The 116,327-nt window shown below is 44.0% G+C and overlaps 4 protein-coding genes and 1 pseudogene across 37 annotated transcripts; all 5 read left to right on the top strand.

The window, feature by feature from the left end:
* Positions 1–5,506: 5,506 nt before the first annotated feature.
* On the top strand, positions 5,507–18,849 carry LOC102142213 (butyrophilin subfamily 3 member A1). Its single transcript, XM_065544303.2, is given in 13 exon segments — positions 5,507–5,644; positions 9,545–9,605; positions 9,678–9,822; positions 10,696–11,043; positions 12,455–12,736; positions 14,346–14,546; positions 14,706–14,726; positions 14,817–14,843; positions 15,858–15,884; positions 16,303–16,329; positions 17,908–18,476; positions 18,478–18,549; positions 18,552–18,849. Coding segments are annotated over 11 exon segments (1,728 nt in total). The 5' UTR covers positions 5,507–5,644; positions 9,545–9,605; positions 9,678–9,737; the 3' UTR covers positions 18,621–18,849.
* Positions 14,817–46,455, top strand: LOC123572767 (butyrophilin subfamily 2 member A1). Of its 9 annotated transcripts, none has more exons than XM_045389995.3 (11): positions 14,817–14,843; positions 15,858–15,884; positions 16,303–16,329; positions 34,579–34,667; positions 35,124–35,241; positions 36,014–36,361; positions 39,785–40,066; positions 41,721–41,942; positions 42,809–42,829; positions 42,925–42,951; positions 44,809–46,455. In XM_045389995.3, exons 4-11 carry the CDS (start codon positions 34,647–34,649, stop codon positions 45,408–45,410), a joined length of 1,641 nt encoding a protein of 546 aa, XP_045245930.2. In that variant the 5' UTR covers positions 14,817–14,843; positions 15,858–15,884; positions 16,303–16,329; positions 34,579–34,646; the 3' UTR covers positions 45,411–46,455. The 9 variants fall into 9 exon arrangements, with proteins under 9 accessions (XP_045245930.2, XP_073894800.1, XP_073894804.1 ...); XM_074038699.1 differs by lacking the exon at positions 14,817–14,843 and adding an exon at positions 15,140–15,234; XM_074038703.1 differs by lacking the exons at positions 14,817–14,843; positions 41,721–41,942 and having other exon boundaries at positions 15,774–15,884.
* A 6,731-nt stretch (positions 46,456–53,186) lies between these two features.
* On the top strand, positions 53,187–55,732 carry LOC123573089 (butyrophilin subfamily 3 member A3-like; annotated as a pseudogene).
* Positions 55,733–63,448: 7,716 nt separating this feature from the next.
* On the top strand, positions 63,449–80,499 carry LOC107129601 (butyrophilin subfamily 3 member A3). Of its 17 annotated transcripts, XR_012434123.1 has the most exons (13): positions 63,449–63,592; positions 66,289–66,348; positions 66,476–66,565; positions 66,825–67,172; positions 68,065–68,365; positions 68,580–68,861; positions 71,116–71,316; positions 71,494–71,514; positions 71,609–71,635; positions 72,534–72,560; positions 72,959–72,985; positions 73,798–74,059; positions 74,503–76,249. XR_012434123.1 is itself a non-coding variant. In XM_065544302.2 (12 exons), exons 3-11 carry the CDS (start codon positions 66,481–66,483, stop codon positions 76,481–76,483), a joined length of 1,104 nt encoding a protein of 367 aa, XP_065400374.1. In that variant the 5' UTR covers positions 63,449–63,592; positions 66,289–66,348; positions 66,476–66,480; the 3' UTR covers positions 76,484–76,495; positions 80,323–80,499. The 17 variants fall into 17 exon arrangements, 15 of the variants coding, with proteins under 15 accessions (XP_065400374.1, XP_073894784.1, XP_073894786.1 ...); XR_012434122.1 differs by lacking the exon at positions 68,065–68,365; XM_065544302.2 differs by lacking the exons at positions 68,065–68,365; positions 73,798–74,059; positions 74,503–76,249 and adding exons at positions 76,398–76,495; positions 80,323–80,499.
* A 143-nt stretch (positions 80,500–80,642) lies between these two features.
* On the top strand, positions 80,643–96,301 carry BTN2A1 (butyrophilin subfamily 2 member A1). Of its 10 annotated transcripts, none has more exons than XM_074038692.1 (8): positions 80,643–80,841; positions 81,304–81,418; positions 82,179–82,526; positions 85,891–86,172; positions 87,841–88,062; positions 88,606–88,626; positions 88,722–88,748; positions 94,470–96,301. In XM_074038692.1, exons 2-8 carry the CDS (start codon positions 81,334–81,336, stop codon positions 94,598–94,600), a joined length of 1,116 nt encoding a protein of 371 aa, XP_073894793.1. In that variant the 5' UTR covers positions 80,643–80,841; positions 81,304–81,333; the 3' UTR covers positions 94,601–96,301. The 10 variants fall into 10 exon arrangements, with proteins under 10 accessions (XP_073894793.1, XP_073894792.1, XP_073894789.1 ...); XM_074038691.1 differs by having other exon boundaries at positions 94,467–96,301; XM_074038688.1 differs by lacking the exon at positions 94,470–96,301 and adding an exon at positions 90,586–92,306.
* The last annotated feature ends 20,026 nt before the right edge of the window (positions 96,302–116,327 follow it).

The following is a 116,327-nucleotide window of genomic DNA, read 5'->3' as shown; positions in this document are numbered from 1 at the left end:
AGTTGTAGGACTGAAAGCCCCAACTCCCTGCAGGCTGAAGCTGGAGGCTGCTCTCAGCTCCTACAGGCCTCCTCAGCTCCCTGCTGTGTAGATTTCCCATGATGACTACTTTCCTCTTCATAGCCAGCTAGGAAGATAGAGCCTCTAGAGTGGGTCAGCTAGCAAGACAGAGTCTTATACTACATAATGTAGTCATCGAAGGGACATCCCATCAGTTTTGCCATATTTTATTGGTTAGCAGCAAGCCACAGGTTCAGCTCAAACTCAGGGAAAGTACAGGCTGCAAACTGCAAAAAAAGTAATCATAAGGGGTCCACTCCAGACTCTGTTGGCTACACCATATAAGAAACTCAAGGTTCTTCCTGCCGTGCATCCCCTTTCCCTGGGCAATACAACTGTGCTAGCCTCTCTCTAGGTCTCTACTTCCATACAAGCAAAGTCTCAGAAAAAGAACACATACATGGCCATCAGACACTGTCTGCCATGATGATGGCCACTGCTGTACCACACCAAAAACATTTTTTTTTTCTTTCTTTCTTTCTTTTTTTTTTTTTTTTTTTTTTGAGGCAGTCTTTTGCTCTGTTGTCCAGGCTGGAGTGCAGCAGCGTGATCTTGGTTCACTGCAACTTCTGCCTCCTAGGTTCAAGCAATTCCCCTGACTCAGCCTCCTGAGTAGCTGGAATTACAGGCCTGTGCTACCATGCCCAGCTAATTTTTGTGCTTTTAGTAGAGCAGGGTTTTGCCATGTTGGCCTGACTGGTCTTGAACTCCTGACCTTAGGTGACTTGCCCGCCTCAGTCTCCTAAAGTGCTACATTACAGGAGAGATTCACTACTCTCGGCCCGTAAGCATTGTTTCTATCAGTTTCTAATGGTTTCCCAACCATTAAATCCGTTATACATTTCTATTTTCCCCTGCCACCCCTGTGCTTCCCTTTTTAGAGAGACAGGATCTTGCTCCATCACCCAGGCTAGAGTTCAGTGGTGTGATCATAGCTGAGTGCTGCCTTGATCTCCTGGGCTCAAGCGATCCTCCTGCCTTAGCCTCCCACAGTGCTGGGATTATAGTTGTGAGACACTGGGCCTTGCTAGTCATTGTACACTTCTGCCCTTTCTTTATGGACAACCCTGAGTTCTTCATAGACCTGCCTGAGTAGGTGTTCCTGCCTATGTGGTATCTGCCTCATCAGTCCCCAGGGCTCTCTTCTTGGTCTTTCCCTACTCCTAGGGAGATCCTTCTCAGAGTTCTTGCTCCACTTGCTCCAGAACTGCTGAAATTCCTTAGGCTTTGGTCCTGGCTTCTCTTTTCACACCACATATGCTCTTGCAAGGTCTAATTCGTTTTCAAAGCTCTACCCCATAACCAGACCCCACCGGCACTTGAATTTCTGTCTCCAGCCCCACACATTCCCTGAACTCAGTGCCCACTAGCATTTCACAATGAGTGTGTCCAAAACTAAATTCCCATCAGCCCTGCCTACCCATTATTATCTGAAGGAGCGACACCACCTAAGAGTCATTTTAGCCTTCTCTTGCTCTCTTTTACCCACCACATCTGACTGATAGCCAAGTCCTGCTATTTGTACTTCCTTTCAGTAGTCCAGCTCAGTGGTTTGAGCACAGACTCTGGAGTAAGACAGCCTGAACTCAAAGCCCAGCTTAGAAAGAAATTACTCACGTGACCTTGCGGAGTTATTTAACCTCTCTGGACCTCAGATTTTATATCTATTAAATGTAGGAAATAAGGTTTCTACCTCTTAGGGTTGTTGTGAGTCTTACTAATACATGTAAATCTCTAAGCACAATACCAGCATTGTAGCAGGTTCTATGTAAGTATTTCCTAGTATTAACGTTAGTAATCAATAAAGTCTCCTATCCCCCATCTCCAAGCAGTCATCATTTCTTGCCTAGAGTGTCACAGTAGCTTCCTTCCTGGTCTCCCTATCTCCTAACATCTGGCCCACCGATGAGGACAGGATATATTGTGCAACCCCAGCAGGCATCATCCCATAGCATACAATGTAAATGGCGCCCCCTACCTCCCATCTTCCCCGCACCTACCTCACTTATGTTTCAACCGTACATATTTTCTCATGTCAAACTTTTCGGAGATTTTCCCTTCATCTTCACACTAAAAGTCCAACTCCACAGCAGACATCTGTTGATGTTATCTCCAGGGGAAGTGGATTTAGGAGTCATCAATGCAGGGATCAGAATTGAACCTTTCAGAAAGGAAGGCAATGAAATTCATCGAGGGTTACTACTTGCAGGGCCTGTGCTAACTGTTCCTTAAATAACTTATGGAACAGATCTCATTTCTACCCTACAGACAAATGAATAGAGACCTTGAGTAATTAGTTAACTGGCTTTGGATTCCAGGGCTAATGAGTTGTGAATGAGAACAGATAAAGATAGAAAACAAAACAAAACAAAACCTAGCGACAGTACATAGTAAGGCAGTGTGCCTTGGACGTGCTGACAGGTATCTAGATACAGCATAAAGAAAATGTGTGTTCATGAGAGTTCTTAATGGCAACAAGAGGTGGCATAATAACCATGAGAAATGGACATTTGTTGATGAGACTAACTAAATAAAGGAGACAGATTTCTTGGCATTTTGCCACACCTATTGCATGCAGGACACTGCACTAGATCTTGTAAAAGACAAAGAGAAGATAGCATCAAGGGCCTAGGTCTTGAAGGAGAGCTGAGTACAATTTTACTAAGCATACATTCTTGTGACTTACTGTTTTTGATACACTGTTGTTACCAAACTGCATGCATTATCTCATTCCATCCTCACAACAGCAACCCTAAAAGTCAGGTACTGTTATTTTACAGATAGGGAAACTGAGGTACAGAGAAGTTAGGTAACTGGCCCAAGGTCATGCAGGCCACCTGGCTTGAGAATTAGTGCTCTTATCCACTCCATTATGCAACCTCTACTCACTAATTTTGAACTTCAGTGCCTGAGACCTACTAGATGATAGATTCTCAGTAAAACTTTGTTGAGTCACTGAATTCATTTCTGCCCCATTTCACATCCATTTCTTTCACAAGACTTCTTTCCCAGAGTTCTGTGTGAAGAACTGTATGAGAAATGGAGCAAGGAGCCTGATACTTTGGAAATTACAAACTTGAGAGATATGAATTATTGGGCCCAGAAACTCCTAATCTGAAGTTTAGCACCTCAGCTGCTTCTTTGTGTCAAAGTGATTTGGATCCTTCAGGCAAGGGTGGGTGATCGTTCTCACTGACATAATTTCAAGCAACACAGCTTCTGATAGACTATGAATTTAAAAATAAGTAAATGAGGTGCAGTAGCTCACCCCTGAAAACCCAGCACTTTGGGAGGCAGAGGCAGGCAGATCACCCGAGGTCAGGAGTTCAAGACCAGCCTGGCCAACATGGCAAAACCCCATCTACTAAAAATACAAAAATTAGCTGAGTATAGTGGCAGGTGCCTGTGATCCCAGCTACTCGGGAGGCTGAGGTAGGAGAATTGCTTGAAACTGTGAGGCAGACATTACAGTGAGCCAACAGCATGCCACTGCATGCTAGCCTGGGAGAAACAGCAAGATTCCATCTCAAAAAAAAAAAAAAAAAAAAAGAAGCAAATGAACAAATAAATAAGGATAATGGATGGATAGGGAATTAATAGAGATATGGAATATTATAATAAAGTAAGAAAGTTTAGTAAAATATTAGCTCTATCAATATAATTTATATGGTAGGTAATTGGTATTCACTGAAAATTCTTTCACCTTTGCTATATGTTTTAGAAATTTTATGATAAACTGTTGAGGAGGAAAAAGGGAGAGGAAAAAAATTTGTACTTCTGCTCCTGATAACAGAGACCAGAAATACCACTGGCCTAAACAAAACAAGGGTTTCCTTGGTTTTTTTTGTTTTTTGTTTTCACGTAAAATGAATTCAGGTGGTGGCAGTCCAGGGCTGATCTGGCACCTCAGAGATGTCATTCATGCCCCAGACTGCTTCTGACTTCATTCTCTGCTGTCTCTACATGTGGCTTCCAACTTCAAGGTTGCCTCATGGTCCCAGGAGGGCTGCTGCACCTCCAGGTCAAAAGTCTACCTTGTAGGCAAGAGGAAGAGGAAGTATGGAGAGTGTACCCTCACACTCCCAGCTATTTTGGTCCATCCTTTGAAGGTTCTCTGGGAGAAGCACAAGACCACAACTGTCACCTACAAACCACTGGTTCCAACTTAGTCCCTTGGCCTCTGCTATCTATGAGATGAAACAGCACGTTGCTGTACCTAAGAAAATTAGGTCTTATCACCAAGAAGAAACAGGAAATGCATGATCCAGAAGCGACCAGCCTTCTCAACCAGATGCCACACAGTCTAAATTCAAACTGTTGCAATGTAATTAAATTCCACTAGCCGCAGTCACATCTTAGCCTTAGGAACTTTGATCATTGACTTGAAATCCCGGAAAGTGTGTTTTGAGGTCCTAGACCACAGGAAGAACCAATTTGCTTCACAGACATCTTACAGAGACAGTATTCACAGTTTTTCTAGAGTCCAGCCTCAAAGAATGTGTACTCCACTGGCAGCATGAGAAACAAATACACAGGAAAATACAATGTAGCACAAACCAGGAGCTGAAGGTGAATGGAGATGCTCAGAAACACCTGCACTAAAAATTTGCTGAAAAAGGTAAAACATGTCAAGCAGCACTGCCTTTGGAAACCAGAAAAATTATATTATTTATTAACAGATCCTATGCCTGGATGCTGGAAGTACTTAAAAATGTGCACTGTTGGCCGGGTGCGGTGGCTCAAGCCTGTAATCCTAGCACTTTGGGATCTGAGGCAGGAGGATCACTTGAGCTCAGGAGTTCAAGACCAGCCTGGCCAACATGGCAAAACCCCATCTCTACTAAAAATACAAAAAGTAACTGGGCATGGTGGTGAGCACCTGTAATCCCAGTTATTAGGGAGCTGAGGCAGTAGAATTGCTTGAACCCAGGAGGCAGAGGTTGCAGTGAGCCGGGATCCTGCCACTGCACTCCAACGTGGGTGACAGAGTGACACTCCCTTTCAAAAAAAAAAAAAAAAGTGCATTGTGTCTCGTTTTCTTTCCATTTATACGTTTATTTGACTCTAGTAAAGTCTCCTCTTCCTGCATGTACCCATATTCATGCAAGCAAATGTTAGCAAACTGCCCCAATAGCATTTTAATTAGTGCACATCTTTCTCTCTTTGCCACATTAAAATCTTTTCCCATTTTGTACTGCTAATATTTCTATTATGAAAAAAGACATAAGTAAATATATAGAAATACTTATATACATGTACACGCAAGAATGAAAGAGAGAAACGTAAACACTAAGGGAGATAGGGCTGGAATTTTTCTTCAATGTGTACAATCCAATATACTTTCAGTTTTCATTTCAACCTTCCTCAGTAGTTTCTGCCCAGCAACTGATGAGAAACATCACCTCTAAGCCAATCAAAAAACTAATTCTTCCAAAAAGAGATGATTATTCCTCACAATGACCAGACAGCCTCTGCTTCCTTTTTGTTTTCTTCCAAGTGGAGATTCAACCATAATAGAAAGAATGGAGAACTATTAACCGCCTTTCTTCGGTGGGTTGTGATTTTCAGAGGGGAATGTTGAGAGGTAAGCGGGGGAAGTTGATTAGAGCCTGGGCTACAATGCCTGGGAGGACACGGGCTGAATCGCCGAGAGTGGGCATGCAGGGAGAGTACTTGCCCAAAGAAAGGGGTATGTGGCTGAGGGAGTGTGCACACACACATGTGGACACACGGAAAGGGGAGAAGTAGTGTAAAGAATAAAGACCTGCAGAGGTTGGGGTTTCGTGAAGAAATAGTCCAATTGCATGTTCTTAACAACGTACTGTGGTCAGAAAAGGGCAAACAATCTTTAAAACCTGCTCTGGCCAACTCAAGGCATGTATTCTAAGAGATTCTAAAAAGACATGTCCCTTATAGATTCATATGTAAATTTGTCCATTACAGAAATATTAAAAATACAGAAAAAATCTGAACCAGCATACATATACAACAGGCAGGGGATAAACAGACAATGCATGGTTCAATCATAAAAGAGATTTCCATGCAGCCTTTAGGAATCGTGTTTTTAATGAAGGGCAATTATTGATAATTTTAACAATGTTAGATCCATACATTACACCTTGTTTTGTATCTTTTAGAAACAGTATGTGTTTTTCCTTTTACTCATCATTTCCCCAAAACCTAAAGAATGCTATCCAACGGATACAATCTATTTCATTGTATGAATATGCATTTTGTTTGTTTTGAGATGGAGTCTTGCTCTGTGACCCAGGCTGGAGTGCGGTGGTGCATTCTCAGCTCATTGCAGCCTGTTTCCCAGGTTCCAGCGATTCTCCTGCCACAGTCTCCTGGGTAGCTGAGGGGGTGCACACGCACACATGTGGACACACGGAAAGGGGAGAAGTAGTGCAAAGAATAAAGACCTGCAGAGTTTGGGATTTGGTCAAAAAATATTCTAATTGCATGTTCTTAAGAATTTATTGTGGTCACAAAAAGGCAAAAAATCTTTAAAATCTGTTCTGGCCAACTCAAGGCATCTATTCTAAGAATTTCTAAAAAGAGATGTCCCTTTTACATTCATATGTAAATCTGTTCATTTCAGAAATATTAAAAATATAGAAAAGTCTGAACCAGCATACATATACAACAGGCGGGGGATAGACAAAAAATGCATGTTTCAGTCATAAAAGAGATTTCCAAAAAGCCTTTAGGAGTTGTGTTTGTAACGAAGGGCAATTATTTATAATTTTAACAACGTTAGAGCCACACATTACACCTTGTTTTGTATCTTTTAGGAACAGTATGTGTTTTTCCTTTTATTCATCATTTCCCCAAAACCTATGGATACAACCTATTTCATTGTATGAATATACAATTTTTTTTTTTGAGATGGAGTCTTGCTCTGTTGCCCAGGCTGGAGCGCAGTGGTGCATTCTCAGTTCACTGCAGCCTGTTTCCCAGGTTCCAGCGATTCTCCTGTCTCAGCCTCCTGGGTAGCTGGGATTACAGGTGCATGCCACCATGCCCAGCTACTTTTTGTATTTTTAGTAGAGACAGAATTTTGCCATGTTGTCTAGGCTGGTCTCAAACTCCTGACCTCAGGTGATCTGCCTGCATCAGCCTCCCAAAGTGCTGGGATTACAGGCGTGAGCCACCACACCCGGCCTTTACAAATATTTTTTAACATTTCCCTAGTTTGGGCTATTTCTCTTTTCTGCATTTGGCTATTGTAGATTTTACTATATTGAACAGCCTAAAACATAAATTTTTGTCTTAGTTCCTGATTTTCTTTTTCTTCAATACTAATTCCTAAAAGTGGAACTTTTGGGTCAAAGTATACAACTTTTTTGTTTTCTTTAATAGCCGTTCCTTAGTAAAGCATATAACTTTTTTAAGGTCCTTGATATATACATAGTCAAAATACTTTGAGAAATATTTATGTTTTCACTACCAAAGTATATGACTACTACTATAGATATTTTATTTATTGATTGATTTGTAGAGATGGGGTTTCATTATGTTGACCAGGCTGTTCTTGAATTCCTGGGCTCCAGGGTTCCTCCCACCTCGACCTCCCAAATTGCAAGGATTACAGGCATGCACCACTGCTTAAACTTGTATTCCTTTATGCTTTTTTTCATTTGCAATATTGACTATAATCAGGAAAAAAAATAAATATCCTTTAGGAAGAAGAAAAATGGGCCGGGCGCGGTGGCTCAAACCTGTAATCCCAGCACTTTGGGAAGCCGAGATGGGCGGATCACGAGGTCAGGAGATCAAGACCATCCTGACTAACACGGTGAAACCCCGTCTCTACTAAAAAATACAAAAAAAAAACTAGCCGGGCGAGGTGGCGGGCACCTGTAGTCCCAGCTACTCGGGAGGCTGAGGCAGGAGAATGGCGTAAACCTGGAAGGCAGAGCTTGCAGTGAGCTGAGATCCGGCCACTGCACTCCAGCCTGGGCAACAGAGCAAGACTCCGTCTCAAAAAAAAAAAAAAAAAAGAAGAAGAAAAAGGTATATCTCACTCTAAGGACAGCAGAGAACGTGTTAACTCAGAGAAAATGATAATAAAAATGATACCCCCTCTATAGCAACATAAAGAGCAGTTTCCAGAAGCAAAAGATGTGGTGAAATGCAATGTTTGCTCTGGTTGGTTGCAAGATCCAGGCAGGTGTGGAGCATGGCCGGCTGCTCAGATCTCTGTTCCCTTGTTTCCTTTACATCCCTGCCCACCTCCCTCTGCAGATCTTGTTCACAGAGGCCACTCCCAGGCCAACTGCGAGAGAGATTATGGCTGCAGGCCTCATGCTCCTTTGTTTTGGAAGAAACTGTTGAGGAGTTAGTATTTACGGAGCAGCTAATATGTTCCTGTCACTATCGTAACTCATAATAATTATCGTTAAGTAATACATGAAAAGTTTTACATTTAAAGCATTCCAATATTTTCAAAGTAAAGGGAGCAAAAGGCCAAGAGTCCTTTCACTCACTAGCCTCTGATCTTCAGATTAGCATGCATCTTTTGAGAGTTTTTCAGGCATTTACATAAACAGTTATGCAGAAATGTATAGCTTTGCTTTTGTTTTTCAATTGAATCTTTAGTATAGTTCTGCAACATGCTTTTTGATCACTTAGAGTGTCTCCATTATCTAGGTTCATGACAATAAATCAACTCTTTTTACCTGCTGCATTGAATTCCTTCTGAGGGATGAGCCATCATTCCTCTAAGCAGTCTCCTGTTGGGTGGCTGGTTCAGTTGGTTACCACTTTTATACTTTAAAAATAGTGCTGCAGTGTCATTCTCACAGAGGCTTCTCTCTGCACCCATGCAAGTACTTTGCTGGACTAGACATCAGGAAGTGGAATTGCTGGGCCAATTGTGCACATTCTAAGTTTCACACTTCATGATATTGTATGAGTAAATAAAGTTCCAATGGTTTTGTCCCATGTCTGAGACCAAATAGCTTGTGAATCTTAGAGCCTTTACGTATTGCTTATCCTCTTTGTGTCCCTAAACCTTATATCGTGGGCCTGGCCCCTTGTGGGTGCTCAGTAAATATTTGTTGAATGACTTTATGAAGGTAAGAAAGAAAAGATAAGTAAGGCCTGGTCTTATTAGCAGCTGTCTGATCACTAGCCTTGGATTAAATGTGGTGGGTTCAGCCCCTGACAGACTTCAGGTCCCCCACCAGGCAGTCTTCCTGAATCCCACCAGGAGTCCACTGGTCCATGACTTGACCATGGTGATGGCCAAGAGTTGGGGCTTTGAGGAGTCCACAGTGTTGGACACCCACAGTAGTGGACCCTGGTAGAACCAGGGAGCCCAACGAAGAGGGTCCTGCATGAATCAGAGGGGATTGTGGTAGGTTGGACTTGGCAGGGGAAGTTTGGGGAAGTCATAGGATTCTGAATATTGTCAAACAGTAGAGTGAGGATTTTATGATCGAATAACTGATGTGCATTTCACATAGACATGTTTTTGCAGGTGGTTTTCAATGTTGGGACTCAAACGTAAAGACACTAAAGGACAGAAATCTTTGGCAGAGGTAAGATCTTCTTCGGTCACCATACTTGAGTTAACTGTAGGGAAGTGGAGGTTTCCATCTGGAATTCTATAGCTTCTTCCAGGTCATAGAGTCTACCCCCCACCTTCTGGTGTCTCCAGATATGAAGCATGAATGAAAATGGGAAATTTCCTGGCCTTCCTTCTTCTCAGCTTTCATGTCTGCGTCCTTTTGCTTCAGCTGCTCATGCCTCACTCAGGTAGGGAATGATTCCACACTTGTTTCTGAAGCAGACAATTACCTGATTATGTCCTCATAGGACTTTTGACTCCTTCCCATACCTGAAGTCCATCCTGACCTGAGGGTTCACGTGTCACTAAGAGACAAATGGTGCTTCTGTTAAGATTGGTTTCCCCCTCTAGATTCTTTTTTTTTTTTTTTTTTTTTTTTGAGATAGAGTCTCACTCTGTCACCCAGTCTGGAGTGCAGTGGCGCGATCTCAGCTCACTGCAAGCGCCGCCTCTCGGGTTCGCGCCATTTTCCTGCCTCAGCCTTCTGAGTAGCTGGGACTGCAGGTGTCAGCCAACGCACCCGGCTAAATCTTTTTTTTTTTTTTTTTTTTTTTTGAGATGGAGTCTTGCTCTGTCACCCAGGCTGGAGTGCAGTGGCCGGATCTCAGCTCACTGCAAGCTCCTCCTCTCGGGTTCACGCCATTCTCCTGCCTCAGCCTCCCAAGTAGCTGGGACTACAGGCACCCGCCACCTCGCCTGGCTAGTTTTTTGTATTTTTTTAGTAGGACGGGGTTTCACCGTGTTAGCCAGGATGGTCTCGATCTCCTGACCTCGTGATCCACCCATCTTGGCCTCCCAAAGTGCTGGGATTACAGGCTTGAGCCACAGCGCCCAGCCTCTTTTTTTTTATTTTTTAGTGGAGGTGGGGTTTCACCACGGTCTCCTGACTTTGTGATCAGCCCTCCTCGGCCTCCCAAAGTGCTGGGATTATAGGCATGAGCCACCACGCCCAGCCTCCCCCTAGATTCTTGGTATCTCGCCTTCCCTGTCTGAGAAGCACCCTTCCTCTCCTGACCCCAACTCCAATACCCTCTGACAGATCCTCCCCCTTGTGCCAACAGCTCAGTTTGCTGTGGTTGGACCCTCTGGGCCCATCCTGGCCATGGTAGGTGAAGATGCTGATCTGCCCTGTCACCTATTCCCAACCATGAGCGCAGAGACCATGGAGCTGAGGTGGGTGAGTTCCAACCTAAGGCAGGTGGTGAACGTGTATGCAGATGGAAAGAAAGTGGAAGACAGGCAGAGTGCAGCGTATCGAGGGAGAACTTCGATTCTACGGGATGGCATCACTGCAGGGAAGGCTGCTCTCCGAATACACAACGTCACAGCCTCTGACAGTGGAAAGTACTTGTGTTATTTCCAAGATGGCGACTTCTATGAAAAAGCCCTGGTGGAGCTGAAGGTTGCAGGTGAGCCTCCAGGTTTTGTTCTGAGAACACTTCTCTGTAGGATCTAGAGCAGATGCAGAGTCCCTCTTGCAAAAGCACTGCAGACACCCCTGGCTGCTCACTAGCAATTGCCTGCACTGCCTTCCAACTTAGCTTGTCTGAGGCCTTTAAGAAAGACACAGGTTTTCCTTTAGGAAGAATTCCTGCTGTGCCCTACATGCTCAAGTAATGAAATCCCTTCTGCTGGCCACCAGAGAAATAAGCGAAGTGAGGGAGGAGGGATAGGAAGCATAAGAAATCATCTCTTCAGTGAGAGGTACACAGTCATTCGTGTATAGTTGTGTACCAGGTGGCTTCTGTGGCCCCACTAGGTACATGCTATTGTGGGCCCTAGAAGACTGGGCTTTTGGGACTGTATCTGCTGCCAATGTTCTCGAGCCAATGACCCTAGAATATACCTGTAGTCATGGGAGCTGTGTTTCTTACTTGTTGCATTGAGGAAGAACACACATCATGGGGAGCTGTGGCGGAGTCTCAGTGAGAAGCTGTTAGAGCCGACTTAGTATGTAATTTGGGCTTGTGTTAGGGGATTTGGGAGGAGGGTTTATAGACTTCAGCCTCTGCTCTGGATGAGATGTTGTCAGGAAGGTGTGCACAGGTTGATTCTATGAGTGAGAACCTTAATCTTATCTAGGAAGAAGGAGACTAGGGTGAGACTGAAGCTGTAATTGATGAAGGGACAGCAATCCTTGATTGTCGATGGGGGATGTTTGGTCATTGCTGTGGTTTGCACAGTGTTCATGTTTTTCTCTATGCTCACACAGGATGTGGGGTGGTCTTGTTTTTCCCATGATCCATCATAGTCACAAAGTGCCATCATCTGATGCTGGTGTTCTGTGAAATCCCTTTTGTTCAACAGGAGGACACTGAATCCTGTTGTTGCTTCCAGATGAGGGGGCTGCCCTTTTCTTTCTCAGTGCAATCCTTTTCCCTGTGGCTTCTGTTTAAGGGTTTGGTCAGTAGGGATCTGTAGCAGATGCAGAAGGGAGGGAGAGAAAATAGAGGTCTGGGTGCTTATTCCCTGGCTTCCTTCCTGCAAGGTACCCTCGGCCTGACTGCATTGCCTTGCTGAAGGTCACTGTCCCTCTCAAGAAAGTCCTCAATGCATAAATATCTTCTTTTATGTCTTCAAAACAGCTCCCTCTCCTTCTCCCTCTGGTAACTGGAGTGGGTGGGAATAGCCCCACTGTCACTGACCCTGGGATACTGCACTCATTCATGTAGCTTTCTCCTCACCAGGACCACACTTTTGTAAGCAGCTCTGAAATGAAATTCTTCTTGAATTACGGAATGTGAGCGTGCCCTGATTCCTTTTGAGACCCTCCATGACATAGGAGCTCTCAAGAATTTAGGTTGATTCATCCTTCCACAGCACTGGGTTCTGATCTTCACATTGACGTGAAGGGTTATGAGGATGGAGGGATCCATCTGGAGTGCAGGTCCACTGGCTGGTACCCCCAACCCCAAATACGGTGGAGCAACGACAAGGGAGAGAACATCCCGGCTGTGGAAGCACCTGTGTTTGTAGATGGAGTGGGCCTGTATGCAGTAGCAGCATCCGTGATCCTGAGAGGCAGCTCTGGGGAGGGTGTTTCCTGTACCATCAGAAGTTCCCTCCTCGGTCTGGAAAAGACAACCAGCATTTCCATCGCAGGTCAGTACCTGCTTGCCTCAGATTTTCTGAACTGAGCTGTGGCAGTTGAATGAAGGGGGAGGTGTTAGTGTCTGCAGTCAACCTGGGTCTCTGCACTGAATATAAGGCCCAAAGCACGGACTTGGAGACTCCTCCTTGCACCAGGGGAGCTTCTCTCCTCCATAAAGCTGTTCATGACACAAACATTTACTGAACATTTTCTGTCTGCCAGAAAATGTGACAGGCAATGGGAATTGGGGAATAATTGTTAAGATAAGCTGCTTATGTAAAGTCAAATGACAGAAAGGGAAAACATGTATGTATGTGTGTGTGTATATATATATGTGTGTGTGTGTGTATATATATATTTACAAACCCATATCATAGAGAAAGAGCTAATCTCCTTGAGACAGAAGATTTTAAAAACTGAGTAAAACATTTTAACAAAGGTCATACATTGTTTAATTTACAGAAAAGGAAATAACCCACCAATGAGTGCTCATTCTCACTCATTAGAGAAACATACTGAATCATTTTTCACTTATGGTATTGGCAAAAATCAAAACAAACATCTGTTGGTTGATAACACATGGTTATGGCAGGAATGTAGGAAGACTGTGACTCCTAGGCATATGCAGGGATGACTTGTATTTTTGGTGTGCATTAGCACAACCTCTATTGGGGACTACATAACAATATCCAAACTACATCTTTAGTAATCCAAAATTCTGCTTCTGGGAATTGATTTGGTAGATAAACTTGCATTTGTGTGAGATGATCCAGGTAAAAAGTTATTTTTTATAGCACTGATTATAACTGCACAAGGTTGGAAACTATGCAGATGTTCACTGCATGCAATGGATACCACTCAAGTGTGAAAGAAAAAAGAGAGAATTCTCTCTATACTGAAGAAGAAAAACCTCCAAGATTAACTTTGCACAGAAAGAGCAAAATGCAGAGTGGTGTGTACGGAATGCTATCTTCAGTGCAAATGAGAGGAAAAACAAGCATATATTTTTATTCACAATTTTAAGTTAACAAGCAGTGTCATAACACCCACTAGGTGTCAGGCACTTTATAAGTTTTAATTTAATCCTTCTCACTTCAGGAGAAGGGCAGTAGGAACAGAGAGGTTAAGTAATTAGTCTAAAGTCACACCGCAAGTCACCTAAAGGAGCCAGCATTGACATCCAGGGCCTCCAGCTCCAAAGTTCCTGTTCTTAAGCATCATATTAAGTAGACTAATTTGAAGTCAAAAAAGGGAGGGTGGGAGGGAGGACTGGGTGGATGGGAGACTTGTGTGACTTTTTATACATGTATTTGTGAACCATGTGCATGTGTTACCTATTAAAAAGTTGAATTAGAAAAAAAGTGTATGATATTCTCTAGTCACTCACTTTCCACATGAGAGGCAGACATCTCAAGAGAAGGAATAGTAGCAGCCTCTAGTGGAGGTTTATCAAAGTCTTACTCACTGTCCTCTGAGATTTTAGGATGAGAAAGATTATTTAACCTTGTGAGATAGATTCCGTGCCCCGTGACCTGGGGTGAGCAGCTAACACCTGGGGTGCTGCAGTCTGGGGAGGCTGAGTGCACCGGCCCCCATGGCCCACAGCACTTCCCTTCACAGGCCCGTTCTTCAGGAGGGCCCAGAGCTGGATCGCTGCCCTGGCAGGGACCCTGCCTGTCTTGCTGCTGCTTCTTGGGGGAGCTGGTTACTTCCTGTGGCGACAGCAGGAGGAAAAAAAGACTCTGTTCAGAAAGAAAAAGAGAGAGCAAGAGTTGAGAGAACTGGCATGGAGCACAGTGAAGCAAGAAAAAAGCACAAGAGGTAGCTGACCCCGGAGTTTACCTGAGCCCCTGGCTTACAGGCCAAAGCCCAAAGACCTCATACCCATCCCCACCCCAGAACTGGGTTGTTTTTAAGGTTTATTTTTTAGAGAACTCCCTCACCTGTAACAGTTCATTATTTTTTCTGCTTATTTTCCAGAGAAGCTCCTGGAGGAAATCAGTAAGTTCCCATTCCCCCAGAGACCCAGGCATGTCTTCCTGTCCCTGCTTTATGAGCCTTGATGCATCTTCCCTGTTCCTTCCATTGCAGGGTGGAGAAGTATGCAGTACACAGTTTGTAAGTGACTGACATTTTCTCTGAATTTGAATCTTTAACTGTCTGTGCTTGAATAGTTTCCACTCTTAACTTTTTCCCCAAGGTTAGGAAGTGGTCTTAGATCTCTTTGACTAAGGAAAGAAAATAAATGTGCCAATTCCTAGTCATTGCCAAAAAAAAAAAAAAGAAAGAAAAGAAAAAAGAAAAAGAATGTGACTCATTGGAATAACACCCAGGAGAAGTGTTTCTTTTTCGCTTTCTTTCTCTCTCTCAGCTACTCTCCAAGAAAAGATGCCTTCAATTTCTCTCTACCAGGGGCCACAGACTCTATAGCCCTGCAAAGCACTGAGGAATATCCAGGGGCACACTTGTAAAGGAAGGGGGAAGAGGTGGATGAAGTTCACTCTCTATGGTAGGAACTTCACTCTTCATTTTACATAATCTATAGGCTCCAGAGAAGACAAAGAAGAACAAAAGATAACAAAGAACAAGAAAATCAGAAAAGAGAGAGGGAGAAAACTGTGTCTAATAAACAAGAGTGGCTTGAATGGTTTCTCAGTTGGTACCAATTTATTCTAACTGGCTTCAAAAACTAGTTTCTGAAATTGCTCATTAAATTTCCCAAATTCTTTTCAGGGTAAGGTAGGAAATTACAAATTTAAATAGAAGGATCTTGCATACACACACACACACACACACACACACATATATATATATGCATATAGATATGGTGACACCTCTGCCTAGGTATAGCAGTATAGATACATTCCAAATATATCAGCTGAACACCATCAGGAAGGAACTCTCACAGTGTCTGCCATGTTACTAGTATTCGACTGATGTTCCTGGATTTGATATTAAGAACGACACCATAGAAAGAATTGAACCTGCAGAGGAGGAAGATACAGGTGGTTTAAAAAAAAAAAAAGAAAGAAAAAAGAAAAGAAAAAGATTAAATTAATGTAAAGTCAAGGGAATAGGGCCAAATCAAACATGGCAAGTTAAGGTGACATCTCTACCTTTCTTTCATTGTAGTGGGAGAGAGACCTTCAGCCTATAATGGTGAGTGAGCCTGATGCTCTCTGAGTTTGCTGGGACACGTGCCATGAACATTTCAACCTTTTCTCTGCTGTGACCCACTGATGTTCTCATTTGCATGAATCAGATTTAACCAAAAGACTCAATTTCTCTATGGTGAGGGGTTGATTTCTGCTTTTCTGGAGAATTTGAGAGACTCCTGACCCTACACACCCCCTTGCAAAGCCTGGCCATGCAGCCTGTACCCTTCATGACAGAGGGAACAGAGCCCACCATTTTTTAGAAAGTGCCACCTCTGATCCATCAGAGTTGTCGAGAAGGAAGGCTGGACTCTGGAAGAGATTCACAAGAAAAGGAGAGAAAACATGTAGTGAGGAGAGAATGCAGTGGGGAAAGTACAAGAATACTGACCTTTTCCTTATCTGTGTCTCCTTCCTTTCAGAATGGAAAAAGGCCCTCTTCAAGCCAGGTGAGTAAATCACTGTATGTTCCCTGGACCAACAACCTGAGGGACTATATTCCTTTTCCTGTTTGCTTCTCCAACTGTTGTGATTTGGGGAAGAAAAGCTCCCATGACTAGGAATTTGGGGTAGGCAACAATAAATTCCAATCTGAAGAGTGGACCCATCTCTAAGACCCTTCCCACTGAGAGCCCAGGGAACCAGGGTGATTAGATCTCTTGGGATTCCTCAGACCTTCCTGGGAAGGAAGACACAGAAAGGGTGGAGCTGAGGGGAAGGAGGCACACACTGAGTGATACTGCAGGGAGAGTGAGGATGGAAATGCCAAGGAGAGGAGGCAATGGCTTCCCAAAGAACTTAGTCCTTCCCAGACTTCTCATGCCACCTACTGCCAGTGCCTCCTCAAAAAACGTAATGCTTCTGAGCTTTGGCCTCCATATTTTTAAGTGATGATTTCAAACTGTGTTTGTGGGGGTTGAGGTGAAGACTGAAGGAATAATACATATCCATTGGTCAAAAACCTAGTAAGAAGGAGATGATGAATTCAAACTGGGTGGCTGAAGGTTTGCGGAAAGGAGGGTTAAGGGAAAGCAACAAAGAAAAGTGCAGTGCCCCCATGGTTCCCAACAGTGGGGAGCTGTCTCCACCCCTAGCCTGGGAGGGGTAGGGAGGGGAGGCAGTTACGGGAACCCAGAGAAAGAGGTAGCTCAAAGACAGGGCTTCCTGAGAAGACTCGTCAGGCCTTGTTAGAGCCACACCAGCTGCTGCAGGCAGAGAGGAAGCAGGAAAATAAACGGTGTGTCTCTCATTTCTTTCTCCTTCCAATCTTCTATCAGGGCCTCCCATTGGCCAAACCCAACAGCAAACCAGAGGACAAGGGAGCCCAGTGACACTGTCCTTAGAGGGCAGATTCCCGGGGCCCAAAAGAGTGTGGAGAAAGTTAAAGGGTGGAGAGTGAATCTAGGTCATATAAGGCCCCACATAGAGCCCAGCACAGAGACAGCCTTGCAGCTATTAGAACATCAGGAACTTCCTTCGTGCCCTGCCGTAGGCTGAATAAATAACATGATTCCCCTATACTATGCTAGAGATTCATATTTTTATCCCCATTTTTCAGGTGAGGGAATGCTTTAGACGAGGCTCCACCTTGTTAAATAAATTGGATGTGTGGGAAAATAGACTGCAGAAAAGGGGTACACATTTAGCTCATGAGTGGTCAAATGAAAGTTGAAAATTGACCTCTGATCATAAAGCATTAGTGGGCTCATAAAGCATTAGAGTCAATGTGGGGAGGAAAACAAGAAAAACATAGAAAGAGGATGCTTGCTGCTTCCTGAGGCAGCATCAGGGTGTTGGGTTAGGCAGATGCTGAGGCAACTCTCATTTCACCCTCCTCTTCCCCTCTGGACACAAGATACCTGGGGCTTTCTCTCCTGGCATCAATGAGAGAGTCACATTTAGGGAAGGCTAGGGATGCCGGGCTCTGGACTCAGGTCTCCTCAGCACAGCCCAGGCCTTGCATGCTGAGGCTCTGAAATCCAGGAAAAATGGTTGACCCCATGGACACTTCCTCAAACTCTCTACAGCGGATGTGATTCTGGATCCCAAAACAGCAAACCCCATCCTCCTTGTTTCTGAGGACCAGAGGAGTGTGCAGCGTGCCAAGGAGCCCCAGGATCTGCCAGACAACCCTGAGAGATTTGATTGGCATTATTGTGTTCTCGGCTGTGAGAGCTTCATGTCAGGGAGACATTACTGGGAGGTGGAGGTAGGGGACAGGAAAGAGTGGCATATAGGGGTGTGTAGTAAGAATGTGCAGAGAAAAGGTTGGGTCAAAATGACACCTGAGAACGGATTCTGGACTATGGGACTGACTGATGGGAAAAAGTATCGGACTCTAACTGAGCCCAGAACCAACCTGGAACTTCCTGAATCCCCTAGGAAAGTGGGGGTCTTCCTGGACTATGAGACTGGAGATATCTCATTCTACAATGCTGTGAATGGATCCCATATTCATACTTTCCTGGACGTCTCCTTCTCTGAGCCTCTATATCCTGTTTTCAGAATTTTGACTTCGGAGCCCACTGCCCTGACCATTTGTCCAGCGCCAAAAGAAGAAGAGAGTTCCTCCAATTCTGACCGAGTGGTGATCATTAGGTGTCTCCCTAGAGACACCAGTGACCCTGGGCTTAGCTAGGGAAAGTGGGGAGCCTCAGGCTGAAGTAACTTGTCTCTGCTTCTCCCTGCCCAGCTTAGAGCTGAGGGCCTCCCCCTCTACAGCAACCAATCACAACCATAAAGCTACAGGCACACACTGAAGCACTTTACTGATACTCATTCAATTATTCATATGCCAGTTGTTTGAGTTTAGTACCACCTTATTGTCCTCTTAGACAGATAAGGAAACTGGGGTGCAGAAAAGTGAATTAACTTTACAAAGTAGACATGACTACTTAATAACAGAGCTGGGATCTAAACAGCAGTAACTAACATTAATGGAGAACTTAAAAATGTTCTGAGTGCTGTGTTATGAGCTTTGGTGGATGTCACTCCTTTAATCCTCACAACACCCTGTCAGGTAGTCTCATTTTGCAAATATGGAAGCTGAGGCAGGGCAACATTAAGTAACTTACATAACTCATGCAGTAATTTGTGCAGCTGGGAGATGGTCAGCTTCAGTCCCTGGCCATTTGCCCATTCTTTTCCACCGGATTCTTCGCTGATAGGAAGAACCCACCTGTAGCCCTGAGGTTCTTTTCCCAGGACAGCTCCAGGGTAAGGATCATTGTAGGTGGTTGTGGAGTTGACACTCCTGTTGACTCCTTCCCAGCTAATTATCAGAGCCTTAGACCCAGCACTCCTTGGATTAGCTCTGCAGAGTGTCTTGGTTGAGAGAATAACCTCATAGTACCCACATGACATGTGACTTGGAATGAGACTAGAGGCCCCTCGCAATAAATAATGGGGCACAGATGTGTGCCCACCCAAAAATGTGATAAGTGATATCGCAGCCAGAACCAGCCTTCTTACAGTCAAGGTTTCCAGACAGAACAAATACCCTAAAGACTCTCTGTGATATAGGAAATTTGGATGAAGGAAGCTAGAAGAATTACAGGGATGGTTTTAATCCCACTATGGACTCAGTCTTCTGGAAATAGGTCTGTCCACCCCTGGTCATTGGTGGATGTTAAACCCATATTCCTTTCAACTGATGCCTGCTAGGGAAAACTACTCCTCATTATCATCACTATTATTGCTCACCACTGTATCCCCTCTACTTGGCAAGTGGTTGTCAAGTTCTAGTCATTTAATAAAGTGTTAATAATGCTTACTCCTCAACTTGGCTTTTTCTAGACTGTGGAGTCTACTCAGCAAAGAGGAGTAGTCTGCACACCCACTGTACTCACCACAGTCTCAGTTTACCTCACTACAGCATTTTCACAAAACCCTTATTGGGTGCATTTTCTATTGCTGCCATCTGAATTATCAGAAATTTATAAACATTCTTTTTTTGTTTTGTTTTGTTTTGTTTTGTTTTTGAGACTGGATCATACCACTCCCAGGCTGGAGTACAATCTCAGCTCACTGCAACCTCCGCCTCCCAGGTTCAAGCTATTCTCCTGCCTTAGCCTCCCGAGTAGCTGGGATTACAGGTGTGTGCCACCACGCCCGGCTAATTTTTTGTATTTTTAGTACAGATGGGGTTTCACCATGTTGTCCAAGATGGTCTTGATCTCCTGATTTCGTGGTCCACCCACCTCGGCCTCCCAAAGTGCTGGGATTACAGGCATGAGCCACCGCGCCTCGCCTCAGAAATTCATAAACTTAAAGCAAAACAAATGTATTATCTCACTGTTCGGTAGGTGAGAAGTCCCACAGGAATCTCACCAGGCTAGAATCAAGGTGTCTGCAGGCTGGATTCTTTTCTGGAGTCTCTAAGGAAGAAACTGTTTCCTTGCTTATTCAGATTGTTGACAGAATCAGTTCCTTTCATTTATAGGACTGAGGTCCCAGTTGTTTCCCGGTTTTTAGCTAAGGGCTGTACCCACTTCTAGAGGCTGCCACACTCTGGCTCCTAGCTCGCTTCCTGTATCTTCAAAGCAGCAACAGTGCGTTGAGGCTCATCTCCTAGGTCTTTTTCTCATTGTATCTCTCTGATTCTTTCACCTTCTCCTTTTTTTTTTTCACTTCTTTACTTTTTTTTTTTTCCTCTTCTTTGACAAGGACTCACTCTGTCACCCAGGCTGAAGTAGAGTGGCATGATCTCAGCTCACCACATATTTTGTCACCTGGGCTCAAGTAATCCCCCCACCTTAGCTTCCCAAGTAGCTGGGACCACAGGCCCATATCACCATGCCGGAGTATTTTCCTGTAGAGACAGGGTCTCGCCAAGTTGCCCAGGCTGGTCTCAAACTCCTGAGCTCAAGCAATCTACCCACCTTGGTCTCCCAAAGTGCTGGGTTTGTAGGCGTGAACCACTGCGCTCAGTCTGCCTTTTACTTTTAAAGACTCCTATGATTAAACTGAGATCACCCAGACAATTTAGAATAATCTTTCTATTTTAAGGTCCATAATCTTAATTCTGTGTAAAATTCATTTTACTGTGTTATACATTCTTTTCATAACTTTCATAGTGGATATAGCTCCAAGGGTGGGTGGGGGCAGCACTATTCAGCTCACCACACTGATTTGGGAAGAGATCCCAGGAAACACAAGTGCAGAAATAAATTGAGAAATGAAAGAAAGCCACTTACATGAGAAATGGGATAAAGGGTTCACTCATGAGTCAGTTACCATGTGGATAACTTGGCTCAATCCCTTTTAGGACTCCGTAAGAAACCATGTTAAATGTGTGATATAGCTCAGAATCTTCCTAAGGACTACAGGGCCTGAGACTTTATCTCCACTTCCCATCCTCCTTTGCTTGAATTGGTTGAAGGTTGGCCTGGGAGTGTTAATTCTAATGCACTTTAAGATTGAGTTATATAACTGCAGAAAAGCAACTATCACGGGTGTGATAAAGCTCACAGGCAAAGGAGAAGGGAAATACTCACTGGAGGTGGGGAGGTTGTCATCTTTGCAGAAAACTGTGCCTCAGCTATTGGCAAACTGTGATAGGCCAAGAGAATATGGGATGGGACATCAACAGTGCCTGTTCTAAGGGCTCTGCCTCTGAGAATATAGTGAACACCTTTCAAGGTCTCTCTACCCTCCCTGTACCATATTTAGCATTAGTGACCTCTTCTCTTCCAATACATGTCCATATCACGTGGCCCTGCAGCCTCACCACATGGACTGGGTCTGGGATGGACATCCGACCCAGGCTAGGCCAGAGAACCAAGTTACATGTGACCAGTTACACCTTTAGTAGATGTGCATAGGAGCTGTGGGAAGAACTGTTTCTTTCATGGTGTGGACTGAAAAATGGTGGATTGCAGAGAGAACACCAAAGCCGATGAGCAGAGAGAAGGCTACAAGATGGAAAGAGTTTAGGCAAATTTCTCCTGTTTGGTTCTTTAGAAGCCCAGTATCATTTCTTCTCTTTGAAAAAATTTGTTCTTTTGAGGCAAGGTAAATGTACTCATTAATATTGCTGTAGTCCTAATATTCAGAAGCTTATACAACTATTATAATATGTTCAGTGATTCTGTGGGTCAGGAATCTAGAATTTGAACAGGGCAGAGTAGGAATGGATTTTCTGTGTGCCAAGATGTCTAGGCCTCCCCTGGGAGTACTCCATAGCTGGAGATGACACACCCATATTACCTTCAAAGACAGTAGTTTATTGCAAAGCAAAAGGGAATCAGTGTTCACCTTGTGTCTTGGTTCTTCCAGGGTTGGCCGGTCCATAAACAACCTTGCTAAAGTGACCCTTCCTGTCTCTATCCCTCCCACTACAGAGCATGATTGGGTTAGGTTGTTACTATCTAACCGGGCACACCCCAGTAGAACTTGATTTCTTTCTAAGCTACCCCATCTTCAACTGATCCTCTTTCTTGTCAGAACACACATGTTTCCCTCTGGCTCAGATCAACTTTGGCAGAGGCTGAGGCCTGGCTTAGCTGGATGCTTCTGGCAAAAGACCTACTTCAAAGCCCTGGGCCTTATTTCTTCAGGTAAAAAATGTAAAGTCAGATCTCATCCTGGCCGACCATGCTCTTAGACCCTTGCATCCTTCTCTTCTGCCTCTTCTCAACAGCTGCCCAGTCCTGTTTGGAATGTTCTAATACTGATGTATTTACCCACATGAGTCACTCAACCCAGAATCTTATTTGAATTATAATCCAGAAGCATCAGGTGATGTGTGAGACTACTGTATGAGAAAGAGAAAGTTTAAGGGTCAGTCCAATGGATAAAACAGTTCTCCGAGCTTTCTTTAGCTTATTCTCATCAAAGAGCTTTCTCTGCAGAAGGAACCTACTGGTTCCTCCTTCCCAGTCCTAGAAATCCTGACCTAGAGTGGCTTAATCCTGCTAGCACCTCTCTGTCACACTCTGGTGCCAAATGACTCCAGGAACTGGGCCATGATGTGGTGGGAATGACCTTACACTGCACATGTCACTCATGCATTGAACAACAGCTGAAAGCAGAGCTTAGAGCTTAGAGCTGGGCCCTGTAAGGTGAGAGGAATCACATCCTGCAGAAGTCTATCCTGAGAAGCAGGTACACCCATCACAGCAAAGAGACAGTTCATACCTGAGTAACAATAATACAAGACATGACATGGGAACGTAGCAGGAAGAGCCGCAGACAAAACCCCTCAGACACCAAGTTAAAGAAGGAAGGGGTTTATTCGGCCAGGAGCATTGGCAGGACTCCTGTCCCAAGAGCTGAGCTCCCCGCATGAACATTTCCTGTCCCTTTTAAGGGCTCACAACTCTAAGGGGGTCCGTGTGAGAGGGTTGTGATCAATTGAGCAAGCAGCAGGTACGTAACTGGGGGCTGCATGCACTGGTAATCAAAACGGAACAGAACAGGACAGGGATTTTCACAGTGCTTTTCTATACAATGTCTGTAATCTGTAGATAACCATAACCAGTTAGGTCAGGGTTGATCTCTAACTACCAGGCCTAGGGCTCAGTGCTGGGCTGTCTGCCTGTGGATTTCATTTCTGCCTTTTAGTTTTTACTTCTTTCTTTGGAGGCAGAAATTGGGCATAAGACAATATGAGGGGTGTTCTACTCCCTTATTCCCCTCCTTTGAGACTCTCTCTCATTTTATTAGTGGGAGTTCTCACCTTTATCTTCACTACGTATGTCTTTCTGCATGACAGATCAATAGTGATTCATGTAGTACACTTGTGCTGAAGCATTCTGATGAACTAGAGTAGCGATGAAACCTTTTACCATTTGAATGAGTGCAGGTAGTAAACAAGGGATCAGTAAGCAGGTTCCTATTACTACTATAATTTTTATGATAAGAGTTTTAAATCCTCCTAGTGCTGGGAACCTTTTTTTTTTTTTATGCTTTAAGTTCTAGGGTACATGTGCACAACATCCAGGTTTGTTACATATGTATATATGTGCCATGTTAGTGTGCTGCATCCATTAACTCATAATTTACATTAGGTATATCTCCTAATGCTATCCCTCTCCCGTCCCCCCAACCCCACGACAGGCCCCGGTGTGTGATGTTCCCCTTCCTCTGTCCAAGTGTTTTCATTGTTCAGTTCCCACCTATGAATGAGAACATGCAGTGTTTGTTTTTTTGTCTTTGCAATATTTTGCTGAGAATAATGGTTTCCAGCTTCATCCATGTCCCTACAAAGAGCATGAACTCATCCATTTTTATGGCTGCATAGTATTCCATGGTGTATATGTGCCACATTTTCTTAATCCAGTCTATCATTGATGGACATTTGGGTTGGTTCCAAGTCTTTGCTGTTGTGAATAGTGCCACAATAAACATACATGTACATGTGTCTTTATAGCAGCATGATTTATAATCCTTTGGATATATACCCAGTAATGGGATGGCTGTGTCAAATGGTATTTCTAGTTCTAGATCCTTGAGGAATTGCCATACTGTTTTCCACAATTGTTGAACTAGTTTACAGTCCCACCAACAGTGTAAAAGTGTTTCTATTTCTCCATATCCTCTCCAGCACCTGTTGTTTCCTGACTTTTTAATGATCGCCATTTTAACTGGTGTGAGATAGTATCTCATTGTGGTTTTGATTCGCATTTCTCTGATGGCCAGTGATGATGAGCATTTTTTCATGTGTCTGTTGGCTGCATAAATGTCTTCTTTTGAGAAGTGTCTGTTTATATCCTTTGCCCACTTTTTGATGGGGTTGTTTGACTTTTTTCTTGTTAAGTTTGTTTGAGTCCTTTGTAGATTCTGGATATTAGCCCTTTGTCAGATGAGTAGATTGCAAAAATTTTCTCTCATTCTGTATTCACTCTGATGGTAGTTTCTTTTACTGCGCAGAGGCTCTTTAGTTTAATTAGATCCCATTTGTCAATTTTGGCTTTTGTTGCCATTGCTTTTGGTGTTTTAGACATGAAGTCCTTTCGTATGCCTATGTCCTGAATGGTATTGCCTAGGTTTTCTTCTAGGGTTTTTACGGTTTTAGGTTTAACATTTAAGTCTTTAATCCATCTTGAATTAATTTTTGGACAAAGTGTAAGGAAGGGGTCCAGTTTCAGCTTTCTACATATGACTAGCCAGTTTTCCCAGCACCATTTATTAAATAGGGAATCCTTTCCCTATTTCTTCTTTTTGTCATGTTTGTCAAAGATCAGATGGTTGTACATGCGTGGTATTATTTCTGAGGGCTCTGTTCTGTTCCATTGGTCTATATCTCTGTTTTGGTACCAGTACCATGCTGTTTTGCTTAAAGTAGCCTTGTAGTATAGTTTGAAGTCAGGTAGCGTGATGCCTCCAGCTTTGTTCTTTTGGCTTAGGATTGTCTTGGCAATATGGGCTCTTTTTTGCTTCCATATGAACTTTAAAGTAGTTTTTTCCAATTCTGTGAAGAAAGTCATTGGTAGCTTGTTGGGGATGGCATTGAATCTATAAATTACCTTGGACAGTATGGCCATTTTCACGATATCGATTCCTTCTATCCATGAGCATGGAATGTTCTTCCATTTGTTTGTGTCCTCTTTTATTTCACTGAGCAGTGGTTTGTAGTTATCCTTGAAGAGGTCCATCACATCCCTTGTAAGTTGGATTCCTGGGTATTTTGTTCTCTTTGAAGCAATTGTGAATGGGAGTTCACTCATGATTTGGCTCTCTATCTGTTATTGGGTTATAAGAATGCTCATGACTTTTGCACATTGATTTTGTATCCTGAGACTTTGCTGAAGTCGCTTATCAGCTTAAGGAGATTTTGGGCTGAGACGATGGGGTTTTCTAAATATATAGTCATGTCATCTGCAAACAGGAACAATTTGACTTCCTCTTTTCCTTTGAGTACCCTTTATTTCTCTCTACTCCCTGGTTGCCCTGGCCAGAACTTCCAACACTATGTTGAGTAGGAGTGGTGAGAGAGGGCATCCCTGTCTTGTGCCAGTTTTCAAAGGGAATGCTTCCAGGTTTTGCCCATTCAGTATGATATTGGCTGTGGGTTTGTCATACATAGTTCTTATTATTTTGAGATACGTCCCATCAATACTGAGTTTATGGAGAGTTTTTAGCATGGAGGACTGTTGAATTTTATCAAAGGCCTTTTCTGCATCTATTGAGATAATCATGTGGTTTTTGTCTTTGGTTCTGTTTATATGATGGATTACATTTATTGATTTGCGTATGTTGAACCAGCCTTGCATCCCAGGGATGAAGCCCACTTGATCATGGTGGATAAGCTTTTTGATGTGCTGCTGGATTTGGTTTGCCAGTATTTTATTGAGGATTTTTGCATCAATGCTCATCAGGGATATTGGTCTAAAATTCTCTTTTTATGTTGTGTCTCTGCCAGGCTTTGGTATCAGGATGATGCTGGCCTCATAAAATGAGTTAGGGAGGATTCCCTCTTTTTCTATTGATTGGAATAGTTTCAGAAGGAATGGTACCAGCTCTTCCTTGTACCTCTGGTAGAATTCGGCTGTGAATCTGTCTGGTCCTGGACTTTTTTTGGTTGGTAGGCTATTAATTATTGCCTCAATTTCAGAGCCTGTTATTGGTCTATTCAGGGATTCAACTTCTTCCTGTTTTAGTCTTGGGAGAGTGTATGTGTCCAGGAATTTATCCATTTCTTCTAGATTTTCTAGTTTATTTGGGTAGAGGTGTTTATAGTGTTCTCTGATGGTAGTTTATATTTCTGTGGGGTCGGTGGTGCAATCCCCTTTATCATTTTTTATCGCATCTATTTGATTCTTCTCTCTTTTCTTCTTTATTAGTCTTGCTAGTGGTCTGTCAATTTTGTTGATCTTTTCAAAAAACCAGCTCCTGGATTCATGGATTTTTTGACGGGTTTTTTGTGTCTCTATCTCCTTCAGTTCTGCTCTGATCTTAGTTATTTCTTGCCTTCTGCTGACTTTTGAATGTGTTTACTCTTGCTTCTCTAGCTCTTTTAATTGTGATGTTATTGTGTCAATTTTAGATCTTTCCTGCTTTCTCTTGTGGGCATTTAGTGCTATAAATTTCCCTCTACACACTGCTTTAGATGTGTCCCAGAGATTCTGGTATGTTGTGTCTTTGTTCTCATTGGTTTAAAAGAACATCTTTATTTCTGCCTTCGTTTCATTATGTACCCAGTAGTCATTCAGGAGCAAGTTTTTCAGTTTCCATGTAGTTGAGCGGTTTTGAGTGAGTTTCTTGATCCTGAATTCTAGTTTGATTGCACTGTGGTCTGAGAGACCATTTGTTATAATTTCTGTTCTTTTACATTTGCTAAGGAGTGCTTCACTTCCAACTTTGTGGTCAATTTTGGAGTAAGTGCAATGTGGTGCTGAGAAGAATGTATATTTTGTTGATTTGGGGTGGAGAGTTCTGTAGATGTCCATTAGGTCCACTTGGTGCAGAGCTGAATTCAATTCCTGGATATTCTTTTTAACTTTCCGTCTCGTTGATCTGTCTAATGTTGATAGTGGGGTGTTAAAGTCTCCCATTATTGTTGTGTGGGAGTCTAAGTCTCTTTGTAGGTCTCTAAGGAATTGCTTTATGAATCTGGGTGCTCCTGTATTGGGTGCATATATATTTCAGATAGTTAGCTCTTCTTGTTGAATTGATCCTTTACCATTATGTAATGGTCTTCTTTGTCTCTTTTGATCTTTGTTGGTTTAAAGTCTGTTTTTATCAGAGACTAGGATTGCAACCCCTGCCTTTTTTTGTTTTCCATTTGCTTGGTAGATCTTCCTCCATTCCTTTATTTTGAGCCTATGTGTGTCTCTGCACATGAGATGGGTCTCCTGAATACATCACCCTGATGGGTCTTGACTCTTTATCCAATTTGCCAGTCTGTGTCTTTTAATTGCAGCATTTGGCCCATTTACATTTAAGGTTAATATTGTTATGCATAAATTTGATCCTGTCATTATGATGTTAGCTGGTTATTTTGCTCGTTAGTTGATGCAGTTTCTTCCTATCATCGATGATCTTTACAATTTGTCATGTTTTTGCAGTGGCTGGTACCACTTGTTCCTTTCCATGTTTAGTGCTTCCTTCAGGAGCTCTTGTAGGGCAGGCCTGGTGGTGACGAAATCTCTCAGCATTTGCTTGTCTGTGAAGGATTTTATTTCTCCTTCACTTATGAAGCTTAGTTTGGCAGAATATGAAATTTTGGGTTAAAATTCTTTTCTTTAAGAATGTTGAATATTGGCCCCCACTCTCTTCTGGCTTGTAGAGTTTCTGCCAAAAGATCCACTGTTAGTCTGATGGGCTTCCCTTTGTGGGTAACCTGACCTTTCTTTCTGGCTGCCCTTAACATTTTTTCCTTCATTTCAACTTTGATGAATCTGACAATTATGTGTCTTGGAGTTGTTCTTCTTGAGGAGTATCTTTGTGGCATTCTCTGTATTTCCTGAATTTGAGTGTTGACCTGCCTTGATATGTTGGGGATGTTCTCCTGGATAATATCCTGCAGAGTGTTTTCCAACTTGGTTCCATTCTCCCCATCACTTTCAGGTACACCAATCAGATGTAAATTTGGTATTTTCACATAGTCCCATATTTCTTGGAGGTTTTGTTCGTTTCTTTTTACTCTTTTTTCTCTAAACTTCTCTTCTCACTTCATTTCATTCATTTGATCTTCAATCACTGATACCCTTTCTTCCAGTTGATTAAATCAGCTACTGAAGCTTGTGCATTTGTCACATAGTTCTCATGCCATGGTTGTCAGCTCCATCTACACTGGTTATTCTAGTTATCCATTTGTCTAATCTTTTTTCAAGATTTTTAGCTTCTTTGCGATGGGTTTGAGCTTCCTCCTTTAGTGCAGAGAAGTTTGATCGTCTAAAGCCTTCTTCTCTCAACTCGTCAAAGTCATTCTCCGTCCAGCTTTGTTCTGTTGCTGGCGAGGAGTTGTGTTCCTTTGGAGGGGGAGAGGTGCTCTGATTTTTAGAATTTTCAGCTTTTCTGCTCTGTTTTTTCCCCATCTTTGTGGTTTTATCTACCTTTGGTCTTTGATGATGGTGACGTGCAGATGGGGTTTTTGTGTGGATGTCCTTTCTGTTTATTAGTTTTCCTTCTAACAGTCAGGACCCTCAGCTGCAGTCTGTTGGAGTTTGCTGGAGGTCCACTCCAGACCCTATTTGCCTGGGTATCAACAGCGGAGGCTGCAGAACAGCGAATATTGCTGAACAGCAAATGTTGCTGCCTGATTGTTCCTCTGGAAGCTTCATCTCAGAGGGGTACCCATCCATGTGGGGTGTCAGTCTGCCCCTACTGGTGGGTGCCTCCCAGTTAGGCTACTTGGGGGTCAGGGAACCACTTGAGGAGGCAGTCTGTCCGTTCTCAGATCTCACACTACATGCTGGGAGAACCACTACTCTCTTCAAAGCTGTCAGATAGAGACATTTAAGTCTGCAGAGGTTTCTGCTGCCTTTTGTTCGGCTATGCCCTGCCCCCAGAGGTGGAGTCTACAGAGGCAGGCAGGACTCCTTGAGCTGCGGTAGGCTCCACCCAGTTCGAGTTTCCCGGCTGCTTTGTTTACTTACTCAAGCCTCAGCAATGGCGGGCCCCCCTCCCCAGCCTCACCGCCACCTTGCAGTTCAATCTCAGACTGTTGTGCTAGCAGTGAGTGAGGCTCCATGGGCATGGGACCCTCTGAGCCAGGTGCAGGATATAATCTCCTGATGTGCCATTTGCTAAGACCATTGGAAAAGTGCAGTATTAGGGTGGGAGTGACCCAATTTTCCAGGTGCCGTCTGTCACAGCTTCCCTTGGCTAGGAAAGGGAATTCCCTGACCCCTTGTGCTTCCTGGGTGAGGTGATGCCTCGCCCTGCTTTGGCTCATGCTCGGTGGGCTGCACCCACTGTCCTGCACCCACTGTCTGACAAGCCCCAGTGAGATGAACCCGGTACCTCAGTTGGAAATGCAGAAATCACTCATCTTCTGTGTCGTTCATGCTGAGAGCTGTAGACTGGAGCTGTTCCTATTTGGCCATCTTTGAACCGTCAATCGGGAACCATTTTCAAACATAGCCTCAGGGTCAAATCTGTGCCATGCTTGTACAGGTACATGTGCCAGTTTCATCATGTCTTTACTATATCTTTGACTACTTGCCCGTGATCATCTACATACAGGCAGCAATTGTTAAGATTAAATTTTCCACAGACTTCTCCTTCAGCTGCTAGCAAGTAGTCGAGAGTTAATCTATTTTGATAGATAGCATTTCTCATCTGAGTTTCTTGCCGGGCCAGAACAGTCAAGGCTTTATCAGTTTTATTAGTGATGATCTCCAAGACAGCTTGCAACAGACCCCCATTTACATGATTCTGTTGAGCACGTAAATGGGGGGCTGGTATCCCCATGAGCCATCTCATCTAGAGTATTGTATAATTTTTTCAGGAGGCCATGCATCATCTTTTCAATTACCTATGGCTATGTTTCGCTTGTCATGGGAAGCATAGACAAGGAAGCCCAAGAGTTCACCTGTTTTTATGGGCAGTAGGAAGAAAGATGGTTTAATAGTGCCAATAGCACAACTACCTGTCCACTGATCAGGCAGCTTAGTGTAGGCTCTATGTCCACATATCCAGTATAGCCCAGTGGGGGCCGTCTAGTCCCGGTGGGATTCTGGGTGGGTCTTAACGGTCTGCAACTTTGGACATTTACTGAATGGATTTTTCTCTATGTGGTTTGAACTCCACCAGGTAACTGTTTTTGTGGTACCGTTACACAGTTTTTGTCCCAGGCAACTAAGTCATCCTACAGGATGAATGAATTCTTTCCCTTTTCTAGCTATGCAATATTGTCCAATAATTGAGACTTTTAGAACCAAGAAATGATCAGGGTGATTCTTTTGGGCTGGGAATTCATCAGGAACTGGGTCTGTAGACACTAATTCTCGGGCTTTCTATGGCCATTGATTTCCCATTTAAGTTCATCCACAAACATAACATGAAGTGACATTTAGAGACTGGGTTACATGCTCGGCTAATTGCAAAAACAAATTTCTGGTTTTTCCTGGAGTCTCTGGTACTGGCACATTTAGTTCATCATAGAAAGTCCAAAATACTGGTTCTGGAGAGAGTTTACAAACCTCCTCTTTTACTAAGATATTTACTCTAGGATCTAGTCCTTTTCCATCGATGCCCAGAGATACATGTTCTCCTTTTTTCCACCTTGGGGTTAAGGGATTTGTAATTACTAATTTCAAGGGGTTGCAGCTTCCACTTGTACAGGAGGGGCTGCCTTCTCCTTTTTGGAGCTAAACAGGATATTTTTCATCCTTTTTCTAAGTAGCCTAGAAGACACAAGACAGTAATTACACACATTTGCACATAAGCCTAATTCATGGCAGATATACTTATTTCCTGCTGTATAACTTTTTGTTTCTCAATTTAAAGAACCGCCTCCTATTCCATGCCGATTGCTATTGATAGTGGCACAAGCATTAAATTTTAGGGTTATATGCTTGGGGACTCCTCTTTCTTCTGTCCTAGCTATTACTTTACTTTTATCACCTAGAAAAGGACTAGTCTTTAATTTTATTTTAAAAACTGTGATCATGGGAGGCTTAAAATGGGTCATAACACACATCAGGTTGGTTATTTCCTGGGCTACATACCTTGGATAGAATAGCATTATACAAACAAGTTTCTTTTAGAGTCCCAGTACGCTTATAATAACCATAAAATAATAGGACTGTAGCAATCTTTTGTCCTACCTCAGTGACTTGATGCATATACTGGGAACAGTCCTCAGTCTGAGGAAGATCAGTTGAAGTCCTTACTGTACAAGTACAAATTTTAAGAAAAATGAATCCCGCAATGAGTTTCCTCATGCTTCGGCCTTGCATAGACCAGTCAGTTTCTGGGTGTGACTGGAGCAGGGCTTGTTGTCTTTTTCAGAGTCGCTTTGCAGGGGTTGGCGAAGCTGCTCCCATCCACGTATGGCTCCCAGTCTACTGATGTTTAAGGATGGTCTTGGAGGTAGGGCCCACTAGAATAAACTGAGTCCAATACCTCTACATAGTTATGTTAACTAGGCTCTCTGATACCGGGAGCAAGGTGGCAGAGTTTAGGGTGTTGCAAACTTCAATGGTTATGTGGGGATTTTCACAGAGCAAGCTTTGGTATCTAGTTAGTCTAGCATTCATTAGCTAATGATGTCCTTTGGTATTTATTAAAGTCACCACAGCATGGGGGGACTTTATGTCTAGGTTTTGCCTAAGAGTTAGCTTATCTGCTTCTTGTGTTAACAGGGCCATTGCTGCCAGGGCCCTTAGATATGGGGGCCAGCCCTTGGAAACCCTGTCTAGTTGTTTTGAGAGATAAGCCACTGGCCTTGGCCAGGGCCCCACAGTCTGAGTTAAAACTCCAACTGTCATTTTTTCTCTTTCTGACACATAGAGTGTAAAATGTTTTGTCAGGTCAGGTAGCCCCAGGGCTGGGGCCGATCTGAGTTTTTCTTTTAACTCATGAAAAACTCATTGCTGTTGGTTGTAATAGATGTAGTTTATCCAATCTACATTTTTATTAACTGTCATCTACTAAAATATTGACTTAAATCCTGTAGCTATTTGATTTCAAGCTTCAAAATTATCTGATATTCCTTGCGGGGTTCCAATTGCATCTAAATAGATGTGAGAGTCAAAAGACCCATAAGGGGCTTCTCTTGCTTTACGATGTCTTATTTTTCCTCCCTCTGGTTGATGAAATGCCAGGGTGAAAGGGATAGCCAAAAGGACTAAAGCACAAGTGCCACTCCAGTTATTTGGCCGAGTGCCCAGTAAAGGTCCACCACGATACCACCACACATCCACTCGGGGATGAGAAAGGGCTGACTGATTGATAAGCTCTTGAAAATTCTTAAGCTCATTGCATCCCTTCAGGTCTCCAGGGAATGCTAAGTTTCCTCCTTCTCGTGAGAGACACGAAGTGAACTTAGTGTTGGGAGATGGAAGCTGGATGGCCCTCAGGGGCTGACCCACAGGGTGCCGGACTTCGGGATATAGAAGTGAGAGCTTGGCATGACTTACTACTCCAAGCTGTAGATTCCTGGAAAAGAACTACCATACAACCTATGCCTGGTCGACTGGAGGACCACCTTAGTGGAAGGGGTGAATCTGGGCCTCTGGCCTGCCATGTGCAGAAGCATAACAATTGCTTATGTTTAACGTGCAGATGGAATATTTGATCCTTTTTTTTTTGAGATGGAGTCTCAAATACTTTACTATTGCCCAGTCTGAGGAGAGTCAGGAAGGACAGAAGTACTTTTCTGAAATAGAAAGCTGTCTTTGACTTGGCAAGTCTCCACAGGGTATAACAAGGCAAGCATTAAATGCAGTAGTTTGAGGCGAAATTGACTTGGTTATGTTAATAACTAGATGGTCAGTAATAGAATGAGGAAAGAAGAAAGAGTAACAGAATAGATGAAAAGAGTTAAATTTTTCTTAGCTTTAGTTTGGTAGGGTTTTCCCCTGGGACTATGGCCCACGACTCTGGAGGGGGTGGCACTTTCTTGACTGCGGTGTGATAAGTCCATCCTTTTTTGCTATATGAACAGCAGTCTTGGTAGTTAGCAGCACAAGGTAGGGTCCTTCCCAGGCTGGCTGGGGTTTTTCTTCTTTCCACCCTTTGATGAGAACATGATCTTCAGGCTGGTGCTGATTTACCGGAAATTCTAGGGGTGGTACATGTGCTAAAAGACTAAACCAAGTATATAATTTTTAAGAAATTGACCTTTTGTTTTCAATGTGGGGACTTTGGCAGTGGACTTTATTGTCCTCAGTACCTTTTTACTGAGAAATTTTCTTTAACACCTATTTTTATTAGTTTTTAAACCAAAGAAAGTCAAATACTATTTTACATTTAACAATGCTTCCTGTATGATTTTTATACCAGATAAGCTAAATTTTACCTTTATATTAGGGTGTTATTAATGTTAAACCCAATTTTAATAAAACCTTGTAGACATATTTATCCAATTTTTAATGTTTGACCATAAGATAAGATTTTATAGACTCTTTTTAACCTTTTATAATTTTTGCTAAAGAGCAGGTTGGTACTTTAAGAAAAACCTGTTATGTTTTTATTTTAATGTCCAGTTTACAGAAAAACTGGATGATACCTCTTTAACTTTAGTCAATGTTTACACACAGAATTTTTGTTTCCAATTAACATTTTAAAACTTGATTAAACCTTTAAAACAAAATATACATATTTTTAACCTTTTAATGTAGGTACAACTTTACATTCTTATGCCTCCTTATAATTATTCTACCAAAAGTATATTTTACTTTTCTTATATACCTTGTACATAAACTGTTTATTTAATAGTTTTACATTTAGGATGCCTACTTACTTTTAAATTATACAACATTTCTTGCATGAATTTCTTTTTATAACCATTTTCTTACGACTTAATTCTTTGACATGCCTTAACTTTTTTCACTTGTTGCAAACATCCTCTCTTTTTTTTCAAAAATGGTAATCAGAACAGAACAGAACCGGTAATCAGAACGGAACAGAACAGGACAGGAATTTTTACAATGCTTTTCCATACAACCCCTGGAATCTATAGATAACATAACGGGTTAGGTCAGGGGTTAATCTTTAACTACCAGGCCCAGGGTGCAGCACTGAGCTGTCTGCCTATGGATTGCATTTCTGCCTTTAATTTTTACTTGCTCTTTCTTTGGAGGCAGAAATCGGGCATAATACAATATGAGGGGTGGTCTCCTCCCTTAATTTGAGAACCAGAGGAGAAAAGAAAATGCAACGTCAATTCTCGAAGGTAGGAAAGGGAGGGGAGGCTCCAGGGTGGGCACAGGAGGTGAGGGAAGCAGGATCTCCTGTGGACATGAGATGGGGTTCTGGGAGAGGGGAAGCCCACTGGTGGGTAGGTGCGGCCTGGCCTGGCTTAGCCTCGGGTGACCCAGCCTGGGTCTCGGGGAGGAGGAAGTGAAGGGAGGAGGGTGTGATAGAATCCAGCGACAACTGAAGAAACCAGATTCTGGCCAGAGAAGTCAGCCGAGGAGGGCAGAAAAACGCCCCCTTGATCTTGGCATTGATGGCTTATTTCATGGAATGTTTAAGGAATCCCTCTCTCAGGAGATACCTCAGCTCTCGGATGCAGGGGACTCCATGACGTTGGGGCACTGATGAGACCTACTTGAGTAACGGGAGAGGTTGGGCCCGACCAGCACTGAGGTGCCAAGACTCCTAGGCTGATTCTGCTCTGTAACCCTAGGCTTCCCGTCCCTGCCTGCCCTGGGTGCTCATGGAACCAGCTGCTGCCCTGCACTTCTCCCTGCCAGCCTCCCTCATCCTCCTCCTCCTTCTTCTCCGACTGTGTGCACTGGTCTCAGGTAACGATGTGTCCCACTTGCTGCTGTTACCTATCAGAAAGGAACATCAACTATGTAGTCTGCAAAGGGAAAAAAAGAAAGAAGGACTATGGAGTTGTTGACTTATCCTTTAATTTTGAACATGTTCACTGAATTTACACCAGCACTGTCCAAAAGAAATACAGTGAGGCACAGAGGCCAATTGTACAATTGCAGGTACAATTGCATGTTTTTTAAAAAAATTAAGTTTTACTTTTTATTTTAAAAAGTGGAAAGAAATATGAAATAAGTTTGTATACTATATTTTGTTTTGCCCCAAATAATCAAACATGAATATTTAAATACTTAGTTAATATACCATATTACCAATGAGATAGTCAATATTTTGAAATTTTAAATCTTAATAATCCTGTGTGTATTTTACACTTACAACTAATTTCAACTGGAACTAGCTAGTGGGTAGGTGTTCTATTGCATGGCTCAAGTTTACACTACATTCAGGCACAGCGCAGGATTGGGGAATGGAGGAAAAACCCCTCAAGGACACAGGGTGCACAGAGGGTGCTCAGGGCGGGCTCCCCAGGGTTTCCTTCATGAAGCAGAAGCATATTTTATAGTTACTGCACCCAGGGGTGCTATTGACACCCACAGCTACTGGTCCCCAGATTTCTCACCCAAAGAGACCCTATGGCCATGGAAAGAATATGTTTATCCCTGGAATATCTGCTTCCCTTTCTGCCTTAGAAATGTGATGGCTGATGTCTTTGTCTGACTCTACCCCTTTGTTGAACAGCCCAGTTTACTGTCGTGGGGCCCACTGATCCCATCCTGGCCAAGGTGGGAGAAAACACTATGTTACGCTGCCATCTGTCACCCGAGAAAAATGCTGAGGACATGGAGGTGCGGTGGTTCCGGTCTCAGTTCTCCCCAGCAGTGTTTGTGTATAAGGGTGGAAGGGAGAGAACAGAGGAGCAGATGGAGGAGTACCGAGGAAGAACCACCTTTGTGAGCAAAGACATCAGCAGGGGCAGCGTGGCCCTGATCATACACAACGTTACAGCTCAGGAGAACGGCACCTACCGCTGTTACTTCCAAGAAGGCAGGTCCTACGATGAGGCCATCCTGCACCTCATGGTGGCAGGTGCGTTGCTTCATTTTGCTTTGTTACTTTGGCACAGTGTGACTCTGGGGAAGGTTTCTCTCCCAACCTCATGCCCATTGCAGACCAGCAAATTTTTCTCTGGAATCCCATTTCCACAGAGAGATTCCACAGGGACACTCTCCCTGTGGAAACGGAATTCCAGGGAAAAATCCTTGCTCCTGCACAAGGGCCACATGAGTGGGTTTGCCCTGCTAAACCAAGTGCTTCACTTCTTGAGAAGCACACGCAGAATTCAGCTGAGGCCGTGAGCAGGGGAAAATGGTCACTCTCAGAAGAAAAGTCTTATGCATGCTTTAGCATTGAACTGTGCACTTCTTTTTTTTTTTTTTTTTTCTTTTTGAGACAGAGTCTTGCTCTGTTGCACCCTCGCTGGCACAATCTCGTCTCACTGCAACCTCTGCCTCCCAGGTTGCACTTCTGATAGTGAGAGGAGACACTGTCAATAATTGTTCCAAGACAACTGGAATCAACAACGATTACCCAGAGAACGGCGACATATCAAATCTTACTTCCTGATAAATATTAACCCTGACTTCTTCTTTCCCAAAATGCTGATTGCAGAGAGAGTGACTTATTGTAAATAGATGGTTTCATTAAAGCAAGACGAAATACAGAAGCAAAACTATACATAGTTCCTGCTAACTCCATAGAGAAAGACTAAAAAGTTCACTGGGAGGTAATAGGGAAGCCTTCAACATAAAAATGCATTTAAACTGGGATTTCTAGGAGTTTGTTAAAATGACATTAAGTGATTACTTCAGTTTTGGGGTTAGTGTATTATGCTTTAAAAGGTATATCTGGGCCAGGCGCAGTGGTTCACACCTGTAATACGAGCACTTTGGGAAGCAGAGGCAGGTGGATTTCTTGAGGCCAGGAGTTCAAGACCAGCCTGGCCAACATGGTGCAACCCCATCTCTACTAAAAATACAAAAACATTAGCCAGGCTTTGTGGAATGTGCCTGTAATCTCAACTTCTTGGGAGCCTAAGGCATGAGAATTGCTTGAACCCAGGAGGCAGAGGTTGCAGGGAGCCAAGATCTTACCACATCACTCCAGCCTGGGCGACAGAGCAAGACTCTGTATCAAATATTAAACAACAACAACAAACAGATATGTTTGAGGACTGAAAAAGCCTTTCGGGAGCAGGATAATCTGTGGTGGCATTTCACTCCATCAGACCAGAGGATGTGCAGACTAGGGAATTGGGTCCTTCCCTGGGGGCCTCAAATCATAACAGGTAAGAGACCCCATCTTTGCTACACACAAAGGCAACCTTGCATCTGATTAAAACACAATATCATGAAAGGAGGGTTTCTTGACACTGAGTCCTCACTGTGTTCATAGCAGCGCTCTAGGTTTGACCAGTTATGGTTTCTGTGCGGCAGGAATCTGCCATTCTTTGCCTGTAAAACTGACACTGGCCTGGCTTTCCCCACTCTGAATTGGGTTGCGTAGGACTTTTTGTTTACTGTATTCTCTTTGTTAGGTTTATTGGTGGCTGATTTTGCCCTTAAATCTATTTTGTCATGCTTGCCTGTATTGGACCTCATGGAATGTTTTGAAGAACTTTGTTTTCCAATTTGCTAAGTTATTTTAATTTTTATTCTACTGAGCCTTTAAATGTACAAGTAGTTTTTTCTCTTGATAAAAATTAAAGTGACCCTGGGCTCGGTGCGGTAATTCATGCCTATAACCCTAGCACTTTGGGAGGCCAAGGCGGGTGGCTCACCTGAGGTCAGGAGCTCGAGATTAGCCTGACCAACATGGTGAAACCCCTTCTCAACTACAACTGCAAAAATTATACAAGCATGCTGGCACATGCTTGTAGTCCCAGCTACTTGGGAGGCTGAGCCAGAGAATCACTGGAACTCAGGTGGCCTAGGTTGCAGTCAGCCGAGATCGTACCATTTATTTCACTCTAACCTGTGCTACAGAGCAAGATTTTGTCTTAAAAAAAAAAAAAATTACAGTAAGCCTGGGCAACATGGTGAAATCCAGTCTCTACAAAAAGATGCAAAAAAAAAAAAAAAAAAAAAGCTGGGCATGGTGGCACATGCCTGTAGTCTCAACTACTTGGGAGGCTGAGGTTGGAGGATCACCTGAGCCTCAGAAGTCCAGGATGCAGTAAGCTATGATCATGCCTCTGCAATCCAGCTCAGGTGATACAGTGAGACCGTGTCAAAAAAATTTTTTTTATTATTAAATTGAGCCAAAACACCAGACTTAAGTTTTTGGTTTAATTTCCTGTCTTTGGTAAAATTCTTTGGGAGACTTTATAAAGGAATAACTCAGAGAAGTTTAGGTGGTCCCACATGGCTGAACGGTCTCCCAGGACTACGCTTTTGCAGCTCTTTCATACCCAGTGTTCACTTTTATGGAAGATTCATTTAAAGATGAATTGTAGTTAGGGTGAGTCTAGTTTCTTAAAATTTTTGGTGATGATCTCTGATATTGGAAAGGTAGTATGGTTATCTTAGTCCCTGGATTATCCAGATCTTTCTAATAAATTGATGTTCTCAAAGTACTATAAGAAAACCACCCAGCCTGGGCAACATGTTAGCCAAGAATGGTGGAACATGCCTGTAATCCTAGCTAGTTGGGAGACTGAAGTGGGAGGATCTCTTGAGCCCAGGAGTACAAGGCACAGCGAGCTATGATTTTGCCACTGTGCTCCAACCTGTACAACAGAGCTCAAACCCTGTCTCTAAAAAAGAAAAGCAATACTGCCTAATGGATGGAGCCTCTGGGAGGTAAATAGTGTGAATTAGGATTAGAGTTGGCTTTGCAGGCTAGATCTTGTCAAGTTTCCCAAAAACCATCACCTCCTATGGGTGGTAGAGAGCGGTGGTTATGTGAAGTTCTGAACTAGACAGAAGGGTCAGCGTCTTTGGATCAAAAGGTTTCTTAGGATTCTGCCCGCCTGGCAGACTTTCGTCCTTGTCATTATTACTCTAGAGCTTCTGGAAGCTGAGGTCTACTGAGAAGTCGTCCCAGAAGCAGAAAGTGAAATCCAAAACCTGCCTGTTTGAAGTTGGAGTCGACACACCCATCTTGAAGTGAGAAAATTAGTCTGGCAGGATAAATTGAATAAGCATTTATAGCAGACAGATAGATGTTTGGTGCTGTGATGGGGTCTGTACGTGGACCACAAAGAAAAGGGCACAATGGGATCGTTTGCTCTTAGAGAACTCACAGTTTATGTGGCCCATTGGTCTCCTGGTATTCTCTAACATCAACGTTCTTTCTTCCTTACCCTCCTCCTTTTTTTCCTCCTTCCTATTTCTTGCTTCCTACCTCCCTCTTTTTCACCTTTACTTTCTAGTTTCACAGAAGAGATGCAGTAGGCACAGAAGAGATGCAAAAGGCACTGATTCTTGTCTGAACTCTGGTATCTCTACACAGGACTGGGCTCTAAGCCCCTCGTTGAAATGAGGGGCCACGAGGACGGGGGCATCCGGCTGGAGTGCATATCTAGAGGGTGGTACCCAAAGCCCCTCACAGTGTGGAGGGACCCCTACGGTGGGATTGTGCCTGCCCTGAAGGAGGTCGTGACCCCTGACACAGACGGCCTCTTCATGGTCACCACAGCTGTGATCATCAGAGATAAGTCGATGAGGAACATGTCCTGCTCTATCAGTGACACCCTGCTCGGCCAGAAGAAAGAAAGTGTCATTTTTATTCCAGGTTAGTTCTCTGCCCTCTGAGACTCATTGGGTGCATGGGGATCCTCAGCACACAGATGGAGCCCAGAGCAGGGATGGGGGCAGCAGTGTGGGTGGAATGGTCCTGGGCCCTGAGGACCAGGAGGCTGCAGCTGAGCTGAGGCCTCTCCACTTCTCACAAAAGGAGAATCAAAGAGTCCCAAAACTCAGGAGTAGGAGCCTCTTCTCTGAGGGTGAACCTGGTTTGTTGTTGTTGTTTTTCCCCCGATAAGGTCCTCAGGCTGCGGCAACATATTTTTTTTTTTAAGACCAGTTCTCGCTCTGTCACACAGGCTAGCCTACAGTGGCACAATCTTGGCTCACTGCAACCTCTGCCTCCCAGGTTCAAGCAATTCTCATACCTCAGCCTCCCGAAGGCTAGGGCTACAGGCACACGCCACCACACCCAGCTAATTTTTGTATTTTTAGTAGAGATGGGGATTTCGCCTTGTTGACCAGACTGCTCTCGAACTTCTGACCTCAAACGATCCACCTTTCTCAGCCTTCCAAAGTGCTGGGATTACAGGCGTGAGCCACCATACCCGGCCAGCAATTTTTAGACTTTGAAAACAACCATAACACATGGAGGGTGGTGTGGATAAGTGACTCTCTACACTTGGTGTTCCTGTATGCTGCAGCCATCCCTTCCTGCACAGGGGATTTTCTACGGGATAGAGCCGCGGAAATTCCCTATTGACACATACTCGTAATTCATTCAACAAATGGTCAAGAAGCATATCATATGTCAAGACACTGTTCTAGAAACCAAAGGTAAATAATTGAACAAATTATATCAAGAACTCTTCCCTCAAAAAGTGATTAAATAATTAGTTAACCATATATTCTATCAGATGGTGATGAACATCTATAGGAAACATTAAGCAAGGAAGGAATAAAGAGGCAGTGTGAGACATTGCGATTCTTAACAGAATGGTCAGGGAAGACTTCGCTGTAGAGATGGGAATTGAGCCATCCCGTCTGATGGTAAGGAATCATCAGATGCTTAAGAACTGAGCAACCAGCTACAGGAAAAGCATATGCAAAGGACCTGGGGAAAGAACATCCCTGGCAGCTTCTAGGACCCCCAGAAGGCGATGCTGGTGTGGCTGAAATGGAGTGAGTGCAGGAAGTGAGAGGAGATGAATTCACAGAGACAATGAAAACACATTCTATATGGCATCATAAGCCACAAACAGTCTTTGGTTTTTAGGGAGAGTGACATGGAAAGCATTGGAAGGTTTTGAGCTAAGAATTAACATGATTACACTTGGACTGGTCTGTTGAGAATAGACTGTAGAAGGTGAGGGCAGAATAAGAAGGAGGGCACTGCAGTATTCCAGGCGTGAGTGATGGTAGCTTGAGGGAGGGTGGTGGCTGTGCTGACTCAGCATGACGGGTTAGCTTTATTCACCCTGGCCCTTCCCATGGTGACTGGTTTGCTACCTCTGGTCCTTGGCCCTGGAAGCCACTGAGGTGTCAGCCAGATCTGAGCCAGCATCACTTTCTCCATCTGAGTTTTCTGAGGGAGAAAGCAACAGAGCAGGTGGCTGAGGAGCCCTTCAGCTGTGCTCCTAAGGGCACTCTTACCCCAGATGTTCTGTTTCAAACTAAGTGGACATTTCTGGCTGCCTTTTCAGAATCCTTTATGCCCAGCATGTCTCCCTGTGTGGTGGCCCTGCCTATCATTGTGGTCTTTCTGATGATAATCATTGCCGTATGCATCTACTGGATCAACAGACTCCAAAAGGAAACAAAGATTCTGTCAGGGGAAATGGAGTCTGAATGGAAAAGAAGAGAAATTGCTGAAAAGGAACTGGAGAAGGAACGTGTGCAAAAAGAGAAAGAACTTCAAGTAAAAGGTAAAAGAGGCTGAGTATGGTGGCTTATGGCTTGAATCCCAGCACTGTAGAAGGCTGAGGCAGGCAGATCACCTGAGCCCTGGATTTCGAGACCAGCCTGGGCAATAAAGTGAGACCCCGTTTAATTAAAAAAAAAAAAAAAAAGTAAAAGAGTAGGAGGACAGTTCAGCACCATAGAAAAGACACCACTCTCCCAGGTACCAGCATATGGAAGAGACAGGAAATGCACAGCAGCAGCAAGGACTTGGAACTCTGACGTCCTTGGAATGAATCTCTCAGAGCTTTTGTTCTTTCACTCTGCCCACCTTGCATCCATTCATCTGGCTACATGAAGTACTACATGGTTGAGCAAAAGCAAGTATAACAATGTACCGGCACTACCCACCACCTGATGACATATCATTTCTGGTTTCTAACAGTGCCCTAGGCATGAGGCAAGGGAGATGTTGCTGTTCATAGAAAGGACAGTTCCTGCATTTTTACTATAAACCCAACTTCTTTTTTTTTTTTTTTTTTTTTTTTGAGACGGAGTCTCGCTCTGTCGCCCAGGCTGGAGTGCAGTGGCTCAATCTCGGCTCACTGCAAGCTCCGCCTCCCGGGTTTACGCCATTCTCCTGCCTCAGCCTCCCGAGTAGCTGGGACTACAGGCGCCGCCACCTCGCCCGGCTAGTTTTTTTGTATTTTTTTAGTAGAGACGGGGTTTCACCGTGTTAGCCAGGATGGTCTCGATCTCCTGACCTCGTGATCCGCCCGTCTCGGCCTCCCAAAGTGCTGGGATTACAGGCTTGAGCCACTGCGCCCGGCCTAAACCCAACTTCTTTTAGTTCTTCTGTCGAAGACATGATTTTCTTTCTGTTGTTTTTCAGAGCAACTTCAAGAAGAATTGCGTAAGTTTAGCCTTTCCTGAACTACTCCATATACAATTTGAGTTCTGCTCAGTTAGCAACATCTCATGACATTCGCCTCTGTCTGTCCCTTGCAGGATGGAGAAGAACAGTTTTACATGCCGGTGAGTGTCTCTGATGTTCCCTTAGATCTCAGCTTTCTCCCTCTAGCCAGCTAACAGGACTCCTTAGAGGAGATGGGCAAGGGGACCAGGGCTAGGCAGGGACAGCAGGGAGCTGGGGTCAGTTCATCAACAGTGTCCCAGCAATGATGCATCATGGCTCTTCTGTGAGGGAATCCTGACATCTCTCAATCCACCCTATGGTTTACATCCCAGGATCCTTTCTCTTTTGGAATAATTTAATACATGATTACCGGAAGTGTCCCATATATAGTAGCCTTCCTAAGAGTTACGTTTCAGTAGTTGTTGCTCTTTGATCTTGGATAAATTTGAAAAAAGACAATGCTGTCTTAAGCAGCTTATATCCTGGGGATGGTGTAGACTGTGCCAAGTTGAAGACCCATGCGGGGAAGAGGCCATGAGGGTCCCTAGTAAGCCTGACAAAAGGGTGTACCAATAGGTGACAAGAAATGCCTTTCTGCTCCTAAGAGAGCACTGATACTTTGTGTATAGCCTGCCAGGGGAGGGTGTTCCGGTGAGTGGGAGAGCACAGAACCCAATTGCCCACTCCCAGTGAGCACTTTTCATCTTATGATTCTGCCCCTCTGCCCATAAGCACCACAGAATCCAAGCTTTACCAGATACCATGACGCATGGACCTTTCCTCTTTAGGTGAATTTCAAAATTGCCACTTTCCACTTGGGACAAAATAGCAAATCGTCACAGTCAGACATATTTACTTGTGGAATGGAGGAAATCATTTTAACACAATAGAAAGGTAGACAGAATAAGTAAGAATAAATACAGATGGGAGAGGCCTGCAGAATGCCCAGTGTCCGGAGCATTTCTTATACCTACAGAAGTGATACCTGAAGACATCAGACCCACACTGTTGAAGCAAAACTGGATGGGAATTGTTCCTCCCCACTTTTGCCTACAGATCCCTCAGGAAGCAGGTTTTCTTTTGGGGACATTTATTCTCCTTCTTTATTTTTTGAAGGGTGCTCTTGTCAGTCATTTAAGTCAGTTGTGATCTGGTAAAAGGAACACACAAGACCAATGAAGAGACCCTTTACCCTCTGGGATAGTGTAAAGGGAAAAACTCATACTTGATCCACTGGGGAGAGGAGGAGCAGGACATAAAGCCTCTGTGCTGGTTTGAGCTAAGTTGGAAAGTTTCTAACTAAAGAAAATCCAGAGATCATAGGTCTTTGTTTTGAGTTTTGTTTTTGTTTTTTTGTTTGTTTGTTTGTTTTGAGATGATATCTTGCTCTGTCACCCAGGCTGGAGTGCCGAGGCACAATCTGGACTCACTGCAACCTCTGCCTCCCGGGTTCAAGCAATTCTCATGCCTCAGCCTCCTGAGTAGCTGGGATTACAGGCGTGCACCACCATGCCAGGCTAACTTTTGTATTTTTAGTAGAGATGGGGTTTCACCATGCTGTCCAGGCTGGTCTCGAACTCCTGACCTCAGGTGATCCACCCGCCTCGGCCTCCCAAAGTTCTGGGATTACAGGCGTGAGTCACCGTGCCTGGCCAGAGATCCTATGTCTTGAATAGAAAAGGGAACACAGATTTAGAACGCTGAGAGAAAGAATGATTAATTTTGCCTCATATGCTAAACTTTCCGAATTTCTTAGAGCTCCAATTCTTCTCAAACTGAGGGAACTGCTGGAGAGATAGAAGGGCAGCTTCAGTAATTCTCAGTGTGTGAGCTGCCTAGGATCAGAGAGCCTTCATGGAAGTGGCCACTACCTGGGGATCCCCCCACAGATATCTGAGACCTCTCTGGGAATCAGGAACCACACAATCCCCCAGGTTCCTGAGACCCCAGGCCTAAACCTGAGACTTCCTTTGCAGTCGATGTGGTCCTGGATCCAGACACCGCTCATCCTGATCTCTTGCTGTCAGAGGACCGGAGAAGTGTGAGAAGGTGCCCCCTCAGGCACCTAGGGGAGAGCGTGCCTGACAACCCAGAGAGATTCAACAGTGAGCCTTGTGTCCTGGGCCGGGAGAGCTTCGCTTCAGGGAAACATTACTGGGAGGTGGAGGTGGAAAACGTGATTGAGTGGACTGTGGGGGTCTGCAGAGACAGTGTTGAGAGGAAAGAGGAGGTCCTGCTGCGTCCTCGGAATGGCTTCTGGACCTTGGAGATGTGTAAAGGGCAATACCGGGCCCTGTCCTCACCTAAGAGGATTCTCCCTTTGAAGGAGTCCCTTTGCCGTGTGGGCGTCTTCCTGGACTATGAAGCAGGAGATGTCTCCTTCTACAACATGAGGGACAGATCGCACATCTACACATGTCCTCGTTTAGCCTTTTCTGTGCCTGTGAGGCCCTTCTTCAGGATAGGGTCTGATGACCGCCCCATCTTCATCTGTCCGGCACTCACAGGAGCCAGTGGGATCACAGTGCCTGAAGAGGGTCTGATACTTCACAGAGTGGGGACCAATCAGAGCCTGTAGAATCAATTCGCCGGTCTCACAGCCATGTAGACAAGCCCTCGTCATCTCAGCAGCCACTGCACAATGTTGTTGGTGGAAGACACGCCCTTCTCCCCTCTGGTCACGTAAGAGAACAGCTTCCACCTGCCTCTTTCACACCCACTCCAGCCCTTAGCCCCAGTTTTCTCCTCCTCACTAGGCTGTGGCTTTAGTAGTTCCTTTGGTTGTAACTATGGGATGGGATCCACGCATAGGAAACTAGTTGTGTCATAGCTCCCGGCCAAGAAGAAAGTGTGCGAAGTTGATGGGCAGCAAACCTGCTATGTAACATCAAGGTGACCACATTGAGTCCAGTATGCCAGTTGGCACCAGATGTTATGGACATGGAATGAGGCCAACAGGGTTCATCAGGATGAGAGAGGAGAGAGGAATCCACAGGACCACCAGAGAGGAGAGGGAACCAGATATGCAGGTCAGAGATAGAGGAAGTGGAACCAGACAGCTGGGAGGGACCAAGGTTGTAAGGGTGGATAAGCCCCAACATAACAGCTAAGGGGACCTGGGAGATGATGACTCATTTCCACCCAACCCCAGGATTTCCACAACACACACCCACAAGCCTTGAACTGGGATGAAGATGAATGAAGAACATGGACTCGTGTGGATGTGGTTTGGCTTACGTGTCCCTGCAATAAACAATGAGTCAGTACTTAGTCCCTGAGTGTGGTTGAGGTTTGAGGTCCTGGTTGAGCAGGGAAGTACTGCAACTGGTCTACGTCAGCATTCAGGTTCAATGGGGACACCAGTGGCTTCAAACTTCCTGATCTAATTATGTCTTTAGACACTTAATAACCATTGAGGACCTTAAAGAACTTTTGTTTATTTGGGTTAATATTTGTTAATAGTTACGGCATTTGACATTGAAACAAAATTTGAAATGTTATCTTTTAATTCATGTTAAAATAGCATGAATAAATCAATTATAGTTTAATATAAACAGGATGTTTTGTGAAAAAGCAATCTATTGTGTCCCAATAAAAGAACTAGAAGTTCTTTTATTCCTGGTTAACTTTTTCCAAATCTAATGTCTGGCTTAATAGAAGATGTTTGTATTCTCATATCTGCCTTTGTATTAAACCTATTGGTTTATCATAGGTCATATTTTCTCAAAAAAAAAAAACTTTACTGCACCCTACTGAGAGAATGAGATGAAAAATGGTTAATGTTTCATTATTATTATTGTGAAAATAGTGTTAACACTGGGGACTCCTTAAGAGTATATCAGAGTTCGTGCTAGGAATCCCAAGACCGCATTTGGAAACTAGAATAGTGGATCCTGGAAGTTAATCCATGTGCTGGTTAATTTTAGATGTCAACTTGACTGGATTATGGAATACCTAGACAACTGGTACAACATTATTTCTGGATGTGTCTGTGAGTGTGTTTCCAGAAGAGACTGGCATGTGAGTCAGTGGGAAATTCTCCCGTCCAATTGGCTGGGGGCCCAATAGAACCAAAAGGCAGAGGAAAGACAAATTCTTCTCTCCTCTGGAGCTGAGACACTCTTCTTCTTCTGCCCTTGGACATCAGAACTCCTAGCTCTTCAGCCTTTGAACTTCAGGACTTGTACTAGGAGGCCCTGGGTTCTCAGGCCTTTGGCTTTGGACTGAGAGTTACACAACCAGCTTCCCTGGTTCTGAGGCTTTCGGACTTCAAATGAGCCATGCTACCAGCATCCCAGGGTCTCCAGCCTACAGACGGGCTGTTGTGTGATTTCTTAGCCTCTATATTCACATCAGCCAATTTCCTTAATAAATGTCTGCTCATAAATCTGCTCATAAAGCCGAGTTCCTGCCACTGCACTCCAACCTGGGTGACAGAGTGCAACTCCGTTTCAAAAAAAAAAAAAGTGGGGCCGGGCGCGGTGGCTCAAGCCTGTAATCCCAGCACTTTGGGAGGCCGAGGCGGGCGGATCACAAGGTCAGGAGATCGAGACCACAGTGAAACCCCGTCTCTACTAAAAATACAAAAAAAATTAGCCGGGCGCGGTGGCGGGCGCCTGTAGTCCTAGCTACTCAGGAGGCTGAGGCAGGAGAATGGCGTGAACCCAGGAGGCGGAGCTTGCAGTGAGCCGAGATCGCGCCACTGCACTCCAGCCTGGGCAACAGCGTGAGACTCCGTCTCAAAAAAAAAAAAAAAAAAAAAAAAGGTGTATTGTGTCTGGTTTTCTTTCCATTCATATATTTATGTGACTCTGCAGTAATATCTCCTCCTCCTGCATGTACCCATATTCATGCAAGCAAATGTAGCAAACTGCCACAATAGCATTTTAATTAGTGGACATCTTTCTCTCTTCACATTAAAATCTTTTCTCATTTTGTTCTGCTGATATTTCCATTATGATAAAAGATTTAAGACAAGTAAATATATAGAAATACTCATATACACACAAGGATGAAAGAAAGAAACACAAACACTAAGGGAGGTAAGGCAGGAATTTTTCTTCAACGTGTACAATTCAATGTACTTTTAGCCTTCCTCAGGGGTTTCTGGCCAGCAACTGATGAGAAACACCACCTCCGAGCCAATCAAAAAACTAATTCTTCCAAAGAGAGATTGTTATTATTCCTCACGATGACCAGACAGCCTCTGCTTTCTTTTTCCTATCTTCCAAATGGAGATTCAACCATAATAGAAAGAATGGAGAACTATTAACCACCTTTCTTCCGTGGGCTGTGATTTTCAGATGGGAATGCTAAGAGGTAAGTGGGAGAAGTTGATGAGAGCCTGGGCTACAATGTCGGGGGGGACAGGGGCTGAATCGCTGAGAGTGGTGAGTGGGCATGCAGGGAGAGTACTTGTGCAGAGAAAGGTGTCAGGTGTCTGAGGGGTGTGCCTGAGGGGGTGTGCACACACACTTGTGGACACACAGAAAGTGGAGAAGTAGTACAAAGAATAAAGACCTGCAGAGTTTGGGATTTGGTCAAGAAATATTCTAATTGCATGTTCTTAAGAATGTATTGTGGTCAGAAAAGGGCAAAAAATCTTTAAAATCTCTTCTGGCCAACTCAAGGCATCTATTCTAAGAATTTCTAAAAAGAGATGTCCTTTATAGATTCATATGTAAATCTGTTCATTTCAGAAATATTAAAAATATAGAAATGTCTGAACCAGCATACATATACAACAGGCGAGGGATAGACAAACAATGCATGTTTCAGTCATAAAAGAGATTTCCTTGCAGCCTTTAGGAATCGTGTTTTTCATGAAGGGCAATTATTTATAATTTTAACAACATTAGATCCATACATTACACCTTGTTTTGTGTCTTTTAGGAACAGTATGTGTTTTTCCTTTTATTCATCATTTCCCCAAAACCTAACGAATATTATCCAATGGATACAATCTATTTTGTTGTATGAATATACAGGTTTTTTTGTTTTTTGTTTTTTGTTTTTTTGAGATGGAGTCTTGCTCTGTCACCCAGGCTGGAGTGCAGTGGTGCATTCTCAGCTCACTGCAGCCTCTGTTTCCCAGGTTCCAGCGATTCTCCTGTCTCAGCCTCCTGGGTAGCTGGGATTACAAGTGCATGCCACCATGCCCAGCTAATTTTTGTATTTTTAGTAGAGACGGGTTTTGCCAAGTTGGCCAGGCTGGTCTTGAACTCCTGACCTCAGGTGATCCGCCTGCCTCAGTCTCCCAAAGTGCTGGGATTACAGGCATGAGCCACCACGCCAGGCCTATACAATTATTATTATTATTATTATTATTATTTACATTTAACCTAATTTTATTCATGCTGGCCTTGGGATGGGGAATAGATCATTCAGTAAAAACATACAGTAAAAACAAAGTGTCTTATCATGTACAACTTTTAAACTATATTAATGATGTACCTAAATTACTTCCATGCACACAAGTCTAACATTCGTTTAAACACACACACACACACACACACACACACACACACACAAGACTTCTGGGAGCATTTCATAATAAAGTAATTCCTATCTAATTTTTCTTTGTAGATAGATCAAGCACCTCCAAAATACGAATTCCTGTACACCATGAGCACATTACTTAAAATGAACACTTACATGAATTAAGTATATGGACAGCCTTAGGATAAGCTGACATTATAGATTCAGCTAGGTAGGCAACACACCATAGTGCCAAATGGAAAAAGTGTATTTGCAAATAAATTTTTTAAACTATGTTAAGTTTTATAATTAAATGCAGAAAATATACTGATTTGCTAAAATAAATAAGATGTGATGTATTAACACTTCACTATAAAGAATGCATACCAGAACATTTATAAACAGTGAATGAGTCTTATTAGGAATATTTCCTACAACAAACGCTGGTTAAATAGAAATGCATATTTTGAAGCACTGTGAGTGGTATATGTTTTGCCACATACTTTTGTTACCTTAAGGTAGATAACGCATATGTACTAAAATTGGCGTTCATTTTCCGTTGCTGCTGGTATCATGTTTTAAGAAATGTGTACAGTGTGAAAAATTTGAAAATACTCATGAATGAAAAATGTCTTAAAAAATAGCTATTTTCATGGAGTTATGTACAGTCTCACTGTGTAAATTTCAAGGCAAGATTTGTTTCCTGTAAAACAGATCATTGTTCTATGAGAGAATGTTCTTTACTTTGTGCATTTCTTTTCTCCCCTTGCGTTACATTATTTTGCTCTAGTCTTTGTTTCTGTGTGCATATAACATGCCAGTTAAAATGAAAACTATCTCACATGTAGAAAAGGAAAGTCTGGAATTTAAAAACCAAGAACTCATAAAATCCTTATTAAATGACACCATCTGATTCAAGTAAAAAATGACTTAAACACTAGTAAAAAAAAAAAAAAAAAAGACAAAACACATTTCATGAAGAATACAAAGATAAATGTCTGCTGAGTGTTTTAGTTCAGATGTTTCAGAATACTGCTGCATGTTTTATGAGGAATTTGAGGGGAAGATTTCATAGCAGAAGGTGTTAATGTGGGCTGTATTGACTTAAGTGGTGACCCAACTGGACTGTGAAACCACGGGATGCCTATGGACTCCAGCTGCTTGTTACAGAGGAACTCCCCACTGTTGTTCAGAAATCTTTCCTCATTTCCTCTCTCCCCAAGCTTCCCATCCTCTACTGGCTCAGTTTCTAGCATTTCAGTATCCTCTTTCCTGCTAAAGAACTTGTCCAACTAACTAGTAACTATTTTTGGTGTGCATTAGCATAACTTTTATTGGGGGCTATATAGCACTATCTACCCAAATTACATCTTTAGTGATCCAAAATTCCACTTCTGGGGATTTATTTGGTAGATAAGCTTGCATTTATGTGAGATGATCCAAGTAAAAAGTTATTTTTTATAGCACTGATTATGACTGCACAAGGTTAGAAACTATGGAGATGTTCACAGCTAAGGAACTTTCACGCAGTGGATACCACTCAAGTGTGAAAGAAAAAAGAGAAAATTATCTCTATACTGATATGGAAGGATCTCCAAGATTGACTTTGCACAGAAAGAGCAAAATGCAGAGTGGTGTGTATGGAATGCTATCTTCAGTGCAAATAAGAGGAAAAACAAGAATACATTTTTATTTACACTTTTTATGTTAACAAGCAATGTCATAACACTCACTAGGTGTCAGGTACTTTATTAATTTAATCCTTGTAACTTCAGGAGGTAGGTATTAACATTACCCCAATTTCAAAGAGAAGGGCAGTAGGAATAGAGAGGTTAAATAATTACTCTACAGTCACACTGCTAGTCACCTAAAGGAGCCAGCATTGACACCCTAAGCATCATATTAAGCAGACTGATTTGAAGCTAAGAAAGGGAGGGTGGGAGGGAGGATTGGATGGATGGGAGACTTGTGTGACTTTTTATATATGTATTTTTGAACCATGTACATGTGTTACCTATCAAAAAGTTGAAATAGAAAAAACTGTGTCTGATCTGCTCAAGTCACTCACTTTTCACATGAGAGGCAGACCAAGACAAGTAATAGTAGCAGCCTCTAGTGGGGGTTTATCAAAGTCTTACCCACAGTCCTCTGAGATTTTAGAATGAGAAAGATTATTTAACCCCGTGAGATAGATTCCGTGCCCTGTGACCCGGGGTGAGCAGCTAACACTTGGGGCACTGCAGTCTGGGGAGGCTGAGTGCACAGGCCCCCATGGCCCATAGCCCTTCCCTTCACAAGCCCCTTCTTCAGGAGCGCCCAGAGCTGGATCGCTGCCCTGGCAGGGACCCTGCCTATCTTGCTGCTGCTTCTCGGGGCAGCCCGTTACTTCCTGTGGCAACAGCAGGAGGAAAAAAGACTCTGTTCAGAAAGAAAAAGAGCGCAAGAGTTGAGAGAAATGGCATGGAGCACAATAAAGCAAGAACGAATCACAAGAGGTAGCTGACCCTGGGAGTTTATCTGAACCTCTAGCTTACAGGCCAAAGCCCAAAGGCCTCACGCCTATCCCCACTCCAGAGCTGGGTTGTTTTTAAGGTTTATTTTTTAGAGAACTCCCTCACCTGTAACAGTTCATTATTTTCTCTGCTTATTTTCCAGAGAAGCTCCTGGAGGAACTCAGTAAGTTTCCATTCCCCCAGGGACCCAGGCATGTCTTTCTGTCCCTGCTTTAAGAGCCTTGATGCATCTTCCCTGTTCATTCCATTGCAGGATGGAGAATTATCCAGTACGCGTCTCGTTAAGTCTCTCTGACATTTTCTCTGAATCTGAATCTATAACTGTCTGTGCTTGAATAGTTTCCACTCTTAACTTTTTCCCCAAGGTTAGGAAGTGGTCTTAGATCCCTTTGACTAAGGAAAGAAAATAAATGTGCCATTCCTAGTCATTGCCAAAAAAAAGAAAAAAGAAAAGAAAAAAGACAAAGAGTGTGACTCATTGGAGTAACACCCAGGAGGAGTGTTTCTTTCTCCCTTTCTTTCTCTCTCTCTTGCCGAGTCTCAAAGAAAAAATGCCTTCAATTTCTCTCTACTAGGGCCACAAAACTCCATAGCCCTGCAAAGCACTGAAGAATATCCAGGGGCACACTTGTAAAGGAAGAGGGAAGAGGTGGATGAAGTGCATTCTCTATGGTAGGAACTTCACTCTTCATTTTACATAATCTATAGGCTCCAGAGAAGAAAAAGAATAGAAAATAATAAAGAACAAAAAAATAAGAAAAGAGACTGTGCCTAATAAACAAAAATGGCTTGAACAGTTGTTCAGTTGGTACCAATTTATTCTAACTGGCTTCAAAAACTACTCCCTGAAATTGCTCATTAAATTTCCCAAATTCTTTTCAGGGTAAGGTAAGAAATTACAGATTGAAGTAGAAGGATCTTGCGCACACACACACACACACACACGTATATATGCATATAGACATGGTGGCACCTATGCCCAGGTACAAGAGTTTAGATACATTCCCAATGAATCAGCTGAACACCATCAGGAAGGAACTCTCAAAGTGACTGCCATGCACTAGCATTCGACTGATGTTCCTGGATTTGATATTAAGAAGGACACAGTAGAGAGAATTGAACCTGCAGAGGAAGAAGATACAGATGGTCAAAAAAAAAGATAAGATGTATGTAAAAGTAAGGGAATGTGGCAAACTCAAACATGGCAAGTTAAGGTGACATCTCTACTTTCTCTTATTGTAGGGGAGAGAGACCTTGGGCCTATAATGGTGAGTGAACCTGATGCTCTCTGAGTTTGCTGGGATACGTGCCATGAACATTTCAACCTTTCTCTGCTGTGACCCATTGATATTCTCATTTGCATGAATCAGATTTAACCAAAAGACTCAATTTCTCTATGGTGAGGGGTTGATTTCTGCTTTTCTGGAGAATTTGAGAGACTCCTGACCCTACACACCCCCTTGCAAAGCCTGGCCATGCAGCCTGTACCCTTCATGACAGAGGGAACAGAGCCCACCATTTTTGAGAAGATGCCACCCCTGATCCATCAGAGTTGTAGAGGAGGGAAGCTGGACCCTGGAAGAGACTCTGAAGAAAATGAGAGAATACAGGTAGTGACGGGAGAATGCAGTGGGGAGAAGTACAAGAATACTGACCTTTTCCTTATCTGTGTCTCCTTCCTTTCAGAATGGAAAAAGGCCCTCTTCAAGCCAGGTGAGTAAATGACTGTATGTTCCCTGGACCAACAACCTGAGGGATTATATTCCTTTTTCCTTTTTTCTTCTCCAACTCCTGTGATTTGGGGAAGAAATGTCCCCATAACCAGGACAGTTTGGGGTAGGCAACATTAAATCCCAATCTGAAAGGTGGGCCCATCTCCAAGACCCTTCCAGCTGAGAGCTCAGGGAACCAGGGCGTATTGCTCTCTTGTGCTTCCTCAGACCTTCCTGGGAAGGAAGACACATAAAGGGTGGAGCTGAGGGGAAGGAGACACACACTGAGTGATACTGCAGGGAGAGTGAGGATGGAAATGTCAAACAGAGGAGGGGATGCCTGCCCAAAGAACTTTGCCCTTCCTAGGCTTCCCATGCTACCTACTGTCTGTGTGCCCAGACAAATGTTTCTGAACTTTGGCCTCCACATTTTTCGATGATGACTGCAATCTGTGTTTTGTGGGAGTTGAGGTGAAGACTGATGGAATAATAAATATGCATTGGTCAAAAACCTAGTAAGAAAGAGATGACGAGTTCAAACTATGGTTGAAGAGGGTTTGTGGAAAGGAGGGTTAAGGGAAAGCAACAAGGAAAAGTGCAGTGCCCCCATGGTTCCCAACATTTGGGAGCTGTCTCCACCCCAGCCTGGGAGGGATAGGGAGGGGAGGCAGTTACTGGAACCCAGAGTAAGAAGTAGCTCAAAGAGAGGGCTTCCTGAGAGAGTCACCAGGCCTTGTTAGAGCCACACCAGCTTCTGCTGGCAGGAAGGAAGCAGGAAATTAAATGGTGTGTCTCTCCTTTCTTTCTCCTTCCAATCTCCTATCAGGGCCTCCCATTGGCCAAACCCAATAGCAAACCAGAGGACAAGGAAGCCCAGTGCCACTGTCTTTAGAGGACAGATTTCTGGGGCCCAGAAAAGGGTAGAGAAAGCTGAAGGGCAGAGAGTGAATCTTTCTTTTCTTTTCTCTGTACGGAAAAATAGACTGCAGAAAAGGGGAACTCATTTAGCTCATGGGTGGTCGAATGAAGGTTGAAAATTAACCTCTGATCATAAAGCATTAGTGGGCAGAGTCAATGTGGGGAGGAAAACAAGAAAAATGTAGAAAGAGGATCCTTGCTGCTTCCTGAGGCCACATCAGGGTGTTGGGTTAGCCAGATCCTAATGCAACTCTCACTTCACCCTCCTCTTCCCCCTCTGGACACAAGATCCCTGGGGTTTTCTCTTCTGACATTGATGAGAGAGTCACATTCAGGGCAGGCTAGGGACTCCAGGCTCTGGACCTAGGCCTCCTCAGCATGGCCCAGGCCTTGCATGCTGAGGCTCTGAAATCCAGGAAAAATGGTTGACCCCATGAACACTTCCTCAAAATCTCTGCAGTGGATGTGATTCTGGATGCAAAAACACCAAACCCCATCCTCCTTGTTTCTGAGGACCAGAGGAGTGTGCAGCGTGCCAAGGAGCCCCAGGATCTACCGGACAACCCTGAGAGATTTGATTGGCATTATTGTGTTCTTGGCTGTGAGAGCTTCATGTCAGGAGACATAACTGGGAGGTGGAGGTAGGGGACAGGAAAGAGTGGCATATAGGGGTGTGTAGTAAGAATGTGCAGAGAAAAGGTTGGGTCAAAATGACACCTGAGAACGGATTCTGGACTATGGGGCTGACTGATGGGAATAAGTATCAGACTCTAACTGAATCCAGAAACAACCTGAAACTTCCTAAGCCCCCTAGGAAAGTGGGGGTCTTCCTGGACTATGAGACTAGAGATATCTCATTCTACAATGCTGTGGATGGATCGCATATTCATACTTTCCTGGACAACTACTTCTCTGAGCCTCTATATCCTGTTTTCAGAATTTTGACCTTGGAGCTCACTGGTCTAACAATTTACCCAGTGCCAGAAGTAGAGAGTTCCTCAATTCTGACCTAGTGCCTGATCATTCCCTGGAGTCACCAGTGACCCCGGGCTTAGCTAACAAAACTGGGGAGCCTCAGGCTGAAGTAACTTGTCTCTGCTTCTCCCTGCCCAGCTCAGAGCTGAGGGCCTTCCCCTCCACAGCAACCAATCACAACCATAAAGCTACAGGTACGCAATGAAGCACTTTACTGATACTCATTCAATTATTCATATGCCACTTGTTTGAGTTTGGTACCACCTTACTGTCCCCTTATACAGATAAGGAAACTGGAATGCTGAAAAGTGAATTAACTTTACAAAGTAGAATTCACTAGTTAACTACAGAGCTGGGATCTAAACAGCAATAACTAACATTAATGGAGAATTTAAAATGTTCTGAGTGCTGTATTATGAGCTTTGTTGGATGCCACTCCTTTAATCCTCACAACACCGTATCGGGTAGTCTCATTTTCCAAGTATGGAAGCTGAGGCAGGGCAACATTAAGTAACTTACATAACTCATATGGTAATTTGTGCAGCTGGGAGATGGTCAGCTTCAGTCCCTGGCCATTTGCCCATTCTTTTCCACCCTGATTCTTCCCCGATAGGAAGAACCCACCTGTAGCCCTGAGGTTCTTTTCCCAGGATGGCTCCAGGGTAAGGATCATTGTAGGTGGTTGTGGAGTTGACCCCCCTGTTGACTCCTTCCCAGCTGATTGTCAGAGCCTTAGACCCAGCACTCCTTGGATTAGCTCTGCAGAGTGTCTTGGTTGAGACAATAACCTCGCCGTCCCCACATGACACATGATTTGAAAAGAGACTAGAGGCCACACTTGATAAATCATGGAGAACAGATGTGTGCCCACCCAACAAATGTGATAAGTGATCACGCAGCCAGAGCCAGCCTTCGTACAGTCAAGGTTTCCAGGCAGAGAAAACACCCTGAAGATTCTCTGTGATATAGGAAATTTGGATGAAGGAAGCTAGAAGAACTATAGGGATTTTTTCTGTGTGTCATTTTTTTGTTTTTTTAAATAGAGTCTTGCTCTGTTGCCAGGCTGGAGTGCAGTGGTGCGATCTCCGCTCGCTGCTACCTCTGCCCCCCAGGTTCAAGCAATTCTTCTGCTTTCAGCCTCCTGAATAGTTGGGACTACAGGTGCACACCACCATGGCCGGCTAATTTTTGTACTTTTAATAGGGATGAGGGTTCACTATTTTTGCCAGGATGGTCTCGATCTCTTGACTTTGTGATCCACCTGCCTTGGCCTCCCAAAGTGCTGGGATTACAGGTGTGAGCCACTGGGTGCCCGGCTTACAGGGATATTTTTAATCCCATTATGGACTCTTTCTCCAGGAAAGGGGTCTGTCCACCCCTGCTCATTGGTAGATGTTAAACCAATATTTCTTTCAACTGCTGCCTGCTAGGGAGAACTGCTCCTTATTGTCATCACGATTATTGCTCACCACGGTATCCCCTCTACTTAGCATGTGCTTGTCAAGTTCTAGTTGTTCAGTTAATTTGTTAATAATGCTTACTCTTCAACTTGGCTTTTTCTAGACTGTGGTGTCTACTCAGGACAGTAGAGTGGTCCACACACCCGCTGTACTCCCCACAGTTTCAGTTTACTTCACTGCAGCGTTTTCATAAAACCTTTATTGTATGTGTTTTCTACAGCTGCTATGATGAATTACCACAAATTCAGAGACTTAAAGCAACACAAATTTTTGGTTCACAGTTCTATAGGTCAGAAGTTCAACAGGGATCTCACCAGGTTAAGATCAATGTGTCTGCATGCTGGATTCTTTTCTGGAGGCTGTAGAGAACAATATGTTTTCTTGTTTATTCAGATTGCTGGCAGACTTCAATTCCTTGCAATTACAAGACGGAGGTCCCAGTTGCTTACTAGTTTACAGCTGAAGACTGTTCCCATCTCTAGAGGCTGCTGTTTTTCAGCTCGCAGCTCCCTTCTTCAATCTTCAAAGCAGGAACTGTGCATTGAGGACCTGTCAATCTTTGAAGTTGTTCTGGTTCTTCTTCCATTGCATCTCTCTGATTCTTCTGCCTTCTACTTTTGAGAACTCCTGTGATTCGATTAAGTCCACCCAGATAATTTAGAATAATCACTAAATGTTAAGGTCAATAACCTTAGTTCTATAAGGTCCATTTTGCCATGTTATATATCGTTGTCACATGTTTCACAATAAATATCACTAGGTGTGTATGGAGGGAGGAGAACTATTGAAGCTACCACTTATTTGGGAAATCATCCCAGGAAACACAAGTGCAGAAAGAGAGAATCAGAGAAGGAGATAAGCCAATTGTGTGAGAAATGGCTTAAAGAGTTCATTAGGTTTTCAGTCACCATATGGACAACTCAGCTTATCCCAGGACACTAAGAAATTATGTGAAATTGTGGAATATATGTCAGAATCTTCCTAAGGGCTGGGGACCCTGGCACATTTATCAACATCTCACATCCTCCTTTGCTTAAACTGGTTGAAAGCTGCCCCTGGGAATGTTAGTTCTGCTGTACTTCAAGGTTGGGTTGTGTATCTGCAAGAAAAAGCAAATATGACTGGTGTTAGAGAAAGCAGAGGAGGAGAGACACAAATAACTGAGGTCAGACGTTGTAACCCTTGAAGGAAGCTGTGTTCATCCACTATTGGCAAATTGTAATAGGTCAAAAGAATATGGGACGGGGCATCAACAGCATCTGTTCTAAGGGCTCCGACTTTGAGAATATAGGGCCTTTCAAGGTCCCTCTACCCTCCTTGCACCACATTCATTTAGCATTAGTGACCTCTTGTCTTCTAATACATGTCCATATAGCATGGCCCTGCAGCCTCACCACATGGACTGGGTCTGGGATGGACACCCAACCCAGGCTAGGCCAGGGAACCTTCAAGTGACATGTGACTAGCTGTACCTATAGCAAGAATGCATGGGAGTTGTGGGAAGAACTCTTCCACTCACATTATGGTCCAAAAGAGGAAAAGAAGGTGAACTGCGGAAACAGAAGACCAAAGCACATGTGCAGAGAGGAAGCTTCAAGATGGAAGGACTTTGGGCAATTTTCTCATCTTTTTTTCCCTTAGGGTCCCAGTATCATCTAGTATGTTCTGGGAAATTTGTTCTCTTGAGATAAGGTATATGTATTGGCTAATATTGTTTTAATCTGGAAAATTACCAACTTACACAATCATGGCACTATGCTCATTGATTCAGTAATGCAGGAATCTGGAATTTGAAAGGGGCACAGTAGGAATGGTTTTTCTCTTCAACAAAAAGTCTGGGCCTCCCCTGGAAGGACTCCATAGCTAGAGGTGACTCAAAGGAAGAGACTTGCCCAAATTGCCATCAAAAATTGAAAATCATTTGCAAATCAAGAAGGGATCAGTGTTCAGTCTGGGTCCTGGTTCTACCACGACTGCCACGTGCACCAGATCCACAGAGAACCTTGCTGAAGTGACCCTTCCTCTGTGATTATCCCTCCCATGACAGGGAATGATTGTATTAGGTTGTCACTATCTAATGTGACCCACTTTAGTACAACCTGGTGTATTAGTCTGTTTTCACGCTGCTATGAATGACTGCCTGAGACTGAGTAATTTATAAAGAAAAGAGATTTAATTGACTCACAGTTCTGCCTGGCTGGGGAGGCCTTAGAAAATTTATAATAATGGTGAAAGGGGAAGCAAATAGGTCCTTCTTCACATGATGGCAGTAAGGGTGAGTGCTGAGCAAAAGAGGGAAAAGCCCCTTATAAAATCATCAGATATTGTGAGAACTCACTATCAAAAGAAGAGCAAGGAGGTAACCATCCCCAAGATTCCCACCCCATGACACCTCCCACTGGGTCCCTCCCATGACATGTGGGAATTATGGGAACTACAATTCAAGATGAGATTTGGGTGGGGATACGGCCAAACCATATCATTCCGCCTCGGTCCCTCCCATGTCTTATATCCTCACATTTCAAGACACAATCATGCCTTTCCAACAGTCCCCCAAAATCTTAATTCATTCTAGCATTAACCCAAAGTCCAAGTCCAAAGTCTCATCTGAGGCAAGGTAAGTCCCTTTCCCATATGAACCTGAAAATTCAAAAGCAAGTTAGTTACTTCCTAGATACAATGGGGGTACAGGCATTGGGTAAATACACCCATTCCAAATGGGAGAAACTGGCCAAAACAAAAGGGCTACAGGCTCTATACAAGTTCAAAATCCAATAGGACAGTCATTAAACTTTAAAGGACCAAGATAATCTCTTTTGACTCCATGTCTCACATCCAGGTCACACCGATGCAAGATAGGCTCCCATAGCCTTGGGCAACTCAACCCCTGTGGCTTTGTAGGATATAGCCCCCTTCCTGGCTGCTTTCACAGGCTGGCATTGAGTGCTGCTTTTCCAGGTGCAAAGTACAAGCTGTCAGTGGATCCCCATCCTGGAGTCTGGAGGATGATGGCACTCTTCTCATACCTCCACTAGGCAGTGCCCCAGTGAGGCCTCTGTGTAGGGGCTCCACCCCCACATTTCTGTTCCAAACTGCCCTCACAGAGGTTCTCCATGAGGGTTCTGCCCCTGCAGCAAAATTCTGCCAAGACAGTCAGGAGTTTCCAAACAATCTCTGTAATCTAAGCAGAGGTGCTCAAACCTCAATTCTTCACTCTGTGCACCTATAGCCCCAACACTATGTGAAAGTCACCAAGGCTTGTGGCTTGCATCCTCAGAAGCAATAATCTGAGCTGTATGTTGGCCTCTCTTAGCCACAGCCAGAGCTGAATCTGCTGGAAGGCAGGGCACAAAATCCCTAGACTGCATACAGCCTAGGGGGGCCCTGGGCCCAGCCTAGGAAACCATTTTTTTCTCCCAGGCCTCTGGATCTGTGATGGAAGGGTCTAGCAGGAAAACCTCTGACATTCTCTGGGGGCATTTTCCCCATAGTCTTGGTGATTAATATTTGGTTCCTTATTATGCAAATTTCTGCAGCCAGCTTGCCTTTCTCCTCAGAAAATGGATTTTTCTTTGTTATCTAATCATCGGGCCGCAAATTTTTCAAACTTTTACGCTCTGCTTCCTCCACCACTGTGAAGCCATTGTTAGTGTATTACTTGCAAAGTTTTGAACTGAAGTGAAAGGGAATTGGAGGCTTCCAGGCTAAGCATTTAGATATTTGAGAGGATATTAACAATATTTGCCACTTAAAAATTCCTTCTGTCAGATACTCTAAATCATCACTCTGAAGTTCAAAGTTTCACAGGTGTCTAGGGCAGGGACAAAATGTCGCCAGTCTTTTTGCATAGCAAGGGTGACCTTTACTCCAGTTCCCAACAAGTTCTCATCTCTATCTGAGACTACCTCAGCCTAGACTTCATTGTCCATATCACTATCAGCATGTTGGTTAAAGCCGTTCAACAAGTCTCCAGGAATGTCCAAACTTTCTCACATTTTCCTATCTTCCTCTGAGCCCTCCAAACTGTTCCAACCTCTGCCTGTTGCCTAGTTTCAAAGTTGCTTCCACATTTTCGGGTATCCTTATAGCAGCACCCCACTCTACTGGTACCAATATACCGTATTAGTCCATTCTCATGCTATTATGAAGGACTGGGTAATTTGTAAAGGAAAGAGGTGTAATTGACTCACAGTACCATGGCTGGCGAGGCCTCAGGAAACTTATAATCATGGCAGAAGTGAAAGCAAACACATCCTTCTTCGCGTGATGGCAGGAAGAAGTGCTGAGCAAAAGGGGGAAAAGTCCCTTATAAAACCATCAGATGTCTTAAGATCTCGCTATTATGAGAATAGCATAGAGGTAACTGCCCCCATGATTCAATTACCTCCCACCAGGTCCCTCCTACAACACGTGGGGATTATCGGAACTACAATTCAAGATGAGATTTGGCTGGTGACACAGCCAAACCATATCAGCTGGTCTCTTGCTAAGCTACCTGATGAGCAATCAACCCTCTTCTTACCTAGAACACACATGTTTCCCTTTGGCTCAGATCAACTTTGGCAGAGGGTGAAACCTGGCTCTGCTGGATACTTTTGGCACAAGCTGTGTCAGAAGACCTGGACATTATTTCTTCAGATAAAAAATCTGAAGCCAGATCTTATCCTGACCGGCCAAGTTCTTGTATCCTTACAGCCACCTCTTCTGTTTGTTCCAAAGAACTGCCCAGGCTTGGCTGGAATGATCCAATACTTACTATGATTTTATCCTCATTAGCCACTCAACCTAGAATCCAATTTTAATTATACTCCAGAAGCACCAAGTGATAGGTGAGGCTGCTGTTTCAGACAGAGACAGTTTAAGGGTTAGTCCAAAAGAAAAAGCACTTCTCAGGGCTTGCTTTAGCTTATTCTCATCAAAGAGCTTTCTCTACAGAAGAATCCTACTGGGTCCTCCTTCCTGGTCCTTGAACTTCTAACCTAGAGTGGCTTAATCCTGCTGCCATCTCTCTCTCACACTCTGGTGCCGAATGATTCCAGGAACCGGGCCATACTATGGTGGGAATGACTTTACCTTGAGCATGTCACTCATGCATTGAATATCAGCTGAGTGCAGAGCTAAGGCTGAGCCCTATAAGGAGAGAAGAATCACATCCTGCAGAAATCTGTCCAGAGAAGCAGGTACTGTAGCCACAGCAAAGACACAGTGGATAACTGAATAACAATAATATAAGACAGGACATGGGAACAGCAAAAGATTTGGGTGTCACAAGAAGCTGAGAACACTTTAAGCAGAAACATTCAGAGTCATTCTTGGAGGAAGTAGGCACGAAGGCTGGGGAGAATTTTAAGGGGCAGAGATGAAGCAAACAATTCAAGTGAAAGGCATGGCATGGGAAAGGGAGCGCTGGCCACAGGGAGTACAATGTTGTGATGCAAGGCCACTGTGGAGCCATTATTGGCGTATTAACTGCAAAGTTTGAATTGAATCAGAAGGGAATTGGAGGCCTCCAGACTAAGCATTCTCTGAGAGAAGCACAAGCCCACAACTTTCACCTACAAACTATTGATTCCAACTTAGTCCCTTGCTCTCTGGTATCTATGAGACAGCAGAGCCTATTGCAGTACCCAAGAAAATTAGGCCTTATCACCAAGAAGAAAGGGGGACTGCATGATGCAGAAGCGACCAGTCATCTCAACCAGATACTGCACAGCCTAAATTCAAACTGTTACAATATAATCAAATTTCACCAACCCCAGTCACATCTTAATCTTAGGAGTTTTGATCACTGACTTGCAAATCCCAAAAGTGTGTTTTGAGGTCCTAGGCCACAGGAAGAACCAGCTTGCCCCACAGACCTCTTACAGAGATGGTATTCGCAGTCTATCTAGAGTCCAGCTTCAGATAATATGTACTCCACTGGCAGCACGAGAAATAAATACACAGGAAAATACAATATAGCACAAACCAGGAGCTGAGGGTGAATGAAGATGCTCAGAAACACCCACACTAAAAATTTGCTGAAAAAGCTAAAACATGACAAGCAGCACTGCCTCTGGAAACCAGAAAAATTATATTATTTGATAACAGATCCTAAGCCTGGATGCTGAAGGTGCTTAAAAATGTGCACTGTGTCTGGCTTTCTTTCCATGTATACATTTATTTGACTCTGTAGTAAAATCTCCTCCTCCTTCATGTCCCATATTCATGAAAGCAAATGTTAACAAACTGCCACAGTAGCATTTTAATTAGTGCACATCTTTCTGTCTTCACCACATTATAATCTTTTCTCATTTTGTTCTGCTGATATTTCTATTATGATAAAAGACTTAAGTAAATACATAGAAATACTTATATACATGTACATGCAATAATGATTCAAATAGATAAACACAGAAACAGAAATACTAAGGGAGGTAGGGCTGGAATTTTTCTTCAATATGTACAATTCAGCATACTTTCAGTTTTCATTTCAACCTTCCTCAGTGGTTTCTGCCCAGCAACTGATGAGAAACACCACCTCTGAGCCAATCAAAAAACTAATTCTTCCAAAGAGAGATTGTTATTATTCCTCAGGATGACCAGACAGCTTCTGCTTTCTTTTTCCTTTCTTCCAGATGGAGATTCAACCATAATAGAAAGAATGGAGAACTATTAACCGCCTTTCTTCAGTGAGCTGTGATTTTCAGAGGGGAATACTAAGAAGTAAGTGGGGGATATTGATTAGAGCCTGCGCTACAATGCCTGCTGAATCATTGAGAGTGGTGAGTGGGCATGCAGGAAGAGTACTCACCCTGAGAAAGGGTGAGGTGCCTGTGTGTGTATGTGTGTGTGTGTGTGTGCGTGCATGCGCACATGGGCAACCACGCACACATGTGGGCACATGGGGAAGAGGCAAGTAGTGCAAAGAATAAAGACCTGCAGATGTTGGGATTTGGTGGAAGAAAACAGAGACGACATAAATGAAGAAATATTCCAACTGCACGTTCTTAAGAACGTATTGTGGTCAGAAAAAGGCAAAAAATCTTTAAAATCTGTTTTGGCCAACTCAAGCCGTCTATTCTAAGAGATTCTAGAAAGAGATGTGCCTTATAGATTCATATGTAAATGTGTTCATTACAGATATATTTATAATATAGAAAAATCTGAACCAGCATACACATACAACAGGCGGGGGATAGACAAACAATACATGGTTCAATCATAAAAGAGATTCCCATGCAGCCTTTAGGAATCATGTTTTTAATGAACGGCAATTATTTATCATTTTAACATCATTAGATCCATACATTAAACCCTGTTTTGTATGATTTAGGTACAGTATCTGTTTTTTCTACCATTAAACATTTCCTCATAACCCAATATATGTGTTTCAATGGACACAATCTATTTCATTGTATGAATATATAATTATTTTTTAAAACTTTCTTAATTTTGGCTATTTCAATTATTTACATTTGGCTACTGTAGATTTTATTATATTTAACAGCCTCAGACATAAACTTTTGTCGTAATTTCTGACTTTTTTTCTCCTTCAACAATAATTCCTATAAGTGGAACTTTTGGGTAAAGCATAAAACTTCTTTTTTTTTAATAGCGTTTCCTTGGTAGAGCATGTAACTTTTTAAAGAAGCTTGCTGTATATATGATCAAAATGCTTCAAGAAGTATTTATGTTTCTACTACCAAAGTATATGATTACAACTACAGATTTTTAATTTTATTGATTAATTTGTAGAAATGAGGATCTCATTATGTTACCCAGGCTGGTCTTAAACTCCTGGTCTCAAGGAATCCTCCCACCTTGACCATCCAAATTGCAAAGATTACAGGCATGAGCCACTACTAAACTTTTATTCCTTTATGCTTTTCTTCATTTGCAATATTGACTATAATCAGGAAGAAAAATATAAACATCCTTTAAAAAGAATGAAAACATATGTCTCACTTTAAGCAGTGCGGAGAAATTGTTAACTTTGAAACCAATGATAATAAAAATGATACCCCTTCTGTAGCAACATAAAGAGCAGTTTTGAGGAACAGAAGATGTGAAACGCAATTTTAGTCTGGGTGGGTGCAAGATGCAGGTAGGGGTGGAGGATGGCCGGCTGCACAGACCTCTGTTCCAGTGCTTCCTCTTCATCCCTCCCCACGTCTGTCTGCAGACCTTGTTTTCAGAGGCCATTCCCAGACTCAGGTGGCCACAGCAGCGGGTGTTATGGCTGCAGACCTCATGCTCCTTTGCTTTGGAAGAAGCTGTTGAGAAGCTAGTATTTACTGAGCAGCTAATATGTTCCAGTCAGTATTATCACTCATAATAATTACTGTTAAGTAGCACACGAAAAATTTTAAATTTAAAGCATTTCAGTATTTTAAAAGTAAAGGGAGCAAAAGGCCAAAGTGATCTTTCGCTCACTTAACCTCCGATCTTCAGTTTAGCATGCATCTTTTTAGACTTTTGCAGGCATTTACATCTATAAATATGCAGAAATGTATAGCTTAGCTTTTGTTTTTCAATCGAATCATTAGTATAGTTCTGCAATGTGCTTTTTGACCGCTTAGTGTATCACCATTACCTAGGTTCATGACAATAAATCAACTCTTTTTACCTGCTGCATTGAATTCCCTCTGAGGGATGAGCTGTCATTCCTCTAAGCAGTCTCCTGTTGAGTGGATGGTTCAATTAGTTACCACTTTTATACTTTAAAAATAGTTCTGCAACGCCATTCTCACAGAGGCTTCTCACTGCACCCATGCAAGTACTTTGCTGGACTAGACATCAGAAAGTGAAATTGCTCAACCAATTGTGCACTTTCTAAATTTCATACTTCATGGTATTGTATGAATAAAGAAAGTTCCAGTGGTTTTGTCCCATGAACAAGGTCACACAGCTTGTGAATCTTAGAGCCTTTACCTATAGCTTACCTTCTTTATGTCCTTAACACTAATATAGTAGGCCTCACCCATTGTGGGTGCTCAGTAAATATTTGCTGAATGACTTTATGAAGGGAAGAAAGAAATGATGAGTAAGTCCTGGTCTTAATTTGCAGCTCTCTGATCACTAGCCTTGGATTAAATGTGGTGGGTTCAACCCCTGACTGATTCCAGAGCCCCCACCAGGCAGTCTTCCTGAATCCCACCAGGAGTCCACTGGGCCATGACTTGACCATGGTGATGGCCAAGAGTTGGGGCTTTGAGGAGTCCACAGTGGTGGACACCCACAGTGGTGGATCCCAGTGGAACCAGGGAGCCCAGTAAAGAGGGTCCTGCATGAAACAGAGCAGGATGGCAGAGGTAGGGGAAGTTTGGGGAAGTGATAGGATTCTGAATATTTTCAAGCAGTACAGTCAAGGATTTCTCAATTGAATAACATGTGCATTATACATAGACATGGTTTTACAGGTAATTTTCCATGTTGAGACTCAAAGGTAAAGACACTGAGGACAGACCTTTTTGGCAGAGGTAAGATCTTCTTTGGTCACCATACTTGAGTTGCCCCTGGGGAAGTGGACGTTTCCATGTGGAATCCTAAAGCTTTTTCTGGGCCATTGTGTCTGTCCCTTACCTTCTGGTGTCTCCTGATATGCAGCACAGATGAAAATGGCAAGTTCCCTGGCCTTTCTTCTGCTCAACTTTCGTGTTTGCCTCCTCTTGGTTCAGCTGCTTACTCCTTGCTCAGGTAGGGAATGATGCAACGCTTGTTTCTGAAGCAGACAATTACCTATGAATGTCCTCATAGAACTTTTTACTCCTTCTCATACCTGGAAGTCCATTCCAACCTGAAGGATCACCTGTCACAAAGAGACAAAGGGTGCTTCTGTTAGGATTGGTTTCCCCTCAAGGTTCTCTGCACCTCGCCTTCCCTGTCTGAGAAGTACCCTTCCTCTCATGACCCCAACTCCAACACCCACTGACAGAACCTCCCTCTGTGCCGACAGCTCAGTTTGCTGTGCTTGGACCCCATGGGCCCATCCTGGCCATGGTAGGTGAAGACGTTGATCTGCCCTGTCACCTGTTCCCGACCATGAGTGCAGAGACTATGGAGCTGAGGTGGGTGAGTTCCAGCCTAAGGCAGGTGGTGAACGTGTATTCAGATGGAAAGGAAGTGGAAGACAGGCAGAGTGCACCGTATCGTGGGAGAACTTCGATTCTACGGGATGGCATCACTGCAGGGAAGGCTGCTCTCCGAATACACAACGTCACAGCCTCTGACAGTGGAAAGTACTTGTGTTATTTCCAAGATGGTGACTTCTATGAAAAAGCCCTGGTGGAGCTGAAGGTTGCAGGTGAGCCTCCAGGTTTGGTTCTGAGAACATTTCTCTGTAGGATCTAGAGCAGAGGCAGAGTCCCTCTTCCAAAAGCACTGCAGACACTCCTGGCTGATCACTAGCAATTGACTGCACTGCCTTCCAACTTAGCTTTCCTGAGGCCCTTAAGAAAGACACACTCCTTCTTTAGAAAGAATTCCTGCTATACCATACATGCTCAAGTAAACAACTCCCTCCCGCTGGAGACCAGAGATATAAGGGAAATGAAGGACGAAGGATAGGAAGCATTAGAAATCACCTCTTCAGTGACTGGTACACAGTCATTTTGGTTTAGTTGTGTAACAGACGGCTTCTGTTGTGTCTCCAAGTGCACACTACCATGGGCCCTGGGAGGTGGAATAGTGACTGTATCTGCTGCCAGTGTTTTCCAATCAGTGACTCCCAGAAACATTTTTGTAGTAGAATGAGGCATGTTTCTTACTTGTTGCAGTGAGGAAGAACACACATCATGGGGAGCTTTGGCAGTATCTCAGTAAGGAAGTTTTAGAGCAGACTTATTATACAATGTGGGCTTCTGTTAGGGGATTTGGGGGATGGTTTATAGACTTAGCACTCTGCTCTGGATGAGATACTGTCGGGAAGGTGTCAGGAGACGAATTCTACGAGTGGGAGCCTTAATCAAGCTTATCCAGGAGGAAGGAGACTAGGGTGAATCTAAAGCTGTAACTGATGAAGAGGCAGAAATTCCTTATTGCCGATGGGGGATGTTCGGTCATTGTTGTGGTTTGGACAATGTTCATGTTTTTCTCTGCACTCACACATGATGTGGGGTGGTCTTGTATTTCCCATGACCTGTCACAGTGATAAAGTACTATTGTTTGTGTTCTGTGAAATTGTTCATGTTCAACAGGAGGATACCAAGACCTGGTGTCAGGTTCCAGATGCCGAGGACAGCTTTTTTCTTTCTCAGTGCAATCCCTTGCCTCAGGGCTTCTGGTTGGGTTTGGTTTAAGGGGAGCTATAGAAGACAATGGTAGGAAGAAGAGAAAAGGGAGAGGTCTGGGTGCTTATTCCCTGGCTTCCTGACTGCAAGATACCCTCAGGCTGGCTGCATTGCCTTGCTGAAGGTCACAGGTCAACTCAAGAAAGTCCTCAATGCATCAATCTCTTCTTTTATGTCTACGGAACACATCCCTCTTCTCTTCCCTCTGGTAATTGGGGTGGGTGGGAATAGCCCCACCTTACTGACCCTGGGATACTGCACTAGCCCATTTAATTTTCTTCTCATCATGACCACACTTGTGTAAATAACTCCTGAATGAAATCTTTCTAGAATTATCAAATGTGAGTCTGCCATTGATTCCTATTGAGACTCTCCCTGATACAGGAGTTCTCAAGAATTTATGTCAATTTAACCTTCCACAGCATTGGGTTCTGATCTTCACATTGAAGTGAAGGGTTATGAGGATGGAGGGATCCATCTGGAGTGTAGGTCCACTGGCTGGTACCCACAACCCCAAATACAGTGGAGCAACACCAAGGGACAGCACATCCCGTCTGTGAAAGCACCTGTGGTTGCAGATGGAGTGGGCCTGTATGCAGTAGCAGCATCCGTGATCATGAGAGGCAGCTCTGGGGAGGGTGTATCCTGCATCATCAGAAATTCCCTCCTCGGCCTGGAAAAGACAGCCAGCATTTCCATCACAGGTCAGTACCCTGCTTGGCCTCAGCTTTACTGAGCTGAGCTGTGGCAGTTGATGAAAGGGAATGTGTGAGTCTCTACTGTGTGAGTCTCTGCGGTCAACCTGGGTCTCTGCACTCCAGGTAAGGCTCAAAGCAGGGACCTGGAGGCCACTCCCTGCTCCAGAGGAGCTTCCCCACTCCACAGAGCTGTTCACGCCACAAACATTTACTGATCACTTCCTGTCTGACAGAAACAGAAAGTGTGACAGGCAGTGGGAATTGGGGAGAAACGTTAAGATAAGCTCCTTATGTAAAGTCAAATGACAAAATGGGAAAACATATATTTACAAACTCATAGAGAAAGAGCTAATCTTTTTGAAACAGAAGATTCTGAAAACTGAGTAAAAAATGTTAAAGGTCCAGAATTGTTAATTTACAGGAAAGGAAATAACCCACAAAAGGGTGTTCTATCTCACTCATTAGGGAAACATATAGGAAATCATTTTTCACTTATGATACTGGCAAAACTCAAAACCACAATGCCTTGTTTGATAACACATGGTTATGGCAGGAATGTAGGAAGGCAGTGATTCTCAGTCATTTGGTCGTGTCACTTGTATTTTTGGTGTGCATTAGCTCAAGCTCTATTGGGGGATCTATCCAAACTACATATTTATTGATCCAAAATTCCAGTTCTGGGATGCGCTTCCATTTGTATTAGATGATCCATGTAAAAGGTTTCTGGGTTTTTTTTGTTTGTTTGTTGATTGTTTGTTTGTTTGTTTGTTTGGTTTTGGAGAGGGAGTCTCACTCTTCTGCCCAGGCTGGAGTGCAATGGTGCAATCTCAGCTTACTGCAACCTCCTCCTCTTCAATTCAAGAGATCCTCCTGTCTCAGCCTCCCCTAGCTGGCCAAGCATGCACCACCACAACTGGCCAATTTTTATATTTTTGCTAGAGATGTGGTTTCACCATGTTGGCCAAGCTAGTTTCAAACTCCCGACCCCAATGGATCTGCCTGTCTCAGCCTCCCAAGGTGCTGGGATTACAAGTGCGAGTCACCAGCCTAGCCTGTAAGAAGTTTCTTGATTATGATTGTAAAACGTTAGAAGCTATACAGATGCTAACTGATGGTGAACTTCCATACAAGGGAATACTGCCCAGTTGTGAAAGAAAAGAGATAATTCTCTATATACTAATGTGGAAAGATCTCCAAGACACACTTTACACAGAAGAGTGAGATGCAGAGTGATGTGTATAGAATGTTATTTTTAGTTTAAACAAGAGGAAAAATAGGAACATATTTTAATGGACTTTTCTAGTTCTTGATTGTGTTATTTAATTTACATTTTTAAAATTTAACAAGCGATTTTGTAACCCTCACTGTACATCAGGCACTTTATTTACTTATTTAGAGACAAAGCCTCACTCTGCCACCCAGGCTGGAATGCTGTGGACAATCTTGACTCACCGCAAGTTCCGCTTCCCGGGCTGAAGCAATTCTACAGCCTCAGCCTCCCTAGTAGTTGGGATTACAGAAACATGCCATTACATCCAGCTAATTTTTGTAATTTTAGTAAACATGGGTTTTCACCATGTTGGCCAAGCTGGTCTCGAACTCCTGACCTCAAGTGGTCTACCTGCCTTGGCCTCACAAAGTGCTGGGATTACAGGCATGAGCCACCGTGCCAAGCCCATCAGACCCTTTATAAGTATTAATTTAATTCTTCTAACCTCAGGAGATGGGTATTATCATTACCCTCATTTAATAGAATAGGCCACTACAAACAGAGAGATTATATAAGTAGTCCAACATCACACTGCTAGTCACATGGGGGAGACACCATTTAAACCCATGCCCTCTGACTCCACAGTTTATGTCCCTAAGCAGCATATTAAGTGAACCAAGGAGAAGTTAATACATGGAGGGAGGGAGTACTAGGTAGATGGGAGAGTTGCATGACTCTAGGTGTACGTCATTTTTATGTAAATGTGTTACTGGTTGAAAAAATACTTAGAAAAAAATGAGTATGACTCTGCCCAAGTTAATTTCCATATGAGAGGCAGACATCTCAAGATAGTAACAGTAGTAGCTTATAGTGAGGGTTTACCAAAGTGTTCTCTACAGTCCTCTGAGACTTTAGGGAGAGGGCACTTATTTAACCTAATGAGATAGATTCCATGCCCCCAACCTGGGCTGAGCAGCTAAAGCTTGGGGTGCTAAGGTTGGGGAGGCTGAGTGCACCAGCGCCCATGACTCACAGCTCTCCCTTTCACAGACCCCTTCTTCAGGAACGCCCAGCCCTGGATCGCAGCCCTGGCAGGGACCCTGCCTATCTCACTGCTGCTTCTCGCAGGAGCCAGTTACTTCTTGTGGAGACAACAGAAGGAAAAAATTGCCCTGTCCAGGGAGACAGAAAGAGAGCGAGAGATGAAAGAAATGGGATATGCTGCAACAAAGCAGGAAATAAGCCTAAGAGGTATCCAAAGCGAACAGAGAATCTAAGCCCCAGGCTTGCATGCCCAGCCTGAAGATCTCACCCCCATACCCGTCCTGGCGCTGCATCATGTTTAAGGTTTATTTTCCCGAAATCCCCCTCACCCATAACTGTTCTTTTTTTTTTTTCTCTCTCTCTCTCTTTTTGCTTATTTTTCAGAGAAGCTCCAGGAGGAACTCAGTAAGTTCCCATTCCCCCAGAGATCCAGGCATGTCTTCTTATCCCCACTTTGAGCACCTTGATAACTGTTCCTTCCCTGTTCATTCCATTGCAGAGTGGAGAAAAATCCAGTACATGGCTCGTGAGTGACTCTGACATTTTCTCTGAATTTGAATCTAGGACTCTCTTCTGCTTGGAAATTTTCCAGCCCATAAGTCTTTGCCCAGGATTGAAAACTGGTTAGATCCCCTTACTCAGGAAAAGAAAATAAGTGTGGCTCTTTGGAGAAACCACCCAGAAGGAGTCTCTCTCTTCTCTCTCTCTCTCTAAGAAAAGAAAAAGAGATCTTCCATCTCTTTGTACTAGGGGCCACAGACATTTATGCCCTAAAAAGCACTGAGGAATATCCAGGGGTGCACTTCAAAAGGGAGAGGGAAGAGAAGGATGAGGTGTATTTTCTATGGCAGGAACCTTACATATTGTTTTCCATAATCTAGAGGAGGTTGAAAGGAAAACAAGAAGGGAAGATTTAAGAGATAAGAAAATCAGAAAAGAGAGCAGGAGAAAAGTGTGTCTAATAAAGAGGAGTAGCTACAGTGGCTCAGTTCCTACAGATTTATCATAACTGCTTTCAAAACTAGTCCCTGAAATTGTGCATTAAATTTCCCAAATTCTTTTTAGAGCAAGGTAGGAAATGATACAGATTGAGAAGGATGGATCTTGTACTCCTAGACATTCACATATAGACATGGTGACACCTATGCCCAGGCACAGGAGTATAGACAGATTCAAAATAGATTAGGTGGGTTCCATTGGGAAGGAACTCTCACAGTGACTGCATTGCCACTAGCATTCAGCCAGTGTTCCCGGACTGGATATTAAGAAGAAGAGGTGAAGAGAGAATTCAGCATGCAGAGTGAGACCATAGGGAAGGGTGGAATGGTCAAAAAGAAAGACTAGATGGACGCGAAAGGAAGGGGAAGGGACCAACAGAGCAAAGGCAGTGTTCATGTGACATCTCTGTCTTTCTTTCATTGTAGGGGGAGAGAAGTCTTTGGCCTATCATGGTGAGTGAGCCTGATGCTCTCGGGGTTTGCCGGGTCATGTACCATGAACATTTCAACCTTTTCTCTGCTGTGACTCATTGACGTTCTCAGTTGGATTAATCAGTTCTAACCCATAGACCCAATCTTGCATGGTACGGGGTTGACTTCTGCTTTTCTGGAGCCTCTGAGAGACTCCTGACCCTGCACATGCCCAGGCAAAGCATAGCCGTGCAGCCTGCACCCCTCATGACATTGTTTAGAAGGTGCCACCTCTGATCCATCAGACCTGTACAGGAGGGAGGCTGAACCCTAGAAGAGACGCTGAAGAAAAGGAGAGAAAACGTGTAGTGAAAGGAGAATCGAGTGGAGAAAAAACAAAACTACTGACCTTTTTCTTATCTGTGTCTCCTTCCTTTCAGAATGGAAAATGGCCCTCTTCAAGCCTGGTGAGTAAATCACTGTATGTTCCCTGGACCAACAACCTGAGGGACCGTATGCCTTTTTCCTCCTCCAACTCTTGTGATTTGGGGAAGAAAACTTCCCTTGACTAAGAGAGTTTGGGATAGACAACATTAAATCCCAATCTGAAAAGTGGGCCCATCTCCAAGACCCTTCCTGCTAAGAGCCCGGGGAACCAGAAAGAATTGCTCTCTTGGGCTTCCTCAGACCTTCCTGGGAAGGAAGACACATAAAGGGTGGAGATGAGGGGAAGGAGACACACACTGAGTGATACTGCAGGGAGAGTGAGGGTGGAAATGCCAAGGAGAGGAAGCGATGCCTGCCCAAAGAACTTTGCCCTTCCTAGGCTTCTCATGCCACCTACCGCCTGTGTCACCTCAAAGGATTTAATGCTTCTGAGCTTTGGCCTCCACATTTTTAAACGAAAATTGCAATCTGTGTTTTGTTGGGGTTGAGGTGAAGACTGAAGGAATAATAAATATCCATTGGTTAAAAACCTAGTTAGAAAGAGATGACGTGTTCACACTGCATGGTTGAAGAAGGTTTGCAGAAAGGAGGGTTAAGGGAAAGCAACAAGGAAAAGTGCAGTGCCCCCATGGTTCCCAACATTGGGGAGCTGTCTCCACTCCTAGGGAGGGGAGGCAGTTACTGGAACCCAGAGAAAAGTAGCACAAAGACAGGGCTTCCTGAGAAGACTCGTCAGGCCTTGTTAGAGCCACACCAGCTGCTGCTGGCAGGGAGGAAGCAGGAAAACAAACGGTGTGTCTCTCCTTTCTGTCTCCTTCCAATCTTCTATCAGGGCCTCCCATTGGCCAAACCCAACAGCAAACCAGAGGACAAGGGAGCCCAGTGGCACTGTCCTTAGAGTACAGATTCCTGGGGCCCAGAAGAGGGTGGAGAAAGCTGAAGGTTGGAGAGTGAATCTGGGGCCCCCCACAGAGCCCAGCACAGAGACTGCCTTGCAGCTATTAGAACATCAGGAGCTTCCTTCATGCCCTGCCGTGGGCTGAATAAATGATTCCCCTACGCTAGAGATTCATATTTTTATCCCCATTTTTCAGGTGAGGAAATGCTTCAGATGAGGCTCCAACTTATTAAATAAATTGGATGTACAGAAAAATAGACTGCAGAAAAGGGGAACTCATTTAGTTCATGAGTGGTAGAGTGAAGATTGAAAAGTAACCTCTGATTATAAAGCATTCAGGGGCAGAGTCAATGTGGGGAGGGAAACAAGAAAAATGTAGCAAGAGGATCCTTGTTGCTTCCTGGGGCAGCATCAGGGTATTGGATTAGGCAGATACTGACCTTACTTTCATTTCCCCTCTGGACACAAGACCCCTTGAGCTTTCTCCCACGACACTGATGAGACAGTCAAATTCAGGGCAGGCTAGGGACGCCAGGTTCTGTAAGGACCTCCTCAGCATGGTCCAGGCCTTGCATGCTGAGGCTCTGAAATCCAGGAAAAATGGCTGACCCCATGGACACCTCCTCAAACTCTCTGCAGCGGATGTGATTCTGGATCCAGACACCGCAAATGCCATCCTCCTTGTTTCTGAGGACCAGAGGAGTGTGCAGCGTGCCGAAGAGCCGCGGGATCTTCCAGACAACCCTGAGAGATTTGAATGGCGTTACTGTGTGCTTGGCCGTGAAAACTTCACATCAGGGAGACATTTCTGGGAAGTGGAAGTGGGGGACAGAAAAGAGTGGCATATTGGGGTGTGTAGTAAAAACGTGGAGAGGAAAAAAGGTTGGGTCAAAATGACACCAGAGAATGGATACTGGACCATGGGGCTGACTGATGGGAATAAGTATCGGGCTCTCACTGATCCCAGAACAAACTTGAAACTTCCTGAGCCCCCTTGGAAAGTGGGAATCTTCCTGGATTATGAGACTGGAGATATCTCATTCTACAATGCTACGGATGGATCTCATATCTACACCTTTCCGCACACCTCTTTCTCTGAGCCTCTGTATCCTGTATTCAGAATTTTGACCTTGGAGCCCACTGCCCTGACCATTTGCCCAACACCAAAACAAGTAGAGAGTTCCCCCGATCCTGGCCTAGTGCCTGATCATTCCCTGGAGACACCAGTGGCCCCGGATTTAGCTAATGAAAGTGGGGAGCCTCAGGCTGAAGCAACATCTCTGCTTCTCCCTGCTCACCCTGGAGTTGATGGCCTCGCCCTCCACAACAACCAATCAGAACCATAAAGCTACAGGCACGCACTGAAGCACTTTACTGATATTCATTCAATTATTCCATATGACAGTTGTTTGAGTTTGGTACCACCTATTGTCCCTTTATACAAATAAGGAAACTGGGGTGCAGAAAGGTGAATTAACTTTACAAAGTAGACATGACTAGTGAACAATAGAGCTGGGATTTAAACAGCAATAGCTAATATTAACAGACAATTTAAACTGTTCTGAGTGCTGTGTTGTACGCTTTGGTGGATGTCACTCCTTTGAACGTCACAACACCCCATGGGGTGGTCTCATTTTGCAAGTATGAAAGCTGAGGCAGGGCAACGTTAAGTAACTTACATAACTCCTACGGTAATTTGTGTAGTTAGGAGATGTTCAGCCTCAGTCCCTGGCTAATTGCCCATTCTTTTCCAGCCTGATTTTTTTCCCTGGGAAGAGCCCCCATGTAGCCCTGAGGTTTTCTTCCCAGAACAGCACCAGGGTAGAGATAATTGTAAGTGGTTGTGGAGTTGACACCCCTATTGACTCCTTCCCAGCTGATTATCAGAGCCTTAGACACAACACTCCTTAGATTAGCTCTGCAGAGTGTCTTGGTTGAGAGAATAACCTCATAGTACCCACATGACATGTGACTTGGAAAGAGACTAGAGGCCACACTTGATAAATCACGTGAAAGAGATGTGTGCCCATCCAACAAATGTGATAAGTGATTGCACAGCCAGAGCCAGCCTTCCTACAGTCAAGGTTTCCAGGCAGAACAAATACCCTAAAGACTCTCTGTGATATAGGAAATTTGGATGAAGGAAGCTAGAAGAATTACAGGGATGGTTTTAATCCCACTATGGACTCAGTCTTCTGGAAATAGGTCTGTCCACCCCTGATCATTGGTGGATGTTAAACCCATATTCCTTTCAACTGATGCCTGCTAGGGAAAACTACTCCTCATTGTCATCACTATTAATGCTCACCACTGTATCCCCTCTACTTGGCAAGTGGTTGTCAAGTTCTAGCTGTTTAATAAAGTGTTAATAATGCTTACTCTTCAACTTGGCTTTTTCTAGACTGTGGTGTCTACTCAGCACAGTAAAGTAAAGTAGTCTGCACACTCACTGCACTCACCACAGTCTCAGTTTACCTCACTGCAGCATTTTCACAAAACCCTTATTGGATATATTCTCTTTGTTCTTCTCCCAGGCTGGAGTACAGTGGCACAATCTCAGCTCACTGCAACCTCTGCATCTCAGGTTCAAGTGATTCTCCTGCCTCAGTCTCCCAAGTAGCTGGGACTACAGGTGCGTGCAACCACACCCAGCTAATTTTTTGTATTTTTAGTACAGACAGGATTTCCCCATGTTGTCCAGGATGGTCTCAATCTCCTGACCTCGTGATCCACCCACCTCGGCCTCCCAAAGTGCTGAGATTACAGGCATGAGCCACCGCGCCTCGCCTCAGAAATTCATAAACTTAAAGCAAAACAAATGTATCATCTCACTGTTCTGTAGGTGAGAAGTCAGTCCCACAGGGATCTCACCAGGCTAGAATCAAGGTGTCTGCAGGCTGGATTCCTTTCTGGAGTCTCTAAGGAAGAATCTGTTTCCTTGCTTATTCAGACTGTTGTCCGAATCAGATCCTTTCATCTATAGGACTGAGGTCCCAGTTGTTTCCTGGTTTTTACCCATTTCTAGAGGCTGCCACACTCTGGCTCCTAGCTCCCTTCCTCCATCTTCAAAGCAGTAACAGTGCATTGAGGCTCATCTCCTAGATCTTTTTCTCTATTGTATCTCTCTGATTCTTTTTACCTCCTCCTTTTTTTTTTCCTTCCTTCTTTGACAAGGACTCGCTTTGTCACCCAGACTGAAGTGCAGTGGCGTGATCTCGGCTCACCACATACTTTGTCCCCTGGGCTCAAGCAATTCACCCACCTTAGCTTCCCAAGTAGCTGGGACCACAGGCCCACATCACCATGCCGGAGTATTTTCCTGTAGAGACAGGGTCTCGCCAAGTTGCCCAGGCTGGTCTCAAACTCCTGAGCTCAAGCAATCTACCCACCTTGGTCTCCCAAAGTGCTGGGGTTATAGGCATGAGCCACTGCGCTCAGTCTGCCTTTTACTTTTAAAGACTCCTATGATTAAACTGAGATCACCCAGACAATTTAGAATAATCTTTCTATTTTAAGGTCCATAACCTTAATTCTGTGTAAAATTCATTTTACCGTGTTATACATTCTTTTCATAAGTTTCGTAGTGGATATAGCTCAAAGGGTGGGTAGGGGGAGTACTATTCAGCTCACCACACTGATTTGGGAAGTGATCCCAGGAAACACAAGTGCAGAAACAAATTGAGAAATGAAAGAAAGCCACTTACATGAGAAATGGGATAAAGGGTTCACTCATGAATCAGTTACCATGTGGATAACTTGGCTCAATCCCTTTTAGGACTCTGTAAGAAACCATATGAAATGTGTGATATAGCTCAGAATCTTCCTAAGGACTACAGGGCCTGAGACTTTATCTCCACTTCCCATCCTCCTTTGCTTGAATTGGTTGAAGGTTGGCCTGGGAGTGTTAATTCTAATGCACTTTAAGATTGGGCTATGTAACTGCAGAAAAGCAACTATCATGGGTGTGATAAAGCTCACAGGCAAAGGAGAAGGGAAATACTCACTGGAGGTGGGGAGGTTGTCATCCTTGCAGAAAACTGTGCCTTAGCTATTGGCAAACTATGATAGGCCAAGAGAATATGGGATGGGACATCAACAGTGCCTGTTCTAAGGGCTCTGCCTCTGAGAATATAGTGAACACCTTTCAAGGTCTCTCTACCCTCCCTGTACCATATTTAGCAATAGTGACCTCTTCTCTTCCAATACATGTCCATATCACGTGGCCCTGCAGCCTCACCACATGGACTGGGTCTGGGATGGACACCTGACCCAGGCTAGGCCAGAGGACCAAGTGACATGTGACCAGTTACACCTGTAGCAGATGTGCATGGGAGCTGTGGGAAGAACTGTTCCATTCATGGTGTGGAGTAAACGATGGTGGATTGCAGAGAGAACACCAAGGCCGATGAGCAGAGAGAAGGCTACAAGATGGAAATAATTTAGGCAAATTTCTTGTGTTTGGTTCTTTTAGAAACTCAGTATCATTTCTTCTCTTTGAAAAAAATTGTTCTTTTGAGGCAAGATAAATGTACTCATTAATATTGCTATAGTCCTGATATTCAGAAGCTTACGCAACTATTATAATATGTTCAGTGATTCTGTGGGTCAGGAATCTAGAATTTGAACAGGGCAGAGTAGGAATGGATTTTTTGTGTGCCAAGATGTCTAGGCCTCCCCTGGGAGTACTCCATAGCTGGAGATGACACACCCATATTACCTTCAAAGACGGTAGTTTATTGCAAAGCAAAAGGGAATCAGTGCTCACCCTGTGTCCTGGTTCTTCCAGGGTTGGCAGGTCCATAAAGAACCTTGCTGAAGTGACCCTTCCTGTCTCTATCCCTCCCACTACAGAGCATGATTGGGTTAGGTTGTTACTATCTAACCGGGCACACCCCAGTAGAACTTGATTTCTTTCTAAGCTACCCCATCTTCAACTGATCCTCTTTCTTGTCAGAACACACATGTTTCCCTCTGGCTCAGATCAACTTTGGCAGAGGCTGAGGCCTGGCTTAGCTGGATGCTTCTGGCAAAAGGGCTGCTTCAAAGCCCTGGGCCTTATTTCTTCAGGTAAAAAAATATAAAGTCAGATCTCATCCTGGCTGACCATGCTCTTAGACCCTTGCATCCTTCTCTTCTGCCTCTTCTCAACAGCTGCCCAGTCCTGTTTGGAATGTTCTAATACTGATGTATTTACCCTCATGAGCCACTCAACCCAGAATCTTATTTGAATTATAATCCAGAAACATCAGGTCATGTGTGAGACTACTGTATGAGAAAGAGAAAGTTTAAGGGTCAGTTCAATGGAAAAAATAGTTCTCCGAGCTTTCTTTAGTTTCTCATCAAAGAGCTTTCTCTGCAGAAGGAACCTACTGGTTCCTCCTTCCCAGTCCTAGAAATCCTGACCTAGAGTGGTTTAATCCTACTAGCACCTCTCTCTCGCACTCTGGTGCCAAATGACTCCAGGAACTGGGCCATAATGTGGTGGGAATGACCTTACACTGAGCATGTCACACATGCATTGAACAACAGCTGAAAGCAGAGCTTAGAGCTTAGAGCTGGGCCCTGTAAGGTGAGAGGAATCACATCCTGCAGAAGTCTGTCCTGAGAAGCAGGTACACCCATCACAGCAAAGACACAGTTCATACCTGAGTAACAATAATACAAGACAAGACATGGGAACAGCAAAAGATTTAGGTGTCAGAAGCGGCTGAGAACACTTCAGGCAGGAACATTCAGAGTTGTTTTTGGAGGAAGTAGTCACGAAGCCTGGGCAGGATTTCAAGGGGCAGAGATGGAGCAAACAATTCAAGTGAAAGGCATGGCGTGGGAAAGGGAGTGCTGGCCACAGGGAGTGCAATGTTGTGATGCAAGGCCACTGTGGAGCCATTGCTAGCGTATTAACTGCACAGTTTTGAATTGAATCAGAAGGGAATTGGAGGCCTACAGACTAAGCATTTAGACACTTGAGGGAAATATTGACAACTGGGCCTCGGGAAGATTATTCTGGAAGATATCTTTACAATTACAAATTGGAGCCTCTGGGAGAGGGATGATGTTGACGGGAGGATGGTATGTGTGCTGGTGTGTGTGTGTGTGGCTCTTGGACCCAACCTGACCACCTACTATCTAGAAGATGAAGGACAACTAGAAAGTTTTGCTCAATTCCATCTTCTGCCGCCACCAGAATGCCACCTCCCTGAAGGAAAGGGTTTTTGATCCTCACTCAGGATTCTCAGCACCTCTTATCCAATAGCTTTGGAACGAATGACAAGGCCTTCATAACAGCCACTGCAACTGCTGTCTCCTTTCCTTTGCTACCCCTCCCCCTCCAGCCATGCCTGCTTTCCCCAAGCCCTCCCGTGCTCCAGGCCCAACCTCCAAAGCCAGCGACTTGAACAAGAGTCCTCTGGCTTTGGAAAGAGGGTGGCTTATGTTTTCCTCCTCATGTTTCCTCCCCAGCAAAATTGCCCTCTGCATAGAGAGCCTCTCCTCGCGGACACCAGCAAAGCCACCGACCTCGGTGACAAACCCAAGGGAATCTCCCCAAGGAATCTTAAAGAGAGAGAGAGAGAGAGAGAGTCTTGCTTTCCAACAAAGAAAAAGGAAATAAAAAGGCCCGATAATCTCGAAAGGTTATTTGCTGCTTGAAATTTTTGATTCCGTGTATTCTACCTAGTAACTGCTGAGAAATAAGGCTCAACACCATTGGCTGGTTCACTCACACCCGGCCAATCCTGGACTCTAAACTCTTTAAGGAAATCTTGAGGCTGGGGAAGCCCAGTGGTCCAGATCTCGGTTCCTGCATCTCCAGACATGGCGACCTAGGGGAAGGGGAAGTACAATTTTTTCTCCTCTTTTGGGACGGTTTGCGTCTAGTAGTGCCTGTGCCCCTGGGCAGCTTGGAGAGAAGAGGGGCGACTGGAAAATCGTCATTTCAGAACCAGAGGAGAAAAGAAAACGCAACGTTAATTCTAGAAGGTAGGAAAGGGAAGGAAGGCGCTACAGCTCCGGGGTGGGCACAGTAGGTGTGAGAAGCGGAATCTGCTGTGGACACGAGACGGGGTTCTGGGAGAGGGGAAGGCCACCGGTGGGGGATCGCGGCCTCGCCTGGCTTTACCTCAGGCTGCCCGGCCTGAGTCTCGGGAAGGGGAAGTGAAGGGAGGAGGGTGTGATAGAATCCAGCGACAACTGAAGAAACCGGGCTCTGGCCAGAGAAGTGAGCCGAGGAGGGCGGAAAAGGGCCCATTTATCTTTGTACTCATGGCTTACTTCATGGAATGTTTAAGGAATCCCTCTCTCGGGAGATACCTGAGCCTTCGGATGCAGGGGACTCCATGACTTTGGGGCACTGATGAGACCTACTTGAGTAACGGGAGAGGTTGGGCCCGACCAGCACTGAGGTGCCAAGACTCCTAGGCTGATTCTCCTCTGTAACCCTAGGCCTCCCGTCCCTGCCTGCCCTGGGTGCTCATGGAACCAGCTGCTGCCCTGCACTTCTCCCTGCCAGCCTCCCTCATCCTCCTCCTCCTTCTCCGACTGTGTGCACTGGTCTCAGGTAGCGATGTGTCCCACTTGCTGCTGTCACCTATCAGAAAGGAACATCAACCCTGTGGTCTGCAAAGGGAAAGAAAGAAAGGATTGTGGAGTTGCTGACTTATCCTTTCATTCTGGTCATGTTCACTGAATTTATACCAGCACTGTCCAAAAGAAACACAGCGAGGCACAAAGGCCAAGTGCATGTACAGTTGCAAATTTTCAAAAAAGAATTAAATTTTACTTTTTATTTTAAAAAGTAAAAAGAAACATGAAATAAATCTGTATACTATGTTGTGTTTCGCCCCAAATAATCAAATATGAATATTTAAATAGTTAATACACCGTATTACCAATAAGATAGTCAATATTTTGAAATTTTAAATCTTCACAATCCTGTGTATGGTTTATACTTAGAGCTCATTTCAGTTGGAACTAGCTAGTGGGTAGGTGCTCTATTGCACGGCTCAAGTTTACACTACATTCAGGCACAGCGCTAGATTGGGGAATGGAGGAAAAACCCCTCAAGGGCACAGGGTGTACAGAGGGTGCTCAGGGCGGGCTCCCCAGGGTTTCCTTCATGAAGCAGAAGCACATTTTATAGTTACTGCTCCCAGGGGTGCTGTCGACTACCCACAGCTACTGGTCCCCAGATTTCTCAGCCCAAAGAGACCATATGGCCATGGAAAAAATATGTTTGTCCCTGGAATATCTGCTTCCTTTCTTGCCTTAGAGATGTGATGGCTGGTGTCTTTGTCTGACTCTACCCCTTTGTTGAACAGCCCAGTTTATTGTGGTAGGGCCAACTGATCCCATCCTGGCCACGGTCGGAGAAAACACTACGTTACGCTGCCATCTGTCACCCGAGAAAAATGCTGAGGACATGGAGGTGCGGTGGTTCCGGTCTCAGTTCTTCCCCGCAGTGTTTGTGTATAAGGGTGGAAGAGAGAGAACAGAGGAGCAGATGGAGGAGTACCGAGGAAGAACCACCTTTGTGAGCAAAGACATCAGCAGGGGCAGCGTGGCCCTGGTCATACACAACGTCACAGCCCAAGAGAACGGCACCTACCGCTGTTACTTCCAAGAAGGCAGGTCCTACGATGAGGCCATCCTGCACCTCGTGGTGGCAGGTGCGTTGCTTCATTTTGCTTTGTTGCTTTGGCACAGTGTGACTCTGGGGAAAGTATGTCTCCTAACCTCAGGCGCATTGCAGACCAGCAAATTTTTGTCTGGAATCCCCTTTCCACAGGGAGATACCACAGGGACACTCTTCCTGTGGAAACGGAATTCCAGGGAAAAATCCTTGCTCCTGCACAAGGGCCGCACGAGAGGGTTTGCCCTGCTAAGGCAATGGCTTCACTTCTTGAGAAGCACACGCAGAATTCAGCTGAGGCCATGAGCAGGGGAAAATGGTCAGTCTCGGAAGAGAAGTCTTATGCCTGTCTTACCATTGAGCTGTGCACTTCTTTTGTTTTTTTTTTTTTTTTTTTTTTTCTTTTTGAAACAGAGTCTTGCTCTATTGCACCCTTGCTGGCACGATCTCATCTCACTGCAACCTCTACTTCCCAGGTTGCACTTCTGAGAGTGAGAGGAGACACTGTCAATAATTGTTCCAAGACAACTGGAATAAACAACAATTACCCAGAGAACTGCAACATATCAAATCTTATTTCTTGATAAATATTAACCTTTGACTTCTTTCCCAAAATGCTGATTGCAGAGAGATTGACTTATTGTAAATAGATGGTTTCATTAAAGCAAGACAAAATACAGAAGCAAAATTATATATAGTTCCTGCTAACTCCATAGAGAAAGAGTACAAAGTTCACTGGGAGGTAATAGGGAAGCCTTCAACGTAAAAATGCATTTACTGAGATTTCTAGGAGTTTGTTAAAATGACATTAAGTGATTAATTCAATTTGGGGTTAGTGTATTATGCTTTAAAATGTATATTTGGGCTGGGCGCAGTAGCTCACACCTGTAATAAGAGCACTTTGGGAGGCAGAGGCAGGTGGATTTCTTGAGGCCAGGATTTCGAGACCAGCCTGGCCAACATGGTGCAACCCCATGTCTACTAAAAATACAAAGACATTAGCCAGGCTTTGTGGAGTGTGCCTGTAATCTCAACTTCTTGGGAGCCTGAGGCATTAGAATTGCTTGAACCCAGAAGGCAGAGGTTGCAGGGAGACGAGATCTTACCACATCACTCCAGCCTGGGCGACAGAGCAAGACTCTGTATCAAAAATTAAACAACAACAACAAACAGATATATTTGAGGACTGAAAAAGCCTTTCGGGTGCAGGAATCTGTGGTGGCATTTCACTCCATCAGACCAGAGGATGTGAGGACTAAGGAATTGGGTCCTTCCCTGGGGGCCTCAAATCGTAACAGGTAGGAGAACCCATCTTTGCTACACACAAAGGCAACCTTGCATCTGATTAAAACAGAATATCATGGAGGGAAGGTTTCTTGACACTGCATCCTCACTGTGTTCATAACAGCACTCCAGGGTTGACCAGTTATGGTTTCTGTGCGGCAGGAATCTGCCATTCTTTGCCTGTAAAACTGACACTGGCCTGGCCTTCCCCACTCTGAATTGGGTTGCGTAGGACTTTTTGTTGGTTTGTTTACTGTATTCTCTTTGTTAGGTTGGTTGGTGACTGATTTTGCCCTTAAATCTGTTTTGTCATGCTTCCTGTGTTGAACCTCATGGAATGTTTTGAAGAACTTTGTTTTCCAATTTGCTGAGTTATTTTAATTCTTATTCTACTGAGCCTTTAAATGTACAAGTAGTTTTTTCTCTTGATAAAAATTAAAGTGATCCTGGGCCTGGTGCGGTGACTCTTGCCTGGAACCCTAGCACTTTGGGAGGCCAAGGCGGGTGGGTCACCTGAGGTCAGGAGCTCGAGACCAGCCTGGCCAATATGGTGAAACCCCTTCTCTACTAAAACTACAAAAATTATCCAGCCATGCTGGCACATGTCTGTAGTCCCAGCTACTTGGGAGGCTGAGGCCAGAGAATCACTTGAACTCTGGTGGCCTAGGTTACAGTGAGCCAAGATTCTACCATTTCACTGTAGCCTGGGCTACACAGCAAGACTTTGTCTAAAAAAAAAAAAAAAATTAAAATAAGCCTGGGCAACATGGCAAAAATCCAGTCTCTACAAAAAGATACCAAAAAAATAGCTGGGCATAGTGACACATGCCTGTAGTCTCAGCTACTTGGGAGGCTGAGGTGGGAGGATCACCTGAGCCTCAGAAGTTGAGGATGCAGTGAGCTATGATCATGCCTCTGCACTGCAGCCGAGGTGATAGAGTCAGACCGTGTCAAAAAAAAATTTTTATTATTAAATTGAGCCAACACACCAGACTTAAGTTATCGGTTTCATTTCTTGTCTTTGGTAAAATTCTTTGGGAGACTTTACAAAAGAATTACTCAGAAGAAGTTTAGATGGTCACACATGGCTGAAAGGTCTCCCAGGACCACGCTTTTGCAGCTCTTTCATACCCAGTGTTCACTCTTATGGAAGATTCATTTAAAGATGGATTATAGTTAGGGCGAGTCTAGTTTCTTAGAATTTTTGGTGATAATCTCTGATATTGAAAAGGTAGTATGGTTATCTTAGTCCCTGGATTATCCAGATCTTTCTAATAAGTTGATGTTCTCAAAGTACTATAAGAAAATCACCCAGCCTGGGCAACATGTTAGCCAAGAATGGTGGAACATGCCTGTAATCCTAGTGAGTTGGGAGACTGAAGCGGGAGGATCTCTTGAGCCCAGGAGTACAAGGCACAGCGAGCTATGATTTTGCCACTGTGCTCCAACCTGGACAATAGAGCTCAAACCCTGTCTCTAAAAAAGAAAAGCAATACTGCCTAATGGATGGAGCCTCTGGGAGGTAAATAGTGTGAATTAGGATTAGAGTTGGCTTTGCGGGCTAGATCTGTCAAGTCTCCTAAAAACCATCACCTCCTATGGGTGGTAGAGAACGGTGGTTATGTGAAGTTCTGAACTAGACAGAAGGGTCAGCGACTTTGGATCAAAAGGTTTCTTAGGATTCTGCCCTCCTGGCAGACTTTTGTCCTTCTCGAAGCTTCTGGAAGCTAAGGTCTACTGAGAAGTCGTCCCAGAAGCAGAAAGTGAAATCCAAAACCTGCCTGTTTGAAGTTGGAGTCGACACACCCATCTTGAAGTGAGAAAATTAGTCTGGCAGGATAAATTGAATAAGCATTTATAGCAGACAGATAGATGTTTGGTGCTGTGATGGGGTCTGTACGTGGACCACAAAGAAACAGGGCCCATTGGTCTCCTGGTGTTCTCTAACATCAACGTTCTTTCTTCCTTACCCTCCTCCTTTTTTTCCTCCTTCCTATTTCTTGCTTCCTACCTCCCTCTTTCACCTTTACTTTCTAGTTTCACAGAAGAGATGCAATAGGCACAGAAGAGATGCAAAAGGCACTGACTTTTGTCTGAACTCTGGTATCTCTCCACAGGACTGGGCTCTAAGCCCCTCATTGAAATGAGGGGCCACGAGGACGGAGGCATCCGGCTGGAGTGCATATCTAGAGGGTGGTACCCAAAGCCCCTCACAGTGTGGAGGGACCCCTACGGTGGGATTGTGCCTGCCCTGAAGGAGGTCGTGACCCCTGACACAGACGGCCTCTTCATGGTCACCACAGCTGTGATCATCAGAGATAAGTCGATGAGGAACATGTCCTGCTCTATCAATGACACTCTGCTCAGCCAGAAGAAAGAAAGTGTCATTTTTATTCCAGGTTAGTTCTCTGCCCTCTGAGACTCATTGGGTGCATGGGGATCCTCAGCACACAGATGGAGCCCAGAGCAGGGATGGGGGCAGCAGTGTGGGTGGAATGGTCCTGGGCCCTGAGGACCAGGAGTCTGCAGCTGAGCTGAGGCCTCTCTGCTTCTCAAAAGGAGATTCAAAGAGTCCCAAAACTCAGGAGTAGGAGCCTCTTCTCTGAGGGTGAACCTGGTTTGTTGTTGTTGTTGTTGTTGTTGTTGTTGTATTTCCCCCGATAAGGTCCTCACACTGTGGCAACTGTTTTTTTTTAAGACCAGTTCTCTCTCTGTCACACAGGCTAGCGTGCAGTGGCACAATCTTGGCTCACTGCAACCTCTGCCTCCCGGGTTCAAGCAATTCTCATACCTCAGCCTCCTAAAGGCTAGGAGTATAGGCACGCTCCACCACACCTGACTAATTTTTGTATTTTTAGTAGAGATGGGGATTTCACCTTGTTGACCAGGCTGGTCTCGAACTCCTGACCTCAAGTGATCCACCCTCCTCAGCCTTCCAAAGTGCTGGGATTACAGGCGTGAGCCACCATACCCGGCCAGCAATTTTTAGACATTGAAAACAGCCATAACACATGGAGGGTGGTGTGGATAAGTGACTCTCTACACTTGGTGTTCCTGTATGCTGCAGCCATCCCTTCCTGCGTAGGAGATTTTCCACGGGACAGAGCTGCGGAAATTCCCTATTGACACACACTCATAATTCATTCAACAGATGGTCAAGAAGCATATCATATGTTTAAGACACTGTTCTAGAAACCAAGGGTAAATCATTAAACAAATAACATCAAGAACTCTTCCCTCAAAAAGTGATTAAATAATTAGTTGACCATATATTCTATCAGATGGTGATGAACATCTATAGGAAACATTAAGCAAGGAAGGAATAAAGAGGCAGTGTGAGACATTGCAATTCTTAACAGAATGGTCAGGGAAGAATTCGCTGTAGAGATGGGAATTGAGCCATCCCGTCTGATGGTAAGGAATCATCAGATGCTTAAGAACTGAGCAACCAGCTACAGGAAAAGCATATGCAAAGGACCTGGGGAAGGAACATCTCTGGCAGTTTCCAGGACCCCCAGAAGGCGATGCTGGTGTGGCTGAAATGGAGTGAGTGCAGGAAGTGAGAGGAGATGAATTCACAGAGACAATGAAAACACATTCTACATGGCATTGTAAGCCACAAACAGTCTTTGGTTTTTAGGACAAGTGACGTGGAAAGCATTGGAAGGTTTTGAGCTAAGAATTAACATGATTATACTTAGACTGGTCTGTTGAGAGTAGACTACAGAAGGTGAGGGCAGAATAAGAAGGAGGGCACTGCAGTGTTCCAGGCATGAGTGATGGTAGCTTGAGGCAGGATGGTGGCTGTGCTGACTCAGCATGACAGATTAGCTTTATTCACCCTGGCCCTTCCCATGGTGACTGGTTTGCTACCTCTGGGCCTTGGCCCTGGAAGCCACTGAGGTGTCAGCCAGATCTGAGCCAGCATCACTTTCTCCATCTGAGTTTTCTGAGGGAGAAAGCAACAGAGCAGGTGGCTGAGGAGCCCTTCAGCTGTGCTCCTAAGGGCACTCTTACCCCAGATGTTCTGTTTCAAACTAAGTGGACATTTCTGGCTGCCTTTTCAGAATCCTTTATGCCCAGCATGTCTCCCTGTGTGGTGGCCCTGCCTATCATTGTGGTCTTTCTGATGATAATCATTGCCGTATGCATCTACTGGATCAACAGACTCCAAAAGGAAACAAAGATTCTGTCAGGGGAAAAGGAGTTTGTAGTGGAAACAAGAGAAATTGCTGTAAAGGAACTGGAGAAGGAACGTGTGCAAAAAGAGAAAGAACTTCAAGTAAAAGGTAAAAGAGGCTGAGTATGGTGACTCATGGCTTGAATCCCAGCACTGTAGGAGGCTGAGGCAGGCAGATCACCTGAGCCCTGGATTTCGAGACCAGCCTGGGCAATAAAGTGAGACCCCGTTTAATTAAAAAAAAAAAAAGTAGAAGAGTAGGAGGACAGTTCAGCACCATAGAAAAGACACAACTCTCCCAGGTACCAGCATATGGAAGAGAGAGGAAATGCACAGCAGCAGTAGCAAGGACTTGGAACTCTGACGTCCTTGGAATGAATCTCTCAGAGCTTTTGTTCTTTCACTCTGCCCGCCTTGCATCCATTCATCTGGCTACATGAAGTACTACATGGTTGAGCAAAAGCAAGTATAACAATGTACCGGCACTACCCAGCCACCTGATCACATATCATTTCTGGTTTCTGACAGTGCCCTAGGCATGAGGCAAGGGAGATGTTGCTGTTCATAGAAAGGACAGTTCCTGTTTACTATAAACCCAACTTCTTTTAGTTCTTCTGTGGAAGACATGATTTTCTTTCTGTTTGTTTTTCAGAGCAACTTCAAGAAGAATTGCGTAAGTTTAGCCTTTCCTGAACTAATCCATATACAATTTGAGTTCTGCTCAGTTAGCAACATCTCATGACATTCGCCTCTGTCTGTCCCTTGCAGGATGGAGAAGAACAGTCTTACATGCTGGTGAGTGCCTCTGATGTTCCCTTAGATCTCAGCTTTCTCCTGCCAGCCAGCTAACAGGACTCCTTAGAGGAGATGGGCAAGGGGACCAGGGCTAGGCAGGGACAGCAGGGAGCTGGGGTCAGTTCATCAACAGTGTCCCAGCAATGATGCATCATGGCTCTTCTGTGAGGGAATCCTGACATCTCTCAATCCACCTTATGGTTTACATCCCAGGATCCTTTCTCTTTTGGAATAATTTAATACATGATTACCAGAAGTGTCACATATATAGTAGAGTTACGTTTCAGTAGTTGTTGCTCTTTGATCCTGGATAAATTTGAAAATAGACATTGCTGTCTTAGCAGCTTATATCCTGGGGATAGTGTAGACTGTGCTAAGTTGCAGACCCATGTGGGGAAGAGGCCATGAGGGTCCCTAGTAAGCCTGACCTAAGGGTGTACCAGTATGTGGCCAGAAATGCCTTCTGCTCCTAAGAGAACACTGATACTTTGTGTACAGACTGCCGGGGGAGGGGGTTCAGGTGAGTGGAAGAGCACAGAACCCAATTGCCCACTCTCAGTGAGCACTTTTCATCTTGTGATTCATCCCCTCTGCCCATAAGCACCACAGAATCCAGGCTTTACCAGATGCTATGGCACATGGACCTTTCCTCTTTAGGTGAATTTCAGAATTGCCACTGTCAATGTGGAATAAAATAGCAAATTGTCACAGCCGGACCTATTAACTTGGGGAATGGAGGAAATCATTTTAACACAATAGAAAGGTAGACTGAATAAGTAAGATTAAATACAGATGGGAGAGGCCTGCAGAATGCCCAGTATCCGGAGCATTTCTTATACCTACAGAAGTGATACCTGAAAACATCAGACCCACACTGTTGAAGCAAAACTGGATGGGAATAGTTCCTCCCCACATTTGCCTACAGATCTCTCAGGAAGCAGGTTTTCTTTTGGGGACATTTATTCTCCTTTATTTTTTGAAGGGTGCCCTTGTCAGTCATTTAAGTCAGTTGTGATCTGGTAAAAGGAACACATAGGACCAATGAAGAGACCCTTTACCCTCCGGGATAGTGTAAAGGGAAACACTCACCTTACCTGATCCACTGGGGAGAGGAGGAGCAGAACATAAAGCCTCTGTGCTGGTTTGAGCCAAGTTGGAAAGTTTCTAACTAAAGAAAATCCAGAGATCATAGGTCTTTGTTTTGGGTTGTTTTTTTTTTTCTCTCTCTCTCGAGATGATATCTCGCTCTGTCACCCAGGCTGGAGTGCCGAGGCACAATCTGGACTCACTGCAACCTCTGCCTCCTGGGTTCAAGCAATGCTTGTGCCTCAGCCTCCTGACTAGCTGGGATTAGAGGCGTGCACCACCATGCCGGGCTAATTTTTGTAATTTTAGTAGAGATGGGGTTTCACCATGTTGTCAGGCTGGTCCCGAACTCCTGACCTCAGGTGATCCACTCGCCTCGGCCTCCCAAAGTTCTGGGATTACAGGCGTGAGTCACCGTGCCCGGCCAGAGATCCTATGTCTTGAATAGAAAAGGGAACACATCTTAGAATGCTGAGAGAAAGTAAGAATGATTAATTTTGCCTCATTTGCTAAACTGTCTGGATTTCTTAGAGCTCCAATTCTTCTCAAACTGAGGGAACTGCTGGAGAGATAGAAGGGCAGCTTCAGTAATTCTCAGTGTGTGAGCTGCCTAGGATCAGAGAGCCTTCATGGAAGTGGCCACTACCTGGGGATCCCCCCACAGATATCTGAGACCTCTCTGGGGATCAGGAACCACACAATCCCCAGGGTTCCTGAGACCCTAGGCCTAAACCTGAAACTTCCTCTGCAGTCGATGTGGTCCTGGATCCAGACACTGCTCATCCTGATCTCTTGCTGTCAGAGGACCGGAGAAGTGTGCGAAGGTGCCCCCTCAGGCACCTAGGGGAGAGCGTGCCTGACAACCCAGAGAGATTCGACAGTGAGCCTTGTGTCCTGGGCCGGGAGAGCTTCGCTTCAGGGAAACATTACTGGGAGGTGGAGGTGGAAAACGTGATTGAGTGGACTGTGGGGGTCTGCAGAGACAGTGTTGAGAGGAAAGAGGAGGTCCTGCTGCTTCCTCAGAATGGCTTCTGGACCTTGGACATGCATAAAGGGCAATACCGGGCCCTGTCCTCACCTAAGAGGATTCTCCCTTTGAAGGAGTCCCTTTGCCGTGTGGGCGTCTTCCTGGACTATGAAGCAGGAGATGTCTCCTTCTACAACATGAGGGACAGATCGCACATCTACACATGTCCCCGTTCAGCCTTTTCCGTGCCTGTGAGGCCCTTCTTCAGGATAGGGTCTGATGACCGCCCCATCTTCATCTGTCCCGCACTCATAGGAGCCAATGGGATCACAGTGCCTGAAGAGGGCCTGACACTTCACAGAGTGAGGACCAATCAGAGCCTGTAGAATCAATTCCCTGGTCTCACAGCCGTGCAGATAAGCCCTGGTCATCTCAGCAGCCACTGCATAATGTTGTTGGTGGAAGACACGCCCTCCTCCCCTCTGGTCACGTCCCAGGTGGAAGACACGCCCTTCTCCCCTCTGGTAAGAGAACAGCTTCCAGCTGCCTCTTTGACACCCACTCCAGCCCTCAGCCCCAGTTTTCTCCTCCTCACTAGGCTGTGGCTTCAGTAGTTCCTTTGGTTGTAACTATGGGACGGGATCCACGCATAGGGAACTAGTTGTTTCATAGCTCCCAGCCAAGAAAAAAGTGTGAGAAGTTGATGGGCAGCAAACCTGCTGTTTAACATCAGGGTGACCACACTGAGTCCAGTATGCCAGTTGGCACCAGATGATATGGACTTGGAATGAGGCCAACAGGGTTCATCAGGATGTAAGAGGAGAGAGGAATCCACAGGACCACCAGAGAGGAGAGGGAACCAGATCTGCAGGTCAGAGATAGAGGAAGTGGAACCAGAGAACTGGGAGGGACCAAGGTTGTAAGGGTGGCTAAGTCCCACCATAACATCCAAGGGAACCTGGGAAATGATGGCTCATTTCCACCCAACCCCAGGATTTCCAGAGCACACAGCCACAGGCCTGGACCTGGGACAAAGATGAATGAAGAACATGGACTCATGTGGATGTGGTTTGGCTCAGGTGTCTCTGCAGTTGGCAAGGAGTCAGTACTCAGTCCCTGAGTGTGGGTGAAGTTTGAAGTCTTGGCTGAGCTGAGGAGTAATGGACCAGGTCTACCTCAGCATTCAGGTTCAATGGGGACACCAGTGGCTTCAAACTTCCTGGTCTCATGATGTCTTTAGACACCTTACAAATGATGGAGGATTCCAAAGAGTTTTTGTTTATTTGAGTTAATATTTGTTGGTATTTAAGGCATTAGAGAATGAAACTAAGAAATGTTGTAATTTATTACCTTTACAACAGTTATTTATATTATATACATTTACAACGTTTATTAATTTATATTAAAGTAACATGAATAAGCCAACTCTAGGTTAATATAAGTAGAATGTTTGTGAAAAAATAAGTAAGGTATCCAAAGCAAAATAAATTTTATTGAGAAGTGTGGCATTGATTAACTTTTTTCAAATCTAATGTGTGGCTTAAAAGAATATGACTGGATTCTCATATCTGCCTTTATACTCACTCTGTTGAGATATCATAGACTATATAGGCTCAAAAAAACTTTATCCTAGTGACAGAATGAGATTAAAAACCACAAACTGTGTTTTATTATTAATATGAAAATAAGATTATTAACCTTGCAGGCCCCTTAAAACAGTTTTGGCCAACTAAGTGAGACCTTGTCTCTACCAAAAACAAACAAACAAAAAATTAGGTGTGGTAGCGCACACCTGTAGTCCTTGCTTCAGGAGACTAAAATGGAGGATTGCTTGAGCCAAGAATTGGAGTTTGCAGTGAGCTGTGAGCTTGCCATTGCACTCCAGCCTCAGCAACAGAGGGAGACTCTGTCTCAAAAAAAACAAAAAACGCGTCAGGCACGGTGGCTCATGCCTGTAATCCTAGCACTTTGGGAAGCCGAGGAGGGTGGATCACCTGAGGTCAGGAGTTCAAGACCAGCCTGGTCAACATGGCAAAACCCCGTCTCACTAACAATACAAAAATTAGCCAGGCACGGTGGTGGTCGCCTATAATCCCAGCTACTCAGGAGGCTGAGACGGAATCCTCGAACCCCAGTGGGGCGGAGGTTGCAGTGAGCCAAGATTGCGCTACTTCACTCCAGCCTGGGTGAAAGAGTGAAACTCACGTCTCAAACAAAGGTCGGGGGACAAAAACGTATGTCAGAGACCCTCCACCCCACCCCAGGAATCCTCAAACCATATTTGGGAGTTGGGATAGAGGATTTGGGAAATAAATCAATGTGATGGTTAATTTTAGGTGTCGACTGGGTTAAGGAATACTAGACAACTGATGGAGCATTATTTCTGGATGTATCTCTGAGGGTGTTTTCAGGGGAGACTGGTATGCGAGTCAGTGGACTGAGTGGAAAAGATCTGCCATCAATATCTTTGGGCACCTTCCAATCAGCTGTGGGACCAACAGAGCAAAAGGCAGAGGATAGGTAATCTCTCTCTCTCTCTCTCTCTCTCTCTCTCTCTCTCTCTGGAACACTCTTCTCTTGCTCTTCAATATCACAACTCCAGAGTCTCCAGCCTCTGGTCTTTGAGACTTACACCAGTGGCCCTGAGGTGGCAGAGTGAGAATCTGTCAAAAAAGAAAAGAGGGAAGGAAGGAAGGAAGGAGGGAGGGAGGGAAGGAGGGAGGAAGGAAGAAAAAGTAACTGGAAAGATGGAGTTGTGAATTTCTGAGATGGGGAAATGGAGAGACAAGGAGCAAGATGGGGGTGGTGCAGAACCAAAGGTTTAGTTGTGGATACATTAAGGTTGAGGAGGCTATTAGAGATGCACATGGAGATGCAGAGTAGTCCATTGAATAACCAGGAGTCCAGGTGAGACCTCAAGGCTGGAGATAGAAATTCCATACTCAACTTTCCTATGTGTTTGAAGAGTTTCATGATAAACTGTAGTGGGTAGAGGGAAGAATTGCAGTTTGTTATTAATAACAGAGTCCTGAATACCATTGGCTTTGACAAAATGAGGACCGCTTTTCATGTCAATAAATATGGATGGTGGCCATCAAGGGCTGATCTGAGAACTTGAAATGTCATACATGCCCCAGCTTAGTTCTGTCTTTATTTTCTTCTGTCTTAGCATGTGGCTTGCATCTTCAGTGTTGCCTCATGGTCACAAAAGGGCTGCCCAACTCCAAAGTCCATATTCTACATAAGAGGAAGTAGAACATAGGGGGAGTGTAAGGGTCTACCAGCTGTTTTAGCCTCCCCTTAAATAATCTCTCTGATAAACAAAACTTCCACCCTCAAGCAATTGGCTCAAACCTAGTCCCTTGGCCTGCCCTGTCTACAAATGAGATGGATACCTTGCAATAAGAAAATGGGATTTTATTACTGAGAAAAGTGGATCTGGTATTGAGCAAGCAGCCAGCCAACTCTACCAAGAGCCTCAATTCAAACTGTTGTAGTATCATTTTCTGTCAGTCAAGGTTTCAGCTAAGTCCTAGGGGTTTTCATTACTTTAAGTGTCTGTTTTATGTCATAAACAAATGATAGGCCTTTATATTTTATTTGTGACCCAACTAAAGTTGCAAGTGCTAGTGATGTAGGATTTTTCTTCTTTATCACTTTGCAAGCAGGGGACCTCTGGCCGGCAACACCCCACCCAAGCCTTGCTTGGCTACACTGGCATGCCCCAGCTCACCTGAGTTATAGCGTGTACCCACGTTCGGCAGTTCCTGAGCTCTTGTGCCATGCCCAAGAAGAATGAGGATACACTAGACATTGAAGGGTGAGGAGGGATGAGAAGAATTTTATCAAGCGACTGAACAGCACTCAGTAGAGAGGGGATGCTGGCACCCCTACCCGAAGGCAGGAAAGTTCCCCCTGTGTGGCTGGGTCCAGGCCTGTTTTACGGACTCATAATGGGAAGTGTGTGCTGATTGGTTTGTGAGTATGCAAAAAAGGTTAAAGTGAAGACACCACTCAAAGGTGGCCACAACGCTGTAAAAAACCAATTAGGAAAGGGTGAGTATATGGAAAGTAGTTGAAGAGTGGGGACCAATAAGAGGAAAATGCACCAAACATGAAGACAAGTTCTCAACAAGTTCTCAATCAGGGCTGAGGATTTACCTTGTAGTTTGACTTTCAGGCTTTAAACTGTCTTCAGCTTGGAGGTGGGGTTTCACCAGGGACCCATTGCTACCTGCCTTTGCATCTGACTGCCTCCTGTCTGCTATCACTAGGTCCCAAGGTTTGTAGCAAGGACCCCTTACAAAGACATCCCCCACAGTCTACCCAAAGGTTAACCTCAGAACGTATTTCATTGTCAGAGTGAGAAACAAATACACGTGAAAATACAGTATGGCACAAAAAAGGAGCAAGAGGTGAAGAAAGGCTCAGTCACACCCAAAATAATTTTGTGAAAAATATAAAATATGCAGTTACTGACAGCACTAACTCTGGATACCAGAAAATTCTATAATTCAGTAATGGATCTGAGACCTGAATTTTGGAGGTACTAAAATAGATTCAGTAGATCTAGTTTTCATTCTGTTCATACTTTCATTTGGCTCTGTGGTAAAAGATGGTAATATAAAAAAAAAAAAAAAAGGATGATAATATCCTCTATGTAACAATTACATGCAAGGGGATGTCTGCAAACTGCCACAGTATCATTTTAATTAATACCTATCTTCTCTTCTTAAAATCATTTCATTTTTCCACCCAGTTCTCCTGATATTTCTGTTACGATATGAAAGACAGCTGAATGTGAAGAAACACTGATTTTACACATAACACACACATTAATGATTCAAATAGGTAAACACAGAGAGCTGCACACACTTTGAGAGGTAGGGCTGAAATTTTTCATCGATGTGTACAATTCAATATAGTTTCAGTTTTCATTCTAACCTTCCCCAGTGGCTTCTGCCCAGCAACTGATGAGAAATGGTAACTCTGAGCCAATCAAAACACAAATTCCTACAAAGAGGATTATCTTACTGTTTCTCAGATCGAGTGTACAGCACATGCTTTCTTTTCCTTTATTCTGGATCAGAGAATCTTAACTAAAGCAGAAATAATTGTGTTAAATTAAACTAAATTTGGTATGAGATAATACCTACATTTAGCCTGAGGGATGGCTCCTTACTTGAGCCCTTAAATAATGAACTGCAACCTAACTTAGTATGTAAACTAACTGAAAGCTTAAGGCACAGGAGTATACTTTTGTAACAAATAGCTGAGTCTCAGCCAATCCCAGTAGCCGAACTTCAGTCGGCTCCAGTCAACCCTGCAGCCAGTGATCAGACTATGTTCAAATAAGGCCAACTCTGAGCTGTAACCATTTAAGCTGTTTCTGTATGTCGCTTCCCTTGTGGAATGAGCTTACTGAACCTCTCTGATGGCTTCCTGATCATTCTGATGGTTTGCAAATTGTTCTTTGTTCAAATTAAACTGCTAAATTTAATTTGTCTAAAGTTTTCATTAACAACAGAGAACTATTGATTACCTTTTTTCTGTGGGCTATGATTTTCAGATAGGAATATTAAGGAGTAAGTGGGGAAAATTGCTTAGAGCCAGGGCTGCAAGGCCTGGAAGAAGAGGGACTGAAAAGCTGAGAGGGGAACTGGCACAGAGAAAGGGGTGAGGATGGAGAGGGTAGAATGCATAGGGTGAGGAACTGAAGAGGCTGAGATTTGGCTGAAGAGGGACAACCTGAATGGAGAAACCTTCCAACTGCATGTTCTTAGGAACTAATTACGATCAGAAAGGAGCAAAGACTCTTTCTTTTTTTTTTTCTCGTCAGACAGAGTCTCGCTGTTGCCCAGGCTGGAGTGCAGTGGCACAATCTCGGCTCACTTCAATGTCCGCCTCCCCAGCCAAGCAATTATCTTGTCTCAACCTCCGGAGTAGCTGGGATTACAGGCATACGCCACCACACCTGGCTAATTTGCTGTATTTTTAATAGAGACGGGGTTTCACCATGTTGGCCAGGCTGGTCCTGAACTCCTGACCTCAAGTGATCCGCCCACCTTGGCCTCCCAAAGTGCTGTGATTACAGGTATGAGCCACTGCCCCCAGCCAGGAGAGGAAAAGACTCCTAAAATATCTCCTGGTTATGTTTAGGAATGTATTCCAAAAGGTTCTAAAAAGAGATGTGCCTTAAAGATTCATATGTATATTGTAAATTTTCAACTCCATATTTTCTAGGTGCCCCCAACATCCCCCCAAGAGCCTGTCAACGCCCTGCCCAGGTAACCAAGTATATCAGTGCAACAGGGCCAGTTCCTGCCTTCTTTCCCTTGCCTAACTGTGACTTCCCATCTTTTGATCTTTCTTCCTCTAGTTCACTTCCTTTGTCACTATCTCTGCCACCCACACCCACTTGCCTTAATCACCTTAACAGCAAGTGCTGAATTATTATAAACAAAAGGAGTCTGTCTTTTTAGTGCATGGGTCCCCAAGTATGTATATATGAATATGCAGCGAACTCCATGATACTAAGCTTCACTTAAGGATTTCTCCTACAAGGACTCAGTTGTCATATTTGGAGGCATTTCGTTTCGTTTTGTGAATGTTTAACCAAACTAATGGAGGAACTGTTGGTACAATGAGCTCGAAAAATGTACAGGATCAGCGGGGCGTAGTGGCTCACGCCTGTAATTTCAGCACTTCGAGAGGCTGAGGTGGGAGGATCACTTGAGCCCAAAAGTTCTAGACCAGCCCGAGAAACATAGTGAGACTTCATCTCTAAAAAATCCTACAGCAGTGCTGTTTCTTAGAAGCAAAATAGTCCTGTAACCACTAACACTCACCAATGGTCAGACTTTTTGTTTCTGTCTTTCTCTCCAGTTGAAGTGACTCTTGACCCAAACACAGCCCACCCTCACCTCTTTCTTTATTAGGATTCAAATCTGTTTGACTGGAAGATTCGTGTCAGAAACTGCCTGAAAAACCAGAGAGATGTGACTCCTGGCCCTGTGTGCTAGGCCTGGAAGCCTTCACCTCGGAGAGACATTACTAGGAGGTGGAGGTGGGAGATGGGAAATAATGGTTGGTTGGAGTCTGTAGGAAGAATGTGAAGAAAATTCTCCTTGCTTCTAAGAATGGAATCTGGGCTGTGGAGTCATCTGTAAATGGGTACTGGGCCCTCTCTCCTCTCAGGACCCTTCTATTCTTGTCAGAGCCCAGCCCCCAGGTTGAGATTTTCCTGGACTGTGAAGCAGGAGGCATCTCCTTCTACAACATGAATGACAGAACCCCTTATCTATGCTTTCCCCAAAGGCTCTTTCTCTGGCCCCCTTCGGCCTTTATTCTTCTTATGGTCATGTGATAAAAAGCCCCTGACCACCCACCCAATTGTTGATGGACTTTCTAGGGGTCAGTCTTGTGAAGCCGGGGGCCTAAGGAGATTCTGTTATCCAGAATTCAGAAAATTCTGCCTCCAGAAATACAAATATGCTCTTTTCTAAACAAGTGACAACACAATGTAGCCACAGGCTCCCTTAAGCAGCCACCTCATGTCAACTGATAGTCTTTGCTCTCTAACCTCTCTCGTCCAAAGTCCATTTCCTCTCCTGAGGCTTCAGCTGTTACTGTCAGACCCTCAGTTACTTCTGATGAGCAGGGATTAGGCTTGAGAAAATGGAGATACATCTAGATTGGCATATTATGGGGGACTTCTTAATGTGCTTTTATTGCTGCTTTATCTCTGAAAACAGGTTTTGGCAATTTGGAAATAATTCTGAAGACATATAAAGGATTGAGACTGAGTGACTTAGGAGTGTGAGAGGAAATATCTTGGTGTTGAGAACAGGGTTGATGTGGAGGAGTATTCTCTGTGTTATGCACGTAAAAAGAAAAAAAGGGAAAAAAAATCATTAGTGGGAAAGGAAGCATCCCAAACTGAAGTCCAAGAAAGGTACACAGAGGAAACACAGAAACAGTTGTGTTAGCAGAGATGACATGAAACCCAGCTGACAGTGAAATTAGGAAGTCGCCTTGGAATTTCAAGAACTTGCATTCTTAAGTTTTTGGTTCTATGTCCAACAGAGCAGCAAAATCCAGGACTTCTTTTGAGTCTCCATATCAGGCTAACAGAAAGACAAGGGGTTGGGAGATGCAGGGATGAGGAGGAGCTCAGGAGTAACAGTGTTGAAGAGATTCTGAGCAAAACTCCACAGTGATCTGTGTAATTTATATCCAACCCTGATCCCTCCCATCTTCTGCCTGTCCAACCCTTGCTCAGATCTCAATCTAACTTCACTTCATTGTGTCCAAGAAGTTCTCTGGTCTTCTCTTCGCCTGTGGATTTAGCAACGCTCCATTTTAGAGGCATTTTCAGGAATTTTTTTGCAATGCATCATCACTATGAGAGCTCAGCTTCCTGCTCCCTAGGCCAATTTAGCCTAACATCCCTGTGCTACACCACTCCAACAGACATGCTATCAAATTAGTCACCATCTTTCAAACAACCCATCCCCAACCCACCCTTCACATATACAAAACCTCTTCTACCTACAGATTGTGTTTCTGTAATAGGAATTAGCTCATGTGCTTTTTGTTAATCCTGGAATTATGACAGCATTATAATGTCAGTGTTCCTTTTACTCACACTCAATTTTCTCCCAAATTAATGTTTTATGCCATTGAGGAAGAGTTATTTGAGTACAAAATACACCAATAGCTGAGCTCAGCAAACCTCAGAGAAATGCGCTAGCATATCTAATGCCTTTTAGCCCCATGGTTTTCCTTTTGGCTTAAAAGAAACACAAGACCATAGCTTTGTAGATCACATTTTGTACAAAGATGACAACTTCTCCACCTTTAGCCTGTTGTCACAATGTTACTCAGCCCTTACTCCTGTTGATGTCCTAGAGCCAGCCAGCTTGCACCAGTTTAAGAGAGCTGATTGTTAAATTTTCAGGAAAGTAGTGAGCAAAAATCACTCATAGTAGGAGTATTTACACCACAGAAATTGCCAAACAATACAAAACAAGGCATTTCTTCCTGCATACATTTATTAGCCCACCACTGCTTTGTTCCCAAATTCGGCAAACTCATCTTTCTGGTATACTTTTTTTTTTTGAGATGGAGTTTTGCTCTTGTTGCCCAGGCTAGAGTGCAATGGCGTGATCTCGACTCACCACAATCTCCGCCTCCTGGGTTCAAGCGGTTCTTCTGCCTCAGCCTCCTGAGTAACTAGGATTGCAGGTGTGCGCCACCATGCCTAGCTAATTTTGTATTTTTAGTAGAGATGGGGTTTCCACATGTTGGTCAGGCTGGTCTCGAACTCCCAACCTCAGGTGATCTGCCCGCCTCAGTCTCCCAAAGTGCTGGGATTACAGGTGTGAGCCACCACACCCGGCCAGTATACTTTCTATTAAGCTACATTCACCTACCTTCAGGTAAAGCCCTACATTTACTATTAAACACCTTTAGTTATTAGGAGTTTGGATAACTGTGCTAAAATTATTACTATTACTGATGTTTTTATTAGTGTTCTTTTTTTCTCTTTTTAAGGGTTTTTATGGACAATTTGGTAGGCATTAGGGAATGGGTGCTGCCTGATTGGTTGGCTTTATTAGTGTTTTGAAAACAAACCTGCATGGGTTTTTAGTTGTCTAAGCCCAATTCTATTTTTTTATAAGCCCTGGTGTTTTTGGTGCATGATTTTGAAGAATTCAAAGTGTTTGGTGGTTTTTTTTCCCCAGGAAAATAAAATAATATATTGGGTTATTGTGGAAACACATACTTTATTTTCTCTAAAATCCCATAAATGCTTGGATAAATGCTTGGTTCCAGAATTTTAAGCATCTTTTTTTTTTTTAGAGGGGAAGTTGAGGCCAAGAAAAGTGAAAGTATTTAGTTAAAAACACATAGTAAGAGACTGAGCTGCAAGTAAACCAGTCTCCCAGCTATTCATGCAGTAAAATGACTGAACTACAAATGGGAATAAGAACAGATTAAACTAATCTGGAGCCAGAGTTGTCAGAAAGTTCTCTAGGGAAATCCACGAGAATGTCCCCTTTGGTTCAAGGAATTCTTATGCAGAGGAAGAGAAATAATGTGATTTCTCTCACATGAACTTAGGGGCCAACTTTGGATAGAACTGCAAGCTGTACCTGAGAAACAGAGAAATATTCCTTCCTCCTTCATTTTATGCTATTTCCAGCACCAAAACCTTTTCTTCTCTCTGCCTGCCCCCTTCCACACAAACTGTGCAGTCCATTCTCATTTCCCCACTGAGGTGGATGCTGTGGAAGCACTGCCCTGATCACTCCATGTTGGACTGAGACACACAGTCAACCAGCTGCAGAGAGTGTTGGTGGCTCAGGGCCCTCAACTGACTCCATATCATGGAATTGTTAAAGAGCCAAAGAGAGCCCTGTTGCCCAATGTTATTCCACCTCTCAGTGAGTGGACCACATCCAGTGACTGGACAAGGTAGGTGTAAAGGGCCTGGACCCCTTGCACAAGGTGCACAACTCTGAAGGGTCACCCCAGTTCCAGAGTTCATTGTGAGACTGCATTATATTTCAACTTCTGTCTATCCTCTTTCCTTAACTTCCCCAAAGTATTGATGCTGAGGAGCTCCCCAATGAACGTCCTATAGTCTATTTCTCTGGAACCACCTAAGATAGGGATTCTCAAAAGTGTGGTCTCACCCTAAGATCCTTTCAGGGGATCCATGAGGTGAAGACTCTTTTTTTTTTTTGAGACAGAGTCTCACTCTGTTGCCCAGGCTGGAATGCAGTGGCGTGATCTCAGCTCACTGCAACCTCTGCCTCCTGGGTTCAAGCTATTCTCCTGTCTCAGCTTCCCAAGTAGCTGGAATTACAGGTGTACATCACCACTCTAGCTAATCTTTGTATTTTTAGTAGAGGTGGAGTTTCACCACATTGGTCAGGCTGGTCTCAAACTCCTGACCTCAGGTGATCCACCCACCTCTCCCTCCCAAAGTGGTGAGATTACAGGTGTGAGCCACCGCACCTGGCCAAGACAATTTTTATAATGATACTTAAATGTTATTTGTGGCTGAGTATGGTGGCTCATGCCTGTAATCCCAACACTTTGGGAGACCGAGGTGGGCAGATCACTTGATACCAGAAGTTCGAGACCAGCGTGGGCACATGGTGAAACCCCCATCTCTACAAAAAATACATAAAATTAGCTGGGTGTGGTGGTAAGTGCCTGTAGTCCCAACTAGTCAGGAGGCTGATGTGGGAGGATCTCCTGAGCCTCGGAAGTCAAGGATGCAGTGAGCCATGATCACGCCTCTAGACTCCAGCTTAGGTGACAGAGTGAGAACTCTTTTTCAAAAAAAAAAAGAAGCAGGAAGATCACTTGAGCCCAGGAATTCAAGATCAGCCTGGGCAACATAGTGAGACCCCCCATCTCTATTTTTAAAAATAAATAAATTTTTTAAAGTTATTTTCCTCTTTTACTCACATACTCCCACATGTATGCATTGGAGTTTTCCAGATGTTAAAGACATGATGACATCATCCCTCTGACACCTATTGGAATGTATGTCACAATGTGTATTATTGTGTTTAAAATGCTGTGTTTTAAGGGCCGGGCATGGTGGCTCATGCCTGTAATCCCAGCACTTAGGGAGACCGAAGCACGTCGATCACTTGAGCCCAGGAGTCTGAGACCTGGCCAACATGGTGTAACCTTGTCTCTATGAAAAATACAAAAATTAGCCAGACATGGTGGTGCGTGCCTGTAATCCTAACTACTAGGAAATGGAGACAGGAGAATCATTTGAATTTGGGAGACAGAGGTTGCAGTGAGCTGAGATTGTATCACTACACTCCAGCCTGGGCAACAGAGCGAAACTCTGTCTCATTTAAAAAAAAAACAAGGTTGTTTTATTTATTTATTTGAGACAGGGTCTCAATCAGTTGCCCAGGCTGGAGAGTAGTGGCGCCATCTAGGCTCACTGCAACCTTCACCTCCCAGGCTCAAGCGATCTTCCTGCCTCAGCCTCCCACATAGCTGCAATTACAGGTGCATGCCACCACACATAGCTAATTTTTGCATTTTTTGTATGTTGCCCAGGCTTGTCTCGAACTCCTGAGCTCAAGTGATCCACCCACCTTGGCCTCCCAAAGTGCTGGAATTATAGATGTGCACCACCACACCCCGCCCAGTTTTAATTTTTAAATGCTAAGTGTTGATAGATATAACTCACATAAATAAAAACTCTCTGGGGTTCTCAATTACTTTCAAGAGTATAAGAAGGTCATGAGACCAAAGCATCTGAGAATTGTTGCTCTAAGATAACCAAATCTACCCTGGGAGGAAAAGGCTTAGGTTTTAAAGCACAAGTTATTTTCAAATTATACTTTTAGACATTAAACACACGTGTGCACACACACACACACGTAGAGAAGTCAGTGAGAATGGCAGAGTGAGGACTTCTGAAAATCCCTCCCTCCATAAAAACAATAAACACTGGCAAAAATTGCCAAAAAAAGCCAGGTGCGCTGGCTCACGCCTGTAATCTCAGCCGTCTGGGAGGCCAGGGCGGGCGGATCACCTGAGGTTGGGAGTTCAAGACCAGCCTGACCAACATGGAGAAACCCCATCTCTACTAAAAATACAAAATTAACCAGGCATGGTGGTGCATGCCTGTAATCTCAGCTACTCGGGAGGCTGAGGCAGGAGAAGCGCTTGAACCCAGGATGGGGAGGTTTTGGTGAGCCAAGATCATACCATTGCACTCTAGCCTGGGCAACAAGAGCGAAACTCCATCTCGAAAAAAAAAAAAAATTGCCAGAATCAACTTTCTCAGAACTCTGTAAATTAACCTAAGGCTTGCAGCAATCAGAGTGAATTTTATTCAAGAACAATGGCTGAACCTCAGTAAGAACAGTAAGTTTTATAGACATTTTAACATGTCCTATTACACCACCACCACCCCACCACAGCTCTGCAGAGAAACCACAGCTCTGGTGGTTTCTCTGTAGCCTAGAAACCACCCCACAATTACAATGAAAAACAGCTCCTGACAGTCACTGGAAGGAATAGAAAGGGGTTAGGGCTCCTTCAAAACCCCGTTCCTAGAGAATTGTTGTTACTAGACCTGCCTGGTCATTCTTTGTGTAGGGGAGGGAAAAATCTGCTTCTCTCTACCCCTATAGGTTATTTGGCTAGGCTATAAATTAAATTGATCTAAAACAGATTAACAGGAGAAAAACCATTTTAGTTACATGTGTATGTACAGGAGTCCCTCAAATCTCAAAATATGAGACTCAAAGAAGGGCCAGATGATTGAAGCTAATGTAGCATCCTGAGCTACAGAAAGGAGGGGTCAGGGCTTCTGGGAAATGATGGAGACAAATTATGGGATGGTGAGAGGAGAAAATGTATGGTGAGTAAAGGTTACCTTGTTATAGATAAAAGTCCCTCAAGTGATAAAACTTGTCTCAGGGCAGTTCTCTTCCTGGTATAAATACCTCTACTAGTAAAAATTTCTTTTATAGATGTAAATTTTTCTCTACAAAAGGGGTGTTTTATACTTCATTTTAGATGATTGAAGGGAAGGCAAAGAGCTTTTTCTATGTTGGCTGGTCTTCAATTTCTTTTAGCTCAAAAAGATCAATATGCCAGGGTGGCATATTTTGAGATGGCATATTCTGGTCTCCTGCACTCATATTTTTTGGATGGTGTGTCCTGAAACTCAGCACCCAGAAGACGTCACTTGCAAACTTTGTCCTTATTTGATCTGACTCAAAGCTCACCAAGTGTGAACAGGGTTTTCTCTGGGAGCATTTGTTGACAATAATCAGTGACAATTGTTTAACATCACAGCTGTCTGAGATGGTGGATAATCATTGGAGCAAACAATCGCTAAAAAGCTTAATAAGAAAGGCTGAGGAGTGAAATATATACAGAGGGCTTTGAAAATCTCTGACATATTTCTGGGATTCTAGAAGTCCACACATATATATAGGGTTGTGCCCATGCCCAGGGCCGTGTGCGTGCTCTGGAAAGACCTGAGAAGGCCCTAGTTCTCACTCTAGCTGATCTTGAGGCTCTGTGTGCCCTCATCCTTCACAGGATGGGGACCCACTGCCACCACTACCAAATTCCTGGTCTCAGAGTAATGTAGAGAGGGCCTGGCCATCTTGACTACCATAGCACAGCACACTCTACCCCATGCCTGGTGGTAAATGAGCTCTTCCCTCTGGTCACATAAAAGGACCTCTTCCAGTTGCTCCCATTGACACCCATTTTAGACCCGAAACCCACCTCTCTTCCTAATTAAACTGTTGCCTTAGTAGCTCATTAGCTTATAACCATAGGGCGGAATCCTATGGGTGGTCTCAGGGAAACTCTTGCTGCCACAGGGTTGTCAACCAAGGAGAAAAGTGTGAGAAAATGACATGTTGTAAACTACTTGCTTTAACATCAGGGTGGCACATTCAACCTAGTGCTTGATGGACACTGTATGCTTGGACTTAGAGTGGAGAAAATAGGACATATGAAGATAAATATATATAGAGAGAGAGAGAGGGAGAGAGAGAGAGACAGAGAGAGAACTATGGGGCCTCCTAAGGAGAAGAGGAAACCACAAAGGAAGGTCAGAGACAGAAGTGGACAGAGAGCTGGGAAGGGAAAAACAGCTGTGAGCCTGATTAAATCCCATCGTGACAGCTATGAGGCCCAGGAGCTGACAGCCCATTTCCACCCAACTTCAAAGATTTCCAGTCCACACTGGAAATCTCCAGGCCTAGAACTGGGATGAAGAAATATTGTATTCTAAGTTTCTATGAGAACAAACTCATGATAAGCTGACTTGGTTCAGGTGCTCCTAGAATAACTAAGGCTGTAGGCATGGTTACCCATGACCTGAGTTTGAGCTTACTGGCAAGCAAGTAAGTAGTGAACCCGGGCTATCATTAGGTGAATCCTCAGTAGCCGGAGGGGACTGAAAGTGAGCCAGGCATCTAAAATGATGACTTCAAGGGTAGTGTTTGGATTCAAGCCAATTCAATAATTCATTTTTGTAATAATGACCAGGAAAAAGTTTTTAAAAAGTACATTTATCAATGTTGGTCAAAACCATCATTAATTCAGATAGTCAGATCTGGAAATATTTAATAGGAAAGTATAAAAATAGATCTTTTATGGCTGCAGCTCTAGAGGAGTTGTATGCTTTTTACATTTATTTGTGGTATTGCTGATACTCTTTGAACAGTTTTGTTTAAAGAAAAGGTACAACACTAAGTTTCAGGAAGAGAGAAATTCAGCCGTGGTCTCACTGGTTGTATTTTTTTAAAGTCATTGTATTAGACCATTTTCACATTGCTATAAAGAACTATTTGAGACTGAGTAATTTATAAATAAAAGAGATTTAATTGACTCATAGTTCTGCATGGCTGTGAGGCCTCAGGAAACTTACAATTGTGGCAAAAGGTGAAGGAAAAGCAAGCACCTTCTTCACAAGGCAGCAGGAGAGAAAGAGGGAGGGGTGAAAAGGAAAGTGTCACACTTTTAAACCATCAGATCTCTTAAGAACTCATGCACTATCATGAGAACAGCATGGTGGAAACTGCCCCCATGATTCAATCACCTCCCATCAGGTCCCTTCTTCAACACATGAGGATTAAAATTAAAGATGAGATTTGGGTGGGGACAGAGAGCCAAACAATATCAGTCATATCTTCATGGTGCCTCTGTTTCTTCATCTGTACAAAGAGTGAGTTAAACCTGAGGACTTTTTAAAATGAATTTGTGTGTGCGTATGTGTTTAAGTTATAAAATGTTTCTATCACTCTGTTAGAGTTCTCATGAGAACCCTGTGAGACAGAGTTTTTTATTTTATTTTATTATTTTTTTTTCTTTGAGACAGAGTCTCGGTCTTGCCCAGGCTTGAGTGCCGTGGTACAATCACGGTTCATTGTGGCCTCAACTTCCTGGGCTCAAGCAATCCTCCCACCTCAGCCTCCTGAGTAGTTGGGACTGAAAGTGCATGCCACCACACCTAGCTAATTTTTTATTTTTTTGTAGAAACAGGGTCTCACTATGTTGCCCAGGCTGAAATAGAGATTATTAAGTCCATATTGTGGATGTTAAAACTGAGGTCTAGAAAATTTAAGTCTTTTTCCTTTCTGAATATTTCCAGATCAAATAAAAAAAAAAAAACCTGTTTTGTTTTTTCTTTTCTAAATCCTACTCATCTAGATCAATTAGTTATTGTTGCTTAGTAAACTATTCAAAAACTCAATGGCTTTAAAAAGCAAGCATATTTATTGCTTACATTTCTACAAGATGACTTGGGTTAGCTAATCTAAGTGGAGTTCAGATAGGGTGCTCTACTTCTCACCTGCCAGTTTATGTGTCAACTGGAATGCCTCTGCTTTATGAATCTACCAACCTCCTGGGACCAGTAAGCAAGCCAAGGTATCTACTTCTCATGCTGCTGGCAGAGACAGAAGAGGATGAGAAGTGACGGTCATGAGGCTTTTAAGTCTTATGATTAGAACTGGTACACTATCATTCTCACCCACATGTTACTGGCCAAAAAAGTCATATGGGCAAGCTTAGAGTCAAGAGGTAGCACATACATTTCACCCATGAAGAAGCATCGCAAAGGTTTCAGGGATGGCCAATAAGTCCTTCAACCACAACGTATCTCCAGGCCATAATTATTCATGTCTCTCACACATACAAAAATATCAATACATTCAATCCCAATCACAGGACCTTCAAAAGTCTTACTCATCCTGTCATCATTCTTAAGGTCCAGCACCTCATGTTTTACCTGAGGCTTGATCCAGCTTCTCTTGATCTGGAGATCAATAAACAAAAAAAAGATAAGTCCACCCACCATCAACTTGGATCCCTGCATTACACACACACACACAATGTACAATGGTGGAATAGAGGTAGAATTACCACATTAACTTCCATTTGAGAGAGAATTATTGGAGAACCATAGCTGTCACCGTTCCACAGCAATTATGAAATGAAATCCCACTGGGCAAATGTTGCCATTCTTCCTTACTTTGTGATAGAGCCTGTTCCTTGATTAGGCTGTGGTTCTGTTCACTGGGAGTGGCTCTGGTGTCCTTGTCCTCCACAGCTCTTGGTTCCACCCTTTGGGAGGGTCTTCATTTTCCATCCTCCTTAGCCCCTTCTGAAGAGAACTTTGGAGAATAAACCATTTTGGGCTGCCGAGTAACTTTCTCTGCCAGCTTCATGGCATTCAAATTGGGGATCCAAACAATCTCAGTCTCTTCTAATGTAGGCTGACTGTCAATGCAGTTCTCTCAAACCTTTGTGAGTTTTCTTTGTATTTGATTTTAGTTCACTCACATGTCAAAAGCAACACCCAAATTATTTTAGAGAAATACCTCTTTCTCTAAATCCTATTTGTGGTGTTTTGGGTACAGCAAGCTGTTACGGGTCCACACCCTTTAAGCTGTCCAGAAACCCTCTTGTACATTACCTTATTCCTTTCAAGGGATTTGAAAAGTATTTTGGTCTACACTGGGCTGTAATAATAACAATAATAATAATAAAGAAGTATGTTACAGTCACACCCATCATTTGATCTTAAGCCAGAAGCCATGCCTTACATGGCAGTCCCTGGATTTCATCTTTGCTCCCAGAGTATGTCAACTGCTGGCTGGAGATCTACTGTCTCATCTACACTCATAGATGAAAAACAGTTTTATTTTTCAACCCAGAAGCGCAAAGCTCTTCATCTTATAAATTCTACTTACAAACTTGCCTGGGCCATGCCCAGTGGCTCACATCTGTAATCCTAGCACCTTGGGAGGCCGAGGAGGGTGGAATTGCTTGAGGCCAAGAGTTCAAGACCGGCCTGGGTAACATGGCAAAACTCTGTCTCTACTAAAAATACAAAAATTAGGTGGGCATGGTGGTTCATCCCTGTAGTCCCAGCTACTTGGGAGCCTGAGGCACGAGAATCACTTGAGCCTGGGAGGCAGAGGTTGCAGTGAGCAGAGATCTATATTGCACCACTGAGCTCCAGCCTGGACATCAGGGCAAGACTCTGTCTCAAAAAAAAAAAAGAAAGAAAAAAAACTTGCCCATTCTTTCCTGAGCCCATCTTTTTCCTGCAGTATCTTATATGCAACTAAAAGCAGTTAACTCACATGTCCAACATTTTGCCTGGAAATTTCTTTGCCTAAATCCAGAAGTTCATTAGGTAACATTTTATATCTCTCAAGTTCTACAGGTAACAGTTTGAATAAATATTTGGTAAATACATAACACAGGCCGCCATTTCTTCTAGCCTTCTCTGGGGAAAAAGCAGTTTTTCTCTCCCTCTACTCACACACTCAAACACAGAACACTTTTGTGATCAGACCTATGGGGTTGGCCTCTGCTAACCACAAGGTAATTATCCAGTGGACACCAATTTGGTATCTTATAATTAAATTCTGACACCATCTACCTGGAGATAGTGTCAGATCTCACAAGTTGGGGGCTGGGTCCAATAAGACTGCCCCCACTTCAGATGCCATTCTAAAGTCTGGGCCACCCATACTTCTGACCCAACAGCTACAAACCAGGGTTTCCACGACCTCTTTTTGGGGGGGAGGTTCATAAATTTGCTAGGATGACTCACAAAACTCAGAGAAATGGTTACTTACATTTACTTGTTTATTCACTTGTTTATAGACCAAATATACTTGTTTATAGACCAAAATATACTTGTTTATAGACCAAAATACTTTCCAAATCCCTTGAAAGGAATAAGGTGATGTACAAGAGGGCTTCTGGGTAGCTTAAAGGGTGTGGACCCATAACAGCTTGCTGTGCCCAAATACCACAAATAAGATTTAGAGAAAGAGGTATTTCTCTAAATTTTTTTTTTTTTTTTTTTTTTTTTTTTTTTGCTGAACATCTCCTTGCAGACATTTACTGGGTTATTATAAAGAATATTACAAAGGATAAGCTCCACAGCCAGATGAAGAGATGGACAGGACAACGTATGCGCGTGGATGGGAGGGTGACACGGAGTGTCCATGCCCTTTCTGGGCATACCACTCTCTAAGCACCTCCATGTGCTAAACAGTCTGGAAGCTCACAGAGAGCTGTAGTTGTATAGTTATTGTCAGGCCTCTGAGCCCAAGCTAAGCCATCATATCCCCTGTGATCTGCACGTATACATCCAGATGACCTGAAGCAACTGAAGATCCACAAAAGAGGTGAAAATAGCCTTAACTGATGACATTCCACCCTTGTGATTTGTTCCTGCCCCACCCTAACTTATACAATATAGTCTTCCCGGCCCTTAAGAAGGTACTTTGTTGGCCGGGCGCGGTGGCTCAAGCCTGTAATCCCAGCACTTTGGGAGGCCGAGACGGGCGGATCATGAGGTCAGGAGATCGAGACCATCCTGGCTAACACGGTGAAACCCCATCTCTACTAAAAAAAATACAAAAAACTAGCCGGGCGAGGTGGTGGGCGCCTGTAGTCCCAGCTATTCCGGAGGCTGAGGCAGGAGCATGGCATGAACCCGGGAGGCGGAGCTTGCAGTGAGCTGAGATCCGGCCACTGCACTCCAGCCTGGGCGACAGAGCGAGACTCCGTCTCAAAAAAAAAAAAAAAAAAAAGAAGGTACTTTGTAATATTCTCCCCCACCCTTAAGAATGTACTTCGTATGCCTATCCCAAACCTATAAGAACTAATGATTGCTGACTCCTTTTCCGACTCAGCCCGCCTTCACCCAGGTGAAATAAATAGCCTTGTTGCTCACACAAAGCCTGTTTGGTGGTCTCTTCACACGGAGGACAGGCATGACAGTTATATAGTTGTATAGTTTGTATAGAGCTTTGTCTGCAAACCCCATACCATTTCCTGGAGGTTGGCCAGTGGGGCTAAAAGTTCTAACCCTCTAATCCTCTGATCACTTAGTCCTTCTGGTGATTGGCCCTGTCCTGAGGCTATCTAGGGGCCCTACCCTAACATCGCATTTTATAGCTCAGGTGTTATCTAATTGGCTCGCTATGAATAACAAAAGACACTCATACGAATTTTCACTCAGGACATTTCAAGGGTTTTTTGCTCAGTACAAAGACCAAATATATTTCGTATTATACCACACCTTCCATAACAGTTTCCAACCATTTTCAGCTTCCCATTAAGATTTTTTTAGCTCCCGCCTATCCAAAATCAATGCCACATATTTTTGGTTTTCAATATTGTAACACCTCACTTTCAAGTATCAATTTCTGTATTGCATAGCTATCGCTGAGTAAAAAATCACTCCAAACTCACTGACTTACAACAACAACTCTTATTATTATTCATCTTCTGGGTCTCAGCTGAGTGTGGCTGATCTAGTCTGATGATGAGTTCTAATGCCTTCAGGGTCCCCCCTTCCAACACCTGCCTAAATTAAAAAACAAAACAAAACCAACACCTTCTTAGCGGTGACCACATGGCCAGAGTTAGCCACTTATTCCAGAGTTTTTAAAGATATGAAACTTGCTCCAAAAATCTCCATTTAAAGAAACTGAAAATTAAGAAATAAAACAAAACAAAAAACACAGATTGGGTGCAGTGGCTCAGGCATGTAATCACAGCACTTTAGGAGGCTAAGGCGGGAGGATCACTTCAACTCAGGAGTTCAAGACCAGCCTGGGCAACAGAGTGAGACCTCGTCTCTACTAAAAATTTTAAGAAAACAGCCTGGCTAACATGGTGAAACCCTGTCTCTACAAAAATACAAATATCAGCTGGGAGTGGTGGCACATGCCTGTAGTCCCAGCTACTCCTGTGGCTGAGGCAGGAGAATTGCTTGAACCCAGGAGGCAGAGGTTGCAGTGAGCTGAGATAGCACCACTGTGTTGTAACCGAGCGAGTTATAGAGAAATGCCACACTTTGAGACTAATTCAGGAGTCCTTTATTGCTGGTGACTGAGAGACGGCTAGTGCTCAAAATTCTCTCAGCCCCAAAAAGGGGCTAGATTTTCCTTTATACTTTGGTTTAGAAAGGGGAGGGGGAGCCTAGCTGAAGCAATCCTACAGAAGTAAAACAGACCAAAAAAAGTTAAAAAGACAAATGGTTACGGAAAAACAAACAGTTCCAGGTGCAGAGGCTTTAAATCCATTACAAGGTGATAGACGCAGGGGCTTTGGGTACCATCAACCGGATACAAATGCGGGGGCTTAAGGTACTATCAACTGGGTGAATTCCTGGGAACTGCAGATATAGCTTGCCACAGTATCTTATCAGTTAATTGCATTCTTGGATGTGCTGGGAGTCAGTTTGCACAAGTTAAGTCCTTGAGGAAGGGGGCTGGGTAAGGGGCGGCAAGTGAAGGAGCCAAAATGGAGTTTGTCTGGCTCTGTCAGCTAAGGAAGAGTCAATTCAAGTTAGAACAAGGTAGGTTATCACAACTGTACTCCAGCCTGGGTGACAGAGTGAGATTCCATTTTAAAAAAGCAAACAAAAAAATAGCCGGGTGTGTTGGTGCACACCTGTAGTCCCAGCTACTCTGGAGGCTGAGGTGGGAAGATCACTTAAGCCTAGAGGTTGAAGCTGCAGTAACCAAGCCTGGACAACAAAGCAGGATGCTATCTCAATAAATAAATAAATAAATAACCAATACCCGAAGGAAAGTAACATCTCAATAGTGCCTGTTTAAAAAGTAGAGAGGGGCTCCTCAGGAAGCTGACTTATTCCTGATTCTATGTGACTCTTGAAAAGGTAGAGAAAGGGAAGACAGAAGAATCTCCAAAGGCGAGACCCCTTCCCACTTCATGTCACATTTTCCCCATTCCTACTCACCTCCCCTTATTCTCACTTTCCTGATTCTCCTCATTTCCCATACTATATTTATTAGTTTGGAGGGATTTAAACATCAACTCCAATGGTTTCATTTTTTGTTTTTTTTTTTTCACAAGTCCTTTCTCATAATCTCTCTTATCTCCCTCCTTCTGTCTCTCAGAAAGATTCAAAACTTTTTTGAGATGATCAGGTTGGACTTGGAGCCACTGTTTCTTGCTGTAGGAGGGAAGAATGGATTGGAGCACAGATGCAGCAGGCACAGAAGGCCCTGAGTCGCCCCCGACCTCCACACCACCACACAGTTAGGGGGAAAATGCTTCCTCAGAGTTTCTCATCAACTTTTCTGGGGTATTTTGTTTTAGCTCCCTTACTCTAAGAGTGATTCTCTGCTCAGTGGCTGTAACATGCCTCAGACTTCCCATTTAGACAATAATTTTTCTTTCAGAAATGAAATGAGGGGGAAACAGAGAAACGATGAATTTACTTCCTGATCCATTTCACCATACCAGGCTATTTGTCAGGAATGTTCCATCCTGGTGGGGATTTAAACCTTAAGCATGTGCTTGGATTCATACCCTTTGTGATGATTTCCAGTCAAAAGTCATCTAAATGTTACATCTAGAATCTAGAAAATGATTCTAAGTTTTTCAAAATTGGAAGGGACAATAAAAGTTATAAAAGCCAAATATGGCCAGGCTCAATGGCTCATACCTGTAATCCCAGCACTTTGGGAGGCCGATGTGGGCAGATCACCTGAGATCAGGAATTTGAGACCAGCCTGGCCAACATGGTGAAACCCCATTTCTACTAAAAATACAAAAATTAGCCAGGCGTGGTGGCGGGCGCTTATAATCCCACCTACTCAGGAGGCTGAGGCAGGAGAATCGCTTGAGCCCAGGAGGCAGAGGTTGCAGTGAGCAGAGATCGAGCCACTGCACGCCAGCCTGCAGTACAGAGTGGGACTGTCTAAAAAAATTAAAAAAGAAGAAGAAGAAGAAAGAAAGAAAAAAAAAAGCCAAAACCTTTTAGACCTGAAAGAGAATGAGGGCTCTGACTGAGAAAGAAAAAAAGCAGGCCTGACAGCTATCAGCTGAGAACAGGTCAGGCACTCCCAGCTAGGCTGTGTGTTTCCTACTGAAAATAAGAAACTTCACAGAGCACTAAATATCAAACAAGGCTATTCTGTGACTGTGATTGAGTGAGATAAAAACAAGACCACTTCATAACCATTCCAGAGCACAGACAAAATGACCATACATCCCCCTCTCCTGGCTAACCAGAGTAACTGCTGCTTCTTTGCCAACTACAACTTGAGCCTTCTCTGTTCTCCCACCTCCTAATAAAAAGCACTGGAATAGGGCCAGGCGCGGTGGCTCACGCCTGTAGTCCCAGCACTTTGGGAGGCGGAGGCAGGAGGATCGCTTGAGCCCAGGAGTTGGAGACCAGCATAGTGAGACTCTATCTCTACCAAAAATACAAAAATTAGCTGGGTTTGATGGTACGCGCCTGTAATCCCAGTTACTGAGGAGGTTGAGGAGGGAGGATCGCTTGAGCCTGAGAGGTGGAGGTTGCAGTGACCTGAGATGGCGCCACTGCACTCCATCCTGGGTGACAAAGTGACACCTTGTCTCAAAAACAAAAACACACAAAAAATTGTCTACTGCTTGATGATATTCATCCAGATAAATCCATTGCTTCCTTGAACATCTCCCAAATCACTTACAACAAATTCCTCCCATATTTTCTCGTGGGTGATGTGCTTCACCTTCCAATTCCCCATGGTGTGTGCGATCTGCCCACAGGGTGTGGAATCCAGGCTGCTGTAACAAGTATCCATAAACCCACTTGGTTGGGTTCCAGGGGGCTCTGGCTGATGAGGTTCAGCATGGCCACAGCTCAGTGCCCACTATAATCCTCCCAGTGCCACTCTACCCACCCCAAACTTGGCCCTAAGACTTTTCGTTCCCAGGTACAGCAAAATTTCCTAGCATCTAAAGCCAAAAGGAACTTCCCACAGATTTCTAAGAACAAAAACTGAAACAAAAAGCATGTTCATGGTTTACTGAAAATGTTTCAGTAATCAGGTATTCACAGAAGGGACCAGTTGTTTCACTGTATGTTTCATGCACACATTCCATCTCCCTTCTCACGTCTTTAACTCAAATGATAATTGTATTTTTTTTCATTTTCTTAATACACTCATCAAAGGGCTTGAAAAATTCTGAGTTTTTCCCCCTATTGTTCCACAAACAACAAACCTTTTACAAACCCCTCTGTTACTGCAAAATGGAAAAGAGCACAGTTGTGTCCAGGTCAGAGGCTCTTCACTTCTCCAGGATTCTGACCTCCTTCCTCCCAAGGGCTCAAGGCCTCAGGATATATGAAAATGGAGAATATTTGAGACCCTGTCTCTACCAAAAAAAGGAAAGTAGGATGAAGTCAGGACAACAATGAATTCGTAGGCGGCTCCTAAGATGTCTAAGTCTTGCATTTTCACATTTATCATAGCTTGTCCTCCCGCGGGAGAATGTACACCTGCTTTGGAAGGATCTACCCCACCAGGTAACAGGAAGAAAGACTAAGATGAACAGATATGGAAGACAGCTCAGAGGCTGCAATGGGATAAATTCTGGGCAGAACTCAAACAGTGGTCCACAAACCTTGATCCCTTCCCTGAACTCTTTCTCTCTTGCTCAATCCAACCTCAATTTATTGGCTCCTGTAAGTTCCCTGTCTACCTCTCTTGTTCTAGGAACTCTCCATTTCGAAAGCACTTCCAAGAATATAATTCAGGGATGTCCACACTCCACCAGATCTCAGCCTTTTGCTTCCCCAGGGCAAACCCCTGCTAACCCCTCTTCCACACAGAAGTCCACCATCTTCATCTCCACACCATCTTCACTTCACTTCCCCTCCACCTTCACATACGCAAACTGTTGTGCATAAATTATATAAATTATAATTATAACATTATATAAACTCTGTATGTATAATTTTAACACGGGCTTGATAAATAGCTGAATTATGTCACTATAATAATGTTGAAGTGCCATTAGGTCATATCTGATTATTACTACCATATCAATAGTGTGTGCCCCCAAGAAAGAGCAGCTGACCACAAAGCTCACTAGCAAGCCACAGAAGAATACAGTATTTACATGATGCCCATTCACCCCAGTCCTTTGTCTTGGCTCAGCATGGCCACATGTAAAACAAGCCTAAGACCTCGAGCCAGAATCATCCCTCAGAGGCATCTCCATAATTTATGCAGAGCTGGTAGCTGCCTCTTCACAGAAAGCTTCTGAATAAGGAGCAAGATCAAGAGCCATAGCTGGGTGGGTGCAGTGGCACGTGCCTGTATTCCTAGCTACTGGAGAGGCTGAAGTGGGAAGTCCCTTGAGCCCAGGAGTTTGAGTCCAGTCTGGGCAACATAGCAAGACCACCCCCCAACCTCGCACCCTACACCTCCCCCACCCCATCTCAAGAAAGAAAAAAAAAAAAAAAGAGCTGTAGGCTGTAGATCTTGCCCTGTGGACCTGTGGACCAGAGCAACCAGCAGTGAGAATCCTGGTCCTATTCCAGACCTACTAAATCAGAATCTCTTTTTAAGTAAGACCGAAGTGCTGCTCTGGGAAGAATGAAGAGAGAGGATTGATAAATTACCTGATATGCTTGACTATGGAAACTGTGCTTAGAGTCAATTAGAGGA

This window comes from Macaca fascicularis, chromosome 4, assembly GCF_037993035.2.
Source record: "Macaca fascicularis isolate 582-1 chromosome 4, T2T-MFA8v1.1".
Classification (NCBI taxonomy): Eukaryota; Metazoa; Chordata; class Mammalia; order Primates; family Cercopithecidae; genus Macaca; species Macaca fascicularis.
This window is presented reverse-complemented; position numbering and strand designations above follow the sequence as displayed.

What these genes read in the sequence shown, in the direction of transcription:
- LOC123572767 (XM_045389995.3), top strand. Translation starts at nt 34,647, where the DNA reads ATGCAACGTCAATTCTCGAAG. An exon ending in ACTGTGTGCACTGGTCTCAG is followed by an intron (nt 35,242 to 36,013) that starts GTAACGATGTGT and finishes TTTGTTGAACAG; the next exon opens with CCCAGTTTACTGTCGTGGGG. An exon ending in GCAACTTCAAGAAGAATTGC is followed by an intron (nt 42,830 to 42,924) that starts GTAAGTTTAGCC and finishes TGTCCCTTGCAG; the next exon opens with GATGGAGAAGAACAGTTTTA.
- LOC107129601 (XM_074038678.1), top strand. Translation starts at nt 66,481, where the DNA reads ATGAAAATGGCAAGTTCCCTGGCCTTTCTTCTGCTCAACTTTCGTGTT. An exon ending in GCTGCTTACTCCTTGCTCAG is followed by an intron (nt 66,566 to 66,824) that starts GTAGGGAATGAT and finishes CTGTGCCGACAG; the next exon opens with CTCAGTTTGCTGTGCTTGGA. An exon ending in AGCCAGCATTTCCATCACAG is followed by an intron (nt 68,862 to 71,115) that starts GTCAGTACCCTG and finishes TCCCTTTCACAG; the next exon opens with ACCCCTTCTTCAGGAACGCC.
- BTN2A1 (XM_074038688.1), top strand. Translation starts at nt 81,334, where the DNA reads ATGGAACCAGCTGCTGCCCTGCACTTCTCCCTGCCAGCCTCCCTCATC. An exon ending in CCTGCACCTCGTGGTGGCAG is followed by an intron (nt 82,527 to 85,890) that starts GTGCGTTGCTTC and finishes ATCTCTCCACAG; the next exon opens with GACTGGGCTCTAAGCCCCTC. An exon ending in AAGAACAGTCTTACATGCTG is followed by an intron (nt 88,749 to 90,585) that starts GTGAGTGCCTCT and finishes CTTCCTCTGCAG; the next exon opens with TCGATGTGGTCCTGGATCCA.